General features: G+C 40.2%; 4 protein-coding genes and 1 non-coding gene across 5 annotated transcripts; 3 read left to right on the top strand and 2 right to left on the bottom strand.

The window, feature by feature from the left end:
* Window positions 1-29,806: 29,806 nt before the first annotated feature.
* LOC134642717 (uncharacterized) lies at window positions 29,807-40,795 on the top strand. Its single transcript, XM_063494668.1, has 11 exons — window positions 29,807-29,936; window positions 32,740-32,894; window positions 35,520-35,631; window positions 36,927-37,211; window positions 37,320-37,394; window positions 37,523-37,597; window positions 38,104-38,190; window positions 38,265-38,293; window positions 38,445-38,501; window positions 39,883-39,942; window positions 40,652-40,795. The coding sequence occupies exons 1-11, from the start codon at window positions 29,807-29,809 to the stop codon at window positions 40,772-40,774; spliced, it is 1,188 nt and encodes a 395-aa protein (XP_063350738.1). The 3' UTR covers window positions 40,775-40,795.
* Window positions 40,796-42,916: 2,121 nt separating this feature from the next.
* cad (carbamoyl-phosphate synthetase 2, aspartate transcarbamylase, and dihydroorotase) lies at window positions 42,917-66,445 on the bottom strand. The gene is made up of 45 exons (XM_063494773.1): window positions 66,319-66,445; window positions 66,049-66,224; window positions 64,519-64,658; window positions 64,217-64,346; window positions 63,939-64,081; window positions 63,469-63,610; window positions 63,208-63,379; window positions 61,507-61,692; window positions 61,270-61,379; window positions 60,914-61,056; window positions 60,645-60,776; window positions 59,449-59,682; window positions 59,136-59,357; window positions 58,853-59,041; window positions 58,201-58,325; window positions 57,448-57,581; window positions 56,969-57,081; window positions 56,002-56,166; window positions 55,833-55,918; window positions 55,418-55,664; window positions 55,019-55,117; window positions 54,264-54,488; window positions 53,884-54,066; window positions 53,579-53,797; window positions 52,416-52,583; window positions 52,126-52,308; window positions 51,213-51,317; window positions 50,529-50,777; window positions 50,335-50,416; window positions 49,756-49,922; window positions 49,408-49,572; window positions 49,190-49,321; window positions 48,798-48,999; window positions 48,514-48,704; window positions 48,249-48,389; window positions 48,070-48,159; window positions 47,204-47,342; window positions 46,632-46,825; window positions 46,455-46,529; window positions 46,089-46,301; window positions 45,789-45,914; window positions 45,547-45,702; window positions 45,355-45,456; window positions 44,716-44,810; window positions 42,917-44,105 (listed from the first exon to the last, which is right to left on the bottom strand). Exons 2-45 carry the CDS (start codon window positions 66,137-66,139, stop codon window positions 44,006-44,008), a joined length of 6,705 nt encoding a protein of 2,234 aa, XP_063350843.1. The 5' UTR covers window positions 66,140-66,224; window positions 66,319-66,445; the 3' UTR covers window positions 42,917-44,005.
* Window positions 66,446-67,915: 1,470 nt separating this feature from the next.
* trnaa-ugc (transfer RNA alanine (anticodon UGC)) lies at window positions 67,916-67,987 on the top strand. Its single transcript has one exon. It is a non-coding gene; the product is annotated as a tRNA-Ala (tRNA).
* Window positions 67,988-68,404: 417 nt separating this feature from the next.
* Window positions 68,405-123,173, top strand: ift172 (intraflagellar transport 172). Its single transcript, XM_063495169.1, has 48 exons — window positions 68,405-68,556; window positions 69,173-69,316; window positions 69,842-69,954; window positions 70,049-70,088; window positions 70,949-71,014; window positions 71,482-71,561; window positions 71,992-72,079; window positions 73,321-73,535; window positions 73,623-73,746; window positions 74,017-74,112; window positions 74,961-75,122; window positions 75,588-75,641; window positions 75,874-75,977; window positions 76,938-77,023; window positions 78,604-78,716; window positions 82,290-82,457; window positions 84,376-84,512; window positions 86,788-86,895; window positions 87,986-88,070; window positions 88,466-88,558; window positions 89,577-89,654; window positions 90,459-90,707; window positions 92,140-92,218; window positions 92,363-92,483; window positions 92,977-93,121; window positions 97,338-97,427; window positions 97,589-97,686; window positions 97,869-98,004; window positions 99,546-99,662; window positions 100,109-100,251; window positions 100,748-100,841; window positions 101,212-101,276; window positions 102,462-102,642; window positions 104,072-104,181; window positions 107,796-107,925; window positions 111,855-111,953; window positions 112,115-112,224; window positions 112,442-112,505; window positions 112,977-113,063; window positions 114,517-114,633; window positions 115,734-115,844; window positions 115,962-116,081; window positions 117,216-117,311; window positions 117,877-117,936; window positions 118,135-118,233; window positions 118,902-119,055; window positions 120,128-120,219; window positions 121,670-123,173. The coding sequence occupies exons 1-48, from the start codon at window positions 68,518-68,520 to the stop codon at window positions 121,757-121,759; spliced, it is 5,250 nt and encodes a 1,749-aa protein (XP_063351239.1). The 5' UTR covers window positions 68,405-68,517; the 3' UTR covers window positions 121,760-123,173.
* Window positions 123,174-129,113: 5,940 nt separating this feature from the next.
* LOC135933794 (zinc-binding protein A33-like) lies at window positions 129,114-130,315 on the bottom strand. Its single transcript, XM_065471972.1, has 2 exons — window positions 129,237-130,315; window positions 129,114-129,123 (listed from the first exon to the last, which is right to left on the bottom strand). Exons 1-2 carry the CDS (start codon window positions 130,313-130,315, stop codon window positions 129,114-129,116), a joined length of 1,089 nt encoding a protein of 362 aa, XP_065328044.1.
* Window positions 130,316-144,179: the final 13,864 nt, after the last annotated feature.

Raw genomic sequence — 144,179 nt, 5'->3', positions numbered from 1 at the left:
GAATAAAACTTGTAGCAACAAACTTAACAGCTTTGAGGTCCCTTTCTGTTTCCCCTTTTATGTTTTGCAAGCAGTGCAGTATTGCTACATTAGAAAAGTAATTGTGCAGTGCAACAACACATCTGACATGAAACATGAAAAAGCTATTAGAGAAACAAGGATGCAAACAAGCATTGCATAATTGTGAATGAAGCTACATATTGCACCAGACTTCCGTACAAACAAGGACATATAACCTTTGAGATTGTTAAAGACAGCAAACTGTGACTGTCTCCCTCTGTAAACATATGTGAGGCCATTTATTCAATGTTTGGATGTGTTTGTTTGTCTTTTAAGCTCTCTGTGAATTCAATTCTGAGGTCTGAGGAACAGACAGATGTGGGAGGATGGATGGGTTTTGGTAGCTTAGAGAGGGCTTTATGAGGGGAGATGTAAGGTGCCAAGAGGTAATGGTACTCCAAAAGCCAAATGACAGAAATTTAATATCTACCTCTGATTCATAAAGTTCCAGACAGAGCAGTTAAACATATTCAGACACACAAACACATGCAATCGTACATACAGAGCCATGCATCATGCATGGTATCACTTAAAACTCGTGCATGAGCACAGACACACAGTTATTTGTTTTTTGTTTCTTGAGTGGTTGTGGCTCACCTCCTAGGCCACACCCACCCCCAAGTAATTCATACATTTCATACAAATCATCTACTGATTGGAAGGTTGGTGGTTTGAGCCCTGGCTGCTCTAGTCTGTAGGCAAAGTATCTGTGGGCAAGATACTGAATGTTAGATAAAAAGCACTTATATGTAGAAAAAGTGTTTGTGTGAATGAGGCATGTTGTATAAAGCACTTTAAGTGCTCAAGTAGAAAAGCACTATATAAGAACCAATTTATTTAGTTGTTGCATTAAACATTAAATATTTATATGAAATCAACTTTTTGTTAAAATAAAAATAAGTTTTTAAATTGAATTTGTTGCTTTCTCATAAATTCACTAAAACTGTGACATGTTGGTACCCTTACTGGTTCATATATAAACAAAGAGTTTATATATGAACATATAAATATATAAACATCTAACATTTAGATGTTAGATGTTTACATTTAGATACATTATACCGAGCACCACATGAGCCATATTGTAATGAGGAGGGAAAAGGAGAAGCAAGCAGGAGGTCGTTTTCCATCAGGTGGAAAGCAGCACAAGAGTAGCAAATAATGATTTAACCTAGGGAATTAAACTAAAGTCAAACCAACCTGGAAGTCCAACCTATACATTATATGTACTGGTCCAACAGTCTTGAAACAAATGTTCTAGCACCAACCATCACACATTAGTTTTTTTTACCAGCTGGGAAACGCCTTTTTACTGGGTCTAACTCCTTCACCATAAAATACACCAGTTCCACAGACGATTACAGGGCCAATCTCCTTGGCCTCCATTTAACTGAAAAATGCACAATCTGATAGTTTTTTGCAAAAAACACAAAACAAAAAAACAATATATGTGGCAGCTGATCCAGATTGTTTACTTCTAGCATTACATTACACTCAAAAAAAATTACTAACCCTCAAAACAATCAAGAACTTATTTTGACTTAAATGCAATTGAAATGTTTAAGTTTAAAGGTTTATTCATTCAAATAATTTATCATTATAAAATGTGTTTGGTCTATACCTGAATATATACCAAACAAATACATTTCATGTGACCAGATTACATTAAATTTAATAGTTTACATTTTGTTTGTGTAACAAAATTACACAGAGAAGTTACATATATTTAAATTAATCAAAGTCAACATCTTGGGCACATGTTGTTTGATTTTACAATTTTGTATGTATGTATTTATGTTAAGTCACGTGTCAGACAGCTTCACGTTTGTTTCTCAGGTTCAGGATGATGACAAAGATGATGCCTACAGCACTGTGAAGGCTCCTTCCTCTTCTGCTGCAGCCACTGCTCATCCCAGCAACCTCTGCTCTACTGTCAGTTTTCCAGCCATATAGTTCAAATATTATACAAAAAGGACTTCAAAGACTATTTTTGTTTTGATTTCTCATGGAGAAATGTGTTAGCAATATGCTAAATGGCTTAAAATATTCCTGTTAGATTGATCAATGTGACACAGAGATGTGGAACACACTGTTGATCTTAATATGTCTAAAAATGAAACACAAGTTACTGTGCCGGCTGCATTATTGTCTTATAAGAACAATGTTGTTTTCTTTTGTCTATAAATATATCAAAAATGTATTTTTGCAATTTTTTAATGAAAATATAGTTGATGCCTGGTTTATTTTCACAAGTTTATGAAGTGAAGACAAGACTGGGGGAATGGAAAACATACAGCTATTACACCAGATACAAGGCAGTTTCTCAATATAAACTTTGTCTCTCAGTACACGGTACTGACCACAAAAACACACAGCGGTGCAAATGCGCTAAGACAGAAATTGGCTTACCGTCCAGATTTCCTCCGTTATTTTCGCCGGTAGCCGGTAGCCATGTGATTATCAGCAGTTACCACGCCTACCTAGCCGCATCAGAGTCGTTTTCCGTCAATAACCTCCATTTTAGACCCACCTATAGACACGTGACTGGACAGACGTCACATGCAGTAAATTTGGGCCCACGTGGGTTTTGGGCTTGGAACGTCTGATTGGTTGAAGTAACGTGAAAGTGGCATCGTTACTGTGACTCTACTGGCTCAAACAATTAAAAAGAGGTGTCAATCATGCAAATTGACCAAAAGAAACCAAAGTTACAGCCCCTCAGAGTTTAAAGGGCCAGAGGCCAATTAAGCGCTCCATGGCAGAAAAGGCCCATTACCATGTAAATGTGTTGTTAATTCTTCAAAAACGTATTTTTAAAAAAAGCATTTTTAGGCATGTTAATAAAATTAATTAATGTCTGCTCTTAAATACCTAAAAAAATCAACTGGCATGGTGTCCAATTGTGTGCCAGAATTGGACATTTTTGTACAACGTCTGGATATTCATGTATTGACAGCGCTGTAATTTTTCACTGTTTCACTTTAAAAACTTAAATCTTTGCACAGATGTTGTTTATATGTTGTTACAGTTCTTATCATTTTGCAGAAAAAAAGAGACTGCTAAAAATAAAAACATGAGAGGTTTTTGGACGAAGTTTGTGTTCTCCATTCTTTAAGCACCGGTTCGAGCACCGTTTAAGCACCGGCACCGTTTCAAAAGTACCGATTTGGCACCAGTATCGGATAAAACCTAAACGATACCCATCCCTAGTTTTTACTTCCTTCTGACTCATTTACGTACTTGTACCCTTTCTATCATGTTTAGTGGGATTTCTAGTTTTAGTTGTCTTTCCTGTTTTCCTTTGAAGGTGACTTTAATTTCCTGTGTTAGTTGCTTCTTTCTGCTGGGATCTTCTGCTCTGCCCTGATTGTTTTCACCTGTGTGTAATTACATTCATCCCCTCCGAATCATCATCATTCATCAGTGTATAGTCCTGTCTTCTTTTTCTCTTTGTCTCTCTCACTTTTTATATCTATGCTTTATTGGTTTCCCTGTTTGGATCTTGGTTTGTGACTATTTGTCTTTTTTGGACTTATTGAACATATTCAGCCAAATACAAAAGCTCACTTTGGTTTACTTCTGTATTTGGGTCCTAAAACCAACTAATCCATGGCATGTAGTTGTCTTCTTGTTTTTGCATTTAATATTAGTGACTAAATAACAATAAAAAATCAATTTGTATAATGCTTTTCTTTATTGAAGTGAGATAATTTGTGCTGCCAATATTTGAATTCATTTCAACAACCAGCCAAAACAATAAAACCATGTGTCTTTTATTGTGTAGTTCTACTTTCTGTCACAACAATAGCTATGATTAGCTTCCTGGTGTTTATGGAACCAGGTTGATCTTTTAAGCTGTGAACAATGTGGGATAGTGCCCGCTCCCCTTCATTCCACTAGAGGTCACCAGTCTTTCATTTTGCATCACACCAAGACTATTTTGGTCTTCATGTGAAGTATGACCCTGAAGGTAAGCCTGTCATGGACAAAAGTAAAACAGTATGTCGGATGTGCAACGCAATGCTCAATTACATGGGTGGGAACTAGTGCGTTAGCGCAGTTTGCTCGTTAACGTGTTGACGCCGTCCAGCACCACGCACGGGGCGATCCGCGGTAGCTCGTTAACGGAGATTTGCCGTGTTGTGGCGTTAACGTCATTTCAGATTAACGCTGACAGCACTAGTGGGAACACAATGAATATGACTGCACATTTACGCCGACATCATCCTAGTGCAAAGACAAGTGGAAGCAGACAAAAACAACAAGCACGCATGCTACAAACTTTACCCGAGTCATTTAGACAGCCGTTAGCACATGATTCTCCTTATGGGGACCTGATATGTTTAATATGCTGCTGAGAATATAGCCCAGAAGAAGCGTATAGTATAGCTTTTATTTTGGAAAGAGCCATTTCTCTGTAATAAACTCTCTTTTCCAAAGATGAGGGATTTCTCCATCAGATATTTTTTTTTTATTACTTTGTCGTTTCAGCAACATTAAATTTAAAAACTGTACTTTTGAGTTAAAATATATATTTATAATTTTAATAAATGACAAATTAAAAAGGCATGAACATTTTTTTGTATCGAAAAAATATCGAACCGTGACACCAAAGTATCGAACCGAACCGAACCGTGAATTTTGTGTATCGTTGTACCCCTAATATATATATATATATATATATATATATATGTATATATATATGTGTATATATACCTGTGCTCTAGTTCTACTTCTTGCCAGGTTGTTTACTGTAGTCATATAACTGCTTATTTACACTATTTCTGTTGTTACATTTATATATAAAATACCTACATATACTTTCAGGATCTCTGGACCCTTTATGCTGCTTTGCTCACATGACTGTGAAAGCCAAAACACTACAGCTTTACAGTATTCATTTTCACAAGGCCACATGATAAACTCAGACTATTTTGGAGGGTAGCACCAATTGGCTTATAAAAAGATTGAATACATTTTGAGTAAAGCTGAGTTCAGTTTACTGATGCAGCCCACAGAGCGGGTGCCCACAGGCATACTGTGAAAGGCCTCAGGTCCGATGATTTTGGGGTCATTATGACCACGTTTTACTGAAGCAAACAGCATCCTGTATTCTTTCTCTCTCACTCAAACACACAAATACACACATAAATTCAAAATGTGACTATTTTAGTCAGTGAAATTTTAAATTTTCAAACTGATTATTTGAAAATGTAATCCATACTTAAAATGTATACTGCATAAAAAAGTGTGTTAGTTCACAGGATAAAACCATGAATTAAACCTATAGTGGAACTCTTGTAATGTGTCCACTTTACCATTACTCTGTGAATATAATCACTATAGTGGAATGTAGATGGGTCCCTCACAAAATCTGGGCTATGACAGTTGATGAAAAAGAGATACTAAAACGTCATGTTTGACATATATTTCAATAAAATAATCAATTTAACACATTTCAGTGGGCTGAATACATTAAATTAATGTCTGTCTTTAATTAATTAATTGATTAATGGCTTAGATAAACAATCTGCTGAAGTCACAACTATGATAATTATTTGAAAGTTAACATTAACTAACTCTAAAGATCTGACATGACTCCTGACTTAAAGTGGAAATGAAACACTAAATATCTAGAGGCAAACTTACACCATTGAGCTCTGCTCTCAAAGACTGACAGATATAAGTGAAGTTGGATTTAAGAAATAAGTGCTTAAAGTTTTAAAAGCATGTTTAGATCCATCTTCTGTCATTATGGAACATGACGTCACCTGGTTGGTTCGCTGCGGTCAATTAACTTACATTAGAATATGTTAGCTAACTAGTAACATAATCAATAACTGGGGTGAATATAAGGATAATAAAACGAAAAATCAGTCTCGGGGGATCTCTTTTGTGTTGGTGCTGGCAGCAACAATAAGTTTTATGTTAAGAAACCGACGATATGCTGTCCACTCTCACTCTGTCTCTTTAACTGTCAGTGAGTCTTTATTGTTTGGCTAGTTACATTGACATGGGAAAGTTTTATAAATGAGAACAGTGTGGAGCAGAGTGTTTGAATGACCAGACCAAAAAGCTAGAGGCAAAACAAATGTTCACAAAATGAGATGAGCACTATTTTATGCAATAAAATAATCTCTTTTCCTAAGCACAACAAACTTTTTACAACACCACAAAAGAATTAAATAAAAACTCCAGGCATTTTTTCCCTTCACACACATCAAACTATTTTCCCTGCGGACGTGCTGATGGGATTCCCAATCATGCGTTGGTAAGAAACCTAGTTATGCTTGTGGTGTGATGTACATGTAGTAAGATGTTATGTTGTAAAGTGGTTGGATGTTCTTGGGGGAAAAAAGGTTATTTAACTATATCAGTGCCATTTTTATTTAACTATATAAAATGGCACTGATCGCATCAGCTGATTGCGCTGTTTGCTACACTTGGCCAGATGAAGAAAAAAAGTTTCTCACTGCATTTTGTCAGTCCACTAAACCACCTGTCACCTGACTCAAATTTTCCTGTTAGTTCGCCTAGCCAAACAACAAAGAACCTATTATGCTAAAGTGACAGAGTGAAAGTGGACAGCATATCCTCGATTTCTTAACAAAACTCAAAAGTGGTCACCTTAAACTGATTTTTAGTTTTGGTATCCTTACATTCCACTCAGTTATTTGTTCTGATATTAGTTAGCTAACATAAACTAATGTAAGTCTATTGACCGCAACGAACCAATCACGTAATGTCATGTTCTGTACTGATAGAAGATGGCGCTAAACACTTATTTCTTAAATCCAGCTTCACAGACAGAGTTACAGCTATGACAGTTTTTGGGAGCAGTTAGCGTTAGTGTTGGTTAGTATCATTAAAAATCCTCTAAGGGCCTTTACACATCAAATGCATAAAATTTGTGTTAACTACACTATGAAGTGAATATGAAGTCATGCATGTGGAAATATGGTCACACGTATATTAGCATTTTTAATCCTTTGTTATTAGTTTTCAGGGCTTAGCAATAGATGGCTGTCCGGTCTTCTCGATGAGTTGTCCTCTCCAATCACCTCAAAGTGCAGGCTGAGAGTGCTGTGCTCTTTCTGGCCTTCTGATTGGACAGACAGATGCAGCGTGCAGCCTTTGGGCAGCAGCATCTGCTTGTATGTTGCGGCTAACTAGCTGACGACTCTCCTCTCAACCTCATGCTTTATGAAACAAGTTCCATAATGCATGTTGTATCCGCCTGTTAACAGGTCCAGTACTGAGCGATCCCATTGAAGAGTGATATCATGCCGCCCTTTCACCTTTTTGGCCCAGAAGTTGAGCTATTTGCTGACCAGCTGTAGCAGCTCTGAGTGACAGAATGGCGGGAAGTAGCCGATTTCGTTGATACGGAAACTCGTCCCTCCGGAAATGACCATTCAGGACTGGTTGAATCACAGTTTCTACTGTCTGGAGATTTTAATGTCATCGCTTTTCTGTATGTCCTCAAGGTTATCGGCCAGCTTGCTGCAGTTGACCTGCTTAGCTTCCTGGCGGAGCTGCAATGTATGCTGGGCTATCTCGTCACTTGCAAAATTCGACTTCAAGGATGAAGATGGCGTCTTTGCATTCGATTCTTTCCTTTACTGTATGTAAGACGACCCTCATCAAAGAGCTGCAGTATGATGGTGAGGACATCAGGTTGGGCCTTATCCACTTCATCAAACAAGAGAACGGTGTTGGGACATGCCGTCAACAGCTGGTCAGCTGACCCCCTTCTTTATGCCCCACATATCCTGGTGGAGAGCCAATGAACTTTGCCACCCTGTGTTTTCCTGAAACTCGGACATGTCCATACAGATGAAAACCTTTATAATGTCTTTGTGCATGTTTCCAGCTGCCAACCTCTGTATATTTTATTTTATTGTTTATTCTATTTAATTTTTAAAATATGTATGTATACAGTGGCTTGCAAAAGTATTCGGCCCCCTTGAACTTTTCCACATTTTGTCACATTACAGCCACAAACATGAATCAATTTTATTGGAATTCCACGTGAAAGACTAATACAAAGTGGTGTACACGTGAGAAGTGGGACGAAAATCATACATGATTCCAAACATTTTTTACAAATAAATAACTGAAAAGTGGGGTGTGCGTAATTATTCAGCCCCCTGAGTCAATACTTTGTAGAACCACCTTTTGCTGCAATTACAGCTGCCAGTCTTTTAGGGTATGTCTCTACCAGCTTTGCACATCTAGAGACTGAAATCCGTGCCCATTCTTCTTTGCAAAACAGCTCCAGCTCAGTCAGATTAGATGGACAGCGTTTGTGAACAGCAGTTTTCAGATCTTGCCACAGATTCTCGATTGGATTTAGATCTGGAGTTTGACTGGGCCATTCTAACACATGGATATGTTTTGTTTTAAACCATTCCATTGCTGCCCTGGTTTTATGTTTAGGGTCGTTGTCCTGCTGGAAGGTGAACCTCCGCCCCAGTCTCAAGTCTTTTGCAGACTCCAAGAGGTTTTCTTCCAAGATTGCCCTGTATTTGGCTCCATCCATCTTCCCATCAACTCTGACCAGCTTCCCTGTTCCTGCTGAAGAGAAGCACCCCCAGAGCATGATGCTGCCACCACCATATTTGACAGTGGGGATGGTGTGTTCAGAGTGATGTGCATTGTTAGTTTTCCACCACACATAGCGTTTTGCATTTTGGCCAAAAAGTTCCATTTTGGTCTCATCTGACCAGAGCACCTTCTTCCACATGTTTGCTGTGTCCCCCACATGGCTTGTGGCAAACTGCAAACGGGACTTCTTATGGTTTTCTGTTAACAATGGCTTTCTTCTTGCCACTCTTCCATAAAGGCCAACTTTGTGCAGTGCACGACTAATAGTTGTCCTATGGACAGATTCCCCCACCTGAGCTGTAGATCTCTGCAGCTCGTCCAGAGTCACCATGGGCCTCTTGGCTGCATTTCTGATCAGCGCTCTCCTTGTTCGGCCTGTGAGTTTAGGTGGACGGCCTTATCTTGGTAGGTTTACACTTGTGCCATACTCCTTCCATTTCTGAATGATCGCTTGAACAGTGCTCCGTGGGATGTTCAAGGCTTGGGAAATCTTTTTGTAGCCTAAGCCTGCTTTAAATTTCTCAATAACTTTATCCCTGACCTGTCTGGTGTCTAAATCCAATCGAGAATCTGTGGCAAGATCTGAAAACTGCTGTTCACAAACGCTGTCCATCTAATCTGACTGAGCTGGAGCTGTTTTGCAAAGAAGAATGGGCAAGGATTTCAGTCTGTAGATGTGCAAAGCTGGTAGAGACATACCCTAAAAGACTGGCAGCTGTAATTGCAGCAAAAGGTGGTTCTACAAAGTATTGACTCAGGGGGCTGAATAATTACGCACACCCCACTCTGCAGTTATTTATTTGTAAAAAATGTTTGGAATCATGTATGATTTTCGTTCCACTTTTCACGTGTACACCACTTTGTATTGGTCTTTCACGTGGAATTCCAATAAAATTGATTCATGTTTGTGGCTGTAATGTGACAAAATGTGGAAAAGTTCAAGGGGGCTGAATACTTTTGCAAGCCACTGTATATATACACACACACACACACACAGACAGACACGTAGATATACATTTTTAGTATACACATTCAGTAATGCGCATACACTCTTATATTGTACATATATTTATTCATATAATTCTCAGATTTACCCATTCTTATATTTTGCTTGTTCTTATGTTATTGTATTTTTGCACACCTCTGTTGCTTGTGAAGCTTGCACACAAGAATTTCACTCGCATGTATTGTACCAGTGTACCTGCACATGTGATGTGACAATAAAAGTGATTTGATTTGATTTGATTTGATTGTAGTGAGCCACCTGTTTGGCCAACTCCGTCTTTGCTGCACATTACAATTAGAGGAACTGCTCGGCCATGGAAGGCCACACTTTGAAGCTCCTGGTGCGCAGTTCTTGTGCTGATGTTAATGGAGCTGTGCTGTTACCCCCTGCAGGCCCTCGATGAACTGCTCCAACACGATCTTTGTCAACATGCGCAGCTCCCCTTCTAACGGCCCAGGCTTCAGCCACCTAGCACCGCCCAGGGCCCAGGCCCAGAGCCGCTGTCTTGGCCTCCTCCGGCAGCAACTGTGGCGCCCATTCCATGGCAGGCTACTGCCATGCCTCCACCAGTGGCTTGCCGTGGAAACCCATAAGGTTTCCAAAAAAGTTTGGGGGTCGTCGCCCTCCCCCATCCGATGCACCAACACCGCCAGCAGGGGAGGGTGGTGAGACGTGGCAGTGTCGACCAGCCTCTCTAACACGCACATCTGCTGCTCGGCTTGGTCCTGCAGTCTGTTCAGGTGCTCCTGATGAATGGTCGCCATCTCTGCCAGCAGCTGGAGCAGCTGTGCTGGTGGTGCAGGCTGGGGGTCAGACATGGCAGCTGGGTTTCGGAACCACTGTGAACACCATGGAGCGTTCGATATCACTTAAACTGTTTATTTTATAGGTTGTTACCAAACTCAATGCTTTCTTTGCAGCAGCTCAGTCCCAGAGCTTCCTTATCGACACCTTGACTGCTTTGTCTCTGCATGCACACACCTCCTCGCTGGTCCTCAGCGTCACTACAAAAAGTGGAACTTTTATTAGTGAAATCCCCTCCACCTGGCCCTCAGTCTCCCTGGCTCCACACTCATGCCACACTCTCTATCAATAGCCTCTGTCTGTCCCACAGCTCTGTGTTTTTCTGAGGAATTTCCCGCCTCCTGAGTTCATTTCTTTTGCTGGTAAATCTCAAGGAACAAACGTCTCTTTTCATGTTCCTTCCTTCCTTGCATACATCACTGTTTGCAGTGTTTTCATTTACAGCAGTAAAATACCTTCACATGACGCTCACTTTAATTCAGTCATCTCAGGGTGTTGACCATTTGTGTTTCTGATTTTATCTGGTTGTGATTATTATTATAGACTAACACCTCCAGAGCTCTGCTGCTGTGGCCACATTCTTACTTTAAAAAAAAAAACCTAAGTTCTCGTAAAAATGCCATTATTAGATGAACAGTGATGACCATGTGGTTTCAGACTTGTATGCTGTATTTTCCTATAGCTGCAACTCTATAATTAGATAATAATTATCTCTCAGACATAAAGAGGATATGTTGTAGTGGTTGAGGAGTTTGATCCTGCAAGTACATGTTGTTTTGTGCTGTCTGATTTGTAATATGTAAAGAAAAGTGTGCTCCATTTATTGGAAACATTTATCTTAACTGACGATCTTCACACATTCAATTTCCTTAGTAATCTTTTTATGTCTGTGGTGTCATTGTCACAAATATGCCGCATGAGTGGACTCAGTGTCAACCACAACGTGCAATTTCTTCTTACAAAAATTGTAATACCATTGTTTAAAAAAATGCTGAATATCAAAACTGTGAAAAAAATTATGTACATGAGCAAAACAGACAACTTACTAAAGTTTACTGAAGTTGTAATTAGGACGTGACGTCTCACTAATCACAGGAAGTACAAATAGTCTTAAAGAGTCATCATTTCAGAGACTGACAGTCAAGAACAAGAAAGAAGTGAGACAGAGAACCACAATGAATGAATTCAGATGGATTCAAATGTTTTTATGTCTAATTTATGTAGCATCTTTATAGATGTCTTTATTAGTTTAGTTTAGTGTGGTGAAGAGAGGATAGGAAAGCAGGGAGAGAGAGGAGAAGTGGGGGAAGGCACGCAGCTAACTGTCAGGCTGCTGCATTTGAACTTGTGGCATGATGTCACCTGCTGAGCTTGTGAGCTAAATTAGTGCTCAGGCTACAGGAAACATTTTAATGACAGGAAAACTAAATGTTATCAATATTACAATCACTTAACTGCAAATTAATGAAAAAGCTGATCATCCATGTTTTAGAGATGTGGTCATGTTTATAAGGTTGTCTCTAAAGGTTTCTTCAATCTTCTCAACAGTATCTGTAAATGAAACCTCCATGTTTATGAAAGTTGAAGATGGCGTCACTCTGCCTTATGTAAATGTGATAGATGAGCACAATAACTGTGATGGTACTGAGTGGACCTTTACTTCAACAAACAGAGAAACAGTAGAGCAATGTTCCCTCTAATTTTTCAAGTGTCTGAGCCAACACACAAACTCCCTGAGCGGTCCCTTGGACCACTGTGAGCAACAGCAGACGTGTGCACTGTGGTCACGCCAGCATCAAATCCATCCAAGTTACATGGTTTATTAAAATAATCAAATTACAGCATTTTCATTTATGTTAGACTACTTTTAATTAACTGCTTTAGCCCACTTACAATGAAAATTCAAAAGAATCTTGTTCATGGCCTGTGTAGTATGTTAACACTATTGGAAGTAAAAAATAACTTGAACTCCAATTTTGAAAACACAACTTTCTTCTTTCTTTCTTTTTTTTTTTTTAATAAAGCTCTGACTTATATTATGAGTATGAGTCTGTGGTCTGGGAGAGAGTCCTGTAACTCTGTCTGCAAAATACAGTATATAATGACCAATGTTGGGCAATTAATTATATAGTTACTTCTTCAAAAAAGTAACTGAGTTATGCAAACAACAAAGTTTTTTTGCAGCTGTTTATCTAAAAATGCAGCCAAGGCGTTTTTTTTAAATAAACAGTTAAAACTATTTACAGAACAATCAGCTGTTCTGCATCAAATTTGATGCCACACAAATTATTTGTGCCACTCCAAAAAATAATTTCTGTCCACTATGAGATAAAGGAGAACATCACAAGCCTGATACCTGCAGGCCTGACAACAGGAGATGTATCACTCCTGTAACACCTGTAACATTCAGCAGTCACCTCATTGTTCTGACACACACAACAAAACTATTGACTACACTACACACTAACTACACAAGATTTGCGCTAAACGTAGCAAATCTCTCACATCTCAAAACACCACCGTCACTCCTAAAACTTCCCCCCTTCCTAAACAACTAAATGCCATGTTGCCATATCGTTTTTTGATTGGTCGACATGGTACTTTTTTCGACCAATAGGAAAGGGTGGGGGGTTTTTTGGTTTTGTTTTTGCTCACAGGCAGAGAGTGCTTTCGAGCGTTTTCCTTACAAAACGCCGTTTTTATCATTTCTTCCCGCAGTAAATGTAAACAACGATAGCATTCAGGAAGAAAAACAAACATTGCATATATTTTTATTATAACTCTGGTTTTACGTGGCCTATCAACACAATTTAAAAACTGGTATAAAGTCCACACTTTTTCCGTCAATTGTTGCATTTTGCCAATCTGTCCTGCTCACATCTCCAATGGTTGTCCACGTTGTCATTAACGTGGCTTCACTCCACATTAGCCACGCCGCTTTGCTAGCTAAAACACCGGTGTCGACACATAAGGACGCTGTCATAGCCTGTCAACGACGTTGATTAGCTGCGTATATACGAATGTGAATCGCATTATTGGCTGGACTATGGGATAAGGCAGCCAGTCACTTACTGACTAACACTCCCAAACAGAATTGTTAAAGTTTTAATTTTAACATCCTAGGACCTGACGTCCACATATGTGGACATCACATTTTGGGTTGTCTAGACCAAAATATTAAATTTTGCTCTACAAGGGCCTGATATCCACTTACGAGGACATCATACTGCCACTGTTCTATCAAAGTTTGTCCTCATATGTGGATCTTATTTTTCTCAGAATCTAAAATCAAGTAAAAAAAAAAAATCACGTAATTCTTTGTTTTTACATCCATCAGGTCCCAATCAGCCCAAATAACGAAGAGAAATTAAAAATGCATGCCATGAAAGAGTTCGGATCTTAGGAGGTTAATTTCAATTCAGGTTAGATTTTTTTTTTTTTTTTTGTGCGCAACGTAGATTTTCTGTGCGCAGAGACCGTGCTAGCAGTGCGCAATTGCGCATGCGCGCAGCTTAGAGGGAACATTACAGTAGAGCTGATCACACTTGGACAGACTGATGAAGAAGCCAAAACCAAATCAGACAGACTGAGTGTTACAGCGAACTGTTCTCTGGTCATAAAGAAGCTCACGGCTGAGGATATTGGTCTTTATTACTATCAAGAATGCGAAGTCAAATAGAAACCTCAACTCACACTTTGGTTCAATTCTGTTATTACCTGCAGAGGTGGGTCGAGTATCCAAAAATTGTACTCAAGTAAGAGCAGCATTACTTTAAAATATTATTACTCAAGTAAAAGTGAAAAGTAGTCTTCAAAAAAGTTACTCAAGTAAGAGTAAAAAAGTACTTGTTGAAAAGACTACTCAAGTAGCGAGTAACTGTTTGAAATGTCCGATTTATTTTATAAATAAATGCTATCAGACAAACAAAAATGAATAAATATACAGATTTTAGTATTTTCATATAGAATATATGTAAAAACATCAACAAAATAAGGCACAACAATTCTAATTTCCAGATTTCAGTTTTTCACAGCATAAAGCTTTTTTCACCAATACCTACAGTAAATAATATAAATATATAAACAGTGCAAACAATTTCCAGTGAAAAGATATGCTGTAAACTTTATATTCATTTTTGCTCCAAATGGCACAGCAGCCTCAGAGAAAACATTAAAACGAGGCATCTTCAACATATGTACATACAAGGCAGCTCAGTTTACCATAAATTGTATAAGTGTGCATTTATTTCTGCATATTTAGCAAAAATGTGCCATTTCTTCACTCAGTGAAGTGATGGTTAAGCTTCAGCAGCAGTTTGCTCTCAAGGTTCTTTCTGTGAAGCTGTAACTGTTTAGCAGTGAACAGGAGTCCTGCCTGACTAAGAAGTCCTTCACAGGCTCCAGATGCAGGAAGAGCTGTATTGATTTTGATCGACAGCTTCTTGATGTGAGGAAAGCCATGCAATAGATCCACACCTCCAGTGAATGGACATGAAAGGTACCTCTCCAGCTCCCCTGCTTCTGGCTTTCCTGACCCCATGGATCCATCATCTTAGTCGGTTAGGCTGCTGTTTGCGCTGGCCTCATCCAGCTCTGAGTCTAGGTGATGTCTGATGAAGTTGAGACCTGTGGAAAGATGTATGGTTTTTGAAAGAATTAGATCTGGTCATTATAGTGCTGTATACACTACCAAGCTGCGGATGTTAGGCAAGAAAATTTGATCACACAGGAGATGTTTTTTACTATCTCTTGTAGAAAAAGAAAATCTTGTCATTCATATCCCGCACAAACAGTTTGCAATAAATTCCAGATTAAGTTTAAAATAAGAACGCGTGCAAGGCTAAGCAGTGCTAGCCAATAGATCCTCCTTGCACTGTTTGGCTGTTACTCTGGGAAAAGGCGAGAAAGACAGTGATGGAAGCAGTGACTGGAGCTGCGATGTAGCCTCTAATCTCTCCATGGCTGTCCTGAGAAGGCAAACACCTCAGTCTGGCTGCAAAAAGATGAAACACGCCCCTTCCAACCACAGGGGAGGGAGTTGGATGAAGCTAGCCTCCAAAAGCTGGGCATACACTGTGCAATTTTTGGCCCATTTTGAGCCGATTTTTCAGTTGCGCAACCGTTTTGGGGATCGGCCCGAGTTTCGCCTTAATCGTGTGTCGTGCATTGTATAGTATACATGGGGTAACGAAAAACGACTAACACCTCGCGACCAGCTCCCGATCATCAATCATATGGTCGCAAGATAATCAAACCTGTTTGAAATCCTGTCGCCCCTCAACGCAGCCTCTCACACTGCGCACACACAAACACAGAAATGAAAGTGAAAAGGTGGAGCATCACGGCAGTGCAGCGTGTGATCTGGACACAAGAGATGGAGGCACAACTTGTAGAACTTTGGCAAGCTCATCCGAGTGCGTAAGCGTAGAGCTGCCACCCAGGCAAAAGAAAAATAGAGCTTTTCACGTTATAACGTGAAACGTTTATTGTTCTAACAATATACTATCATGTTAGTACGATATACCTTTCACGTTTGAACAATATAATATCACGTTATTACAATATACATAATTATCATTTTCGTACAATATAATATTTATATTCTTTTGTACTGCTTTTAAGCGAAACATTCTTTGTATATGAGGCCAAGGGTGTTCATCATCTTCAGCTCTAGCATAGACAATTGGCTCTGCCATGTTTTCATGTGTTTCTTCTTCCCATGTGTCCGCTGAAACGCTTGGGCCGCTCTGCTCACCACAGTTTCAAACTGGTCATGTGACTACATGGCCACATCTGATTGGTAAAAAAGTTACTAGAAACTCCACTGGCGGCATGTTATCTAATGTGTTAAACTAATTATTTTTTAAAAAGTAACGAGTCGAATTTTGCAAATATAGCGGAGTAAAAGTACCGTTTCTTCTTCACAAATGTACTCAAGTAAAAGTAAAAACTATTGTGCAAAAAAGGTACTTTAAAAGTACATTTTTTTTTCAAAAACTTACTCAAGTAAATGTAATGGAGTAAATGTAACGGAGTAAATGTAACGGAGTAAATGTAACTCGTTACTACCCACCTCTGATTACCTGTGAGCATTTAAAACAGTATTTTTTATTTATTTTTTTTAGGTCAAACTCTTCTTGGAACAAAAGCAGTAATCACAATGAAACTGATTAAGATAACATGACTAATTTGTCTGTGGTTATCTCACATTATATCATTATGTTCACCAGTGACTGACCCCACAATAAGCTGATTTAAACTGCTCCGTGTTGACATGTGAAGAGTGTGATCACACAGTGAAGTGGCTGATAAAAGGTGACGATGTGATGAAAAATAACAATCAAATTGTGACTTCAGAAATTAGCTTCCTCCACTGTGTCTTTTCCAAAATTTCTCCATAGTGACTGAAACTGACACATTCAGCCGTCAGGTATGGAAACAGGTGAGATCATGTTTAATGTCTTATTTTATTTAATTCATCTGAATAAAAAACATTTTTATTCAGTTTTATTCTTTGTTGCAGGTGAAATTGTACTGAAGAACAAATTAATAATTGTCACAGTTCAGTTCTGTTAATCACACCTACATCACCTTCTTCCAAGACTTTTCTCATTTCCATAATTTGTTCCTTCACATTTTGTTCCTCCTGTGACTCAGTTTTTACTTTCAGGGTAAAAATTCATTTCACTCAAACTTCATATTTAATTAACATCACTTCAGAGTGAGGCTCCAAAGCAAAAGCATGTTTCATTTCATTAAACACGAGTCAAAGCTTTAGAAAATAAAAATTGGGCAGTTTTTCAGTCAGCTCTCCTCAATCTATCTGATCTTGAGATTCACTCATTTTTTCTGAACTTTTCAAGCTGGTTTTTTGTTGCACATTTTTTTACATCGTGTTTTGAGCCTTTTCTTCCTGCTTGAACACAGTTTCTCTTTCTACATCCACCAAGAAACCACATACAGTCTGTTTCTGTTCATTCAGGCCCTCTATTCTGAGCTCTAACATACATGTGACAATAACTGATTTTTAAACATTAAACTTAAGAGATAAAAGAAATAAATGCTCGAGGTGAGAGAGGAGGTAGTTGGGTGGAGAGAGAGGCTCAGAGGCTTCATCACTGTTTTAATGATTTATGTTTCTGATGTTTATCTGGTCATTATTACAGAGTCAAACATCCAGAGCTCTGCTGCTGCTGCAGCTCCCACATTCTCACAGAAACACTTTATCTTCAGCTCTCAGAAAAAAATGACTTCATGTTAACAATGTGGAAGAGGAGGGTCTCAGTCCACTAAAATATCTTATCTATTGTATTTTCTATAGCTGCAGTTGGATATCTTTATCTCTTAGACATCAGCCAACATGTAGGAGTTTGACGCTTCGACTGTTTGTTCTTATGTGCTGTCTGTTTTCTAACAAGCTCTGTTAAAAGAAAGGATGGAAACATTTATCTTTACAAAGAATCTTCACACATTCATCATCTTTTTTATTTTCATGGTGTCAAACACGTCATTGTCACAAATAGACACAATGTGCACCTGCTGAGCCTTCTTATCGTTTCTCTTTAGAACTTTAATTTATAAAACATATTGAGAGATTTCAGCTGATGGACTCAAATTTTGAAACATAAACATCAACAAAAAAGGGAAAGAACTGATAATTACTAAAGTTGTGGTGAGGATGTGACGTCTGACAAATAATAGGAAGTACAAACAGTCTTAAAGAGTCAACAGTTCAGAGAGTGTGACAGTCGAGATCGAGAACAAGAAAGAAGTGAGACAGAGAAGCACGATGGATGAATTCAGATGGATTCAAATGTTTTTATGTCTGATGCTGATGATTCAGATTGCAGGTAAGAATACAGGAAACAGTTTAATTTCAACAAAACTAAATATTATCAATATCATTACGGTCAATTACCTTTACAGTAAATAAGACAGTTGAGCATGCTCTGATGTTTTAGGGGATCATGGGACATTTTATAAACTTGTGTCTGAAATGATCTTCACTCTGATTGTAAAAACTGCTGTATTCGAATTTATTTTTCATATTTCTCTTCAATCTTCTCAACAGTATCTGTAAATGAAACATCCATGTTTATGAAAGTTGGAGATGACGTCACTCTGCCTTGTTTAAATGTGATAGTTGAGCAGAATAACTGTGATGGTACTACGTGGACCTTTACTTCAAGAAACAAACCAACAACAGTCGAGCTGATCAAACTTGGACAGATTGGTGAAGAAGCCAAAACTCAATCAGACAGACTGAGTGTTACAGCGAACTGTTCTCTGCTTATAAAGAAGCTCACAGTTGAGGATGTTGGTCTTTATTCCTGTCAACAATACAAAGTCGAGGAAACACCATCTAAACACACTCTGGTTCATCAGTCTGTCGTTCATCTCTCTGTTATTACCTGTGAGTATTTACATCAAACTCTAGCTCAAACTCTTCGTGGAACAAAAACATATTAATCATATTTATAATAATTAAACAATAATCAGTTAAAGTGTCCTAATGCACTTTTTGTGTCTCACATTATTACATTATGTTCACCAGTGACTGAACATAAGGACACTGATAAGGTGATGTTAAGCTGCTCTGTGGTGACATATGGAGAGTGTCATCACACAGTGAAGTGGCTGCTTAAAGGTCAAGCTGTGGACAAAGAGAACAAACAAATAGTGACTTCACAGACTGACTGCTCCACCACTCTGTCTTTTATGAAGTATGAGTATTTATACTCATCACGTCATAAAATACTGAAGTGTGAATTGACTGATACTAAAACAGGAAAAGTGCAGCTGTTTACCTTCAGCCATCAGACCTCAGGTGAGGAAACAGGTGAGATCATGATCAACTATTTAATACGACTAAAATCAGCTAAAACTTAAATTTACAACAGATAAAAAACATGGAAAAGTTTTATGATGTGTTGTTTCATTTATTCAGGTGATGCAAAAACAAGAAAGAAATCAGCCAGAAAAACTGAAACAACCACAACAATTAAGACGCTTCTAAAATCAGGTGATGTTGCTAAAATTAAGTTGACCAAAAATATTTATTTATTTTTTAGTTCAAAGTGGCCTTTTAAGATGATTTACAGCACATGAAAAATACATTCTCTCTCTCTTTTTTTTTAACTTCTAATTCCAGATGATACAACAGCAAAAACTGTGGAAAATGAAAGCACGACACCAAACAACAAATCATCTGCAGATTCACAACATGGTAACTCAACCATGTGTCTGCAAATGAAAAGTTAAAAATACACTGTAACATATATTTTACTTTTTATGTTTCTATTTTGGTTTTTGTATTTTGATTCCAGTCACTTCATTGCATTCATGTAGATTTTGCTGAGTGACAGTCAGACATGTATCCTACAGGAAACATAAGATGGAAACTTTTGGTCTGAAGATGTTTTCACTTTTGTATTAAACATAAATATTAAATATAAATATCTGTTTCTGAGTAACATGGCTGTGGGTGGAGATATACATTTATTTAATCACTGTCTGAGAGAAAAATCACACATCTGAACTCAAACGTTTCTGTTCATAGGATATTTAGACAGGAATAACTGACTTTGGTTCACATAATATAAATGAAAGCAAATGTCTCTGATTATGTGTGTCTGTATTTTCCTCTTCATATAACATTACACCAGCTGACTGTGTAAACATGGCAGCCATCTTTGCCATTTTCCATATTTTAAAATGGAAAATGCTTTTGAATTTGAGTCCATCAAGAGTCCCTCAAATTTCAGGTGTTTAACTTTATTGTGCACTTTACATATTAAAATATTACATAATAAATAAGTAAAATAATTTAAACAGAAAACTGCAAAGAAGTCATGTGAATAATTAGAAGTTTTGATTCACTTTTTTCAGATTTTGTATCTTTGAGGTTCATAATTGTCTCTGTGGGATTGGCAGCACTTTTAATATCAGCTGTGACAGTCAACATGTGGACAAAAACTAAAGGTAAATTTAATCATGAGATGTTTGAATGATTTTGAATTTTCACTTTAATATTAAATTGACTTTCTTCTCATTTTAGGGACAAAAACACAGATGGATAAAAACACAGTAAGTACAAAACTCAGTAATCCAACATAACAAAAAATTCTAAATGTTTATTTCTGATGCTGTAAACGACATTTCAGAGATTATTTTGAGCAAAATGTGGTTCAGCAGAGGACTGAGAGTCAGAAGTTTAGAAGTGAAAGGTTGTTGGTTTGAACCCCACATGTGAGGGTTTGTCTTGGGAAAGTGGATCATTGATGCTGTCATTTGCCTTTAAATTATCACTGAAATTATTATTAAATATTTGTGATAAAGTTGTTAAGCTTGTCACACTGAAAGAAAATCAGCAGGATGCAAAGCAAAAGAATTTGAACAACAAATCACGAATTAAGAAAATGCGACGCACCCCACTGCGCAAGGTGACGTCAGAGTGACGTGTTGTATACGTCAGTCCACTGAAGGGTTGTTTTGGAATGACAGGCGACGTCTTTTTTCTGATGTCTACTAAACGTCAAGTGTTGACATCTGTACGGTCTCCGTGTACGGGCTATTTATAGTCCAAATTTGGTTGTGGACGTTGTTTCATTGTCAAACTTAGACTCACTGTAGACGTTATTTTTATGCTGCTTCTATAGGCTCTGTGGTCCCATGTTTCCAGAGGGTGGAGGACATGGCTTCTATAGGCCACCAGTTGATTTTTCTGTAGCTTTATTTATAGCTTTGTACGTCTCCAGTTATCATCCGTGGCTGAGACAATGAAATGAAGTTATTAGAAAATGATCTGGAACAGTATGCCATCTGAAATTGGACCAGATCATACCAGTTATGTATGAAGGAATGTAGAGAGGTCAGCGAGCATCTCCACGATGGCGAGGGATCTTGAACTAAAACTAAAGTGAGCAGCTGCTCGGTGGATTTCGAGCAGATACTCCAGTTCATACATACACACTTCTACAAACTTCTCGTACTTTCCATCGCAAATTCTCACAGTCCAGCTACCGATCACAACCACATTCAGTGCCTTTCACAATCGTGAGCTCTTCATAATAAACAGGATACTTGTAAAAATAAACCATATATAATGCAAATTCTCTTTTAAACTTATTAAACACATTGTACCCCTTTTAAAAGTAATTCCAATTTTTTTCTAAATACTTAAACCATTATTTTTTATATTCTTAGAAAGAATTCAAAAAATTAAAATATTTTAACACATTTCAATAAATGACCATTTTAACCTGGTTACAAACAAATAAGTTGATTAATTGAAATAAATGAACTAGTTTAAAAACAGGAAAATGTCAAACAACAAAAAACAACCCACATGCACTGAATAAATAAATATGCTAACACATAATAAATCATGTTTGTTTATAAATAATCTGTATTCATATGTGTCATGTTGATGACAACAATGTTGATATTTGTAAATGAAAATTTTAATCTATTAATCATGTAAATTTCCTGTCATAGACGTTCTCAGGTGGTGGTGGTGAAGAGCTGGGGTGGGGACTCCCTTGCAGTCTTGGGATGTGCTGCATTTTGTGCTCATGGCTGCAGGTCCTGGTTGGGTGGCTGGGCTCTTCTTCCACTTGCAGGGCCTGGAGCCCTGGTTCCCTGGGTTGCCCAGTTTTTGGCTGGGTCTCTTCCTGTCTGGGAGTGGTTTAAGCCCCCCGTGGCTGCTTCACTCTGTTGGGTGGGTTGGCCTGCATCAGTATGTCCCGTCTGTGTCTCAGGGGCTCTTCAATGCACGCAGGCCCTTTTTTGGAGATGGGGGGAGGGGGGCATCAATTGCTGGCTGAAGCTTGTCTCAGACTCAGGCTATTTTGCTAGTTTGACCTTTTTTTGTTTGTCTGTTGTCAAGTGTGAAAATAACTGTGGTTGGGATGCAGTCCCATGACTTGGGACTCATCTATATGCTCTCAACTGGTATTTGCAGTGGGAGCAACAGGTGCTGCCTCAGGCACTGTGGTGCTCTGGGGCGTTGTCACTGCAAACTCAGGTTAGCAGTTGGTTGCACCCTGTGGTGGGGTGTGGGGAATGGGGGTGCTTACTCAGCCAGTTGTTAGCTGTCTCTCTCACTCTTGGGGTAGTCTTCCAGCTCCCAGTCTTATATTTTCATGAAGGTGAGTGTGTGTGTGTGTGTGTGTGTGTGTGTGTGTGTGTGTGTGTGTGTCTCCAATAACTGAGTGTTCAGGAGTCTGACGGCTTGAGGGAAGAAACTGTTTCACAGTCTGGCAGTGAGGACTTAAATGCTCTGGTAACTCTTGCTAGAAGGCAGCAGAGTGAAGCGTGTGTGTGTTAGGAGGGGGCGTGGGCTGCACAGACCACAGTGGTTTGGGTCATTCATGTGTCTTTGCCGCCTGTACTGGACAATGACCCACCCCTCCTTTTTTAATTACATCTTTGCAGCTAATGACACATCACCATGCACCATATAATGGCCTTTGGGGGCAGGTGTGTCATTACACGTATCCTGGAAAAACAGAAAAAATGTAACAGAAATGAATAAATAAACAGGTCAAGGAAACAGAAAAACAAGAGGAGCCTGTAAAGAATTTGTAGAGCTCATGTTGGAGAAGCAAATGTGTTTGGCACAACATCACAGATCATGATTCTGAATGCAAACACTCTCAGACAAGACAGGATTTAAAAAAAAGAAAATGTATTTGTCTAAATCCAATCTGATATATTTTTTCTTGTTTCTATTGATTTGACAGGTACATTATGATAGCGGCCACTATTGGTCCCATGATATCATACAATTGATTGTCCCAAAAATCAGAACAGAATTAGGAAAAAAGCCTTTTAAATATGCTGCCCCTGTTTCCTGGAATAATCTGCAGAAGGAACTGAAAATGTCAGAAATGGTTACGTTTTAAGTGCATCTTAAAGAAAGGAGAGAATAACTCTTTTAGTCACTGTGATTGTTTTTAATGTCACTCTTAATGATCTGTTGTTGTATATTTCTCACATGTTTGTAGGAATATTGTATTTTTTAATTGTTATGTAATTATGTGATGCATGTACTTTTGACTTTTGCTGCCATGATGCCAGGTCTCTCTTGGAAATTAGATGTTAATCTCAATGAGATTTTTACCTGGATGAATAAAGGACTAATAATAATTTATTTGACAGGTACATTATGATAGAGATGAAGATGCTCCAGTCAACTATGAAAATTTGAGAGACTCTGCTGTTTCTATCTGACTGCACTGATCAACAACTTGCTCATAAAATCACTGCTGTTATGTTATCAGTATCATCTCATCTGGTTTTACACATTAAATATCTTAGATATGATGAGTCCATTTTGACTTCTATGTTAATCTAAGTTATATCTATGTTAATGTATTCAGAGCTCTCAGAAGTGTCAGCACTGTCAGCCCTTCTGTGACTGAATGATGATTGTCGGGTACTCTGGCAGCTGCTCGCCTCCGGCTGGACACTGCAGCATGACAAATTCATGACCAGGTTCATCCTGGGATTTAACATAATGAAGAGCAGCTGAAGCCAGTTGCACTGCACTAATGCTGGGTCATTACTTGTTAAAACCATATCTTGCTGAATGCAGTCATGTCATTTAAACCAAGTCTGTGTGTGTGTGTGTCTGTGTGTGTGTGCGTGTGTGTGCGTATGTGTGTGTGTGTTTCATGGTATTTTTGTTTTAGTCTGATTAAATATGTTTTTTATGTCCTAACTATCTTGTATTTTGTCCAATGTGCGTTTTATAACATGTCTTTAATGATCTTTAGAATCTGTATAAATATTCTGTCTTGTTTATGATAATTTGATGTCAATATTAAAACAAATTTCTATCCAGTTTCAGTGTTTGCTGCAGGTGAAACTGTATAGGGCTTTGGAGCGTGATGTCACGGGAGCGGGGCCACGCCCCCTCCCGCCATGACAGTAGGCCAAGGCTGTCTCGGTGGAGTTTAATAAACTCGGCCGTCTGCTCCTTGCTATATAAAATATAACAGGACACTGGAGTAAATTCTCGACCGTCTCACACTTCTGTTTAATCAGTTTTCTGTTTGACGTTTAGTCAGCTGTATAAAAACCAAGGAGGAACCCACTCGGGGGATTAATAAAGTTTTATTTTATGTAATCTAATCTAATAACTTTAATCTCAGCCAAACCGATTTACTCACGAACAAACAAAACACTGTAAAAGCCCAACAATAGCATTTTTAGGTTGTCTCAGGTTATATTTCATGATTATACTTATATACTACGTTTAACCCGAGTAGCGAAAGTCCGCGGTGATCTGAAAATGATGTGCCGGGAGTTGTGCTGTTCTCGGCGGCTTCAGTGACCCTCGAGCTCCCGGCTCGCTATCGAGCTGGTGGGTAGCAGGCGTCTCCGAAAACGTCGAAGCACTTTTCCAAATATGCGATATCTTGATAAACCGAGCAGATATTTGATGTTTACACAGCTACTTTCTCGCCTGAAAATATGTTAAAAGTTTATTTTGTCACCCAGAAAAATTAATAAGAGTAATTTTAAAACGTAGTACCGGCCGCCATTACCGGAAACTAGAGTTTGGCTGGGCCGCGCTATGAATTCTGGGATATGATGGGCAAAGAAGGATACATCAGACCCATCCTCAAATTCGGAGAAAATGAGGACCCATTTGTCGGCTGCATTCGGAGCAGCCTATGAATTTGGACAGCCTTCGGCGCGTCGCTGTGACGTAATCGGTCTACAAATGCGGCCTCAGGAGGAGGCAGCCCATGAATTTGGACACGACCTATGTCTGTGAAGGTTCTCAGTCATCCAGGTCATCGTAGTCAAAGGAGGTTGCACCTCGGCGCATGTGATTAGAGGATCATCAGGGGGTCCTTTGTCCCTCTTTGGGGGGATACTCCCACTGGGTTTAAATCTGGGACTCTCGGCCATTTGACCCATTGACTGTAGAAAAGATGGACGACGCGACACCGCCTCCTACCATTGTGCAAAAATGAAGCCAAAATATCCCGCTTGTGGAGGCTGCCATCTTGCAAATTTGGAGCCAGAGTCTGCGCAGTAGTGTCTTGAGGTGGAGCGACTGTGTAACGCTCCTGCCCACACACCCGCTGGACGTGACCGCAAACACGCCCCCCTACACTTTTTACGTAGCCAGGCTGCTCGAGTTTTTTTGCTGGTTTACCGCGACTGACGACTCCTTTAATTAAGGTAAATACAACCACGTCACCAGTAGCGGTTTTAGATACGGGCGGTTGCCCGGGGCGGCATCGTGGTGGGGGGCGGCATCACGGGCATCGGCAAAAAAAAAATTGCTCGTACTCATGCTGCCCAGACATCATGCCAGCGCATATTGGGAATGGCATAGGCACTGATCGGTTTTCTATCGCCCATTAGCTGGGAGTAACGGCGCCCTCCGTTTGCGAGGTGCACCTGCTGCTTGCGGCGCAGGGAGGAGAGGGCGGGGCAGTGGGGGATTCTCTGGCTGGCTGGAGCAGCGTGAAAAGTGAGCGCGAGAGCCCTCAGTGCGCCTGCTCGCTGCTGAAGTCAAAGTAAACTTTATTGTCATCTCCGCTACATACAGTCCAGTATAGAGAGAGACGAGACGACGAAGCTCCAGTTACAGCAGTGCAGGTAAACGAACAATAAATATTTAAGAGTAAAAAAAAAAAAAATACACTTTAGGACCAGGGGTAAAGGGATCAATAACAATTTAAAATGTATATTTTATATTTTGTTGATTTAAAGTCTCACACACAACCCGTTTTTAAAGTTTAAAAAAAAAGAGAAAAGAAGAGGAAGAGTGTAGCGACTTCCACAGTCGCTAGAGGCTGGGGATTGAGCCTGCCTGACGCGCTGTCAACTTTACGCAATAATGCGATAGGTGGAATTGCTTGCTTGTTTATTAAAGTGCTTGAAAAGAGTACAGAGTAATGTGATCGGCTCGCGATTCAAGCTCTTAAAACATCACAGGCTCTAATGCAACAAGGGGAAACTCGTTGTGCTGCGGTCAACAAAAACTACGGCTACCCAGCCCTCCTCTCTGTCAAAATCAAACCAGTGAAAGACAGACTGACAACGCCCTCTTAATGTCACCGCTAGCACCCACATGACTCCCGTTACACATCACCATAGCAACCAAACAAATGAAAACCCAGTGATCATTAAAATTCAATACATTTAATTATGGCTCCTACAAGGAGAAACGAGCAAAAGATACAGGTAAGCAGATGTGTCATTGGATAATGGCAGGTCATGTATCCTAAAACATTAAGAATCAGAATACTTTCTTAATCCCTAAGGAAATTATGTGGGTTACAGTTCCTCCAAGAAGAAATGGTAAAAATAGTAACAGTAAGAGACTAAACTCCAAACAATATATACAATAATATAATATTAAATAGTCAGTGTCAATTGTTGATTTGTCCTGTTCCCCTTGTATGACGAATTATGATGTCTGTTTAGTAGCCGTTTGCATACTATGCATACTCTCTCTCTCTTCATGTGTGTGTGTGTGTGTGTGGGGGGGGGGGGCAGAGGGGGTGTTCGCCCAGGGCGCCAAACAGGCTAGGACCGCCACTGCACGTCACTGTTATAAAAAAGACACACAGCTTATCATCTTATAGTTCTAAAATCACTCTGTTGTTAATTCGTTAGCTAGATTAGGCGCTAGCATACGCACTGTGTTGGAGGCTTGTTGCTAGCTAGTTAGCGATGCTACACACCTAATACTCTAATAGTCTGTTATTGAAGGATTCAGCACTTATGTGTTTTTTTATCCATTTTTAGACAGCGATGAGATCAGCTGCACACTCTACAGAAGCCCAGAGTTACTGTTAATATCAAAAATATAATGCTGTCCTTTGAGATTTTAACATAAGACTGTGAGTGTAATGGATCTAAAACTATTTAAATCTTCAGAGCCCTCTGCATCCTGGTAACATGGAAACTTTAAAAACATCAGCAGAACGTTTCAGTAGTGTAGTCTAATTTGTTCTTTTCATTTAATAATAGAGTCCATATTATATCAACAGCTACATTCACCCTGGAGAGAAACTAGTGAGGGGGACCATCAGGACCAAGCTGGGTTTCCTGGGTCCAGAGGTTTGGAGAAACTTCTTCCTTTTCTTTCATCACAGCTGTCCTGTGCCAGATGTTCTGTTGACCCGCTGAAAGAGGCATCATTTAAGAAACACCAGGAAGACTGAAGCTCATCGCATTGATCAAGCAGGACTCATGATCTTCACCAGCAGATCCCTTACAGGGAAATCTTCAGCACTCCTCCGTAGGCCCGCCCCAGAAGATGGATACACCCAGCATTTCATGAACACTGTGATTGAGACTTTTGGTTTGTGTAATGTTATAAATACTCGGATACTCCCCAGAGGCTCCGAACATTTACATAAAGATATTATATTCAGTCCTGTAAGTTATATATTTAAAAATATATGATCCTCTCTGGTTACTCTGGTATGAATAACTCTGAATCACTTTATGGTAAATAACACACTATCTGCAAAAAACTGTGAAAGAATTCCAGATGACAAGTTTGTAGTTCAACATACAAGTGACGACCTTTGACCTTCATCAGGTTTTATTTAATTGTGTTAGAGAAAATCTCATATGCTTTTCATGCAGCTGAGTACATCAAGTGTTTAAAACGGAAGCTGTGCAGGTCTGAGATCAGCAGCTTTGTGAAACACCAAACTGAGGTCCTATTAATGCTGATATATAGTGACACAGTTACATGAGTGATTAATCCTTTTGTTTTTTTGTCTTTAACTTTATCAATAAAGCTGCAGCTTTCACTACAGCATGTGTGGTACTTTAACCTTTGCACTGTTTTCATCAGTTCATTTTGCAGTTAACATGTGAACATGTTGGATGATCTGTCTGCTGTCACTGGATGGTGCTGAGGTCTGAATCTGAGGGCAGCTCCTGTAATCACAAAGAGAACAGAACCATCAAACTCAGATATAAATTTTATCCCTCAAAATTGAAATAAAGCTGATTCTTCTGTCCTCACACACTCAGGATCTGAAGTTCTTCTCTTACATTTTTTTCAGTATTACAGTACACTACAGTACTTTAATCCATAGTTCCTGATTAATGAGGAGTTACTGAAGTACAAGCTTTTAAAAAAGATGTGACTGTCTTTACAGATGTGGCAAGAGACTGAAAACATGCTGTTGTTTGCACATATTTAATATTCAGCTCTGCACAGGAGCTGAAGCAGAGTGCAGCCTGTTGCTTTTACAGTATAATACTTGTAATAAAAGTACAGTAACAGTAATTAGTGACTGAGTAGCCCGGGGAGTTTCTCTTGATTTCTTTAGTAAATTCATTCACCTGCAGATTAGCTAAACGAACCCTGACAGCCGAGTGCTAATTTTAGCTAGCTAGGTCTCAGGACCTAGCTAAGGACGGTAGTTACGGATTAGCTTACAAACACGTTTAACTTACCGAAAAAGTGCAGCGGGGCCTCGGGTCCTTCTGTCGGGTAGTCCAGTTTACTGAAGATCACCTCAGGCTGTCAGGTTAAAACAGTCGGTCGTGTTTTCGTAGCGTAAACGCTGGCCCTCCTAGCTCCGTAGCTCTATCTGCTATTCCCGAACAGAGATACGCAAGTTTCTCCGTGACTGCAGCTGCCAGTCAAAGCTGTTACGATGACGTTTCACCCCAATTTAACATCACCGCGGTAGGAATTAGAATCAAACTTATGGGAAAGGAGACCCCTTGGACATCAATCAGCATGATGAGAACTATTGATAACAAAAGAAAGAATCTTTGGAAAAAAATTATCTAAGGAGAATTAATTTATTTTAGTCTGACCCCAGTCCCATCCGCTAACATGGAGGAGGCGGGGTTTATGACCTATACTGCAGCCAGACACCAGGGGGCGATAGAGACGTTTTGGCTTCATTTTTGGGGTGCTGTCGCGTCATCCATGTTTTCTACAGGCAATGATTTGACCTTACGGTGTGTTCACACCGAACGCGATAGAGGCGGCCAGAGCGTCAGGTTTACATGTAAAGTCAATGGAAAGAGCGCGATGACACGCGATTGCGCGTCCGGGGAAAATTCGGAGGCAGATTTGCGTCGCGAAAACGCCAAAACGCCTGAAACGTGCATCAGTGTAGCGCGTGGGGCGCGTTTGACTCGCGAAAAAAACCACGCGCGTGCATTTTGTGCATACGCGTGTTTCGCCTCTACCGCTCGAGTTGGAAAATCTGAACTCCAGCGTCAAATCGCGCCGCGACAACCAATCAGGAGCCTGGTGACGTGGCTGTGACCTAGGTCAAAGGGGCAGATCCAGCCCACGCCCTTCATTCTTCATTCAGTATGGAGGAAAAGCTGATCAGTGCCGTGGCTAATCACCCGGAGCTGTATGATGCCAGCTGCTACTTCTACCAAGACAGGAATAAAAAGGACCGAGCTTTGAGGCACATAAGTGAGGAGATCGGGCAACCTGGTAAGTACATTCATTCTGCTTTTTAATTTTCAGACTGACCTGATGAAGCCACGCAAAAGCTAGCAAGCCACCGCTATTTTCCCACTGATGTACAAATACCGTTCTGCTTTTATGCATGTTGTCATATAGGAATATATTTTGTTTATTAATAAACAGCACACAGTGGTCCCGCTCATCTGTCACTGCCTCGCTTTTTCGCTGATTTATTTTTTTTTTTTTTTTTTTGCACAGTACAGCGTTGCATTCTGCAGCCTGATTGACAAATCTCCTTCATGTCGGGTCTCCTGCGCTTGTCAAATTTATCATGTTTTGTTTTGATAACCATCACGTCCAATAGATAAAACGGCACGAAAACACCCATAACTATGACCCTCATTCGGAAATAGACACCTGCACCGCGAGGGAAAAAGGCGCACGAAAGCGGCAGGCAGATGAAGACAAAACGCGGCATAATAATACTTTTACGTTTTGCAATCTACAAAGGTTTGCACTTTGAGAATCAACTTGTGAGAACTGTGACTAATGTTCATGTGTGTGGGGAAAAAAGTGTATAAAGTACGTGGCGAGGGGCTAGTTATTCTGACAACCCCTGCTGCAATAAATGAGGGACCACTGTATATACTTTCTCTATGACTATTGTTTAAAACCTGTTAACATTTAATATTGTCTTGATAGAACCAGCTGATTCTGCAGCAGAGCATCCCCTGTTGCTTCTCTTTGCTCCCCAGTCTCTCAGCTCCTCCTGCTGTTGCACCCACAGGTATGCAATTGTAGCATCAGATGTACAGCAAGCACTGATAGCTTTTTACTCGGTGGGATTCCCTTGTGATCACTTTACTAAATGTCTACAACCAGTCCGATTATATCCTGTGTTTTGTTTTTGTTTTTTCAATGTTGAAATGAAAATCTAGTAGCAGCCTTCTCATTTCTTTGTGTTTTGTGCTGTTTTACAGGCCCAGAGAGGAGGACAGCTCCGAGGCAGACGAGGGACGGGTCCCAGGACGGTCCATCGGTGGTGGAGCTGGCCATCCTGGAGTTCCTAAAGAGGCCACGCCAGTCTCCAATGGAGCATTTCCTCCTCAGCCTTGTTCCTGCTCTGGAGAGCAGCTGGGTTCTTTTTATTCCTGTCTCTCTGTAAATACTTATATTTTATATATTTATGTTTAATGTTTTTCTGTTTGAGAATTGTAATATTATTTCAAATAAATTTTTATAATGACTAATGTCTCAGTTCTACTACACAGCAAATGTTGGCACACGACTTGACACATGTAGAATTTATTTCATATTATACTAATGACAAAATATACTAATACAGTGGGATGCAAAAGTTTGGGCAACCTTGATAATAGCCATTATTTTCCTGTATAAATCGTTGGTTGTTACAATAAAAAATGTCAGTTAAATATCATAAAGGAGACACACACAGTGATATTTGAGAAGTAAAAAGAAGTTTACTGGAATTACAAAAAGTGTGCAATAATTGTTTAAACAAAATCAAGCAGGTGCATAAATTTGGGCACCACAAAAAAAGACATGAAATAAATATTTAGTGTATATCAATGTGTGTGTCTCCTATATGATATATGGGGGGCCTTTGTCTGGACGTGCTTCCCATCCAGAGCTCCACAGCAGAGAGGGAAGTTCCAGCGCTCCTGGAATCCCTCTGTGATGGACTGTCAGTCTCCAGGTGAAGGCACAGCCATGAAGTCGTCCACTAGACAGTCCCAGATGGCCGTCGCTACCTGGAGGGTGATCTGGCACACCGTGGACACACCGACTCTGAAACTGAACGCCATGGTCCTGAAGGAGTCCCCAGTGGCAAGGGACCTGGACAAAATTGTTCAAAATTAGTATTATGTGTACTGCAGTTACAAAATACATTATTCAAATTCCAAAATACTTTTGTGATGTCAGATTTAAATTACAAAACATAAATCTTACATACAACATTTTGTAATTACAAGGATAATTACATAATATATATTAGATATAATATAAAACAGTTGTGTTTTGTTTTAACTTTAACATATCATAATTTGATTGGTAGCGACTTTTACCACTACAGTGAGCCAATCTCTCATAATTCCTCAACATGTGAATCAGGTAGGAATGAAGTAAGACATTAACAGAAATAAAGAGTTGTATGTTGACATGTAGCCCTTTCCTTGCTTAAATCATTGTTAATATTTTTGAAAAATTAACCTGTGATAAGACAGCTTATCAAGATATATGATTCTATCTAGCATATTCTAACTAAAGATGAACCAAACTGTTCACAATTTCATCTAGCTCTCAGTTTTAAGAAAGGCTGGTGACCCCTGTTATAGAGTCTGACAGCTGCAGGGATTATATACAAATATTCAACTATACCAGAATTAAACCAGGTCTAAATAAAAAAAAGGAGTGAGTATCACTACAAAGATTACCAACAGTGGGCCTCATACCACAGTGTGATATCAGCAAACACCGAGAGAATACACTGATAGACACCACAACCATGCTATCATTGCTAACACTGATAACAGCATAAATCGAATTAAATCGGGACTTGATGAGACCTTTCAAGTATCACTAGAAATATTATAAACAGTTGTCTCCATACCACAGTTTGCTATCAGTAAACACAGACGGCATTCACTGTTAGCATAGCACATCCATGTTAGCAGTGTATAAACGGATGGTTTAGCATATATTAGCACAGGTATCAATAAAGGACTACCGTATTAAACACTTTTACTAACCTCAGGCAGATGGACAGGCGCTCTGCAGGTGGGATTGAGCGCCTGTAGTTGGTGTCTAGGCGGGCGATCCTGGGACCGACGCGGGACAGCAGCTCCTCACACTGGGCGAGGGAAAGACCGTGATATCGCTGTCATCGCCGTCATCCAGGCGCAGCTCTTGGGGCAAGTGGTGAATCTCATCAAACTGCTCATGCCTCTGGAGGACCGGACCCAGGTACGGCGAGGACGTCCTTAACGCCGCTGCTCTGCTCTCCACAGTAAATAGAGAAGGGAGACTCTCTCTTCAAGCGCTAGCTCGGCAGCTGCCATCTAGCAAAGATACCGTCTGGCACAACTTCCTCCCACATTCCTCCCACATTTCCGGTTCACGCGCGTGAGACGATGCAATTTTGAGGCGCGATGGATTTCTGTTGGACACGCGTTGAGGTGCGAATGTGCACGCGTCAAATTAGGGGCGTTTGGGGCGTTTTCGCCCGCGCCTATCGCGTTCGGTGTGAACGCACCGTTAGAACTGAAGAAGCTTCTCGGATGAGAGGTGAAACGTCTTCAAGCAACTCAAAGAAGTCCAGACGCTTTTCTTTGCAAACTCCTTTGACTAGGCCAAGGAAAGCACACGGAAGCGTCAGCTATGGTTCGTACGTGCTGTGTTGCAACGTTAGATCACACGATAGGGAAGGCAAGAAGCTGGAAAATTGGATCTCTTTTCATCGTTTCCCCTCCTGGAGGCAACGGGAGGGATCTCATGTATCCGATATTACTAAACGAAGACGTCAGGCTTGGATTGCAGCGGTCAGACGAGCGGATATCGAGTTCTCTGCCATCCCCCCTCTGCCGTTTGCTCGCGGCATTTTCTTTCCGGTGAGTTCTAAATAAATTCATATCTCTCTTAATAGGCTTTTAGTGTTATTTTGAATGCGCTGAGGTCATAGATAATTATTTAAAACATCCTAATGTGTGATGCTGCAGAACCACGTCATGTTGACGGAGTAGCGTATTATTTGGCATTATGCAGGCAAACCAGCATATGAAATATGAAACAGAAAAGAAAAGTATGTTTATTTTTTTTATTCAAGATCTGTTGACATTAGCAAGTACATACACATGAAATGCAAGCTATTTAAATGGCAACGCACAGCTGGCAACCTCTGGCTGTATCTTGGTCATATATATGACCAAGATACTCCAAGATACTCCACGTTGTGAGTACGTTGATCATATGATTACGTACTCACAACGTGGAGGCTTAAAAACGGCCAAATCTTGTACCCAACCGTTTGTGAATTAGATGTGCGCCTCCAGGAATTTATAATTCCGAAAATGATTCGCCGTGTATGCGCTGACTCCACAGACAAGGTACGCCACGATATCTGGATAGGACAACGGCGGTAGGCTGTCTGGGTTTCTGCTCCACTGCCTTTTTTCATACATTACCGATGCACGCTATTTTTTCCATGTACCGTTTCTTGGCGTCTGGGCGCAGTCGGTCGCGATACAGCCCTTTGTCTTTTGCGTTGATTTTAAGCGTGGTTCTGGCAGTCCTGCTTCCAACACAGTGGCCCTTTCTCAATTCTCAAGTACGCGAGTACGCAGTACGTACTCGCGTTCTCGGCGAGTACGTACTGGCCGAGAACGCACGGGAGTACGGACTCGCCGAGAACGCGAGCACGGACTCGTGATTTGTACAATTGGAACACCAGCGTACGTGATGATGTCACAGGTCCGGAGTTTTTACTGCCGTCCCCTCTTAATTTAACTGTAAGTAACATGTTATGAAGCTTAACTTTAATCACAGCCAAACCGGTTTACTCAGGAACAAATAAAACACTGAAATAAACCAAACATTAACATTTAGAAGTGATCTAAGTGACTTATATATCATTTTTAACCTCAGTAGTGAAACCTCTATTAATGAAAATAGTGTACATGTACATACGTGTACATACCTTAATAAAAACAAGCAGGTGAGATGTTAGAACGCTTTTATTTTTATTTTAGTGGACACTCAATACTATAGACAGCTGCTGGGGTTTGTTTAACCTGAGTAGCGAAAAGACCGCGGGCGGGGGGGGGGTGAAAACGATGTGCCGGGAGTCCGCTGTTCTGGACGAAATGCATTCTGGGATATTTAGCTGTACGAAGTCCACACCGATGCATGCTCGATAAAACGGGCGGAGCGAGAACACATCCGGGACTTTTTCGCGTTCTCGGCTTGATGCGTACAGTACTTGGTCTCCGACTGATGACGTATCACGAGTACACGAGAACGCAAGTACGCACAAGTACGCATATTGAGAAACGCCCAGTGTGTTTGTTTTGATTTGTGGCCTTCTGACATGGCGCCGCGATCCCACAATGCACTGCGGCATGACGTCAACTCAAAGCCCTATTTATGCAAAATAAATAATTAATTATCACATTTTTAGGGCTGAGCTCTTTTTTCATGTACTACCCTTTTCTGTCCGCCAGAGGTCCTCAGTCTGTCAGTTGGTGTACAGTCACCTATTAATCACACCTGCATCTCCCAGGGTATTTCTCATTCCTCTAATTTGGCCTCCCTTATTTTCTCTCCTGCATCCTCCTGACTGTGACTCATTAAATAGTACACCATGATGAGAGGATATCGTAATTCCCCAAACTCATTTGTAGAACAGAGGAGAGAGAAGAGAGAGATCCATTTAGTGGTTGGACAGGTGCATCCTTTAACGCAAAGATGCATTTCAGTCAAACGAGACGAGTCAAAGATGGACAAACTGACAAATGAGAAAATGGGTCCAAAACAGAGGCTTCATCAGTGTTTTAATCATTTGTGTTTCTGATGTTTATCTGGTCATTATTACAGAGTCAAACGTCCGGAGCTCTGATGCTGCTGCAGTTCCCTCACTCTCACAGAAACACTTCCTCTTCAGCTTTCAGAAAGAAAGTGCTTCATGTTAACAATGAGGAAGAGGAGGGTCTCAGTCCACTAAAATATCTTATCTGCTGTATTTTCTATAGCTGCAGTTGGATATCTTCATCTCTTAGACATCAGCCTGCATGTAGGAGTTTGATACTTCGACTGTTTGTTCTTATGTGCTGTCTGTTTTCTAACAAGCTCTGTTAAAAGAAAGGATGGAAACATTTATCTTTACAAACAATCTTCACACATTCATCGTCCTCAGTCATCTTTTTATTTTTATGGTGTCAAACACGTCATTGTCACAAATGGACACAATGCCCACCTGCTGAGTCTTCTTATCGTTTCTCTTTACAATAGTTTTTCTTTATAAAAAATGCATTCATGAATTTCAGAGATGTAAATAGCTGATGAACCCCTCTATGAAACATAAACATCAACAAAAAGGGGAAAGAACTGATAATTGCTAAAGTTGCGATGACGATGTGACGACTGACAAATAACAGGAAGTACAAACAGTCTTAAAGAGTCAACAGTTCAGAGAGTGTGACAGTCGAGATCAAGAACAAGAACGAAGTGAGACAGAGAAGCATGATGGATGAATTCAGATGGATTCAAATGTTTTTATGTCTGATGTTGATGATTCAGATTGCAGGTAAGAATACAGGAAACATTTTAATAGCAGTAAAACTAAATATTACCAGTATTATTCAAATCACAAACCTTTACAGTAAATAAGACAGCTGAGCATGCTCTGTTTATAAACTTGTGTCTGAAATAATCTTCACTCTGATTGTAAAAATTGCTGTATTCTAATTTATTTTTCATATTTCTCTTCAATCTTCTCAACAGTATCTGTAAATGAAACATCCATGTTTATGAAAGTTGGAGATGACGTCACTCTGCCTTGTCTAAATGTGATAGATGAGCAGAATAACCATGATGGTACTACGTGGATCTTTACTTCAAGAAACAAACAAACAACAGTCGAGCTGATCAAACTTGGACAGATTGGTGAAGAAGCCAAAACTAAATCAGACAGACTGAGTGTTACAGCGAACTGTTCTCTGCTTATAAAGAAGCTCACAGTCGAGGATGTTGGTTTTTATTATTGTCAACAATACAAAGTCGAGGAAACACCATCTAAACACACTCTGGTTCATCAGTCTTTGGTTGATTTCTCTGTTATTACCTGTGAGTATTTACATCAAAATATTTTTAGCTCAAACTCTTCTTGGAACAAAAAAACATTAATCATATTTATAATAATTAAATAATAATGAGTTAAAGTGATTAATATATCTGTCTTAATACACGTTTTTTTGTCTCACATTATTACATTTTGTTCACCAGTGACTGAACATAAGGACACTGATAAGGTGATGTTAAGCTGCTCTGTGGTGACATATGGAGAGTGTCATCACACTTTGAAGTGGCTGGTTGGAGGTCAAGCTGTGGACAAAGAGAACAAACAAATAGTGACTTCACAGACTGACTGCTCCACCACTCTGTCTTTTCTGGAACATCATTACTTAAACTCATCACGTCATAAAATACTGAAGTGTGAAGTGACTGATACTAAAACAGGAAAAGTGCAGCTGTTTACCTTCAGCCATCAGACCTCAGGTGAGGAAACAGGTGAGATCATCATCAACTATTTAATACGACTAAAATCAGCTAAAGCTTAAATTTACAACAGATGAAAAACATGGAAAAGTTTTATGATGTGCTGTTTCATTTATTCAGGTGATGCAAAAACAAGAAAGAAATCAGCCAGAAAATCAGAAACAACCACAACAATTAAGATATTATTAAAATCAGGTGATGTTACTAAAACTAAGTTGACCAAAAATATTTATTTATTTCTTAGTTCAAAGTCCCCTTTTAAGATGATTTACAGCACATGAAAAATACATTCTCTCTCTCTTTTTTTTAACTTGTAATTCCAGATGATACAACAGCAAAAACTGTGGAAAATGAAAGCGCAACACCAAACAACAAATCATCTGCAGATTCACAACATGGTAACTCAACCATGTGTCTGCAAATGAAAAGTTAAAAATATACTGTAACATATATTTTACTTTTTATGTTTCTATTTTGGTTTTTATATTTTTATTCCAGTCATTTCATTACATTTATGTACATTTAGCTGAGTGACAGTCAGACATGTATCCTACAGGAAACATAAGATGGAAACTTTTGGTCTGAAGATGTTTTCATTTTTGTATTAAACATAAATATCTCTCTCTGAATATCATGGCTGTGGGTGGAGATATATATTTGTTCATTTAATCACTGTCAGTAAAATCACACATCTGAACTCAAACTTCTCTGTTCATGGGATTTTCTTTTTTTTTTCTTTGTGGATAGAAATACACTGACTTTGGTTTACATAATGTCAATGAAAGTGAATGTCTCTGACATTATACCAGCTGACTTTTTAAACACAGCAGCCCACTTTAGTCACATTTTCCATGTTTTAAACTAGAAAATGCTTTAGAGGCTTTTTGTTTTCTCCTTTTGTCAGCGATCCAGTGGTTCATCATTCCAGCTGTGGGTTTGGTCTCACTCTTGATAATAGTTGTGTTTTTCATCAGATGGAAGAGAACTAGAGGTGAGAACATTTACAAATAAAACTTCTATAAGTTTTCAAGTGAATGTTAGAGTTGACTTTTTGTGTCTTTACAGGAAACAAAACACAGATGGATGAAGATGCTGTGAGTTTTACTATAAATAATTAAATGTTTCTTCAACTGACATTAAATAAACAACAAATCCGATCATCTCTGTGGGGTGTTAACAAGAACTAAACTGCCTTCACAGACTCAGTTTACCACCTGCTGTAACCAGATTATGTCTGTTTTTCAGGGACTGAGTTTAAACCCAGCAGAGACTCAGTCTGCTCCTCAAACCAGTCAGGACTCGGTGAGATCACACACTACACCCAGAGCAGAGTTACACCCACTTCTTCTTTTATGTGTTCTCTAAATGTAAATGCATGACACAGTGAGACTTTGATGCTAGTATTACTATACTATACATATAATATATGATAAAATAATTAAGTATGTATGAAGAGTTGTTATTCTGTGAGACACATAGCAGATGATATCTGTTACCATGGCGCTGTGCTGTGTAGTATGGTGGCCAACAGCATGGCCTCACAGACTGCAGTGTATTTAGTGAACATTGAGAGAACTTTAACAGTTTGACTGGCAGCATCACAGAATAGATCAATCTTACTAGCCAGGACTGTATACTGCACTCAGAAGAACAGGCTCTGGATCAGTGAGACCTGAAAAAACTGCTTAATACAAAGACGTAAGCCTTCAGATTTGCAGAAATGGAGGAACTGAGGACCTACAGGTGTAGTTGGCTGTGACTTCCGAACAGATTAGAAAACAACTGGAGAAACTACATAAAAGCAAAGCCACTGAGGACCTGTGCTATCCAGCTGTCTGTGATCCTGAGTCACATTTACAACATGAATCTGAAGCAGGACAAGATTCCAATGTTATGGAAATCATCTTGTTCAGTTCCTGCACCAAACAATTTAACACCATCAGAGCTTAACAACCATTGAGTTCCCTTGCTCACCTTCTACACCTCAGGATCTGGATTATATGCCACCCAACTCACCTACACCTACACTCTGACAATTATACAATGGTTTGAAGTATTACTAATTGTAACGGCACAGAGTACTAGTGGATGGTTTTGAGGAGTGGTCTGGGAGGAATGATCTGTTTCTGAATGTGAACAAGGCCAGACAGATGGTGAATGACTTCAGAAGGAAGATGATGGCTACATAACCAGTGTTTATCCTGGGAGGGTATTATTGTCTGTCTGTCTCTGTTTCCCCTGCAAAAGACTGGCAACGTCTCCGGGTTGTACCCTGCCTCTCGCCCTATGATAACTGGGATAGGCTCCAGCCCCTCTGTGACCCTGATAAAGATAAGCGGAAGAGAATAGATATATGGAGCATGTTGATGTGGTGGAGGAGGTACAAGCATCTGGGCATCCACATCTGGCTATCTTCTCTAACAGACTGATTCAGCTCCACTGCACAAAGACTGAAATAAAAAAACATTTCATACCCTGCGTGTGATAATAATAATAATAATGATAATAATAATAATAATAATGATAATAATAATAATAATAATGATAATAATAATAATAATAATAATAATTAGTAGTAGTAGTAGTAGTAGTAATAGTAGTAGTATTATAGATAGACAAATGGGTTAAATATTTCTCATCATCATTGGTCATGTGTCTGTATCTTCTTGTCTTCACTGTGTAGGTGGATCCTGAAGTTTCCTACGCTATAATCAGCTACTCCAAGACCAACAATAAAGTTCGGGTAAGGTTTTGTCTTTGTGTGTTATTTATTTATTTATTTGTTTGGTAACAGCAGCAACAGCAGTAACTCCCCCATAAGGGCAAGTGCTATATGTCAGCTATACACCATGGTAACGTCTGCCTGATGACATCTGCATTGTTTTCATAATCATTTGTCAGCATTGTTAATATGAAAGTCTAGTTGTGTATGAATCTTTGTGTGTCATTGTGAAGTCATGTAATGCACATTTGGTGTGACTCTGACCCGATCTACATCCAAATTAATTCAGCTTGTGCTGTCATTGGTATCTACCATCGAGGACTCTAGGCTGCTAACAAACAGACAATCAGAACCGATTACATACTCGCTTCGAGCAGAGAACTATTTGAATAAAAGACAACAGTATATCGCTGGATAACAATGAAAACGAGCCATCTCAAAAACATATTAATGTGCAATTTGTCCAAACTGTGATTCCAATTTAAACTTACATGTTAAAGTTAACTGAGCTGCAGCAAACATGAGTACAAAAGACTTGATGGACGACTTTAGCATGGGCAAAGAAAGAATACATCTTATTTTGGAGGTGATCCACATCACTGTCTTTAAAACTGAAAAATAAGGCACTGAAAAGAGAAGGATGTAATTTCTAAGCGTCCTTCCAATACTTCAACCAAAGTGCTTATTATCCACTTCAGGGTCACAGTGTTATGTCGCTTTTGTTTTCCAGGTTCGGGGTGATGATGAAGGTGATGCAGTGACCTACAGCACTGTGAAGGCTCATTCCTCTTCTGCTGCAGCCACTGCTGATCCCAGCAGCCTCTACTCGACTGTCAGTTTTTCAGTCACATAGTTCAAGTTGTTGACAAAAAGGACTCGCATTTAAGTTAAAGACTAATTTTGTGTTTGCATACAACAGATTGATAGCAACATGCTAATTAACGTAAATGATTAGATAAATACCATTATTATAAAAAAATATTTGGTTTCAAATCCAGAATCCTGCCTTTATAGCCTCCATTAAATTAGCAATAAACTATGTAAATAAATGTAAATAGAAACTTTTTCTTTATTTTCTTAATGAAACCAGACCAGTGTGTTTCCTTAATGTAATCCAAATGCGAATATCTAAATGCAACCACAAAAGCCCTTTGTAAATATTATTGATGTAGTTATGCAATTATATTTTACAATATTTCATAGTGAAAAACTTTTCTGCAAACATTTTTACAATATTAATATATTTGTAACTTACCTAAAACTTAGTCCTGGTTAGTGCATGGAGTCTGGTGTAATGCTGAGCCTTATTTTATATGTGTTGTTTCAGTTCTAGAGTTTTGGGGTCCGTTTTGATGACGAAGAAGTTTTTTTCTATTTTCTATTTTTTTCTACTATTAAGAGTTGGTGTCTTTTTATTTTCTTTTTTTAGATCCCTCAGGGTTTCCTCTGTCTCATCTCCATCCTTTACTCTCTCTGTTATCGTGTTTAGTGCGAGTCCTGGCTCTAGTTTTAGTTCTCATTTATTTCCTGTTGTACTTTGAAGTTTACTGTTATTTCATATCTCGCATTAGTCCTATTCGCTCTGCCCTGATTGTCTTCATCTCTGTTTATCCTCAACCTCAACTATTCCTCAGTGTATATAAAGTCCTGCCCCCCCTTTATCTTTCCTTCATTTGTTGGAGTCGTTTAATTTGTTAATCTTGTGATTCTGGTGTCACCTTGGACTTTTGCTCAGTTCCTTCCACATTCAGTTCTCAATCTTGTTTTTGTTACATTTTAATATGAGCAGTTGAATAACATTTTTTTAAGTCTACTGTTTTCTATTTTTTTCTGAACATAAATAAACATCTATATCTTGTAACCCAAGATTTATTTATTACTGTTTTATTCTACTAATGTCTTGTCACTATTACAACTAGCATGAAATCCACCTGACCTTGCGTAGGTCTCTGTTGTCCCACTTGTATAGCTCTGATGGGTATAAGGATTTTCTCAAAGGACGTCTAAATAGCCTCTTGATTTTAAAACTTGACTTGGTGAGCAATAATTAACCCCCTGTTTAGTTTAGTACAGCTTTATTTGGTTTAGGTTTTGAAACACTGGGATTTACCACTGTAATGGCAAATTTCTTTATTCTATGTATTGATAACATATTTCACTTATTCAAAATCACTTTAGTAATAACAATATCACTTCGTCACTTAGGATAGCTTTACATATGTGTCTTATGTTTCCACACACTCAGTGAGGCCATTGTGTGTAGGTCAGAGAGATCCAGGCGCAGTGTGTGGGGGTGTTGGACAGAGAGGTAGTGGGGGCCTGGGGTTTGTTTGTGGGAGGCAGGGAGGTGACGACAGGGTTGTAATTCTTTGAAGGGAAAGTTTTCAAGGATGAGCTGAACTGAAGGTATAGACTCACGTGACGCGTTGTGGAATGTTTTTGTCTGTGTGTGTATATAAGAGATCGGGGCGGCGGCCATCGTTAGAGACCTCTTTGGCGTTTGACTGGAGCGTTTCTCTCCATATTGCAACATGTAATTAAACCCACTACAAAAAGAGACTCACCAGGTGTTTGTAGTTTATTCAAAATTTCCACGACACCACACAGCCAGCCTGAACGCATTTTAGATGCATCCTGAAGCTAGATCAGTTTAGTTGCAAAACTCATTGTCAAATCAATGGTCAATTTTCAATTTCCATTACTTTAACTATAAAATACTGAAGCTGTAAACCTTTGTGGATCCTTGAGCTGTTAAATGAGCTTTGTAGTATTAAAATAATTTATATAGTGAGAAATTTGTTCTTAATTAAGTGGCCAATTTAGACATGACCTTTGCCAGTACTGAGTCAGGATGATAGACGACCAATCATCCGTAACTACAACGACAAGATTCAAACAAGCCATTAAATACTCATGTTACTAAAAATTCTGAAATAATTTAATAAATGAAATCAACCACAAAGAAAAACATCCTTTTTTATTATTTATTTCTCCACATGACACAGAAGTCATTCAACACTTTACAAACATTTGTTTGGATTTTGACTAAAAAAAAAAAAAAAAAAAAAGTTTATCTCAACGCTAGCAGTGTAAAAAATTACTGACAGTTACGGAGATTACCCCAAAATCATCAAAGACTGTGCTCTGAGGATATTTGTGCGTTTCCACTTTCAGTTAATGCAACACATTTGAAAAAAAAGGGAACAGGAAACAAACATTTCATACAACCAAGGGTGTCACAACTCTGAAACAGACTGAAATCATGATACAAATGTGTGCAGTAAGTCGTATCGTACCATTATACCCATGTAGAGCTGGAATGATGAAAGTTTTCAGATAAACTAGAAATATATTAGAGTTTTATTATAGTTTTGCTTTTGTTCATGAAAAAAAAAACAACAACAACAAGCAATCGGATTGATAGGTTTGGTAAAAATATTTTTTTCTCTGTATTTTGAAATTTTCTTTTGAAAAACCTCGAGGTGTGAACCACCATCGCTGGTTTTCAGAGCACTGTGCCAACCCAAACAAACATCTGATGAAGCTGGTCCAGTAAATTGGTCTAAACATGTAAAAATGTGCACATTCAGGATTTATCCTCTTTGACATCCTCATTGGTCCCTTTAAACATCATTAATCAGATGCAGCAGCTGCAAATTTTACTCAGATACCAAAAATATATATAAAAATATATATCGATAGTAACACCCACTTCCTATTTCTTCCCTTTGCTCCTCGATTTGGCTCATCGATGCACAAACACTGATCATCTCTTAACCATTTCAAACAAGACAGATTCTGGTTCTATATGTTAATTATGTTAATGGGTTTAAGACATGTAAAAATAAAGGAATCTTGAAATACAGCAGGAAATAAAACAAGTAAACATTTGTGTGACTGGAGAAAAAAAAGTTCTGTGTTACAGCAGCAATTTATAAACTTTGACTCCGTATTAAATCTAGTATTTAAACCTACTTGCACCCCTTGGGGGCAGGAAATGAGAAATGTATAGATTTCAGAAAAGATACTGTCTAACATTTTTGTTTCTCTGACAGTTTGTAGGACAAAGAAGCGGCACACTGAGTTATCGACCCAGTACGGTGGCCAGCAGGGCCATTCGGATGTACATGCCATTCTCCGCCTGACGGAAATATGCCGCCCTCGGGTCTGTGTCCACCTCCACACTAAGAGAGAAATAACAAAGAGAAACAGATCATTAGTCCACTTAATCAAGACAATAGCAAATAATGTAAGGTGGGTTTAAAATGGACTACAAATAAAATTCAGTTCAAATTTAAGTGTGTGGATCAATTTCCTGATAGATGATCAGCGCACAAAGGACTCAACGTTCAAACCACATTCAGCAATCTCAAGATTTCAGCTCAAGAAAATTATGATTTTTTTTAAAGCAGACCAAGTGATCGACTCGCAGATTTACTAGAACTGTGGCACACGCAACATTTCAATGGGAACTATTCACAGCACAAAACCGACCTGACAACAGAACAAAGACATCTATGGAGGATCAGTGTGAGGAGAACAGCCAGCTTTTAAATAATGAGGGTTTTTATTAAGAGTTTTAAAGGTTGATACAGTAAAACACGTCACAACAGCTACAGTAGAAACAGTTCTGTCCACTTTCAATTTCAAAGTTAGTTAAAAGAAATCGTACTGAAATGAAAAATTGTACACAAAACATTACATTTTTGCAGCCCATTTAAGGGCTCAAGCAACATTTAAACAACACAGCTGGAACTGATATTGTTGTCAGATATTTAACTGAGCGTGTCTCACCTGATTTCATTGACTCTGGGCAGCGGGTGCATCACTACCATCCTCTGTTTGGCTCCAGTCATGATGTGAGGAGTGAGGACGAACTGACCAAAACACTGAGAGAAACAACAGAGTCACAGTTAAAGATCAAAAATACTCTAATCTTATTTTACTGCAAATACTTCGGGGTCATCCATTCACATGAGACCTGAGCTGATTGGTTATGTCTGCACCTATGAATGCTTAGCTAAAGGGTTCCACTTCCATATTTCCCCACACGCTTACATCTGTAGAGGGGTGAGGGAACACCTTCTTTCACAGCATATCCTCTTGTTTTCTTAAGACAATTCTATTTAATAGTTTTACCTCTAGAAATATTTCATTTGGAAAGAACTTTGTGATGAATAACTGAACAAATCAGCTGCTTTCCACTAAAGATGAACTCCAAATGCAGACAAACTCCAGCTTCACCACCACTGGAGTTTGCGGTCCAGAACAGTGGATTAGGGAAAATGTCACCATGAGACCAACTGAACGATATCAAAACCGATTACCAGACCAGCATGAGGCAGGAAGCATCAGGCCCAACTACAGATGTGCTGTGAGTATATGTCAGTATCTGTGTCACAAAATAAAACCAGTCAGTAAAATGAAACTTACGGCTTTGTACTCCTCCTCAGATGCAAACCTCTCCTTCTGGATCCTCGTCATGTAGAGGACGTCGGTGTCAGGCAGAGCCTCCTCGATGCTGTCAAACTCCTCCTGCAAACCAACATTTTATTTTTAATTAGCAGTTTTTAGTCTATATTTGTGAACACTGCTCTTTGCTGTGTAACCATATTTAGTCCTCACCTGTTTGATGCCCTTTGAGGCCACGTAGCTGATGATCTCTGCTGGCATGTGGAGGTTTTTGGGAGCCACATAACGCAGGGTGATGCGGTACTGGGTCAGCAGTTTGGCGAGGGAATGAACCGTGCGGCCATGTTTCAGATCTCCAACCATCGTTATCTGTCAGACGCCACAATTTTAACATGTTTTCATGTAAAGTTTTATTCTGGCTGAAGATTAAATTTAAAATGAATCATGTCGCTCACCGTCATGCCGTTGACCGTTCCCAGCTCCTCTCTGATGGTGAAGACGTCCAACAGGGCCTGAGTGGGATGCTCCCCGACACCGTCGCCAGCATTGATCACCGGCTTACGGCAATGACGGGACGCGCTCTGAGGAGAAGGAGGAGTCACGTGCATAAAATATTAAAAACTCATCTTCAAACTAAACAAGCATCAAAAAAACAACAGGATGCTGCTGCAGTTACTTTTATGACCGATTATTGTTTATTTGCTGTTACGTAAAGCAAAGTTTTAGTAAATAAAATCTATCCATCTAAAATCCACCTCTACAGCTCCAGGTGTTGGGTGACGCAGCACGAGGACGTCAGCGTAGCCGCTCATGGTCTGGACAGAGTCCGCCAGCGATTCTCCCTTCTGCGAGGAGGAAGTGGCCTCGCTGAAATGGACGACGGAGCCGCCCAAACGCTGCATGGCCGCTGCGAAGGAACTGCTGGTGCGAGTGCTGACCTCATAGAACATGGAGGCCATTACTTTACCCTGAACAGGAAGGCATGAGGAATGAGGGATTACTTTAAGGTACCTCATCATTCTATAACTTTGGTCATGTTTGATACGAACATCCACCATTGTAGCAGCTTATAACTGAAATTAGTGAATAGTGCAGTAACATGAGGCACGTTTAGGAGATACCTTGAGAATTTCCAGGCTTCGTTCCTTCTGAACCATCAAACGCAAAGTGTGAGCAACATTGAACAGGTGTGAGATCTGAAACAAACGAAAGACACAAAAATAAGCTTTTGTTCAGACCCGAGATCTTGTTTATGCCTGTCAGCATTCCCAGAGTGTGTGTTATCTTCTTCGGCGTACCTGCTCCTTGCTGAACTGTCTGACAGACAAGATGTGCTGTCCCACCAGTGGGTGAAGCAGAGGAGACATCTGCAGGTGTGACACCTGACCAGGAGGCACCTGTCCTGACCCAGACTGTGGGGACAGCAGCCTGGACAGTGGGGGAGGATGGCTGTAACCGTCAACAGCAGTGGCTGGTGGGAGCATGACCATCTCTGTGGGGATAAGAGTCGCAGTGTATCAATGACTCAATGACTGGAATACAGCAAAGGTGTTTCACTCAGAATCAGCAGGAGAACATCAAACAACTTTAAATAAACTTGTCTTTATACGGCAATGAACTGTTTTGTCATACTTGATAAATGGACATACCAGCTGAACATGTGAAATGATATGATAAGATAACATCTGCTTCATTTTTTAACCCCCCTTTCTAACTTATTGATACCTTTTGCCTAAAGAAGGCTTTAAAAATCCCCTGTGCAAAGGCCAGGCAGGCTGGCAGGCTTATAATACACTGGTAGAAACTCTGATAGAAACATTGGGAGAATCCCTAGAGAGGTAAAACCAAAGCATTCTGGGAGCTGTAATACCTGGTGGCAGGCCGGGATCAGAGGCACGGTGGATGCGGGGCGGCAGCAGGTAGCGGCTTTCTCCACCAATGCGTCGTGGGCTCGCAGCTCGAGTCCGCACTCCATCCCGGGGTGGAGTTGGACGCCGACGCTCAGGAGTCTGATGGAGCAGAATTAATGTAAACAAAACACATGAAATAATTCAAGAAACACTCAAAACAGTTCTAAGTACAGGCTTTAAATGTTTTTGTTTTACGTTTGTAATTAAACTCTGTTAGCTGTACGTTCACCAAATTCTGTGAGCTTTTTAGGTGTCATCTACGCTCATAAGAAAGAAGACCGGGGATATAAGCACCGGAAAAGAGCTTCCTCCAAACAGTGGCGTCTCAGGCCTCTCCTTTAGAAATAATGTAAGGAGCTGCTATTCCTCCACATTTCAAAAGGGACAAGTTGATACCTGCTGTTTGCCTCCTACCAGACATTTCAGGCATGGAAGAAACACCAACTTTAATCACTGAACTGGAACTCTCGATTTTGCTTGATGTGCCTTTTACAGCATTTTAAACTAATTACATCTAAGAAGTTTTTTATTCAATTTGTTGAATGAAATTCTTGTGTTTTCTTTCAGTTACCTTTACTTAGCATCAACTAGCAGATATCTGCTGCTGTGTGCTGTGTGCACGTTCTTCATGGCTATGGCTGCTAACCAAGCATGTTAGTGTTGGCAGATAACTTCACTCTCTTGTTAAATCTGGTCAATTTTGGCTCCAAAAATAATCATGGCGGTGGCCAAAACACCAATGTGATCTAATATTATTGTAGAGTCTTTATCTTACAACAGAAAGCATGAAAGGCAGCTGCATTATTACCGCATTCACTTTTATTACCATTGGAGTTTCTTTGACAGGTTCTGGAGGATGGGTGGAAGAAGTGGGCCAAGTCTTCACATCCTCACCGTAACCTGGAGGCACGAGCACCTGAAGGAGACAGGACACGTGCTTTATTAGATCAACTATATTTATTCTCTTTGTTTTCTTGTTCAAAAGCAAAATGCATGAATGCTGACCTGGCCGTCGATGTAGGCCACCTCTCCTCGCAGGACCACGCGGCGGACTTTACCTTTCACCTTCATACCTTCGAAAGGAGTCCACTTAGACTTAGTGAACTGCATGGCCTGAGGAATAACCCACTCCTGCTCCAGGTCCACCTGAAAGACACGTGATTGATAAATAATTAGGAACATATTTCGTCAGAGTATGGATAAGCTGCTAACTGCATAAAAATAATGTCTCCTTAAACTGAATTCCCTTTAACTGTGTTTGTCTGTGTACCTCCACGTAGGTGTTTTCCTGAACGGGCAGGTTGAAGATCTTGCGTGGATTGTCATAAAGACGTCTGATAATATCATCCAGAGTCAGACGTCCATCACTGATGGCGGTGAGCAGCAGAGGCAGCATTGTTTCCAGACCGGGGTAACCGGGAGGAGGACGCTCACTGTTCTTCTCGTCTACAGAGTGAGGAGCTAGCAAAGCAAAACACAAAAACCGTACAGTTCAGGAAGGTCGAAGACAAGTCGGTCTGCATGATTGGTGACAGAAAATGAATGCTCTCTGACCGTGGTCTGTAGCAAAGCAGTCGATAATGTCCAGATTTTCCCAGAGTGCCTCCATGTCCTCACGTGTTCCCAGCATGGGTCGAACCTGCGCTCGACCGTCGCCAATCTGCGCCACATTATCCTCGCACAGGAAGAGGTGGTGAGGGGCGACCTCGCATGTGACCTGGATGCCCTTCTGCTTTGCAGCTCGGATTATCAGGATCTGAAAACCATTAAAAAGTATTAAAACTGTAGGAAAGAATCAAAAAATTAAGATAAGATGCACTTTAACAGCCGAAGCAATCGATAATAAAACAGACTAATTAAAAGTAAAATACCTCAATAATCCACTAAAATAGTTTAATAAAGTAAAAGTTGCATAAAATTAGCAACAATAAGAAACAGCTCTTTACCTCTTCTTTCTTGGCCACGTGACAGATGTGGACTGGCCGCTGGTACAGCTGGGCCACCATGAGGATCGCCGCCACCGTCTGCTTCTCAGCGTGAGCCACGATGGGCATCTGCTTGGGCCATTTCTCAAAGTGCTTTAAACAGATCCACATGGTTAGGGCTGAAGCATCTCTAATGACCTTCCAGCAACACTTAAAATCCAGCCATTGATTCAGCCTACCTCCATCCACAGGGAGACGTTGTCCATCTTGAGGGTGGAGTACGTGTCATTCAGGTACATCTTCAGACCGGCGGTCTGGCTGGCGATGGGCGGCAGTGAAGCAGCATTGTCCGTGGCAGCGCCCACATACAGGGCGTAGTCGCAGCGGCTGCCTGCTTTGGCTAACTGGTGACACAATATAACAGGAGTCAATGTCATATCGCTTAAAATTTTACTGAATACTGAAGTACTCATTTCTAATCTTGTCCATTCTGATCACTGCCAACAAAAATCTTAACATTTCTGCACTAACAAACAGGATCAGCCAACAGATTAAAAAACTAATACAATTTAAAAACTTGGGTTTACCTTCTGCACCAGAGCCAGATTATTAGCATCAGTGATGGCGGGGGAAGTGTTGGGCATCGCACACACCAGGGTCACTCCTCCTGCCAGAGCAGCTGCTGTGCCTGAGGAGAAGTCCTCCTTATGGGTGGCGCCAGGTTCCCGTAGGTGAACGTGGACATCGATCAGACCTGTGATTCAATCAACAACCAAAATACTTCAACCGGTATCTTTGTACTAGTTTGTCTACATAGCTTGAGTTCAAACATGTAGACAAAAAAAACGTACTATGTGAAAAAAATTTAAATGAAAAGCTGTACTATTAGTGCAACTAATTAGTACAGATTTTAGTAAGATGAAGTATTTACTGTTTAAAGGAACTCAGTTTTTGACCAACTTTGCTTTAAAGACTCAAGAATTCCTGTTTCAGAAACAAACATCTAAGATGACAACCTGGACCTGCGGCCACAGTCAGAGGGAATAACTCTGAAAAGGATTCAAAAGGTTTCTATTTATTTATTTCTGTCTTATCCAAAACGATCCGAGCTCTACAAAATTCCTACAATAAATTTAGTGTTGTTGTTGCTGTTTACGACCACTCACCGGGCAGACGGACGAGTGTCTGGGATGCCATGCTGTCAATATGAGTTTTCACTGGTGGAGTCCTTCCAATCTGACGGAGAGCCTGGAAACGAGTCACATTTTATTAATTATGTTCCCATAGAACCATATCACACAAAAAAACCCTAACAAAACAAAAAACAAACAATTCCTCCCCCAAAAAACAGATAGCGTACCTGAACAAAGAGCTTGGTGCACTTGATATCGATGATGAGCGGGACAGAGTAGTCGATAGCCATACGCCTGGTCCTGTAGCCTTTGGTGACAAAGGAGGAGAGCCTTCGACCTCCGCTGTTCCTCATGGAGAGGTTAATGACAAGGTCGAAGTGGTTCTCCTCCAGGTAGTTCATGATGCTGCGCTGCTTCTCTTTGGTGGCACATTCATCGCTGTCGTACTCCTCAAACGGCCAATCGATTGCAGTCACCTGTACAAGGAGACAAAACAAACTTAAAGACGATATCTTAAAGAGTCTTAAAGTTTCTATCCTGATTTCATCCTGTCATAGATTAATACTTAAAATAGAGTGTTATTAAAGTACTTAAGTGAATGCCACAATTATGAACATTTCTAAATAAATTTATGCTGCTTTTCAAAAGCTCTAGCAAAATAAAACATTTTTTACAGTTACATTGTATCCATGTATAAGTGCTGCTCATCTGGAATCTTTGGTTTAATGTGCAATTCAAGAGGAATGATAAAGATGTAAAGAGTTATCAGGATTAAAGCATTTAAAAACAAATACACATAAACACGACCATATTCATGAGTCACTCACAGATATGCCACTGCAAAATAAGTCGATTTTGATTTAAATAAAGTTTGTTACTCCAAAAAATGAAGCTTGTGTTAAAAGAATTACCTTGACTCCATGCTCTGTGTAGAAGTCAGCTGTGCCCATACTGGCATACAGGTCATATCCCAAAGACTCCAGCGCCTGCACGGTGGGCAGCAGCTCGCTCTTGTTCTGCAAAAACAAATCAATGCAAATAGTTTGGATAAACAATAAAATCATAACATCAGTACTGAAAGCGGGAAAAATCTATTTCATTTACTATGCTTCACACAAGCGGAACAATCTGTAGATGCTCCTTAAAATCAGATCACTTTTAAACTTCTTAAATCTATTGTGGTAGACAGAGAGTTTTAATTTCAGCTGATTTTATCTGACATTGATGGCCTTTTCATACAGTTCCATTTACTGTTTTTTTAACCCAGCATTCATATCTTTAGACGGCGGGAGGAAGCTGAAGTAATACTGGTTGGTGCTGGTTGACCTTTAGATTCAATGTATGTCATACCACGTAACAGAAGTTACTGTTCACTATTTTATTAAACTCTACAACAGTCTACCCCGCTTTCAGAGGACTAATCCTTGATTTTGACCATTTATGACTTAATAATAATAATGGATTGCATTTATATAGCGCTTTTAGAGACCCTCAGAGCGCTTTACAATTACATCAGCTGAATGTGGTGGAATCATCAACAGCTGCTGCAAAAACAAATAATCAAGGTTTGTTGCTTGAAATTGTTCATTTTCTCGTTAGAAGAGCACCATCGTGTAGCAGATGCATAAAATCTGTTGTTTATTCCCATGTGGCTGATCATCCACAAAAACATCTGCCAAACATAACCCACAGTTGTGACTAGACTTTAATGTGCCACTAATATGCATCATTCGTACTACCAGCTGCATCACTTGTGAGCTGAACTCACTGTTCACATCTGGATCCCTATCTGTTGTGTTTTTGTCAGTCAAAACCTTTAAGTACCTTATAGCTGCCGATGGAGAGCAGGATGTTCTTCTTGGGGATCTTGAAGCCTGTGGAGAGCATGGCTTTGAGGTAAGCCTCGTACCGGTTCTCCCCAAAACAGGCTACTTCTCCAGTGCTGGTCATCTCCACCCCGAGCACCACATCAGCTCCGGCCAGCCGAGAGAAAGAAAACTGAGGGACCTGGAGGACATTTGGTTGAAAGGAATCCGTGATGATCAGTCAGATGAAAAAGACAAAAGTGATTTAACATGAAGGGAAATATTTATGATTGCTTTCACACTACTTACCTTGACTCCCACAATCCCTTTCCCTTTCATCAGGCCCACTGGCTCCACGTCCTCCCCCATAATGTACTGGGTAGCCAGAGCCACCAAGTCCACTCCCAGCGTCTTGGACACAAAGGGGAAGGAGCGAGAAACTCGGACGTTGCACTCGATCACTTTGAGCTGGTCATCCTGAGAAAAAACACAGCACCATCACAACGGTGAATGAATGTTCTGAGCAGTGTCCATAAAAGACATAACTGTCCTTTGCATTATTGACACAACTTAATTTTCATAACTTACTGAGGACTTTCAGGGTTTGTACTTTACAATGTAAAACACCTTAAAGTAACGGACAAACAATGCCAATTTGTGCTGGCTGTTAAAGGGAAGAAACATTATACCTGTAGCTTGTTTTCCCAAATCTACAGCAAAAGCATCACATTTACTTTTATTTTTCATGGAGGTAACTTGTTAGTTTGCTTGCTCTGCAGGAAGATGGGAAGTCTGACACCAAGCTCAGCTTCTCTCAAAAACTAACACTGCATTAATCTTTGCTTTCCTGGTGTCCTTGGTACTTGCTCTAACGCATAGTTTTTTTGTTTTTTAAATGAACCCAGCAGCCTTTTTAAAAGGTTCAGGAGCACGACAATGAGGTCACCTAATGAAAAAAAAAATCCAAGTAGCACTTATATATTTCTGTTACACCAGAAAATAACCCCCAAACATTTAAATGTTTTTATTAAGTACATGCAATATTTTCAATTTTTACTCTGTACTGGAAGACTTATTCATTTTCAAGATTCTCTCAAATAATTTTTCTCCATATAAACTAAGGTTTTTTATTTAGGCGTCATAGTTCTGAAGAGGTCCAGCCAACATTTAGGGATATGCGTTTTTTATAGGTGGACATTTCTGACAGCAGGTTGGGGATTAAAGAGGTCGATTATGCTTGGCTAATTTGAGCAACTGTGCCAACTTTACAAAACTATACGTTTTCATACCACAACTCCCTGTTCAGCCTTAAATGCCAGAAGAAGAAGACTAGTCTCCCTAAATCTGACTCTGTTTATTACCGGAATCTGGAAAATACTGTAAGAAAGCTACATAAAGTATCAGTGTTGGGTAACAATTTAAATTCACGTCCTCAAAAACAGCATTTATCAGTATTTCTATGTACTTCTTACCTTTGCAATTAACTGCAGGTTAAATGGCCCAGTGACTTGCAGCTCCTGACCGATGGCGTGAACGATCTGCATGATCCTCTCTATGGTTTTCTGATTGAGGTCCTGAGGCGGTGTCACTAAGGTGGCGTCACCAGAGTGAACTCCAGCGTTCTCCACGTGTTCAGAAATCGCAATGCCCATCACCACACCGTCACATGCGACAGCGTCCACGTCTATCTCCTGTGAAATTTATAAACAGTACAGCCTCAACTCAACTTGATCGTATTTGGCAATAATTCTGCTGTAATTATCGTGTCTTTAACTACCTTAGCCTCCTGAATGAATTTAGAGATGACCACAGGGTGTTCCTTGGACACTGCTACAGCGTTACTCAGGTATTTCTCGAGGTCGCTGTCACTGTAGGCAACGTTCATGGCCGCTCCGCTCAGAACATACGAGGGGCGAACGAGGCAAGGATAACCGACCGTCTCGCAAAACTTCACAGCAGACTAGAGCGAAAAAGAAACATAAACATCATCGAACGCTGGCTTTGCAACTATTTTTCTTAGTGTTATATGTACAATAGTAAATAACTGTAAATATAATTTACTAGAATATTAATGCAACATTTGAGGATTAAACATCTTTAACTTTACAGGCTGAGACATCAGTGACATAAAACTAGCTTATTGTCAGTCTGCTGTACCTCAGTGTCTGAGAGCTCCTTCCACTGTGGCTGGCTGATGCCGATGGTGTCCAGCATTCGGGAGAACTTGAACCGGTTCTCAGCGCTGTCGATGAACTCGGGCGAAGTCCCCAAGATGTGGCACTGCTGGCGGTGCAACGACATGGCAATGTTGTTGGGAAGCTGGCCTCCCATAGAGAGGATCACTCCCTCTGGGTTTTCCCTTTCATAGATGTCCATCACCACCTGAAAGATGCATAGAAATACTCATCTCTAACCACGAAACACTGCAGATTAATACGTGTACAAGGAAATTAATAACAGTTGTGGAAAAGACAGGTTTCAGCCAATAAAGTAGACATGATATAACCACAGGGTGCTAATTAGCTTGTCGAATCCCTGTTAATTATCTTAATGCCTGAAAAGAAATAATTTAAACCGCAGAGACTATGAAAATGAAGTAAAATGATAAACATAACAATAAACATTCTGGATTTCGAGGAAGATACTTATAAATGTGAGTGACTCATTTGCCAGCTGTGTTGGATCGCTGTTCTTTCACTTTGATTGAAACATAAAGGAAGGATACAGCTATGATATTCTTATTTTACTGATTTACTTCTGGTCTTTACTGCCTTTACTACAGCTAGAGTGTTAGAAAGTTTGAGGGGATGACTTGCAACAAAGAGCCCAGAGGCTACTTTCACCCAAAATGTGAGACTTGAATCAAGTCACATTCATCACAATCACAGTTTCCCGTATCAGCTAAAACTTACCTCAAAGGAGATCTCATCGAAGTAGAGGCGGTCACACATGTCGTAGTCTGTGCTGACTGTCTCGGGGTTGTAGTTCACCATGATGGTCTTATATCCCATCTGCAAATGGTTTGAGGCTTATTTAGTAACATTGGATTATTGGCTCTGGGGTGTAATAATACATGTAGTAAGCAACACAACAAATGGCAAAAAAAAAAAGATCTAAATTTGTATGTTTTTTCATAAATAAGTAAATTAATCCTCTCAAGCTAAAAAAAAAGTAGTTTAGTAAAGGAAATAAAGAGATGAACTGAACATGGAGGCGGTTCTTCCTGCTACCTGGGTTCAATTTCAGTGAGGTAAAAGATTAACTCAGTCATAAAGAGAGCATCCAGTATTAAAGTCTCATGTAGGCCTTACCTTCCTGAGCTCTGTGATGCACCCAACAGCGCACCAATCAAACTCCACGCTGCTGCCGATGCGGTACACGCCCGAGCCGATCACCATGACGTGCTGCTCGTTGAAGCTCAGGTCGTCCTCTGTGCCGTGGTAGGTCAGGTACAGGTAGTTTGTGCAAGCCGGCCATTCAGCCGCCACTGTGTCAATCTGCTTCACCACTGGCAGGATGGACCAATCGTGACGCAGCTTTCTGACGGCCAGCTCTGTGCTGTGAGAGGGAAATGTGGATTTAGTGATAGAGGACAAACCAAGGAAGTTTGGATTCTTTAATAGCACTTTATCTAAAGTAAAATTTCATACTGATAATACACTAATCACAGAGAAAGTAACCATTAAGTTAAAATAAGATAAAATGATTATTTCCTTTCCTACACACCTCTGTACAGCCAGTGCTATCTGCTTGTCTGAGAAGCCCAGCTGCTTGGCCTTAAGCATCACCTCTGGAGGCATGGTGCTCTCATCCTGGATGGAAGAAAATTAATCCACCATCTTAATCCATTTTGAACAGCTCTTAGTTTTTTCATGTTACGTCTTATCGGCCTTACCTGATTGTAGGTCTCCAGCAGCAGCTCGTGGTCGGCGATGTTCTTCATCTTGTGCAGGAACCAGCGGTCGATTTTGGTCAGCTCATACAGCTTTTCCACAGTGTAGCCAGCTTTGAATGCTGCCGCCAGCACAAAGATACGCTTATCTGTAGGAGTCTGCAACTCCTGGTAAGCAAAGGGAGCACAACATATTAACCGTGAAGTGATGTGCTGCTAGTTATTTGCCAGCCATGAGCGTCAGCTCAGATATTTGGGCTTATTTTCTCAAAATAAATAAATAAATAAAAATAAATCAGCCACATACACAGTAGCAGAACATGATTAACAGCATGCAATGAAACATTCCTCAAAAAACCCAGAAGCAGGAAGCATTACAGTAGTAGATAGCTCAGGGGAGATCTGGCACCATCTACTGGTCCAGTTAAGACAGAATAATAGTTTTAAACTTTTAAAATGTCCGAATCACAATCATTTATAGAGTCACCATCCTAATAGAGGTGTAGTAAAACAGATGTACATGCTTTAATGTGCTGCACCATCACTCATCCTTAAAAGCCTAAGGCATTGCATAGCAAAAGCAAGGTGGCTACCTATCGGGGAAGCACGCTAATGTTGTGTTATGACCAAATATAAAGCAAATCATTGCATGGTTGGCTGAAAATGCTTAAAAATCTTTCAACTTGGGATAAAGTATTTGCCGACACTGTGCAGTGAACAGGCCGTGCAGCAGCAAGGCATTTTTTGTATAACCAGTACAACCATATGACAGGAAAAAGAAGAATATGAGTAAATTAAAATGTTGGCATATTTCTAACACTAAATGTAGGATTTGGGCCAAAGTATTTTTTTGCAATGCCATTTTTGAAAAAACTGTAAAATCGAGTTGAAGTAGAGAAGAAATATATAACATTTAGTTCAAATGGCCAGGTTCATTTAGAAAATCTGCACGTTTGATGGGGGAGGTTACCTTTTCAGACACAGGCTTGATGGTGTGGTCAAAGCCAACACAGTTCTCATCCACCATCCTCAGAGCTTTCTGGAAGGCTTCCTCAAAGCTACGACCAATAGCCATCACCTCCCCTGTTGAGGAAAAGGTTCAAGCACTTAGCACAATATCCATAATAAGCACCTGACTTACTGGCTTCTCTGCCCGCACTGGTAAAGATTAACTTTATGATCAAACTCTGTGAAATAAAGCAGTAGAGTAAAACTTTAATGGAGAAATCTGCTGTGATAGTAGTGCAGAAAAAATAAAGAAATAAGAATAAAAAAAGAAAAAAAAACATAGTAGGTGCAAAAAATGACCATCTGAATTTATTGTTAGCTTTACTGAGACCAAACTAAGTATTTTTAAAATGGTTGGGAATACAAACAGCACTAAATCTACTACCTATTTACAATTTGTTACTACACATTTTTTGTTCCAAGCTCGTTTTTGCCTCTTACCAACACTCTTCATGGAGCTGCCTATCTTGGTGGAAACCCTGAGGAACTTGCTGAGATCCCAGCGAGGCACCTTCACCACACAGTAGTCCAAACTCGGCTCAAAGTTTGCCGTCGTCGAGTTTGTGACTGAGTTTCTAGACAAAAATACAGACGCAGTGCAAATATTTTTCATGGGTGAATCACTTAATTTAAAGGTGCTTTACAGTTAAGACATTTATGCCAAAAATAAAAAATAAAAAAACTACAATGCTTATGCTGCAACTGCTCAAAGCAGTTTTGTCAAAACAATAACTTCAAATTAACCAAACTGCCAGCTGTGCAGGTGATGAATGTTATCTTGTCACCAACATTTCCAAATTTCTTTGCTGATGAAAAATTGTGAACACATTTATACTAAAAAATGATTGAATTTCAATGATCAGATGTCTTTAAGTGTAATGATTTACTAGCTAGATGTTTCCTGGCTCTGTGTGACACTGTGGGGGTGACTATGCAGGTAAGCACAACAGGTCCACATGCAGTGAAGGCAGCAAGTCTGTGCTGCCTTACTTTACAGGCATCTATGCATCACAATTGTTTTTTTGGTCATTTAATATACAAAAATTGATTTTAAGCTTAATAATTTAAACCCCACTTTAAAAAATGTTCAGTTTGGCAGAAGGCTGGAACGTCTTTGTTGGATGTCATCATTCTTTAAAAGCAGAGAAACCCCTGTTAGTTCATTATCCACCATTCTTAAGCTGAGAGACGTACTTGAGCAGCGGCAGCGGGATCCCCAGACCAAGTTTAGCTGCTACGTAGGCCAAAGGATAACCAGTCGCTTTACTGGCCAGAGCAGAGCTCCGTGACAGGCGGGCGTTCACCTCAATGATGTAGTACTGCAACACATTATACATAGAAGATACAATTCAATCAGAGACATTATGGGAATTAGACCAGGAACAGGAATACCAGCTCCCCATGCACACAAAACCTGTTTTAAGGCCTGTTCTGATACATAAAGCCTATTCATACAATAGTTTGGTTTGTATGAAATGAATTTGGTCACACTGATACCTAAAACAATTTTCTTTTAAAACTTATTGAACTAGAATTTACAGAGGAAAGACTTTTTACAACCTTGTTTTGGAGCCAAAATAGTACATTTAAGCCGTCGACATACCTGTATTTTACATTATATGCAGATCCAGCTGCACACTCTGTACATCCTATAGCCATATAAACTGTGTATACTTTAAGCCATGTTACCACCCATGCTTATTTCAATATACCTACACTTTCTGTACCATTCATTACAGCATTTCACTGGCTTTAAAAATAAGGAAATGCATAACAGATCCACTTTACAGGTGAACAAGGTCCTATTTGTGCTTTTCATCACCCAGGTCTTCACATATATGCTTACCTGTTCAGATTCGGGGTTAAGAGCGTACTGGATGTTACACTCTCCCACGATGCCAAGATGTCTGATGACTTTAATGGCCGTGTTTCTCAGCATGTTGTACTCGCGGTCGTTAAGCGTCTGACTGGGAGCCACTACAATGGATTCCCCAGTGTGGATACCCAGTGGGTCGATGTTCTCCATATTACACACCTAAACAAGAGGACACAACAGTCACTTTAAATTGCCCTCAGTTTTTTTTTTTAGTGAGTATAAACTGTTTGTTCTCTGGTCTCTTTTTACTCACAGTCACGCAGTTGTCATAGGCATCCCGGACCACCTCGTACTCAATCTCCTTCCAGCCTTTCAGGGATTTGTCCACCAGTACCTGAGAGGTGTGAGCGAATGCTGCCGTTACCAGAGAGGTCAGCTCCTCTCTGTTGTTGGCAAAACCGGAGCCGAGGCCTCCGAGAGCGAACGCTGAACGAACCAAGACGGGGTAGCCAAGACGCTCAGCAGCCGCCACCGCCTAGAGCAGAGTTAATCAGATAAATTTAGAATTCACTGGGGCAAAAAACAATCCAGAAGCTATTAATTTATAAGCGAACACGTCTCCTCACCTGTTCCACCGACAGAGCTGCTTCACTGGGAGCTACATGCTCATTGATCTCTTCCATTTTCTCCACAAAGATTTTCCTGTCTTCGGTCATCTCAATGGAGGACACAGGAGTTCCCAGAACCTGCACTTTATACTTCTCCAGAACGCCCAGCTTGGTCAGCTCTACTCCGCAGTTCAGAGCAGTCTGACCTCCAAAAGTCAGCAGGACGCCGTCCGGGCGCTCATTTTTTATCACCTGTAACAACAAGATATAATGACACGAAGCACTCACAACACATGAAAATGAGACAAACAGCTCTGTGGATTTCACACTGGGAATGTCATCCCGTCCAAGACATTTTGAAATCTGCAACTCAACTAAAAGCAGCTTAAGTGATCTCTTATTTTTTTCTTTTAGCCTTTTAGCCTCTTCGTTTCCACTCTATACTGCCGTATGCTGGATGACAGGTAGAAAGCTGAGCAGGGATTTTTATATCTTTGAGCCAGCACATTTGTACAGCAATGTATTATGAACACTGAAATTTAAAAATAAATAAAAATAATAACATAAACTACATTAAATAAAATAGGAACTGGGCAAAGAAGGTAAAAATCTGAGGGAATATTATCATTATTAATCCACACTCTTATTTTTCCTCTCTTACTAATTAATAACTGGCTGTTGTCACTAAATTGCATCTATATAAAAACCAGAGTGGAGCAACTAGCTCTCTTTAGTCCACCAGCACCACCCTTTATCTTACATGATGAGTTCCAATGGAGCCGTGGATTTAAGGGCTGTAACACAAAGCTCATGTTTTGCCTTTGCTTTTTAAATGCTAGTGCTGCATTCAAGTGTTCAACCAAACAAAGTGATGGACCACGTAAAAGTTTATCTTATCCACAGTAATGAAATAAAAATAAAGGTTGTCCTAGAACCCACTGTCCCAATTCCTACAATACAGACACAAAAGAAGACTGAACTACCTTCAACAGTCACCAAAGCTACAAACACACCTGTACAGAACTGCTCTGTGTTCTTTGGTGGGTTGTGATTAATGTGAGACCCCTCAGTCTTTTAGACAAACACAATCTGGGGTCAATACTGACTGATCCGAAAAAACAAACAAACAAAAAACAGTTAACCTACAAATTTCACTGTGTCCACAGTTTCTCTTCTTTCATCAGTCACAGAGTTGCAACAGAGAGAATCCATACCTGAGTGACGTACTCTGCTGTAATCGGCAGAAAGTAGACTTTGTCAGCCAGATCTTTGGAGGTCTGGACAGTGGCAATGTTGGGATTGATCAACACAGTCTGGATATTCTCTTCCTTCAGAGCCTTAATAGCCTGGAAAACAGAGCAGAGTAACATTAGGAGGCACAGAAAAAGTCCTCTGCGGTCAAGTGTTCTTCTTTAAATCCTGAATTAACCCTCCGCTTTACACACAGCCCAAAATAAGACCAAAAAGCTCCTGTTTCACACACCTGCGAGCCGGAGTAATCAAACTCTCCAGCTTGGCCGATGGACAGTCCACCTGAGCCTAGGATGAGGACTTTTTTGGGTCTGACGTGCCCTTCAGCCTTTGGGGAACCAATGAAAGTGAGGTGGTCCATCAGACGCTGCTTCACTGGAAAAATATCACACAAATTGCTACTAATTAGTCGTTACACAAGCCAGATTTACAAGGGTTTCTCTTCTTCACAGGCATAGTTACAATACTACTATTAAATAGCAATTACTACTGAAAACTACAAAAGTACATACAAAAGTAATTTAGAAATAAATTCATATGCACCACAACATTTAAGATGATAAAAAAATGAAAGTTAAATTGGAATACCAGATTTTCCGGTGTTGCCCTCTTTATGGTCTTTCACCATTTCAATGAAGACATCAAACAGGCTGACCAGATCTGCAGGACCAGCCATGTGCTCTGGGTGGAACTGAACACTGGATGAAAGGGACCACAAATGATTTAATTGGGTTTTTTCCGACCAGTACAGAGGCACTTAAGCCACCAGAGCAAGTCACTTCTAGAGTGAATCACAGCTGGACTCCATCTTTCACAGACTGTTACCTGAACAGAGGCTTTGTGTTGTGTACGATGCCCTCGTTGGTGTGGTCGTTAGCATTTGTGAAGAGCACGTCCCAGTCTTTGGGCAAAGTGTCAGGGTCGACAGCGAAGCCGTGATTCTGACTGGTGATGAAGCAGCGCTCTGTCCCATTATGGATGCACGGTTGGTTGTGTCCACGGTTACCATACCTAAGAAACAAGAGAAAATAACACACTAATTAAAAGATTGATAAAAGACATTTCCCATGGTTAACAAAATCTATAATTATACATTTAGCTTAACCAGGGTGCCCTCTAATGAGGCATTATTATAGCAGAAGCTTTAATTAACTCGGCCTTCAGATTGTTCATCCAGGTACAGACAAAGCACATTTTAGGACCACTTGTTTTACACTTGTAGTCTTTCAGAAAGAATCTCCATGAACAACCTGTAATCTATCTGATGGGATGCCAACCACATTCCAGCAGGACACAGGAGGAACACATGCTGCCCACTCTGACCTTCAGACTCAGCCTGATAAAGCTGCCATCGGCAAAGTCTCCCATAATAGATATGGCTGCAGAATTTGGCAGACGTGTTTATTCAGCCTTTTTCATAACAACGACGCTCAATCCAACCCTCCAGTGATCATAAGGGAGACGCCAGACTGCTGAGAACAGCAAAAATCTGCATTTCACAAAGAAAGTGTGAGAGCGTGAAAACCTGTGTATCTAGAGAGAGTAGAGGGTGCCCTCAGTGACCCGAGGGCTCAGCAAAAGACAGACGTAGGTGAACGCATCACTACAGATTCACTCAACTTTTTACAGCTCAACCTTTAAAAGGTGCGTTCAGGCGACTGGCTAATGCGTGTTGTGTAATCTTAGAAACAGTTTGAAGGCAATATTAATACTTGTATGAGTCATGCAATGACTGGAATGTCAGCAACAGGAACACAATGATCTTGCCAAGAAGGCTTGCAAAATATGAGGACACTGAGACAGCATTTACTGCCAAACTTAATGTCCTATTTCACCACTTTAAGACAAGTCCACATCTACACTAGAATATACAGCGAGTTCTTCCTTCACATGTGCTCACCCTTTCCACCAAAGGTCATGAAATTCAGCTTCTGACCAATTGATTCATCTTTGAAACACAGTTCAAAGGGTTACGGTGAAGCGCAGTTGTTCTCACAACAGCGCAGTTGTTCTCACAACAGCGCAGTTGTTCTCACAACAGTGCAGTTGTTCTCACAACAGCGCAGTTGTTCTCACAACAGTGCAGTTGTGGGGCCGGAGTAAAAAGATGGAGCAAAGGTAACTTAAACAAATTTAAATAAAATGTTTTCACACCATCCACCTTCACAAAAATTTCAATCTGGATCTTTTTTTGTTGTTGCTCATAAATGATAATTTTTTCTTGTGCTTTTAAATCACTTGCTGTTTAGTTCAGCTCCAGCTAACAACACTAGAGCAAGCACTGGCTAACAAGCCTGCGGAAGGGTTTCGAATTTATTACAAAGAGAAAGAGGTGTGTTAAATTAAATAAATGAGTAATCATGTTAAGTTTACAGTACTGAAAATAATTTAATACATTTTTTTCTTATAATGGAGCACCATTACTTTTTGATAGTAAACGTTGGTAAAAGTTTAAAATCACTTAAGAATCAAAGTTTAACGAATTTATCTTTCAGTTTACGGAGGTGTTGAGTTTGAGGTACTCACTTCATCTTGTAGGTCTTGGCTGCAATGACCAGAGAGAGCAGCTGGTGTCCGAGACAGATGCCAAAAACTGGCTTTGGTTGGTCCACAGAGACCACCTTCCTCACGTTGTTGATGGTGGCCTCACAGAGCTGGGGATCCCCGGGACCATTACTGACGAACAAACCATCAAAATCTGGAAAAAGATGAGAAACACTCATTTATGTAACAACTGATAAAAGTGGTACGAGTTCCCCTGTAAAAAATTCTGTTACTGTTACTGACCGGCGGTGTCCAGCGGGTGGTCCCAGGGTACAACAGTAACACGGGCTCCTCTCTGAGCCAGGCAGCGGATCTGGTTGTACTTGATGCCACAGTCCACCACTGTGATACGAAAGCTGCCGCTATGATTGAACACTTTTGGCTCCTGGAGACAACCAAACAGGGAAACATCTAAATATTTGACAGGCACAAATCAAGCAGCAAGCTACCTGTTAAACAATACGTTTTGAGACAACTACAGACAATCTAGCTTTTTATTTAGTTCAAAACCTCTTACTTGAGCTGAAGTGTGAGTACTAAACTTTTCGTATGTTTTAGAGCTTTAATTGCCACAAAAAAACCTTCACAAAATTAGATCCACAGATCAAATCTCCAAGTTTCTAGTTTATCAGTAACATAAATAACACCCTCCATTAGCACTCGAGAGCTGGCAGAGCTTCGATGGGACTGTAACAAAACTGCTGGTGAATTACCTTCATGGAGACCTCTTGGACCAGGTTCCTCTTGTCGGGATTATCGAAGGGAATACTTTCCTCAGGAGTCCCGTCCACTATCAGCTTCCCCAACATGGTCCCCTTCTCTCTGATCTTTTTGGTCAAGCAGCGGGTGTCAACACCTGAAGAAAATGGAAACAATTTGTAGCATTCAAATTGAAAAGCTTGCATCTGATTATTTTATGCATTAATATATATTACAGATGCTGAGCAGTTTTCCAATTAAATTATGCCCATTTTTATTCTGGGTTTCTGACCTTGTAATCCAGGAATGCCTTGCTCTTTGAGCCACTGGTCCAGTGACTTGGCTGAACTCCAGTGACTGGGACTTTCAGACAGTTCTCCAATAATCAAAGCAGCAGCGTGGATCTTGTATGACTCAAACCACTGTGCAAGACAACAACAGATAAGACGTGTTTTATCTGTGTTAAGACTTCTTTCATTCAGATAAAACTGTCCCACTGAAGAAAAGAAGAAAAATCCTAACTCGCTTTTCCACTTTAAATATGTTAATAAGTTTTCAAATTAATTTTCACCTGGAATTTAAATAACCGCTTACCTTGCTCAGCCCGAGCTCTCCCTCTTCATTCATTGGCACACCATAGTTGCCAACCAGAGGGTAAGTGAGGGTCAGCAGCTGGCAGCGGTAGGATGGATCAGTAAGAGCCTCGGGGTATCCCACCATCCCCGTCTGAAACACTAAACACACAAAACATTCTTGAGTACATCATATCAACTACAAGAGCTTAAATCTGCAGACAGTTAATAATTAGGTTTTTTCTTTAAAGAGTCAGAGAATAATCATATTAGCGAGAACCAAAAAGTACTTTCAGCTGCTCCATTATTCACAAGCAGTAACCACAGGAGGCTGCTTTTGTGTTTTCATTGGGCAGATTTTTACGCCAAATGCCAAACCCCAAAAGGACTTCTTGTTTCTTCCTGGGATGAAACCGGGAACTTTTTACTTGTTAGGTGAATGTATAAACCACTACACTAGATACAGGTCAGAAATGTGATATATTAAGACTTAATTATGGTTTCGTGTTTGAGAAAAAACAAAAACAAAGGCAGTGTCTATGAATCCAACTAAGTTCTTCTATTTTTAATGCACACTGATGCACTTTCAATAACAATGTACTCTTATGATTAGGACTTGGATGACTTGTTATCTCATAATTGTGATTCTCTAATATTTAGTACAATTATATCTTTGTATCTCAAGTGCTGTATCTCATGAGACGATGTCCAAATTTTTTCTTTTATTTCATAATATACAGTCTCATTATTAAGACATCCCATATTAACTGATATTAAAACTATTTCAGTCGTTGCTGTTGGAAAATACAGATAAATGTGGAGTCTCTTGTAATCTGAGTGATCACTCAGACTAGAAAGTGCATTAATTACCAGTATTTCCCATTTGATTAACATGAACTCATGAACTCTACATATGATGACTGTTTATTGAGAACGCAATGTGTTTTCCGATCTCTATAGTCGATTATTTTATTGTGTTCTACCTACTTATGTTTCTGTAATAAACTTATGAAGGGATTATAACACCTGGCTGGAATACAGTCGCATTCCACCCGGGTATATGTCCTCCGTCCAGTATACGCTTACATTTTTATTTATCATTTTAACGTTGCGTGACTCATCTCTGCAGTCACGCATACCGAATGTCAAAATCTGACCTGTTCCAAAATCACTATTATCTTATCTTTAATTCGGCATGCCTATTACGACACAGCAAGCAGTTTCCTAGTCACATCTGCCTGCCAAAATACACACAGGTGGGCGCTGAAGGTAGAGGTGCGCTATACGCGCATGGCTGTGATGGCGTCACTAAATTCCACTCTTTTTCAAAGGAGTTTGGCACTGAGGGGGAAAACGTTGCGAGGATTTGGCGCTTTACAACTCTGAACCATGAGCGTCTTGGCACAAAGGGGCAAACCACACCACACATCCAGATTACACAATGTACCAAAGCAAATGTTTAACCCATGCTGAGTTATATTATACACAGGTGAATTATGCACAATAATAAAATGAGAGTCTGAGGTGAATTAAAACAGTATAAAACACGTACCAACTTCTCCGGATACCGACACGCTTGCACCAAATTGGCGGCCTTTGAACGTCGTCCCGTCCTCCAGAATCAGGGTTGCCATATTTGCCATTTTTTGTAGTGATTACAGCTGAAGCTAACTGCAGGTACCGATAACTGATGGATTTGTGACGAGTCCCAGTTTCCACGTGAACGTTCTGCCGCGCGGAAGCAAGAGATGTGGATGAGACTGAGTCACAAAATACTTCAAAAAACACCAATAAACATGAGATCTGGTGGCCAAAAACAAACCTTTGAATGTTGAAACGAATCCAATTTCAATCCGGAAACACCAAAACAAAGGAAGTATGTTTAGGTTGACAGTTTACAGTTTGTTCGGACGGGACGATGAAACCAATGTGTTCCACACGCGCCGCCAGCAGCGTGGAAGTCGGGCAGCAGGCCGCGACGGTAAGTTTGACGAACTGAGGCTTCACGTTTCCGCTAGAGATTTTCAAAATAATATACAAGCGTTACAACGAAATTCAGGAATATTTTATGGTTCAAAAACAGATGTCATGAGTCCAGCTGAACCCAAATGTGTCTAAAGAAAAACAACTGAAATAAGTTAACGGTTTTTTTTAATCATAATTGGTATTAAAAAAATAAAAAATGTACAAATAGACTATTACATAGGAATATAAAAGCAAATTTTAGCTTAATTGTGATGTTAGGAAAATTATATTAAAATAAAGTAGAATTTGAGGCTAGGCTGTTTGCAATATTTTTTCCCAAGTTAGATTTATTAAATAATAATTAAATAAATAAACCCCATAAATTGCATTAACACTTATCATTACTGACATTACCCACATTGTCCAACATTCACTAATGCCCTGTTTATTTTGCTGGGATCTGATCACCCAAACACCAGAGGACTTTCAACTTTCAAAAATATTACAAAAAATTTCACGAAAGAATTATATCTCTTTAGTTTAAACAGAAAATAACATGATTTAGGAAAACGTAGCCACTATTATTGTACGGTATTTACCTTACAATATAAGTGTTAGTGTTTTTGCCTCAATACAAAATTGTCACAATTACTGTGGAATCTGGAGAAGTGCAGGATAAGAGGAAGGTGTTTGAAAAGTTTTTATACTTTAACTTAATAATTTCAATAGTTGGTTTTAATGCCAAGTATTCAGAGTATATAAATTCTTATCTTTAGTAGTCAACAAAATGCATGTTGTCATGAAAATAAGTAAATTGTTTACATGAATCAATAATTTAGAGTTACTTTGTTTTAGAGCCAATATGCATCCTAAATTTTAGTAAACATTTTCATGAGGTTGTCTCTGATTTTGTGCGACATAAAAATTGGCAACATCTTATCGTACACGTGAGGGTTTCGCCGATTTCCGGTACACCTTGGTACACTTTGGAAAATTAACACCTCCACGTGACCTCTACGTCACCACGCTAAAGGGGCGTATCTGCAGCTGCAACTTAACATTTTGTTCTGTGCCCAGGAAGAAACGTTCTTACAACTCTTACAATTTTGATATTGACGTAAAATATGTGGTGTGTATTCACCATTTAAACGGCTAATAATATATAGAGATTATGAAAAGTAAAAGATAACTCTAAAGTGATGTTAACAGCAAATTTCACAAGTGCGTAATCTGGCAGGCTGAGCTAGTGGGGGCTACATTCCAGACTTATTCATAAATTTACAGTTATTTAACTTTAATATTTTTATTCAACGTTTTGGTATACCTGGAGAAAGTGGAAGCAATTTACATAATATATGAGGAATTGAAATGATTTTAATGAAATAGCTAGCAAGTGTAGGTATAATGCAGGTGAATGCCAATAAATATAGCACATTCGCGACTTCTGCTCAGAAGGGGATGTAGCTCAGTGGTAGAGCGCATGCTTTGCATGTATGAGGCCCCGGGTTCAATCCCCGGCATCTCCACATTTTTTTCCTTTTCTTTTTTGGGGGAAATTTCCTCAAAGCTGTTTAATCTTAACCTAAAATTTGACTATTTAAATATCACAACTAAAGTGAACTGTTCTCTTACTAAACGTGGACATGTTTTAGCTCCGGGAATTCTGTCACTTGACGGCTGATATATAATGACGGAAATCGTAACATCTTTAGAGAGTAAACAGAATAAACGGATAGAAATCACATAATCGAAGCAGTTCTGTTCACGGCCTGTGGCGTAACCTGAAACGATTCTACCGGGTTAAAATTGTTTTAATTATTTAATGACATCCTTTTGCAGAAACAAAAGCGCGAGAGCTGACAAACTGTCTGAGAACATTCACATTCCCTATTGTTTTGAACGCACCGCAAGTCCCGCCCCAGCGGTAACTAAGGAGATCACAGTTAGTTTACTTCCAACCTCCTCTGCGCTAGCCCTGGCTCGCTAGCAAAATGACCAAAATCTGAGGAATGTTCCAGCTATAATAATACCATTCTGTGTACGAGCTTCCCTCAGAATGCAACTGAAGTATCTCAAGACACTTTTAACCCCCCGGGTAAGTTGACGAGTTAGCTAACGGTAACTGGTGCTAGGAAGCCAGCGCGAGTTAGCTAACAATAACTGGTTCTGGAAGCCAGATAATAATGTTTATACTAGAAAGCTGTAACTGCGCACCAGTTTCGTGATATATTTATTTATTTATTGCATGAATTTGATTTTACCGACCCACGCTGAACTGTTATTGAAAGCGGATTTTTGCACTTAACTAGCCAGGCTTGCTAGCACATAAACGCGGCGACCTTATGATTAATACATGACCAAAAGTCTGCACGTGCTAAACTGGATTTTAAAACACCTAAATCTATCGTGTCTGATCAAATTTAACATCTAACTGCCGCTAATAAGGAAGAGTATCTCTACTGGCCAAAATAGACAACAGTTAGACAGAGTTAAAACATGATTTTATAGAAAAACAGAAATCAGGGCCAAAAACAAGATAAAACAGAGAGAAACACTGATTTTCATTTAGAGTAGAAGCATAAAGACACGTGTAACAGATACACAAATCATAATAAAATCATTAGAAGGATTTTAAAAGAGGACATCATATAAGAGCTATAAAGTCTATAAAATAAGTGCCCTAGGACTGATTTGTTTACCTGCCTTGACAGGAGTTTGCTGCCAAAGTTACCTGCATGGCATGGGCACCAAACAACATCAAGTTCGCTGTTTGCACTGTGGACAGGGTGGTGCTGCTGTATGATGAGCATGGAGAGAGCAGGGACAAGTTCTCCACAAAACCTGTGGACGCCAAGGTGAGACAAATCCCGTCCGTTGAGCTGCATGTGTGTATGAAAGGAGGTGCTGTATATAATGTAAAGAAATTATGATGGATTACTTGCCATTAACCAAATATGTAGCTGGAATCATAGACTGTATATGAAAGATGGGTGTAGCCATTGTGACAACACCCATTTATTTTGAACCTTGTGCTTGTATTTGTAGCCTACACCAAGTTGCTTTGTAAAATCTATATTAAATGCAACTGGGTATCTATCCAGCAAACATATCCTCTTGGGGCCCATGTGAGGCCACTGTGGGCAAACCCACACTGTTGGCAGCTCACTGTGGGCTGAAATGTAGGGCACATCTGCACCCTGCACTGTGAGGCCTCCCTGTGTGTTTGCCCGTGCAGGTCCTACAGTTTTACCACACGGGGCCCCCATGACGGATTTCTATAGGCCAGGAGCACTGTGGGTTTGTTGTTGTGTGGTGTGGTGTGTTATTATGTTAGAGTGCTTTTCTATAATAATAATTACTCATATGTATTATTTTCTCAGTATGGAAAGCAGAGCTATGTTGTAAATGACATGGCCTTCTCACCAGATTCCACGAAAATTGCCATCGGCCAATCCGACAATATCATCTTTGTCTACAGAATTGGAGAGGACTGGTAATTAGCTCTGCTTAGTTCCATTTTTCTCATTAGTTTATATTTTGCTACAATTCGAAGCAGAAGTTTTAATCAGTTTTCTCGTCTCTCCTAGGGGGGACAAGAAAGTCATCTGCAATAAATTTGTTCAGACGGTAAGAAAACATGATTTAATGCATTGTTATTGCCTTGAGGAGCACGCTAAAAGTGGCAGTGACTATGCTTTTTGTCAAAACTTGAAACTTTTCTTTCCATAAAAGGAATCTATTAAACTCATTTTCAGCATATGTTTTTATACTTTTGCACAGTGTAGCTTTGCTTAGTTTAAAGTTTAGACTAATCATCATTTAGTCCACCTGTCTCAGATAATCTCACATCTGAAGCAAGTAGGTTTAGTTCCTCTCTTTATGCCAGCTGTGTTTGATTGGCTGCTGCATGCAAACAAAAGGATTGAAGGGCATGTCGATGGAGTGTGTGTTGTGTCTGTGCTGTTGAATCTGAGAGTTAATAGTAATCTAAAGCCTGGGTTTTTGGCTCACAGGGATTATTTGCACACACACTGTGGTCATTTTATTTTTTTCAAACTTTGAACATGTTTAGTATGAGCACCTACTACGATCTACTGCTACATAAAACAAAGACATGCATAACAAACGAGGACTGATTAAAATATATTATTATAAATCATTTAGACATATAAAATTAAAAAATGATCAGATATGTTCTGTTTTCTACATATGTGTATAATTGTAGTAGACTAATAGTTGTGTTCTTTAAATTTTTGTGACATTTTAGTTCCACGTGGTCTGATTCGGTTGTCAAAGCTTTTTTTTGTAGAGTTCAAAGTTAATACACTTTGCAGGGCTTAGCTGTTGATGAATCTATTCTGGTATTAGTTTTTAATTGGGTGATAAGTTTTGTTTTCCTTACAAACATGACATTTTTCAGCTTTCTCTCAACTTTGTGTCATCACCTGCAACAACATGGTTGTGTTATTTTCTTATCTTTATTGCAGAGTGCTGTGACATGCCTTCTTTGGCCTGCAGAGCATGCTATTGTCTACGGATTAGTTGAAGGCAAGGTATGTCTTGGATATTTCATATGTTTATTTTAATATTAAGTAAAAGTATCAGGAATTATAAATGGGTGTAGTAGAATAACAGTTGTATCCTTTAGATTTTTGTAGACATTTTAGTTCCACATGGTCTGATTTCTTTGTCAAAGCTTTTTTCTGTAGAGTTCAAAAACTGTCAGAATCATAAATAATTGATTTAGAAATGTACCCATACATACAAATACAAAGATGTTAGTAAAAAGAAATATATGCATCAGTGAATTTATAGAACATAATTTAGATGCATAAAAACCTCTTGGGAAAAAATTGGTATTACTTTATCTTTATGCAGTAAATGTGAAATATTTTCACAGCCTTTTCCAGCTGGGATGTTAAGTCTTTGTATTGCTCTCTAAATCCAACCGCAGTGTACTTGGATATTTTAAGGAAATGTATTGATGTTAATGAATAAGTTCTCTGATGTTTTTTTACAGATTCGGCTTGCCAGCACTCAGACAAATAAATCTTCAACCATCTACGCCACAGAATCCTGGGTTGTCTCACTGGCATCAAAGTGAGTGCTTAAAATAGCTTTACACACACACACACACACACACACACACACACACACACACACACACACACACACACACACACACACACACACACACACACACACACACACACACACACATATATACATATATATATGTATTGAGTCTGAAGATGAGCTGATAAATTTGAAAATAGGAACTACTGTGCAGAAACTGCTTTTATGATTAGGATTTCTTTGTATAAATACCATAAAATCAAAACCAAAAAGATTTTTTTTTCTGTCCCTAACTTTTCCAAAAAGTGCAAGGGTCCCAGCGTGAAGTGTGGGCTGACCTTATTAAAGTTATGAGCTATTTCCCATGTGTATAGCTTGTGAAATAATTGTCTGCTTTGCTGCGTTTGTTCTGCGGGCACTGCGTGTCATTTTTAAGATCTCTGCTCTGTGTCAGTGTCTCTGGTAAAGGGATCATATCGGGCCATGCTGATGGGACAGTTGTGCGGTACTTCTTTGATGATGAAGGCTCAGGGGAATCACAGGTACAATTCACCTACAGGAGCTGTTTTTCACACATGAAATCCAGAAAATGTTGGGAAATCAGGTTAAGACATTGTACAAAGTTTTTCTTTTCATTTTATATAATCATTTTCAGATGCATTCTCACTATATGAAAAATTCTGCTTTGTCATGAGGAGCAGGAGTCACACAGAATGAATAAAAAAACATGCCTTTAAGGAGTGATTAAAAAAAAAAGAAAACAAAACAAAAAACAAGAACATCAAGTCTTAAAGTGAATGAAACAGAAAAAACACAGAGCATAATGAGGCAAACTGGGAAACACCCAAGAAAAGGAGAAATACAGGATAATCTATGCACACGCATGTATGATGTGTCAACCCTAGGCACAAGTGGAAACAGTCAAACACGTGAACTAATGAGCGTGGGGCAAATAATTCCCCTTTCTCATTTCCCAAATTGCACATCCTCAACGCCTCTGCTCACGTCTTAGTCCCATCAGAGATGCGTGCAACAAGCATTTAAATGATCTTGGTCTGTATATTTCAGCTGTGTGTCACACCTCTTTTATACACTTAAGATGAAAACACTTCCCTGAAGGATACACCTGTGTACCCTCCAGCAATTCCAACAAGCCTCCTCTGTTATCCTCTGTTCTCTAGATGCATTTTAGGAATTGAGAGATTTTGCAGCATGGTAAACATCAGACTGAATTTCAGGTCACCGACTGGTGGAAGTAGAAGAAGAGGAGGCACAAATAAGAGACTCCTGATGATGAAGGAGGGAAAGAAGCAAAAGAAGAAAGAAAAAAAAAATAAAACTAAGTAAAACAGGAAGTAACTAAAAAAAACAAAACAGAGAAAGTACCAGGAACACTTAAAAGAATAAACCTACTGACAGGAACAGATATAACAAGAACCATGGCACGTTCAGTCTAGATGAAGTATTGCCTGCATACAGCACACAGGAGGCAGGAAACAGGATGACCACTTACATGCTTTAAATTTACCGGACTATTACCCGCACTGTTCTCGTATTGATGCAATCAGACGTCACACAGAGTGTGTATTAATGAGCTGGGGGGTTAGAAAACATTTAATTTTTAATGTGCCTGCACCTCCAGCATGTCTGGAAAAGTTCAGGTCTTCAGTGCATGAGTGAACACGGCTACAGATTGTTTCCCTTCATGCATTTTTTATCCCTATTTTAAAAGTTCTACACCATTCAACACATATCTTCTCACACATTGGTTTACTTGCCACAGGGTAAGCTTCTGACACACTCGTGCCCACCCTACGCTCTAGCCTGGGGTGCAAACAGCATCATGGTGGGGGGCTGTGACAAGAAGGTGGTGGCCTACAGCAGAGAGGCACACATCCTGCAGACCTTCGACTACAGCCGCGACCGAACAGAGAAGGAGTTCACCGTGGCTGTCGCCAGCCCCAGTGGGGAATCTGTGGTGTTTGGCAGCTTTGACCGGTCGGTGTGTGGCAGCTTCACAGTTAAAGTGAAAGTTCATCATGATGTTTCTGCTAAGTTTGTTTTTCCTTTCTGATGTTTGTCCAGGTTGCGAGTGTTTAATTGGGCTCCGAGGAGAGGAATGTGGGATGAAGCCAAACCTAAAGAAATTTCCAACCTCTACACAATCACCAGCTTGGCCTGGAAGAAAGACGGATCACGCCTCTGCGCTGTAAATACTTGATCTAACACATTCTGTGACTGTCTGCTTAAATAAAGGTTAAAAAAAGTTATTTTAACCTGCAGTGTGACTTTAAGTTCAACATTGTGTTAAGATGCCTTTTGGTCTCCATTTTTTTCACCAACTCTTGACTCCAACAGTTTATTATGACTCTGAAAGCATTAATTTCTGTGCTGCTACCATCTGAAAATGACAAAAAAACAGATTAGAAAATGTAAATTGCATTTTTTAGGTGTTTAATTGTTGATTGTGTCTCAACAGGGAACACTGTGCGGGGGAGTGGAGCTGTTTGACTGCTGCCTGCGAAGAACCATCTACAAGAACAAGTATGAGGTGACCTACGTTGGCCTGAGCCAGGTAGGAACAGCCAGGCAACAAGAAAATCATCAGTGCTGAACCGCAGTGTTTGTAATTTCACTAAATTAGGCAAACAGACAACCAAATAGGCAATTTCAGACGTCTCTTTGCTCTCCTTCTTCTGCTAATTAACAGACGATGTGAAAACAGCCCCGTTGATTTTGTGAGAGCAGTAATGCAGACTTAATGAATTCAGGTGCAACAAGCAGCCCTGTATGATTAAGAAAGAGATGAGCTCTGAAAACAATCATCCAGCCTTTTTGTTTATCTGATTTTCTTCATAATTGACAAATTAAATGTAGCAGAAAATTATGTTTACAGTAGTCTGGAAAAAAAGCCATGCTGGAAATACGCATCTTTTTTGTTTTTCATTATTTTTAAGCCATCAAACATTAATATATCTGCCTTTTTTTATTATTTCCTGTAGATAATTTGTTGTTGTTTATAATGTTACCCTTAGAAAATAGGGAAAATACAACACTAATTGCTAATTCTAAGAAAATATCTTTAAAAAAAAGCCATGTTTTTTAATTTAATATTTTTATTTTTATAGGAATAAGCATGAGTCTGTGCCGCATACCACATTACTTGTAGGCCACGCTAATTTGCAGAAGCAAAGTAGTAATTAAAACTATACAATAAATACACACATTATGAACACACACAAGAAAGAGTCTCTTGCGATTAACTTTGCTGCTTGGAACGACCACCACACTGAACTGACTGGCGTTTTAACAGGATTAACAGGTTGAAAGTATCAAATATCAGTGTGTAAATCGATTGTTACTGGATTTCAAAACTGTAAATAAAGATGGAATTATGTTTTGTTTTGCTTCTTTTAATTCTAGGTGATAGTAAAGAACCTCTCCACAGGAACTCGGGTGGTCCTGAAGTCCTATTACGGTTATGAGATAGAAGAAGTGAAGATCATGGGGAAAGATCGCTACCTGATGGCTCACACATCAGATACTCTCCTGCTGGGAGATCTCCTGACAAATAAATTAAGCGAGGTTGGACCTCAAGTATTATACCATAAAAGAATATACCATAAAACAAAGAAGTAACAGGAGTGGTACTCTTGGAAGGGAATAATATAGGAAAAGGGAAACATTGTGACCAAAAATTCAGGTCAAGGCTTTGAAGTTAGGTCTCTGCATTTAATAAAAGGTCTTTTAGTTCAATGGGCTAGAGAAACCCAACATTTATAGGCGTGCAACCCCATCCTAGAGAATATGCAAGCTGACATGCTGTTACATTTTTTTGGTCATAAACTGTCAATTTTTGTTCTCTATCACATATACTTAACAACTAAACATGAGTACATGGTGCAATAAGAGTGTGTCGTGTGTGGTTCACAAACATTAATGTCAGATTCTCACAGTAAATGCGCTCTTCACACTGTAATTGTGTTATATTCGCAGTATTGTTGTAATATTTGTATTGAAGTTAATTCTGCTTTCTCTGTCCTCTCTCAGGTCCCTTGGACTGGCTCTGGGGGAAATGAAAAGTTCTTCTTTGAAAATGAAACAGTGAGTACACACTAACCATTTAGACAGTGCGCAGATTATTTTTGTTTTCTTATTAAAAAAACCCAAACCGCTCCCGTATTTATAGGATTGCCAAGGAGCACAAAGGCCTAGTGTTTAGTAAATATAATTACCTCTGCGAAGGAGGTTATATATCAGGTCCTGTCATGTTGTCCATAAAACTACATTCTTCACTGTGCTGTATTCACAGCCCTGTTCTTGTTTCTGTTTTCAGGTGTGCATGATATTTAATGCCGGGGAGTTGAGCTTGGTGGAGTACAGCAGCAACGAGATTCTGGGATCAGTCCGCACAGAATTTATGAACCCCCACCTCATCAGGTTGGCTCCGTTCCTCATAATTATGCAGAAGCAGTGTGTTCAGTAACACTCGAGCACCTCAACCGGTTTGTTTGGTTCTAAGGAACAGATGTGAAACAGTCCCACGCATGCAATATTAGTGATCTGCTGATGGGGATTGAAACGGTATAATTCTGATTAAAAGTCACACTAGGAGAGATTTCAGGCGATTGCATACATTTATGTCACCATGCCCTGAAACAAAAACGATTCAACAGCAGTGTCATGAGTACATCTTTCATCATTCACTTACAAAATTGTCCAAAAATAGCATTTTAGTAATAGCCTGAACCTACAATGAATGATTTTGGATATTGGCAATGAAATCAATATCTCACTTCCAAACAGGAATATTTTGGGTTATTCAAACATGCATTATCTTTTTGAAGACAGCATTTGTAATATACTGAAAAACTAAAGAGAAATCCCATTTTGTTTCCTGTCTTGAACAAATATAAAAATTACAAATTTATATACCAAGAGTAGAAATAGAGACAAAAACAGTAACCCTGATGTTTCCTCATAAGTGCTTTCAGTCATGACCATTAGATGGCGGTATTGAGTTTTGGAGAAATCCTCTGCATCATTACAGTAAGGAGTCCACAGGAGTCAGTGAGGCTAAACCAACTAGTCAGCACACATCTATGTTAATGTATTCAGAGCTGTCAGAAGTGTCAGCGCTGTCAGCCTTTCTGTGACTGAATGATGGCTGTCGGATACTCTGGCTGCTGCTCGCCTCCGGCTGGACACTGCAGCATGACAAATTCATGACCAGGTTCATCCTGGGATTTAACATAATGAAGAGCAGCTGAAGCCAGTTACGCTGCACTAATGCTGGGGTTATTACTTGTTAAAACCATATCTTGCTGAATGCAGTCATGTCATTTAAACCAAGTGTGTGTGTGTGTGTGTGTGTGTGTGTGTGTGTGTGTGTGTGTCTAGTGTCCGACTAAATGAGAGGAAGCAGAAAGGAGTTGAAGACAACAAGAAGCTCGCTTATCTGATTGACATAAAGACTATTGCTATTGGTAAGAAAAAAAACTGTGTGTGTGTGTGTGTGTGTGTGTGTGTGTGTGTGTGAGAAAGTGAGACTGTAATTGTGTCTATTCAAAATGTGACTGTCCAGGTTCAGAAAAGGATTTAACACTCAGGGTGCTTTCGCAGTAGGCATAGTCCCTCCCCACTCCCCCGATGACCTGAGCTCACACTGCGCTCAGTGACTGAACACAGCCCAGTTAGTCTCAGCATGTTAGCTCCTCCCTCTTGTGCTCGCTGTCTGTCTCTTTCAAAAGCACACACGGCTTCATGCGTTTGTGGCTTAATTGGACCATTTTTGTGAGCTATGGCAGGCTGTTCTCTCACATACCCTTTATATTTATTAATTATTTACCACAGAGATTTTAATGGAGGCTGTCGTTGAGGAAGTATTGGAATACTGTGCTTGAGTCTTTCAATGGCCAGGTCGCAGTGGGCTCATACTAGTTAAAGAAACTTTGGGTGTCAGATGTGCTCAGCATGGTACAGATTGCATATTGTGAGTATACCCTTAGTTGTAATAGTTAAACATAAAGGTAATTCATGTTCTCATAAATTATTTACATTTTCACATGAAATAATCAATATTTGTCTTTGGCCCACACCTTGAAGGCTTTTGGTTTGTACTGACAACATAAAACATCCTCAATAAAGTTTTATCTTATAAATGTGCTTATAAAAGTGTTTTAGGCTAATATTATTTAAACAGGACTAAACAGTAGATTTTTCGGGGACTATTCTAAGCAGCGGGTGAATATATTATGGAGGCCTACTAGATAGCATGGTGTATGATGGGCTGACTAAAAATGAAGTTATAAGGCCATGTTCTTCATAATGAAAGTCTACCACTGGTCATTGAGGGGAACATATAACATATATTAATAGCATTTATAAATAAGACATTAAAGTCATACTTGTTAATTGGATCTAGATTGTTACTTTTGACATTTTCAGTCATATTGTACATATATTATGCACAAAAGTAAATGTCTCCCCAGAGCTACGCAGAGGAGGGTGTTACGGGTAACAGCAGGTTGCAGAGACTCTTCACAAGAGGAAAGCAAACAAACATAAATGAAATCATTATGTAACTGAACTTCACTTTACTGAGGCCCATACACAGGTATGAGGCCCATACACATCCATCTACATGTGCCTCAAAGAGGATAATTCCACCTTTTTGTTCCAAATACAACTCAGTGAAAACTGGTTGTACTTGACCAAGTCACAGCATATAGGAACTCAGCCAGCCCATATGATTACTTACCATAATATTAAACTCTTAAAGTAATATACCTACAATAACTGCAGTATAAAGTCAGTTAGCTCAGTGTGGACAATAACCCCCATTTTAATTAAAAAGACTGTATAGGCCTCACATCAGCACACTAATATCAGCTGGATCCCAAAGCAGGTACATTTTGAGAGCAGAGAAACAGCTCAGGCTCTGCCTGATAGAATTATGGAAAGTTATAAAAGAACTAGCTGATTTGTGATCTTGAATAAAAGGCCAGTGTTAGCTAGACACTGGCAGTCTGACTCAGTTAATCTGTCGGTTTATTTCTCCCCTCAGTGGACTTGGCCGGAGGCTACAATCTGGGAACCATCAGCCACGACTCCAAGATTGACTGGCTGGAGCTCAATGAAACCGGGTGCAAACTGCTGTTCAGGGACAAGAAGCTGCGGGTAAGAATAAAACCTCGGCACAATGAGATAGAGACCCAGAGGCAAAAAGAGAGCGAGGGGGCAAATGATAGACAGTGTGATGAGGAAAGTAGAAAAGGCTGTCAATGCTAGGGGCATTTCTTTAGTTATGGCCATGTCCATCATCCAAAACAGGCGCTGTGGCTCTGTTTTGAACCATTTTGGTCATCCAGCCTTTCTGACTGACAGTCAAGATAAATGTGAAACCGTCTTTGCCACCAGGGGGTGCCATAAATTAACCATGAAAGGCATGAAATTTTAGCTATAGGGTTTAAATCACAGGTTACCAACTTTTCTTTTTTTGGCTTTTGATCCCTTTAAATGACACGGTGCCCACTTGTCCCGCTGTTTTTTGAGTCCCGAAGAAGTAAGATTAATCAACAAAAGAATAAAACAATAAGACTAGAGGAAAATTGGAAAGTGCTTTCTGGTGTAGCGTGAACATTTAATCTGCTTTTATAATGATGTTTAATGTCTGGGAAAGATTTTCCTCTCAAAGGAGGTCCTCATTCATGTGTTGTTGTAAGCACGGCATTATATTGTATTAAGAAATTCACAAGTTGAGCTCTAACTGGTACAGATATGTTCCAGAGAAGGCAGACATCTCTATATAGATCGTACTGTATATAATAATCTGGATGGAGTAAAATCAAACTAGGCCTTTAAATGTTAATTCTTCATGACGATGAACTGTCCCTATTTAAAAGCCTTTTTTTTTTTCTTTTTTTCTTTTTTTTTTTTTGCACAAAACTCATTTTTTTCTTTTAGTTACGTCTTATGTCATATAAGTGGGAATACATTAATTTTGCTGTCATAGACCCCATTTAGAAACAGTATTCATTTTCTTCTGGTTATATGTAAGAGGTTGCTGAGATTCACAGAGGCCTTGTGTGGAGGATGAGAGCAGCAGCGAGTTGTTGTCAGTTGTTGCCTCAGGGTAAAAAAAAAGTTTGATGTTTAAGCCTTGGGGCAAAGACAAGGAGAACTCAGGTAATTGAGAATCCCTCTATGGAGTCTAACTTTTTCCTCCAGTGCGACTTGCTGTGACACATAATTCAGTTTTACAAATCTAGTGTACAAGTTTCCTTTTAGTATATGCAAAATGAACTTTAGCGAAAGAGATTGTAAAATATTTATGACCATCAATGACTTGAGGAAGAAGTAGAAGAATAGAAAAGTTTGACGGTAATTAATGCTAGGAAAAAAATCTCTGTAATCACTGAAAAGCTTTGTGGCTCGTGTGCAGATTTTTTTTTCAGTGAAACATTTTTTATGCCCAGGTTTACTGTAAATGTTAATTCATCTGATCTGCAGTGGTTATTAACTTTTACCTTTATTACAGCACTATTGGTGGTTTCCCAACTGCAATTCAGTATACTCCACAATCTGGGAGAAATTTCATTTTCCCATATTTTTTTTTCAACAGTAAAGAGTCATAAAATGTTTCTTTAATTGCTCCTTGCTTTCAGATGACCTTATCAACAGGCTGCTTGTCCTCATTGCATTTTAAAGTTGGCAAGCTGAGCACCTGGGTGAGACTATAGACAAAGCATTATTAAAATTGGTGGTGGGTGTGGGGAGGGCATTAAGGAAGCTGATTACATCAGCGGGCGGTCTGACATACTCACACATGCACATTAAGTGCTGCGGGAGTCTCTGTAGCTTATAGAATCTACATTCTCATCAAGTGTACAGTGGAACAGATTATTGCAGTGGGAGTTTTCACATGGAGCTGCTGGATGTTAATCAACTTTGTTCAAGCCAAATGAGTTTAACTATGCTAATGTAAACCTCAACCTACAAGAACAGGTTGCTAGCTTCCTATAGAATTTTTACTGCTATCATATATCAAATAACCTATAATGTTAATCCAGAGATGCTATAGTGGCAACAAATTATACTATAAAGGATGTAAGCAATAATAAAGCCATAAAGTGTATGTGGAATGTCAAACATGGTTACAGTTTCAAAGAAAGAAGGGAGTGGGCCAAGTGATTAGGCTTTAGGCTAGACTGCTCTAAATGCAGGCACACAGAGCTGGGGTCCCTTCTACCTGCTTTCCAAACATTTTGGTTTCCAGTGGCAGCCAATTAGAAGAAAGGTGGTCTAAAAGCAAGATGAAAAGGAAAATGCAATCTAATCTATCACATTTTCTCATGATGGTCAGCATGACATTTTAGGTAGTATATTTAAAAAGAAAGGATTAAAAAGCATGGTGGCACAGTAGATAGTGCTGTTGCCTCACAGCAAGAAGGTCCTGTGTTCAGTTCCACCATCAGGCTGGGGTCTTGCTGTCAGTAGTTGGTATGTTTCCCCCCATGTTTGCTTGGGTTCTTTCTGGGTACTCTGGCTTCCTCCCACAGTCCAAAGACATGCAGTTAGTGGGGTTGCATTAATTGGTAACTCTAATTTGCCCATAGGTGTAAATGGTTGTTTGTCTCTATGTGTTAGCCCTGTGGCACATTGGCGACCTGTCCAGGGTGTACCCTGCCTCTCGCTCTAGATAAGAATAAGTGGAAGAGAACGGATGGATGGAATAAAAAGAAGTAAAAACTGTTGTGTAAAAAAGTGGGTTTTAAACAAGATTGTTAAGATGTGTTCGAAGTGCATACTTTCAGCTTTAATTCAAACATTTTGAGGACGCTTGACAATAACCTAATGTGCCAAAAGGTCCAACAAATTATGGACCTAACAGTAGAAGATGCATAAGGCCTATTTTTGTACTGTGGACAAGGAGAAACAACTCTCTCACTTTTAAGGTCTCCTACCTAAAGGTAACAAAATTCACCAACCAGGTTTTCTATAGATCAAAGAATAACCACATTATATCTTCAAATGCACCCCAAAATCCAAGTACTAGTTACATATTTTTGCCACAACAAAGACTGGATATAAAGAGGATGCCACAACCAAGAGTCAGTTTACCTACAGAAGTTCAAGAAATAAAATAAAATAAGGTATGGAGACATGGCCAAAGGAAACAAACAGGTGGAAGGAGTGTGGGTCTGCTGTGCAATGGGCCTGCAACTTACATTCCTAAGCTAATGAGGTTAAACTAAACCAACTAATGCAGGTGCAAAAAATAAATCAATGATTAAAATAAATCAAATTAAATTCAACTTAGCCTGACTTTAAGTGGTGATCCATGATGCTCTGAATACTCTTGAAATGACTCTTTTAAAGATAGCAAAAGATAATCTGCTGCAAAGTACTGTCGGCATAAACTTCCTATGAAACATTTAAATTATACAGTATATAATAAAATATAATATTATTGTGGATACAAATGAGCTTTGATGGACTGTAAAGTGGTTTTGTTACCTTTGTATAGAACCTTTTTTTAAAATTTAATTTTATGCTAAAATAAACCAGATTAACTCTCTGGACTCTATATTTACAAACTTTAAATTTAACGGTCACAGCTGAAATTGTTGAAATCCATTCTTATGTTACAGTGACACTTGCTGGACTTTGCCTTTACTGCTGGACTTGAAACCATTTCCTGATGATGAAATATAATTTCTATGTCTTTCTATCTTTCTCTGTCCTCTGCAGCTCCATCTGTACGACATACAGTCTGGCGTGAAGACCACATTGCTGAGTTTCTGCTCTTACGTCCAGTGGGTGCCTGGCAGCGATGTGGTGGTCGCCCAAAACCGGGGAAACCTCTGCATCTGGTACAGCATCGACAGCCCAGAGACCGTCACCATGTTCCCTGTCAAGGTGAGCTTTTGTTTTCTTTGTAAGTGTGATTTAAGTATGGTCGGCATCGTTAACTGGAGGCTCTGCATCTGCCCTGGTTGGCTTGTTTTGATAAACCTTTTTATTTTTAATATCTCCACAGTGTTTATGCTGAAGCCACATGTTTTTTTATTTTTACTGTTCTCAAGCCTTTTTGTGTTGCTGGCAAAGCCTTAACAGAGAACCAGCTTTTTGTGCCGCTGTCCTGAGGCAGTTAGTCGCCCCTGGCGTGCGCAGGGTTTTGAAAGTTGCTTGCGTTAACACTTGCTGCTGTTCTCATTAATAATAAAAACCATCGCAGCAGCCTCTTGTGTGGCTGATTTGTGTTTTTGCAAAGTGCACTGAGCTTTGTGCAAGACATTTTTATTTTGTAGAAAATAGCAGAAGGTAGTAATGGACAAAGAATTGCTGCTGTTATGTGCTGGTCATAATTCCTTTAAAAGTATTTGATTTCATAGTGTTTAGTGGAAATCCTCATTAATAATCACCATATTATTGGGCACCAAAGTGCCTTGAGATGACTGTAGTTGTGAAAGGGTGCAATATAACTAAAACTGACTTAAAATAAATTGAATTTTGAAATTGAATATTTCCGATATACTTTGCTACTCAGCAGCTATCTTGGTGAAACATCCAGCCATATATGTGGAAAGTTATTTTGATGCCTTTATCTAATAATATGTGAAAAACAAAAGCGTAAATGCTCAAAATTAGGTTTGAAAACTTCTGAAGAGCCAAACTGGGAAACATACGCCCATCATGTTTGTTCCAAGGCCAATCTGTGTGCACTTCTGTTCTCCACGTGCTTGTGAAAGCTTTCTTTACGCACTCTGGTTTCTAGAAAAAAACCCTGCTTGGCTAATGCTGCATATCTTGGCTGAGAACACTCTCCCCCCCAAAAAACAAGCTTTTTAAATATTGCTTTATGGGCAAATTTACCAACATTTTTTTTGTGTGTGTGTTTTTAAAACTGGTGATTCTTGACATGTAGCTTCTGTGGCCTGGTAACCATGTGATTGCTGGATGTTGCAAAACAGCTGCCAAAAAGAAATACTTACCAAAAACCTCCTTCTGATTGTTTTGGTCATTAGTAAATTGCCACGTTCCCCCATAGTCTGCATGAAGACGTCGTATTTCTCTGCAGACACTTACCAACTAACTACTAATTTAAAGTGAAACTTGAAAAGGAGCAATACAAAATCGAAACTGAGATTTTGAGTAAGAGATCAAAGTAAAAGTTGTGCTTTACTGCTAAAGTCAAAACACTGTAAAAGGCACATCTTCTGCTTTGAATGTACAGCGTCTCAATTTGGCAGTTGATTTCACAGCAGCTGCCAGAACACTCTGTACCCGGTTCAGGAATACATGTTTTCCCCTCGCGACTGGGGGTCACTGACCACTCTCTAGGTCTTTCTGACTGGGGTCCAAAGGCTTCAAGAGAACAGCTTGAGGTTTTCCCAAGATGGCTGCAGAGTTGCTGTGCTCACTTCTAGAGAGACTTTGGTTGGGATGCTTCACGAAGAAAAAGAAAATAAGTCTTAAATGTACCTGTGAAGTTAAACTGTAGCAAAATCACTGTCCACATAGGGTGAACAATAATTGGAACAAAAAAAAGGAATTGAAACACTTTATCTAACAGGAAATTACTAAAATTGTTAAACGCAATCACAAAAGAAGGCAAAATGAACAGGAATGAGACAAAGTGCAGACGTAGAGGATGATTGCAGAATATAAAAACCTGACAAAATGTATTTTTGTAAGTAAAAGCTTCATCTATTAAGCATTTTGTGGCTTAAACTGTCTAATAAATGCAGTAGCACGAAAAACACGTTTTCCACTTTATTAACACAGCGCGGACGTTTCATACCTATGCATAGTATGTATCTCCTTTCTTTGTCAGGGAGACATTGTGGATCTCAAAAGAGCCGATGGCAAGACGGATGTGATTGTGACAGAGGGCGTCAACATGGTGACATACACACTCGACGAAGGCCTCATTGAGTTTGGTACGGCTGTTGATGATGGAGATTATAACAGGTGAGTACAGCCCACTAAATAAAACCATACAGCCTATCAAAATGACGATGCAGCGTGAACATCCGTCCGTCCTTCCTTGCACCCGTCACTTTTCTGGGTCAGAGGCGCAGTGACAGCAGGGTGAGCAGAACAGGCCAGATGTCCTTTTATCCAGCAGCTTCCTCCAGCTCTTCTCGAGTATTTCCTCAGCACTCCCAGGCCAGCTGGGAGATATAATCCTTCCCTTCAGTGTGTTGTGATTTGATCACCTCCGAAAGGATGCTCGTGTGAAGCCACCTCATCAGATGGAGTAAATAATTATAACTGACCTCTCTTATTCAGGAGGAGCATCAACTCAGCTCCTTCCTCTAGCACTTCGGGAGTCTTTAGGAGGAATGTGGTTGCTTATATGTTTAATGCTCCTCTTTCATAGGAAGAAATTGTCATACAAAGTCTGGAATTAAATTTTTTAAGCTCAAACTACCCAATAAGGAATTGAAAAATCATGACTATATTTTTGAAACTCACATATTTTGAGAAACAGTTTACAACTATTAACTGAATATAGTATTGTTTTGACATGGAACTGTGTGTGGAGGAGGTCATTTGGTCCTCCACTGAGCACCGTCAGGCCTTTGCTGACAATGTCACTAAAGTCACCTACAGTAGAAAAGCTTTGTTTCTGGAAGAGGCATAATGTAAATAAATTTAGGGAATCAATTGTTTTATTTTGATAATTCCAGTCAAGGTTACATTATCAGTTTTTTCAGCACAATGCTGTGAAGTTTAGGTTGGCATAATTTTGGGTAATAAGAGACAGAAAATTTTAATTGCACTCTCTGTGGTCTTATGGGAATCTTCTCTGTTCTTTCAAATACTCTGTTATCTTCAGTTATAGTGGTGAATGTCCATATTAACAGGGCCATAATGTACCAGTAATCGCCATTAGCCAATAAGTTTAGGTTTCATACTGTTTTAATTCCTTTCTTTCTGACATTTTATATACACTTGTCTCTGTATTAAATCAGTGAGAGAAGATAGCTTTCTGTTTGTGCAGGGTAGCCAATAAGTAGAAGGTTGTCTTAAAGGGGGCGGAGCTTAAACCTCTGTTTTTCAGACATTAGATGAACATAGGGTGAGCTAATAGATATGATAAGTACAGATTTTTTTTTTAAGCTATGAATCAGGTAAAGCAAAAATTATACTTTACAATGGGACAAGTACCACTGAATATGGAAACCAGGCATTTTATTTCATCCACTCATGATCTGAGTTAAAAGATCACTGTGTTATTGCAATTATTTTGTAAAGTAATTTTACAGCTTTGTGCTTTCTGGGGAGCAATTTGTTATTCCTCTCATTATTCTTATAAATCATGATCTTTCTAATCCGCTAATCTGTCAAATAAGTCTTCTAAATTCTATTTTACTAATGTTGGTGAATGTGATTGAATTAGATTAAGAAGATAGCCCTGGTCCCTCTTTAGCAGCTGTCACATTGAAGAAGTTCAGCATCTTTTCAGGTCATACCAGTAATAATCTTTCTAACATGTCCACTGATCTCCTCAGCAGACTTTATTAGATCAGAACATCTCACGGTCCATTATGAGTTGCTTTATGTTTTTGTAGAGCATGCTATAGTGAAACACTGGGCCATGCATAGGTTTTATTCATTGATTTACTTCACACAGTAATACAAAACATCTTCTTTATGGCTCTATACGTGGGGCTATTATCGTGATTGTCTTGCTGAAGAATGAATTTGGGACATTCAGGAACCAACTTGATCCAGATTTATGAAAAGACGTTTTTTTTGGGGTCAGCTGTGTCTAATCACCAGTCCCCCTCGTGTGTATCTATAATGCCATCTTCCTGTATCAGTTTAATGTTTTTGGTATCATGTTCACTTACCTTCTCTTCATCCTTACTTTGGAGTTCCTTGTTTTTTCCATTCGGACATTTGCATCAGCTAAATTAGGCTAATTTTTTTTTTTTTACTTTGTCTGTCTTACGGTCAAGCATCCAACAAGTCTGACTGAAAAACAAAATAAAAACTTAGACTAAACCAAATTAAAGCACATTTAAAAGTGATGAAAAGGCCGTAGAAGATTTTCCAATTCAGACTTAAATTTGGGAGTGGCTGCTGTAACACAGTTTCCTCGATATTTGCAGCTCTTCTGCCGCTCCTTATCTTTACACACCATTCGTGGTCGGTATCTGCAGCACAGAATACTTGCTTTATGTTCTGTCTTGCCACCTGGCTCAGCTCTACTTGTGCATGTGCGTGTATTTTCCAGAGCCACAGCCTTCCTCGAGACTCTGGAGATGTCACCAGAGACTGAAGCCATGTGGAAGACACTCAGCAAGCTGGCTCTAGAGGCTTGCCAGCTGCACATCGCAGAAAGGTCAGCACGACACAAACGCGCACGCACACACTGCCACACACAAAGCCCTTTCGAAGTAATGTTCTTGTCTCCAGAATAATTACATTCAGTATCAGTCGTCATTGCAAGTGAGACTTATCTCTGGGGCTGGAGAGAAAGAAAGAGGAAAGAGGCAACAAGGGCACCTTCATCACCTGGAATGAAGAAATACACTCTTGGACACACTTGCGCACACCCGGGCAGTTGTTTTTCATCACTTCAGAGGACATTACATTGACTTACATTCATTTCCTGGACATTTACTATAACCTTTACTCCTCTGACCAAGTCTTTTATCTAACATATACAGATTCAGCTTATACAGCTTGATTTTTGTACCTTAAAGATAATCAGATAGTTCCTTGAAATATTATTTTATAAACAGATAAATGTCCCCACAACATAATAGAAGTATACCCTCTGCACACACACGGCCGATGGCTGTGTCTCTGCCAGAGCCCCCCCACCACCACCACCAACTTCATTTATCATCAAAGGCAGTTTTTAATTTTCTATCATTTTATTCCTCTCTCTCCATCTTTAGTTCTCTCTGTTTTGAGAAACCTTTCAAATTTGAATTCCCTGTCATTAATAATGCATATGCTGTTCGTTAGGCATCGTCTTGAATTGCATAAATCATGAAATCGGGGAAAGAAACAGTTTTGTCTGGAGTGGATAATGTTAATGAGGGAGGGAAGTGATGTTAATGAGAGAGGGAAGCAGAAAAAAAAGAGTCAGACAGTAGGAGTTTTTAAACTTTTTTTTCTTTCATGACTTGTTCATTAATCTGATGCAACTGTTCACAGAGAGTTGGTAATAAAGTGGCCAAATGCTAAGATGTGCCTGTGCATTTCTCAGTTTCTCACACTGAATCTAAAGGCTAATTAGACAAAGAGCTTTAATTTATCTCAGTTCATTAAGTGAACAAGTTTTCACTGACCAGAAATGCATTCTTTCTCCACTAAACTGAATATATTTCTCTTTATTTCTGTTTCTGTTTGACTTTCTCTGTCACCATCTGCTGCTTAATTGCTTAGTTCCTCTATGGTTTTCTCTCCCTTTTATTTTGTAGGTGTTTTGCTGCGCTGGGTGATGTCTCAACCCTCCACTTCCTGCGCCAAACAAACGAGATCGTAGACAAAGTTTCACAGGAAACGGTGTGTTTTATCTCAGCAAAGGCCCAACGCACTGATCACAAATATAGCAGATAAAGAGCTTTAAGGGTGGCAATAATATTTCTGGCTAATTGGCTAATTATTAGTATTCTCCAATGAAATGCAATACAGTATTTGACATTTTTATGCAACGAAACCTGAATAATTCAACGCTTCTCTTAAAAATGTATGTGTCTTATGATGGAACTGGAAATCCAGCATTCATTGTACAGCAAGTCTCTGCTGGAGTTGATATTAATGAAATTCCTTTTAGCTGAATCTCTGTGATTGGTTCTTATAAAAAAATGCAGCTTTGCAATTCTTGAAAAGTTTTGCTGTAGCTTCCTTTTTCTCTCGGCAAAGCTCAAAAGTGCTCCCTGGCTTTGTCTCTTTATTAGGGAGAAGATGGGACATCATTTTATCAAGTCCAAGCACGCGTGGCCATGCTGGACAAGAATTTTAAACTGGCTGAGATGCACTACACAGAACAGGTGGGCAGTAAAAAAATGAGCGTTAGAAATAAGATCGAATATGTAATGTGTACAATTAATTCCTTTTCAGATTTTACCACAAACAGAACACCCCAAAATTCACAGAGCTGTTAAGCTTTTAAATGTGTATTCATGCTTGATTTATATTACTGCATCATGTCTACAGCAGAGCCTGATGTGCACCATCACAGAAATTTAAGTAAACAGCACCACAGTAACGTCTTGTATTAATATTTTGGTTAAGCACAACATATTAGTAACAGAGGAGTGATACCTGAAAGGAAATCCAGGAACTATTGCTCCTTATTACGAGGAACTCTATCTGCAGGTAAACTGACATTTTTAGTCAAATATGTTCATTCTACAGATTAGCAAAAAATAGACCACTTTAATATAAAGCTCAAAATATCAACAGACTAACTGTTTCTAGCTTGCTATATAATGTTAATGTAGTAGGTAGTACTTTGTCCCTGTAGACACACACACTTTTTCTTGCTTTCATAGCTCTGCCTCTGATGATACTTGTATAGACTCAGTGTGTTCTGAAGTCTCCTCTCCTTCAGTTAAAGTAACCCTTCACAATTTATTAGCTCCAACTCTAACATAAACAGCTCAGTTTCACTCGTGATGACAGTGAACAATGCAGATACACAAGCACACATAAATGCTGTCACCTGCTTTAGGAGGGATTCAACACAGTAAAATAAGGCTTAGGAGCAACAAGCAGCCACACAGATTTATAATTTCTTCCCCATGTAAGAATAGGAAGGACAAGCAACACAGAGATGCTTTCACTGCTAAAAGTATTGTTTACCTTACAAGATGGTAACCAACAAATCCCTGTGAGGGCTGCAGTGGCAAGTCATTGGAGTCTTTTACCAAACACCTGGGATTGGTAAAGTCTTGAGCAAGATGAACTGAACAAATAAACCCAGCTCTGCATCCTTAATGCTAGATTTTTAGAGAATCAAGTCCAATGTTTGGCTTTTGTTTGTTTTGTTTTGTTTTTGCTGTGCAGAATGCCATCGAAGAAGCCATAGAGATGTACCAAGAGCTCCACATGTGGGACGACTGCATTGCTGTAGCTGAAGCCAAGGTTAAAAAAAAAAAGGGAATTGAATCATACGCAATTACTGATAATATTTGATGAAATAATTTTACGTGGTCGCAAATCAGCTCGAGGTAGCGTATTTATATTGATTACTTTGATTTCATCACATTTTAAATATTTATTTATCATATTTATATTACAGAATAAAAGCCAAAAGCTAGTTTTTTACTGCCTCTTTATTCGGGAAAGGTCAGCACAGTGGGTAGCTCCACATATTATATTTATATATTTATTATATATTTATTACATTTTATATTATGGGGGATTTTAAGGGTTGATGCCCTATCTAATGCATTCCCCAAGGGACAGAAAAAAAAAGGAAATGATTTGCTTTATTGCTTGATAAAACATATAAAGCTACAGTAAGCTTAAATCGGAAAAGACAGGGAAAAAAACCAAAATGTGTAAACAGACAGCCTTCTCATATGACAAGCACGGGCTTCTTAATTGCCTAAAATAGCATTTGTAAAAACAAAATAATTTAGCCCATTTATGCCTTTATCTTGCTTAGATCTATTCCCTTCATACACTACTTTGTAATACTCACTTTATCAAATCTGAAAAGGCCTGTGGGTGAACAGCGAGTGTCCTTATGAGCTTCATTTTCTGAAAACAGAGCCCACAGCAGGGGCAGGAGTCTCGTTACCTCTCAGAGAATTTGGATTACCAAATTACAATATACACCTGACAGTGTTGTTGGTTAGTTATCTGTGGACAGAATAACTATTTGATTCTTTCTAGACATGTTTAAATGAAACCAACTGAACTCTAAATGCAAAATAACTGCAGGGCTACCCAGAGCTCGACACCTTGCGTGAAAACCGTTACCGGTGGCTGATGGAGACGGGTCAGGAAGACAGGGCCGGCGAGGTGAGGGAGAGCGAGGGAGACTTCCAGGGTGCCATAAACCTCTACCTGAAAGCAGGGCTGCCAGCTAAGGCCGCTCGCCTCGCCATGAGCCAGTCGGAGATCACCAACAGCAGCGAGACCGTCGACCGCATTGCTGCCAGTCTCATCAAGGGAGAGTTTTACGAGAGAGTGAGTGGATCATTTCTTCCTCCTGTGTTTCCCGCTTCTCTGAGCCCATCTCTCCTCGCCTCAGCTTCAATGCCGGAACAAGTGTTCTTTGTTATTTTCAGTTTTGAACTCTGTCTCCCTCCATCTGCCTGTTTTTTTTCTGTGTGCTTTTTCTTTTTTTTTTGTCTAAAAGCTCACTTCTTTTCCTCTAGCCATCTGTGTTTATGTAACAGGTGGGAAAGAGGCTTGGAAAAGGAGACTGGATCCTCAAAGCAAATTTTGTAACCTGATATTTTGTGTTCTAATCAGTTTCGGTGTCTGGAATTAGATATAGAAGTTGGTGATTACAATTTAACTTGCAGTAGCTAAAATAAAACTTCTCTGTATTTTACAAAGAGCCACTATTCTCCATTGCATTTTATTGTTAGAAAACCCACTGAGTTAGCATTTGAAATGTGTGTATCCTTGTAAAAGTAAGGATAATTATAGGTTGAAAGAGTTGGACATGTTTAATTGAGGATAGTCACAGATGGAGAAACGCAAGAACATATTTAGCTGGAACAAATATCTAATTCAGGTATCATGTTGTTTGAATCATGAAATACCTAGCAGCAGAGAAATACAGGGACAAAATGTTCCCACTCAGTCCATTAAAAGAAACAAAAAAACTGAGGTAACTAATTAAAATGTAGCACGGTGTAACTGGCAGCTTTGGTTCACACAGGCTCAGCCAAGTTCACAGTTACTGGCCAGGAGTATATCGATACCGGCGTCCTGTGTTTAAATCCACAATAAGAAAACATACTTTCTAAAGACATTTAAAAGTGATAGTAGTCACTGTTCCAAGAACATCGGAACATCTTTTTTCTAATTACACCAACAAAATTCAAAAGGCACATTATTCTCATTTGACATTCCATGTTTTCATTACTGGACTCTACTAAAGTAACTTTACAATTCATCTTGTAATGGGCCGTGATATAGCCCCACACGTCATGCACTGTCACAATCAAGCTGTTTCAGCTCTCTTTCTTTTAGACAGCTGTCTTCTGATTGGCTGCCCCTCACAAATGGCTGACAGCCACACCATTGTTTCAATATGTTACTGGCTATAAGGTCAAATTTTAAAACATTTATAAATATTTGAATTTATAAATATCTGATATAAATATTTGAAATATTTGATTTCCATAGTGGTGTGGCAGTTAGCAGAGTCACAGAGTTCAAACCTCCTGATTATAAGTAGCAAATACTCCCTGTGCCTTCCTGGGTCCTTTCCAGGTGCTCTGGCTTCACAGTTCAGTGACATGAATGTCAGCTTAACTGATAATTGGCTGCTGGAGTTGATGGCCTTGTCCAGATCTCGATTGACAGCTGGGATATGCTTCAGCCCTACATGACCCTAAGTTGAAAGACAATTGACAGAAAAATGTATGTCATCTCTTCTGACCAGGCAGGAGATCTGTATGAGAAGATCAGGAACAACCAGAGAGCGCTGGAGTGCTACTGTAAAGGAGGTGCCTTCAGGAAAGGTAAAACAGTTAGGTAGCTTAGACTGCATATACCATTTGATAACTTCTACAATGTTTTGTACAATTTTAGATGGTAGGTTTAAGCTAAATCAAGTCAATTGTAACTTTTCTGGTAAGAAAGTTTCTCCTTCCTGTTTCCTGTAGCGGTAGAGCTGGCTCGCATAACCTTCCCCGCTGAGGTGGTGAAACTGGAGGAGTCCTGGGGAGACTACCTCGTCCAGCAGAAACAGATGGACGCTGCCATCAACCACTTCATTGAAGCAGGGTACGTAGAGTAGAGGAGGGATGGATGGAGGGAGAGGACTGGAGAGACAAAGATAAGGACAGATGGAGAGGCAAAAAGATGACACATGAAAAACAGTCCAACAGTGATGGCCAACAATTCTTTAAAATCATCACCAGGATAATGGAGAGATGAGATTTTAAAAAATCGCTATACCAATGCCCCAAAATCCCAAATACGACAGGTAGTCAGAGCTCAGAGAGAACTTAAAGAAGCTTCTGAAACTGAATTTTGACTTGGCTACAAGTCTCTACAGAAACAACGACGTTAAAAATACTACTTTTAAATACAGTTAGTAAAGTTTCAGGCACTATTTCAGATAGCTATAAGCTAACTATAAGTTCTTTCTCTGCAGAATAGTTTAAAAATGCAACTAGTATTACCAGCACAATCTGCATTTTAATGCTGACTCTTGTTATCTGAACAATTAAGGGTGCACAAGCACAGTAACGTGTTCATATTGTCTTCCATGCAGCTGTTCTCTTAAAGCGATCGAGGCAGCCATCGCAGCTCGCCAGTGGAAGAAAGCAGTCCACATCCTGGAGTTACAGGAGGATTCATCATCAGCAAAATACTATGTGAAGATAGCTCAACACTACGCCTCCATGCAGGACTACGAGGTGAGAGACAGGAGCCGTGAGGTAGCAGGTAAAGAGGAAAACCTAAATGAAAAACAAAAACAGGTGAAGGTATAGCCACAACATGTTTTCTTTCAGATCAGTGAAAAGGAAGACATCAAAAAAAGTTTTTTCCTTTATTGTATAATAGATTATATGTTGGACTTTTATTAAATTGTGGGAATGTTTAAGGGTAAGATGAAAATGAGCTGCAGATGTAAATATAACTTTTTAAAAATGTCTGATATAAACTATTATTTTCGTGATATAAATAATAAACTGAGGTTTAAATTTATTTTTTATGCATAATATGAGACGGTAGCACTTACATGCTTGTCTGCTTTCACACATCCCATTCTTAATCCATAGGGTTCAATAAGATGTCAGCCCACCCTTTGCAGTTATAACAACTCCACCTCCTCTGGGAAGACTTTTCATTAAGTTTAGAAGTGTGTTTAAGGGACTTTTTGACCTTTCTTCCATAAATACATTTGTGAGGTCACTTACTGATATTTGGCAAGAAGGCCTGGTTTACAGTCTTGTGTCTAATTCTTCCCAAAGGTGTTTCTCTTGGGTTGAGGACAGGAAACCATGCAGGCCAGTCAAGTTCTTCCATGACAAACACGTTCGTCCATGTCTTTAGGTACCTTGATTTGTGCAGTGGTGCACAGTCATGTTGAAACAGGAAGTGGGCATCCCCAAACTGTTTCCAGAAATCTGGGAGCATGAAATTGTCCAAAATATCTTGGTATGCTGAAACATTGAGTTCCATTCACTGGAACTAAAAGACAGTTCAGCAAAACTCGCCCATCTGATTATCCAAAAATCTCACATTCTCCACGATGATAGCTGAACACACAGTTCATATTTCCTCCTCACAGCTCTCCATTAAGCTCCAGCTCTGAAACCCCAGCATCTCCTCCAGAGCGCCTCTAGGATAACAGCAGAACTGCCAGGAAAAGTTGGCTAAAAAGTGAAACATGTTCACCTTTCACTTTACAACCAAATATCAACATTGTTCAGACGTCTGGAAAAGTCATCTTTTCAATGTCATTTCAACAAGGTTTTGCTCAGGGGATAGCACTGGGAAGGTGTTTTAACTGAAAAAGATAAATCTGCTCTACACAGCAGTAGACAGATGGCAAAGTAAGAAACTGGTGAACAGTGGAACAAAAAGAAAGCAAAACACGACTACAGATCATTTCAAATGCGTGTAAACGGGAAACTGCATTTTTAAATATTTGTGCTGGTTACATACTTTGAACTGAGTCAGTGTTACACTTTCACTTGTGTTATATATGTACCTCATAAAAATACTGTACAGGCTTGGCTAAATGAAGGAGGCTGTGACATTTTGCCACTGGCAGTTAATTTCCACTCATCTCATGTGGACACATACACACACCCACACACATGCACGGTGGCCAGTTTTCACTTTACTGCAGTCTCTGTGGACACTGTAACCCATGTTTGCTCCAGGGTGCTTTGGCAATAAGGACAAGTTTGGTAGTTGTAACAATACTTTTAAAAGTTGCCCCAATACCACAAAAAACATGACTGTTGAAAAGAAAACGATAACGAGAGCAATCTGGTACGAATACAAAGAAAAGGAAGCGAGATGATGGTGGCGAAGCGCAGTGTGCTGTGCTTATTCTGATGAGCTCAGCTGAGCCAAACGGCCTCCACAGACTGCCAGGCTCTGAAAATAGCAGCCTATTTCAGTCAGATTGCTCCATGGGCATATTCACAGAAAGTAATTAAGATAACAAGCTCTTTGCTCTCCAAGTTGGGGGGTAGTTGTTGCAGGAAAGTGAAATTCAGTGCAAGCTATAAACAATGAAGCGCACGCACCTGCTGTAGCTATAGAGAAAGTATCCTGGAAAAACAGTGACTAAACACTTTTTAATCAGAATGGCAAACAACCAGCTCATCTGTTTGTTGTACTGAAGCGACTTTTATTACAGATTGATTCTATGAGTATCTGGCTTTATGTAGCAAAAGTCTGTTCACTGTAAAGTAGCGGGAACTTTGACTCTTCTAATTTTTTCATTAACCGTTACATAACAGGGCAAGAAATAACACTGATCTTTATGGTATTATATATTATAATTTTTAAAATGCTATCAAATTTTAATTGCTTTATTCACTCTCTTAGTCTCTACTGTGTGTTAAGAGTCAGATCACCGGACACAATATAAACTGGCAACCCGCAGCAGAGTTTACAACAACAACAACAAAAAAAAACAGTGTTATTCAGTAGGTCTGATATTACACTGTTGTAATTACGTGTTTCATGTAATGGTACAGTCCTACACGAGCCTTTCTAGATCAGTATTTGTTTACAGCCAAACTCACGAGTTGCAACATTGAAAAATTCTACCACCAGAATAAGTATAATTAGAATTTGGTTTCACAAATTTCATATCCTTAGCTAGTGCAGATAAATAAGCAGCCTTTGGAGTGTGGTGAACTCTATGCAAGTCTCTGCATATATCACTTTTATTCTCACCGCCTCAGCTATGAACAACGAGAGTAAGGCCTCTGCAATCTGAATTAAAATTACGTTTAGTTTTTTATAGTTTGATGTATTCATTCAAAGTTTCCAGTCTTGTCTTTATTTAACAGGGGCAGTGCACGTTAATAGACAGCAGTGTAAGAAAATATGAGATGTAAACACAGCAGATTTTATCTATACTCCTAATTCACATCCACAGTCCCTGGACAGATCACATAAAACTATATAATAAACAAAAACATGCAGAGATGCAACAAAACAAATAAATACAAACATGTCATATACCATCTGTCCCAGTCTGGTTCCGACTTGGTGGTCTTATTGCAGAGAACCTAAACAAAGTGCGCTGCTAAGTTTTAGGTCATTTAGATCAGCGGTCCCCAACCTTTTTTGCGCCACGGACCGGTTTATGCCCGACAATATTTTCACGGACCGGCCTTTAAGGTGTCGCGGATAAATACAACAAAATAAAACTAGTACCGGTACCAAAAAAAAGAAGATTTATCCATAACACACGTGAAAAGACCCAGGAAAACCGAGTTAACGATAAAAACGATAACAAAATAACGCTGAAAACCGATAAAAACCCTGAAAACCATACATTTCACACCTGAGCCTCAACTCTCGCGGCCTGGTACCAAACGACTCACGGACCGGTACCGGTCCGAGGCCCGGGGGTTGGGGACCGCTGATTTAGATGAGAGTTTCACATATTTTGGCTACATGCTTTCTCTGTTACTAGCGTTCCCCTGACATTTTTTAAATGCAATTCAATTTTATTTATATAGCACCAAATCACAACAACAGTTGCCTCAAGGTGCTTTATACTGTAAGGTAAAGAACCCAGAATAATACAGAGAAAACCCCAATAATCATATGACTCCCTATGAGCAAGCTCATCTGCCGCTTTGGAGGTGAGGGGAGATAGACGGGACAAAGACACGCTGTGGAAGAGAGCCAGTGATTAATAATAACTAATAATTAAATACAGAGAGGAATATAAACATTTGTAGTAACTGCTGCCTGATCCACTCTGTGTGTAGGGGGAGGGGATTCACACACACGGGTTTCTTTGTGATTGACATTAATGCACTCCAAAGCTTCTTATCCCGAAAATAAGCCAACATCATTAAGCTCCATACCCTAACCTTAAAGGGGCATCCACGCTGGAAGTGATCTACTCTGCGCCCATTGCTTTTTCTCCGACAGGCTCTGGATGGCTAGTTAACACTCTAATATAACTACCTAAAACCAAGTTTTATCCTTAAACAGGTCTTTGAAGAGATTTGGAGAAAAAAAAAAGAGCCAGCCAAAAAGTTGTAACTTAGAAAATTTAATTACTGTGATTCGCTAAACCTCAAACGGTTTCTTACCAAGATAGCTGGGCAAGATTTTATTATTGCCTTTGTGACAGATGACTTTAATATATCACTCATGTTGTTTGGCTGAACCCACAATCTGCTTGTTTTGCACTGGCAGGCATGCCCACACACATATATTCAATGAGAGTATCCTTAAAGCTGTCCCATTTTGAAAATGGTAACTTTATGATTAGGTTAGGGGGGAATATGCAGATTTCAGTTGCAAAAATAACCTGGATTAAACTCTCAGAATGGGCTCTGTATTAGTAATGTAATATATAATTTTTTTAATGTGACATTCTGTATTTACTGTGTGTTCTGTTATTTTTTTATTGACCTGTAGATGGCAGAACAGCTGTTTGTGAAAGGAGGTCACATTAAAGATGCTGTAGAGATGTACACCGCAGCAGGGCATTGGGAGGAGGCTCACAAGGTCAGCACGGACACATTACAGCATAGTTTTAAATATTCTGTGTTTTCTAGAGTCCTTTTAAAGAAAATCTCCCTGGAATAGATATTTAAGAATCTAATGTGGGATTAATTAAGAAATGTAATATTTAAGGCCGTGTTTTTAATATTCTTTTTCTTATAAAGCTGGCAGTGAAGTGTATGACGGAGGAGGAGGTTATGGCTCTGTACATCAGCAGAGCTCAGGAGCTGGAGAAAGATGGCAAGTTCAAGGAGGCCGAGAGGTAAATACAAATCTCCAGATTTACACGAATTTGTCACGTCATTGTCTGCTGGAATCGAGCTGGTACCATGACACCATTTGAGTTAATCTCTGACCTTGAAAACAGCAGGAGAAAAACTCTGGGCGTAGTATTTTAGACCTGAAGTGTTTTAAAAAGCCCTCTTTCCCCTTTTACACATGCAGGCTGTTTGCTACAGTGAAGCAGCCTGACCTTGCCATCACCATGTACAAGAAGAACCGGATGTTTGACGATGTCATTCGTTTGGTAGCCAAACATCACCCTGACCTGCTGACTGAGACCCATGTCCACCTAGCCAAGGTACACACCACACTGCAGTGATAATCTAACGACAGTGTTTTTACTCCTAGAGTTCAGCCCTACAGATTTAACATTTTACAATCAAATAAATCTCACTGTGACCCGAACCGAGCCTGAGTTCGGGGGATGGGCGGGCTAACTGTGTAAAACAACTCTCTTCACACATATTTGCAAATTGCCTCATGCATCTATAGATTTGCAAATGGATGCATGCTAAAACCTTTGTTTTGTACCAGACTGTAAACATGCTTATTTCCTCTTTAAGCTTTTCGAGCCAGCTTCAAGTGGCTGCTAGAGGAACTACAATGTTGGTATTCTTCTATATGAGGATCCACCTTTGTAACCATATGAATAAATGACGGAAATAAGGAATAGTTTAATAAGACATCGTAAAATAATGTTGAACAGACTGAATAATATGAGCACACTAAATAGAAATTAATCAAATAAAAGTAGTAAATGAAGTAAACAAAATCTTTGTTTATGTAATAAAACAGTCAAATAAAATAAAATAATGCAACAGAATAACTAAATACAGTCACATAAACACTGTCTATAAACCTTACTTATTTAAAATCCTGGGTGAAGTGGTAGCTTTACTTCTAGCTGCTCTCAGTTACTCCAACAGTTAGAGCACAGAAACTAAAAGCTGCCTTTTTTCTGCTTATTGTACTGGTTCATACACTGAAAGTACCAGAGCACTAATGCAGGACTTTAAGACAGGTATAATTTGTTCTCTCTTTCCGTGCTATGAAAGATAAATAGGATGTTTAAAATGCAGTGACAGTGTTTATACTGTAAAGCAAAGTTTTTTTGTGGCAGTTCATCTGCTTATTTTTCTTGTTTAATTACTTGGAGATGAGGAACATAACTCCAAGAATGTGAGCAACAAAAATAATGTCTTCAGATTCTTCCTGCTCATCTGAAACCAGTTTAAAAGTGAGAGAAGGGTTGCGCTTTGGTTCATGTCATTACTTCACAGCTCAGCATTTACGCAGGCACGACTGGTTGGGGCTTCTCATCAGAAGAGCTCTCACGGGCCCAGAAATTGCTGCAGTTCTAGAACCGTGTGAAGTTTTTATTGGGAGGTCTGTGTCTGAGACCACTCTCTGTTTCTAATGTTTGTAGCTATCCAGCTGTCTTGGGAGAAATGCCTTGCAGCAGTTTAAACTCAAACAATAATTTATTCAACATTTTCCTGAATTGTGAAGTTCAACAGATCACTGTACAGACTCAGACCATACTCGACAAATTTTAAAGTCTTTTAATCATGTCCCAACATAATCGCTTTCAAACTGAGTCTCTGAGCTCTAGATTTCTTTTCCATTACTGAATCTGTTCATTTTTGGGACCAGTTTTCTAATTTTAACAACTTTTTTTTTTCACAGTGTCACAAACTTTGGGGCATTAATTCTTCCTCTACATTCTATTCTAGCTCTTATTCAGCGACCCTTAATGGGCTGCGTGGTTTGGTTGAGCCTGCCGGTATGTGATACATAAGTTATGGTAAGTGACGGTGATGATAAATGTGCTGTTTGCAGGAGCTGGAGGCTGAATCGAGGTTCTCGGAGGCGGAATACCACTTCATGGAGGCTGAAGAGTGGAAGGCTGCGGTCCACATGTACAGTGTCAATGATATGTGGGAGGATGCGTACAGGGTACAAACGCCACATTTGTTTTGTTTTGTTCGCTTGTGTTTAATCTCATTACATTTATAAGATATGGCAGAGAGCAGTAAAGTCTAGAACCTCGTCCCACGCAGCAAATGTTTACACCTCACACTCTGCTTATATCAGCTGTTATCTGTTGTTGTAATTGTTTTAGGTTAAAGCATATACTGTAGATTGCATATATTATAATGTTTATTCCTGATGCTAAATACAGAATAGGACGGCTTGACTTGTTACTGGGTTTCATGTCCACAGCATTGTTACAGGTGTGTGGCTCTCTGTTTATTGCTGTAGTTACGTTGGGAATGCACCACAGCTTTATAGCTTCTTTCAAATGTTTCTCCCCGGGATTATGTGTTGTAAGGGGGTTAGGGAGCCACAGGAGTGAAGGCCTGGTGTAATGATTTTTTTTAATGTGTTTGTGTGTTCGTCAGGTGGCAAAAAGCCACGGAGGTGCTGATGCGCAGAAGCAGGTGGCCTACCTGTGGGCCCGGAGTCTGGGAGGAGAGGCAGCTGTTAAGCTGCTAAACAAGTTTGGCTTGCTGGAGTACGCCATCAAGTCTGCTTCAAATAAATTGTGAGCAATATCACAACACAAAGACCCAAATAATTATTTAAGTTCAATTTACTCACATACTGAGTTTCATTTTATTTGCTTAAAATATGATAAACCTTTTGCAGAGCTTTAAAACAAGTTTGACACTCATTCAGAATCTTTTATCTGTTGTACTGTCTGAAAGGAAATCCTAACCGTAAAACTTGATCAATTGTTTCCTTCCTAAAAAGGAAATGAGCAAGGTCACTTAGTAACCAACAAAAGTTATTTGTGCTTTTAGTTCCCAGACCGTGTATAAATTAATGGGGAGAAAGCTATATATTTGACTTTTGTGGTCACAGGGACAAAAAGTGCATGTTTCCTCAGTCAAATCCACATTTCTAATTACTTACTATGATATCAATTAGAGGTTTACACATGCATACACACTTGTCTCATAGATTTCTACTTAAAGTCCTTTGAGTGCCAGATCTCTTATATGTGACATAAATAGAGACTGTCTTCGTGTTCTCTCCAGCTCCTTTGACTTTGCCTTTGACTTGGCCCGCCTTGCATGTAAGGAGAAGATTCCTGAGATCCACCTCAAGCATGCACTGTACCTGGAAGATGAGGTAAATCCATCACAGTTTTACCACACAGTCAGTTCTCTGCTCTTTCTATACACTTTCAAAAAAGTTGCTACAACTACCCACATGAACACTTTTCAGTTTTCGTCCTACAAAACTGCTTCATGCCAAATTTATTCTCTGTCTTCTTTATTTAACCAGACCAAGCACATCAATATGTGATTTTTTTTTTCTTTTTATTGCCCAGCATAGTCAGCCCGTATGAGAATAACAATAAACCTGCTGCTGCTGTTTCTGTGAACTAACTCACTGAGTTATTGTTCGTAATTTCTGTTACTGAGAATCTTGAACTCACTGCATGCTGCACACATTAAGTCGTGTTAATCCTGAATTTTTTCATGGTTTCATCTTACAGGGGAAGTTCACTGAAGCTGAGGTAGAGTTCATCAAAGCAGGAAAACCCAAAGAAGCTGTGTTGATGTGAGTATTGGAGGTGATGATGTTGTGCTCACACTTTGAGCCCATCATTACTGCCAGCTGATCAGCATCAGTGAGGAGCAGATTTATATCAGTTTCAGGCTCATTTTGAAGCTTAATGTTTAAGGACAATTTTGGTTAATATAATTATTGGAATACTTCAATTTTTAAACTTTCTCATGTCATTAAAAAAAGTCCAAATGTGATTAGTTTCACTAATCACATATCTCTTTTAAGGGGTTCTTTCTTCCATAATTGAACTAAACAACCAAGCCTCATCAAAATCATTTGATAGGTTGGTAATACTTTAAATTACGCTACATATATTAACCATTAATTAGCTCTTAATTAAATGTCTGATAAGGGTATAATAGGACCATGCAGCCCAAGTCATTAGTAAGTGGTTTGCAATGACTAATAAAGAGTAAACAGGCTACTAATAAGCATGTTTATAGCAAGATAATTAAAGCCTAATCTAAAGTGTTAGCAGAAAGTTAACTGAGGAAACAGCCTGCATAGCAATCTGCAGTAGGAATACTAATTATGTATAGCTTTCTAAAAATAGACATGAAGTTACACCACAGCCAGCCACACAGCACTGAGCAGCAATGATTCTTGTACGCACATGCTTAAGTAATTTTAGGTAATATTCAAATTGGGGAGTGTGTGAGTATTCATGAATGATGGAGAGTAACCCGTGATCAGTGACAACCCCAATGCTAACACTAATGTTAACACTAACCCTAGGCAAAGAAAGCATCTCTGTTTTTAATTTCTCTTTCAAGGATAGCAGGCATGGAAGAAAGAGAATAGTGATTCTAACAGACACATCAAAAATAATTAACTTTTTTCCTCCAAGATATAGGATTGGGGTAGGGTTATGACTTCGTCCTCAGAGAGGTAAAAGCAGTTTTAACGGTTCACAAAAGTGTGTAGAGATTTGAGGTTTAAGTTTGAGAAGTGCCATTACTTCCCTAAGCCACTGACTCAAAGCAGATAAGTCTTGAAATTAATGTCCAGCCTCCCAGATAGCCACGGCTTTAAGTAAATTTCTATGAACCTGAACTTATTCAAAGTCCCCTTTCTGGGACTTGATGAAAAACATTTAAAAAATCATATCCGTTAATCCTAAAACAGCTTATTTTTGGATTTCATTTCCTGTGTGTATTTGTGTGTGAACTGTTCCAGGTATGTCCACAACCAGGACTGGGCCAATGCACAGCGGGTGGCTGAGGGCCACGATCCAGAGAGCCTGTCTGAGGTTCTGGTTGGCCAAGCCAAGTTCTGCTTTAAAGAGAATGATTTCAAGAAGGCTGAGGCCTTCCTGCTCCAAGCACAGAGACCTGAACTAGCAGTTAAATACTACAAGGTAACTCCACCTCAAATTTATTTATAAAGAACATTTAAAAAAACCACGCTAAACACACAGAAGACCCAGTCTCCTCTAAGGTTAAATCTAGCGCTAGGGACAGTCAGAAGCATTCCGATCAACTGACTGGAGGGACATGGAAGATTAATAGGGAAAGAGGTCACAGGTGTAGTAACAAGACAAACCATGAATGGCTTGTATACAAACAGTAGTATCTTGAAACTGATTTCGAACCTCACTGGCATCCAGTGGAGAGATGCTAAAACGTGTAATATGAACTCTAATATGAGCTCTTTTTTTGGATACTTGTGGAGAGCCTACCAGCAGCATTTGCTGGAGGATTGCAGTAATCCAGACAAGAGAAAATGCGAGTATGAACAGAATTTTGCAATCTCTCACAGAACTTTTGATATGGAACAGAGATGAAAAAAGCTGTTTTAACCACTGAGTTAATTTGCTTGTTAAACCTAAAGCCAGAGTCATATATCAAAGTCAAGTCAAAGTCAAAGTCAAAATAACTTTATTTATCCCCAAGGTGCAATTAAGATAGATGATATATGATGATATCACACTAAGAGTTTTGGCCTAAGGGTTTACATAAGTGGACAGATTTCCAAGTTGATCAGAAAAACCTGCGAAGGAATTGGCAGAGCCAAAAAAGAAAATTTCTGTTTTATCCTCATTCAGTTGAAGGAAGTTTTGTGCCATCCAGTTCTTAATGTCCACACTGCATATGATGATGCTATTCAGCCTGGACTTGTTGGGATTGAGGGGGAGATATAGTTCCATGTTGTCAGCTTAGGAGCAAAAAGTGATATTATGTTTACTGATTATTTGACCCCAAGTAAGCATGTGTAGAGAGAATGGGACGGGACCTAAAATGGAGCCCTGTGGTACCCCATAGGAAATTGTTACTGTTGAAGAAGAATAGTTTCCAGTAATGACGGAGAAGATCTACTTTTTAGGTATAAGGTGAACCAGTGTAATCATCTGCTGCTGATACCAGCGTGCAGATACCAAGTGCATGCGTTGTAGGAGGTTGTTGTGGTCAATGGTTTTAAATGCAGCACTGAAGATTGCACAGTTCCCAGAGTCACCTACAGGAGCAGATCATTATATACTTTGGCAAGGCTGACTCTGTTCTGTGGTTGGCCTGAAACCTGACTGAAACTCAGAAGTCTTGATGGAGAATTACTTTGTCTAAGACATTCAAGAGTAGAGGAAGTTAAGAGATATGTTGGTAGTTCTTGGGTAAGTTAGCTCCACAAGCCCCACTTGTCTCAGAAAAAAGACAAGAAAGTATTTGTAGAATTTTTTGCAATTTAGTGAAAAATGTCTACAATTGCAGGATTCATTTTCAGATTTCAGATGTTGACAATCTGCCTGATGGTCAGTTATTTAATTTATTTCATGTCTATTTTAAATTCAGGATGCAGACATGTGGAGTGATGCCATACGTATCTGTAAAGAGTATATCCCCAATAAACTCTCCATGCTCCAAGAGGAGTATGAGAGGGAGGCCTCCAAGAAAGGAATCAGGTGAGATTAAGCCCATAAAATAAGTAACCACTGACCTTCATTTCTTGTGGTGTTCAAATATTTTAGGTCTCACATGGCAGAGTAAAAGATGAAGCACAGTCCTCTTAAAGAAAACCCAAAACCGTCACTGAAGCTATATCTAGTTACAACAATTTGAAGTCAAAAGCCTTTAAAACTTGACTTGTGATTATTTGTGGGACATTTTTTAACATATTTTGAACATTACCAGAAATGCATCTATGCACAACGAATCAGTTTGATGCTTTTTTTCCTCTTTTTTTTAAAAACACCTCACATGTACTCCCAAATTTCAACTCCCGATGAGGAACAGCTCGTTAGACAGCAAACCAGCAGCATGCAGCTCATACCCTCCTCCCATCGTTTCTCCCGCTTTAATGACTTGTGGGAGGAAACATCAAAAGTTACCAATGGAAACGGATGAAAAAGAGGGTTTGAAGAGAGAAAACACTGAATTATTCTTGCAGACTTTACAGCTCAGGCTTCAGATAAGTGCAAAGCTTCTCGTCTCCCACGGGCATCCATCTGCAAAGCCGTGATGGAACTGCAGCTTGTAGAGGATGAACACAGTTCTAATCTCTAATTTCTAATGAAATGGAAGCTAATGACAAAGACAGATTATTAACGGGAAAAGTAAATATATTAAGTGATTGAGATGAAAAGGGTGTGGATAATATGAAAATGTAGAGTACATTCCAGACAGAGAAAAACATGGATTCACTGAAGACTAACAGGGCAGAGGAGGGCAAAGGAACTAATACTGCACGATAGAGAGGGAAGTAGTGAGAAACGAGCTGATAATAAAAGAAAAGAAAAAGAAAAAACTGAACTTAATACTACAGAAAACTCATTACAGGAATGACAAAGAAATCCAAACAGGAACCAGACTCAGTCGTTTATCAAGCATTGAAACTTGCAATATACTGAAAAAAAAAAAAACAACTAAACATAAACCAAAACTCTGATATATTAACCCAAAAATCCAAAATTCTAAAACAACACAAAATGAACAGTTATGTGTATAATTTCTGTTCCATGAAGTTGAGGAATAAGGCACACACACATATAGAATGGGATATTGCTTTCCAGCATGTCCTGGCTGAAGAAACCTCTATTCATGCCTTTAAGGCTGATTACCTGTGATGATATGTGTATGGCCCCGCCTGCACATATACCCCCTTCTCTCAGCCTCTTCTCTCAGTTCGATAGCCGCTCTTCTTCGAGCCAAGCTGCACAGTGAGACAACCTTGTGTTGTAACTCTTTCCTCTCCTTCAGGGAACAAAAGTTATACACATAACTGTTTGTTCCCTTTCAGTCGATTCACATGGTACAACACATATAGTATGGGACATATATACACGCCCTGCAGAGTATCCATCAAACTGGAGTTGGACCACCACCACCTTAGCGTGTGGTAAACCCAGCTGAAAGGACAGCATGAGCCACCGAAGGGACTGTAACGTCCAAACGATTGAACCAAAAAAAAAAAGTGTGCGGTGATCCCCAACTAGCTGCACAGACAAAGCATGAAGGTCACCCACTCACTTTGCAGAAGCCAAAGTGAAAAACAGTGCAGTTTTATATGAAATACATTTTATATCCACTGACTCAAGGGGGGCACAAATGGCCTCCAGCACCAAACACAAGTCCCATGAAAAGACACTGGACCTCCAGTATCTAGCATCTCCTGCAGGAATGTCAAAACATCCACAATAGAGCACTGGACTGGGGGAATGTGCCGTCCTGGCACCATTGCTCAAAGGCTTGCCATTTGTACTCATAAAAGCCTCTACAGGACCACGCTTGGGGGCAGACCCTTAGCTATCAAATTTGATCTCTCAGTAGGTAACCATAAAGGCACCATAGATCCGGGCAGATGAATCACTTCTCCTCTTGCCTGAGAGAAGAGGTCCCCACAGAGAGGAAGCTGCCAAGGACTTGCTGCTAGCAGAATGATTATCTCTGCATTCCACGACCTTGTTGGCCACCAGGGGGCAACAAGAATCAGAGAGATGTGCTGCCGATGCACTCTATCAAGAACTGGAGATATCACTTCGACTGGGGAAATGCTTAGAGGAGCACGTCCGGCCATTGGTGCGCTAGTGCATCTATGCCCACGGGTGAATCCCTGTCAATTATGGAGAAGAACATGGGGTAGTGAGTGTTCACCCTGGAGGCAAAAAGATCTACTTGCCTCGCCAAATAGATCCCGTATCTGGGCTAATATCAAAGGGGTGCAACCTCCATTCCCTCACTGGGAGACCCCACCGGAGAGAAGGTCTGGCCCCAGGTTGAGATGGCCTGGAACATGGGTTGCTCTTAGAGACAGACATCGAACACTGCACCATAATAGCAGAGAGCGAGACAGCTTTAACAGGGGAAGGGAGCGTTTCCCTCCTTGCCTGTTTATGTAAGAGACCACTGTTGAATTGTCCATCCTGACTAGGAAATGTTGGCCCCTCAGAACTGGACAAAAATGCCTGAGCTAAGAACACAGCTAGCAGCCCTACATCATTGTGAAGCTCTGTGTCCAGACCCCTCTCTCTGATGCGCCATCGGACAGAACTTCCGACCCTCTTAGGGAAGCATCTGTGGACACCACCTTGTAAAACGACACTCTCCCAATCCAAGATCCCTGGTGCAACAGCCCGGGCTCCCACCGGTAGCTAGCATGCAAGAGCCTCCTCTGGAACTTTCTCCGCAAAGTCACCCACCTTTCCAGGGTTCCAGAGTGATGGAGCTGGTGACAAAGCACACAGACTTCAGGTCAGTCAGCCTTCTCCTAACCTGGACAAACCCCAGGCAAATGGGGCACGCGTCATTGCTGGTCACTATCATGCAAAGAGAAACTGCACCACTGAGGACAGTGGCAAACAGAAAATTTCTGTTTTGTTCACTTTGGTTTGATATCCATACCAAAACACAAAGCAAAGCGCTGCACAGGAAGATTTGAAATTAGCGCTTCGTGGGCAGCCTACACACCAGCTGTGGAGTGAAGGCTAACACCAACAAGGCAGTTGGGCTAACTTATGCCAGCAGACAATGGAGCTAACTAGCAGTAGCTAGCTAGCCCAAGCCAGTAGATATGCTCTTAGCGAGGTGAAGAGCGTTAGAACTGAGGGCTGATTGTGATGCCAAGGGGTATATGTGTAGGCAGGGCCCTATGCATGTTGTTTGAGGCCATCCGCCTTAAAGGTGTGAATAGAGATTTCTTCAGCCAGGACAAACGGGGGTGGGATATTCCATACATGAGTTGTGCCGAGTAAATCGACTGTAAGGGAACCCTAGCATTGACACAATTAACTGTCAATTTACCATTTAGTAATGGTGGTTATTATTATAGCATTAACTATTTTATGCCATGATTGTTATGAACTGGTAAAATAACATAGAAATTAAATAAAGCTATTGTGAAATGTTTAATATTTTTTTAATTTAAAAAAAAGAGTTTATTGCCTGTTGGTTCATGAAGAAATAACAGCAAGTGTGAGTTTGCTTTTATTACAGATTTGGAAAAGATTTAAAATGAGCATCATATGAAGGGGACTTGTTTGTGCCTGTTTATGTGAGTCTGTGTGTTTGTTTGTGGTTTCAGGGGTGTGGAGGGCTTCTTGGAGCAGGCGAGAGAGTGGGAGCAGTCGGGTGAATATTCCCGGGCCGTGGAGTATTACTTGAAGGTTAAAGATGACTCAAACACGGCCCTCATGGAGAAGTGTTGGATGAAGGTAAAAAGGAAAAACAACTGCATAGAACTGTTAATTCACATGATCATTAGTTCTTTTTAACAATATGAAATTAATAGTAAGTTTTTTACACGTGTAGTTGCTACTGAATAAAGAAGAGCTTTTAAGTCTGTTATGGGTTTATTAGAGGCAGGTTTGAAAAAACAAAAGTTAGCCTTTAACCTAGGCATATTTAAAAAGATCTTACTCTGAATATAGGTTAAAATGTCTTATAGAATTAAAAACATATATATGTACATTGTGAGGAGACCCTGGGGCAGACCCAGTACAGGCTGGAAACACTATCTCACGGCTAGCCTGGGAACGCCTTAGTGTTCCCCCGGAGAAGCTAGAGAAGGTGGCTAGAGAGAGGGAGGTCTGGGCTTCTCTACTTACGCTGCTGCCCCCGCGACCTATCGCCAGATAAGCGGAAAGAAATCGATGGATGGATGGATGTATTGTGCAATTTATTTAGGTTTTATCGGGGTGGGGGCGGGGGGAATCCCACTGCTGATGTAGAAGTCTCAAAAACTCAAAAAAACCTACACAAATATGATACACTAGACATAAGGGGTTAGGAATAGTGAGTGGGAGGTTTAACCTTCTAGTACAACAGTCATCACAAGCTTTTGCAGTTAAATATTACTCACAGAATTTATTTTTACACCACAAACACTCCAAAAGGTCGAAACCATCTAAAGGATAAATGAATTATTTTCAGATCTTTGTCCTAGATGCACACGGAAACCTTATTCATATTTTGAAATGCAATAAATTAAAACATTACTGCAGCTCAGAATGTGAGAATCCCCTTTTCACCTAGATTAACAGTATTAACTCGATTTGTCAACCTGCCGAAAATATCTACTTACATTGTGTCAAATCTTAAAAGAAAACCACTAAATCTCCTCGAAAAAAGGCGGTCTGAATTTAGCACTGCATTAAAATAAATCACAATCTGTAGTAAGTTGACAGTTTGGCTTCAAGGCTGCGGCCGAGGGTTGAGGTCTCTGCATGGGTCTGTCCACTCTTCATCGTTTTCTCTGTCTTCCTCTGAGCCGCTTTCCCTGGAGTGTTCATTTTATCTTTGGCATCGCTGTACTGTTTGAGCTTTCATGACATAAAAACTACAGACAGTGATTTATAACCATTTCAAACAGTGTTTATTTCCCTAAAGAAGGAAATTATTCAGTAACTTATTCTCTGGTTCTGCAAAAATAGTCCAGAAATAAAAGAAAACTTCCCACCATGACCTTTAATGGGCCTACTGTAGATCTTATATTTAGACAGCATCAGTAATTACTTTCACTTTTACTTTAAGCTCTGTAGTGGGTGAAGGACAGAATAGATGTTTAATTGTAGTCAAGAGTACCACTAAAGGTGGAGGAGGGCGAAAGGTCACCATGTCACCAACATCAATAGGTGATTTCTGCTGTGAGCATGAAGATACGCAGCACATACTGCATGTTATTGATTAAAGTGCAGAGGTCAGATTATTTGAAATGTGAATGGTCAATCTCCGTGATTGTAAAGAAGCGGTCTTGAAGAGATCACAGAGATCAATAGATTGTTTTTTTTTTCCCCAAGTGAGTTTCATTAGGTCAGAAAATGCTGCATCTGCATTACAGATGAGTCAGGCGATACACTGATTTAAGTTTTGAATTTTTGATTCCTTCCTGTAGTGCGTTTCATAATGACCTTTATTCCAATTATCTGTTTTTTTAAAGACACCTTATATTTAATAGGTGAAAGTGAGTGCTATCAAACATGCCAAATACCTCACAGAAGTAGCTGATTCTAGTCTATTTAAATGTAGAAGTGCTAAATCAGAGATTACACAGATGTTGTTTAAAAGGGACAATGATTTAAATAAAAAAAACACATTATAATTACAGCTAAAAGAATTCTGCAGTCTCGTTTACAGCTGTTTAGTTTTTCAGTCTGAAACTGTTTTTAGTTCCTCAAACGTGAACTTTTCCTGCTTTATGGTGTTTTGTTTCTTTTTAAATTAGATTACTGTGGACTCTCTGTTTAAACCTTTGAAAATTAAGTGTGGACATTTATTATTTATTATTATTATTATTATTAGTAACTATGAATGAAAATAGATAGAAATACAAGGTACAGCCGTATTGGAAATATTGCATTAGAAGAATTAAAGACTCTTTCTTCAAGACACAAACAGCAAAGTCAGTTCATGTATCACCAACTATCCCCACAGTCAGAATCAAATGGATTATATAAAGATTATGGTGACATTATATTGCTTTTTGAGATGACAGATCATGATAATTTTATATTATTATCATTGCAAAGATCTCTTTTAATATCTTTTCAATGTCATGAGCTAAACAGTTGAAGAAGTTGAACTCTTTCTCCCTCGAAGTATAACATCATCAGTGTCAGTACTGGTAGGGCAAAACAGCAGTGGTAATAAGAGGCAGTTTTTAAATATGTACCATTTCTTACACTGCGGTGGCTCAGAAACTGGTGGAATAACAATAACTTGGGGGGCGACCGTGGTTCAGGGGGTTGGGAAGCTCATCTTGTAACCGGAAGGTTGCCGGTTCGATCCCCAGCTCTGTCTGTCTTGGTTGTTGTGTCCTTGGGGAAGACACTTCACCTGATGGCCAGAGGGGCCGATGGCACAATATGGCAGCCCTGCCTCTGTCAGTCTGCCCCAGGGCAGCTGTGGCTACAACTGTTGCAGCTTGCCTCCACCAGTGTGTGAATGTGAGAGTGAATGAATAGTGGAATTGTAAAGCTTTGAGGGTCTTGAAAGCACTATATAAATGCAATCCATTATTATTATTATTATTATTATTAATAGCCCCGCCCACTTTCTTAACTGTGTCCTGAAAAGGTTATGAAAGAACTGCTACTTCTTTTTTAAAATTTGGTTTTATAATATTTTTGCTGTACAGAATATCAAAAATGCCAAAGACACATATTGTAAGGAGAGAAAAAAACAGTAGCAAAAGCAAGTTTAGTGCATTATATGTCTTGGTGTACACACACATACTAAACGTATGTGTGACTGAGAAAAAATGCAAAAAAATTAGAATAAAATACACTTGAAGTAGGAAAAATAAGACACAAATATTTTCTTATCGAAAAAGTTGGGAAAATATTGTGCTACAGCACCCACAACATTTTAAAAAAATGTAGTTCATTAAAATCAATACCACAGAACAGATACAAAACAACAGAAAACTATAGTAGTTAAATAGGAAATAGCTTAAGTCCATAATGAATATTGTGGCAGGTGTTATTGTATGAAGTGGTAAAGGTTTTCTGTATCTATCCTCATGGCAGTGGAGCGGAAACAGACGTTCAGCTGCATGTTCAGTCAGTGGTTCGATCCCGGGCTTCTCCAATCTGCATGATGACATGTGTGAATGTGTTCACGACCAGGATGAATCACAGTATGTGTGTATATGTGTGAGTGGGAGTCGGGTGCCTTGAGTGCTCAGCAAGTGCAGAAAAGTGCTATATAAATACCACTAATACCGAGTCCATATGCAGAAGATAAAATAAATCAGTACTGGCTTTATCTTCATATGGTACCCACTCTTTCTGTCTTCCTATCCAGAATAAACTCTCTTGTCCCAAGCTACATTTTCTCAAACCAGAAAATAGAGAGGTTGCTGAAAAGGAAATGCAGAATCTATCAAAAGGGTTTCATGGATTTGTTGCCCATTAATACCAAAAACGTGTCACCTACCTCGATTTATTTCATGAAATAATTGCAAAAAGAATTCCAAAAAGGAAAAAAAAGAAACGTCTTGAGCAGACTTGAATAACAAAATAATGACAGAACTTTCTAAATGTTATATTTCTATATATGGTTTGAATTGATTTTTCCTTTTTGTGTGTCTTTTTGTGTGTCCTGTACTGTTTGGCATGTGCACTCGCTGTGTGCATATGTCCAGGCGGCAGAGCTGTCCATCAAGTTCCTGACAGCAGACGTAGCAGTGGAGGTGATCCAGGTGGTCGGACCACGACTCGCACAGCTGAGGAAGTTCAACGCCGTGAGTGAAAACACACGTAGATGCAGTTAATAAAACAATACACACACACACACACACACACACACACACAATCCAAATATATATGCTCTTAATATGTCCAAGCATCAAATATCTGACCGGTTGCCTCTTTCCTGCGTCCTGTTTGTATTTGCTTGTTGAAGGCTGCTGAGCTCTACTTAAACATGGACCTCATCAAAGAGGCAATCGATGTCTTTATTGAGGGTGAGGAGTGGAACAAAGCCAAGAGAGTCGCCAAGGAGCTGGAGCCGAGGTTTGAAAGCACACAAACACACACAAACACTCGAGTGTATCATAGTTATTACGGGCAGAACAGCAACAAAGACAAGGGCCGACACTGAATTAAAACTCAGAATAGAAGAAGCGAACAGAAAGACGAAGACATGCTGGTTATTTTTTCAATGTCATATCAGTTTTATTAAGCATGCGTACCTCTCTGCCCTGTTTCTTATGAATCTGATATTTGACAGGTATGAGGACTACGTGGACCAGAAGTACAAGGAGCACCTTAAAAACCAGGGCAGAGTGGAGTCTGTAAGTACAAGTATACACTCTATGACACCCTGAACCAAACAAATAAAAAAAAAGAAAAGCTGACATGTTATCAAGCTAATACTGACACAATTATGACAAAATTCAGCTTCCAAAATCACTCCAAGCAGTTTGGTCCAGAAAAATAAGATGGTGTAACGTTTATATAAAGCAAAAAGAGATAAATATCTCTCATTTGATCCATTTTTGTAGTAAACAGCAGCATGTTCCTCCCAGAATAAGAATTTGTTACGTTTCACTGAGATGATTTTGCAATGATTGCTGTATTTCCTGCACCATTTCACTGCTCTGTGGAGCCCTACATGTCCTCCGAGTTGTTTACTTTGCCAGTGCCATTTGATAAATATGAGCAGAGAAAGACAGAAAATGTAATGGTCTAATTTCAAGTTTCATGCTGTGTTTCTTAGAGCTGAAAACTGTTTGTTTTTATTTTTGATGACTGTGTTCGTTCAGCTGGTGGGAGTGGATGTCATGGCGGCCCTGGACATCTACGCAGAAAGAGGCCAGTGGGAGAAGTGCCTGGAGACAGCATCCAAACAGGTATGTCTTGTTTGATGTCATTAAGAGTTCATATTATATTGTCACCTCTTTTGTTTTTTGGGTTGTTAGGCAAACAACTTTTGCTCAAATCAGGGTTTTAAAGTTCTAAAACAAGTGAACTCTAAAGCAGGGCACAGGGGAAAGAGTCATTCATCGTTACTTCAAACAACCAGGAACTTTGTGAGAATTTGTTGGGAAGTAGGGGTAGAGCGATGATGCTGGGAAATCTACAGGGAATCCGGTGATTCTGATAAGGTATTACACATATAGGCAGCGGGCTAAAATCCCAGGCAATTTTAGAGCGAAAGCAGGTAACCGGGTGAGGTCAAGGGGTTCGATTTTTAGACAAAGCAGTGAGCAATTGATAAACTAGAGGCTAAGTGATGGCAGTACTACATTAGGGGATGAAACAATCACTGAGCGGAGTTCAGATCCGGAGCTTTATGATGCAGGTAGGTGATATTGATGAGCAGGTGCCCCAGCTGAAAAAGCATGGACAAAAACAACATGTACAGTCAGACCAGTGACCGGTGGTTGTAACTTTTCTTAGAGTGGGAGAGGGTCAAGGATGAGCTGGACTGAAGGTATAGGAATATATGATCTGATGTGGAATGTTCTTTGTTTCAGAGTGTTTGAGAAGGTATAAAAGAGTTCAGAGGGGCGTCCTTCCTCAGAAAACTGTTTTGGTGTTTGACCTGAATGTTTTCTCCACTGCAGTGTTTTGTTTTGTTTTTTCTTTTTCCTTAACAAACCTCACTTCAAAGACACACTCACCTGGTGGTTGCAATTTTATTTAAGATTTTCCACAACAGAAACAAAGGGGACTAAACCATGTCCTAGCTGCAGCTAAGGGTAATTTGTTGTTACCTCCAGGAAAAATGTGCTGCAAGGCTCCAGGAAAGCACTTCCAATCCTTCTTAGAGCCGAATCCAAAGTGTCCATGTCTGGAAATGAGATGATCCACTTTGGAGCTTTCTCAAATTGTATTACAAGTTAATTTGAGACATTAATCGAACACTTTTCAGCACTGAGGGGGTGGTTCTTGTTTTGGGTGGGGGTTCTGTCCCATCCGAAGTCCCCCCTGATTCAACCCTGGTGATATCAGACAGAAAAGCAACTTTGCAGCAGCTAAGTAGTTTATGTTGATTTATGTTTCCCTCCAGTGGGCCTTAATGTGCAGTTTTTTTTATGAACTAGCTAAACTCATCCCCGCACTGTGGCAATATTCAGACAAATAAGGCCTGCATGGGCATTTCTGTCACACAAGATGAAGCATATTCGGGCGCTCATGGACAATTATTTCTGCTGAGGCAACCCTTTTTTTTTCTCATGCTTTTTGGTCTTGTTTGCTCGTTTGGCTAGTCTACGGTTCTGTTTATGAAAAACATTAACAGACCTCATTGACCTCATTTTTTCTGTCAGGCTTCATAATTTTTGTGTTGTGTTTTGTCAGACCTTTCAGATCCTCCATAAGTACATTGCTCTGTACGCAACACATCTCATTAAGGATAAGGAAGCTCCAAAGGCTCTTCAGCTCTACATACAGCACGGAGTACCACCAAACCCTCAGGTACACACACACTTCTTATAGCTAATTCCGTTCCCACCTAGTGGGTACCCTAAAGGTACATTATCCTTCTTTCACTGCCTGATAACCCAAGTTTCCCTCTTTAATGTAGAATATCTACTCTTAGTTTTGTAGTCTTCATAGAAGGTGAAATTATATGAATATTCCAACCAAGTATCACAGCAAAACGTGTTATAGACACGCCAGTCCACCATGTCCATTTCACGCTTTGCCTCTCTGCTGTGGCCAGTTAGGTAAAGAAAAGATAAAATAAGCATAGAGAGACCACAAACAAAAAACAAGACAAAACACAAGAATGGCGTAGATTAGGGTGTGGTGTATTTTGTGCAAGATTTTGGCACAATGGGGATGTTTGCATAGTTTCAAACAACCTACATGTTTTTATGCAGTTCAGTGTCGACAAGATTGCATTGATTGCCAAGATTGTCGACTTTGTTGTTATGTACAGTGAGAGTCTCAATTAGCGCCACAAAAGCCAAATAGCTAGTGTTCTTAAGCATAGTAAACCAATTTCTTCTCCAGTTTTTACCCCTCAGCCGTGTTGTCGTCACCCTGCTATGCAGGCAGGTGGCGTGGACACCTAAGTTTGTGAATGCAATAACTTGAGAATGAGACGATATAGGATTTTCAGATTGACAGCATAGGTGCAAAATCTCAGACGAGTTTGAAAGTAAAGGTCAGACATCAGGTTTTCTGAAAATTACCCAAGATTTTCTAATTAAACCATAGGTGTATCTATTAGAAGGCTGATGGGTAGCAGTGGGCACTGCCAGTATTTTTGTTTGCTATAAAGCGTTATTTACAACAAAACTCTATGTTACCTTAAGAGCTTGGAGCCCTGGTTTACAGATTTTTATGGTTCTTGAGTCAGTCAGTTCCAGATTATTTCAATAGACAATAATATCAGTGACTTTGGGAAATTATATTTACACAAATAAAAAGCAAACTGACTGTGAAAAGGCAGCTGTATTTTATTTAAAAAAAAGATATTTTGATTTCTATTACAGCCTTAACAACACGATTAAAAAGAGAAATCTCTTGTTTATTATTTTTTTACAAGCTTTGCTATTTTTTACAATCAGAACTTTAACATCTACAAACGCCTGTTCCTGGACCTGATTAACCTTCCCGACACCGATGGACCAGAGTCCTACCGCATGTTCGCCGACCTCCGCAATTTCTTTTTCCAACTGGTAAATCAAAATTAGTAAATGCCTTTATCGATCCATTTTAAAAAACATGAAAATAAGTTTGTCCTCATAAAATGCATCAATTTTTATTTTTTTAATTTCTGTTTGCTGTGATTTCAGTGCGAGAACATGTCCAAATCAACCGAGGCAAACACTCCAGCTCATGAAGATTTTGAACAGATGCTGCTAATCTCTCACTACTACGCCACAAGATCTGCTGCTAAAGGAGTCGAGCAGCTGGTATGAAAACACAAACAGCACCTGCCTAAATACAGAATATTTAAGAATGAGGACATGTTTGAAAATGACTTTGTAAAAGTTGCTCAAAATTGGTGAGAATTCAACAATAGAACAAAGCACTGTGAAGCCTGGAGTCTTGTGGTAACAGCATAGATGATGTTGAGTTAGAGAAGTGATGGATGTGAACAATACAAGGTGAAAACACCTTGTATTGTGGATAGATCCACCATGTGAACTGCAGAAAATGTGACCAGCAAGGCAACATTTGCCTGCCACCTCCTTCCACGCTATTCGCCGGTTTATTTCTGTCCGCACAAATCATCGTAAAATATCATCTAAACTAACTCCTACAGCCATGTTTCCCTCACAAAAGGTCGCTTGATTTCTGATTAGTTTTAGACAAAATTTATCTTCAAATTTTTCAAATTATTTAGTGTTTTTAGAGCATGTATGTATTGCAAGAAAAAAGTTCTGTCTTTGCTCAGAAAAATAAAAACGTGACCAGATTTCATTTTGGTCCCGAGGTCATCTCCTGGTGCACCTTGGATGCTTCCAGTACTGCTTCTTCTATTTTTAGATGTCCTCCTGTAAGCCTCTTTCTGACCACCTGCACATTACCATCTGTGATGTATACTCGATCTCTGCCTTTCATTTTGGGAAAGAACACAACGTCACCGGGAACCAGACACCACAGGACATTATAGAAGACTTCAGTGATGATAGTCTGACCTAAGCTAAACAGGAATCCATGAGGGGAGTTACCAAGTGGACAAACAAAAAGAAACTAAAAATACACAGAGCTGAATGTGCACAGGTGAACATAGTTGAGACAGGCAGTCTTAAAAAGCACAGGAAAGATGCACAAAGAGGTAATTACCAAAATAAAACAGGAAGTGAAAACAGTGGAAGACAAAGAAACAAACAGATAGACGAAATAGGAGGAGACTCTAGAAAAATGTGAAAAGTTAGAAACACGAGTATGAATATCAGTTAAATTCTAACAGGGAACAAGACAAAAAAAGACCATGTCATGGTACAAATCTAAACCTCTGCCTAGGTAACTGATGATGATATGTAGGAAGCTTTACTTTGTTTTTTTTTTAAGTGTTCTCTTCTTCTGCTGTGCATTTTCAGATCAGTATAGCAACCAAGCTCTCCGTGTCTCTGCTGCGTCACACTGAGCTCGTTCCTGTGGACAAAGCTTTCTATGAGGCGGGCCTGGCCTGCAAGGTGAGTCCACCAATCAGAGAGGACGAGGTGCAGCTGTTCTGCTTCGGTAGTGCTGATGGGTTTTTTTTAGTTCCAGGTGCATGTTCATAGTCTAAAATGTTCCTCCTAGACCAGGGGTGGGGAATCTCAGTCCACGAGGGCCGGTGTCCTGCAGGTTTTAGATCTCACCTTGGGTCAACACGCCTGAATCACATGATTAGTTCGTTACCAGGCCTCTGGAGAGCTGTTGAGGAGCTAATTTAGCCATTTAAATCTTTGTTGGTTCGAGGACAAATCTAAAACCTGCAGGGACACCAGCCCTCGTGGACTGAGATTGCCCACCCCTGTCCTAGACCACAAAATTCAATGAGTTTTCTCCACAAAGTTGGTAATATTCCCAGATATTCAATGATTGAAGTACATTTGAAAATGCATTGTATACTTCAGGTAGTCCATGACTACTTACAAGCCTTTAACTCTGCTCTATTGGTGATTGGCCATTGGTCATTAGAGGATAATCTTTTTGAAGGAGCAGATTCTCTCGGTCTAGTGTTGATTCTACGTGTTATGTTTTTAATTCTGGCAGGCTATTGGCTGGGAAAACATGGCCTTCATCTTTCTCAACCACTTCCTGGATCTGTGCGATGTAAGTATTGTAGAAACCTTTATTTGTGACCTTTCTGTTATGTATTCCGTGAATACCAGCAAAATCCCATTATAACACCATTAGACCATCTGAACTTTTAATGTGTAAAACAGGAAGTTTGCCAAAGAAACTTTTTATATTTTTTAAGACTTTAAAATTTAATCTTTTCATTTGCGATTGGCTGATTTTGTTGTCCAGGGCATTGACGAGGGGACTCTGGACACTCTGGACCACACCGACTTCCTAGACACCGACATTCCCTTTGAGGTTCCAGTTCCCACCAAACTCTGCGTCACAGTAAGACATCATCACCGCCCACCAAACACATATCCCACCGGATGCGCTGCGGTCATACTGATAGATGAAGACAATATTGGTGATGTGCTACAAATCAGATCTGGTCCAGTTAGTGTCACATTCCTCTGTGATATTCTTTACAAATGAGCACAGATGACAGATCGCTCCATTTAAGCACCCAGTCTTAAGCTGCAGGGTCGCAGTAGCTGCAAATTAGAAAGTATTGGCAGGCAAACAGGTGGCCTGTGGGCCAAATCAGGCCCTCTTAACAAAAATCATACTTCACATTTTCCTGTTTATCGGTCACATTAAAGCTTGTTTTTATTAGTTATTTTTATTATCTTGGTTATAGCTTCTTAAATATGATGACCAAAATTTGGGGGGGTTTAGGAGTTGGGGTTAGAGAAATTGAAAAGAATAATAGTAACTATATAACAGCCCATTTAAGATTGCTTTGTCCAAAAGTCTTCTTTTGTCTGAACAAGCTCAACCTATTCCTGTTTATAACACAGTCACTGAGTTTCTGTGTAGGAAACTCATATCACTGCAGGCTGACATCACACAAACTGTATTTTTTTATGTAAAAAATCGAACTCAACCTGACATGCGGCTCAGTTGCAATGAGCAATGTTTAGAAAAGCTGTCTGAAAACAGCGTGTGTGTTACAGGTCGCCCAGCGGGACCAGATCCGCGACTGGGTGCTGATGGTGTCCATGGACCATCGGCTCGAGCAGGTACTGCCACGTGACGAGAGGAACACATACGAAGCCTCGCTGGTGGCCGCCAACACCGGCCTTCGCTCGCTGCCCTGCGTCCTCACCGGTAACACACACACGCACACACAGAAACACTCAAGCATGTCCAAGACTTATCAAAGTTTTGTTAAATTCAAAGATTGAAAAGAGATCAGAGGGAAAAACAACTGCAAACTGATGTGATGCAACAGAGAAAAGCAAAAAACAAGAAGAAAAGTTTCATCATTTATTTTGTGGAAAACATGAAATAATTTAATAAAAATACTGTAATTACCATAAAGTTGCAACATGTTCTCTGTTATTTGGAACTTTTATAGTTTACCTATTGTTAAACTTTCTTCTCACACCCATGATGTTTCTGTACAGTGCTGACATTTACACAACATCTAATTTACTAAAAAGGTAAAGTATGGTGTCATTGGGGATTTTGAATTCTAATCCACTTTGCAATGCACGAGATTTCACACATGCTTTAACGTGTGCATGTTGATGTAATGAAATCTAAATTCAGGAAAGTGTAGAGCTGTTGTTTGAGGTGTTTTGGAGATTTAAGATGGATTTGTTCTCAAATAAATGTTTATTTTCACCTCTGTGTTATTTGAAGAAGGTAATCTGTATTTAAGGGAGACCTATTTTGCTCATTTCTATCTTCATGTTTTTACTCTTGGTCTCTACTAGCGAAGCTTTTTGTTATTCTCTTATATATCTTATACTGAACCTTAGTGCAGCCGCTCAATTCACCTTTTTTCTAGTTCCGCAACCTTAAAGCCAACGTTCTTTTGATTGGCTACCTGTCACAAACAGAAGGTTTGATCAGCATATCCTCTCTCACTGTGAACAGCACTGACATGAAACTGTGGCCTTGTGTAATATTAATCCAGCAATAAAACAGTATATATGTGACAGAGAAAGAAATGTATAATAGGTCCACTTCAAGAACCTTCATTTAAAACCTAATGGACCATTCAACCATTTTCTTTCTTAAATTTTAATATGAAATGATAGCTACTATATAATAGAACGCTATCATACACAAAACATGCTGTGGCCTTGCTGTAAGTGTTGATTCTCCAGTTTGCTGCGTGACTGTGCAGTCAGACACAGCATGTAGCCTCGCTCTGTGGTGTTCCTGCTTTCAGGCTACCCCGTGCTGAGGAATAAAATCGAGTTCTCTGCTGCGGGGAAAGCAGCCAACAAGGAAGACTGGAACAAATTCCTCATGGCCACGAAGGTGAGATCAAACAGAGAAACTGTTTTTTTGTAAGCTGAAAAATTTCCGTGCATATAAAAACAACACAAACAGATCTCTCCTTCTTTCTGAATAAAAAAACCTCAGGAGTGCATTTGACTCCACAGGGACTGTAATTAAATGCAGTGTCATTCAAGGTTTTGAGGAGTTTTGATTAGTTTTGAGGAACTCAAAACTCCTAAAACTCCTAAAACTTACCCAGATCGTCTGTCCTCAACTTAAAATTGGATGAGAGAGAAAGGAACTCCCATCATGGAGCAGTACTCAAAACTTTTCTTTTCTTTCTTTTTTTTCAAAGCAAAGGCATGAAGAAAACATTTCTTTCAGGTTCAACTCTCTTTGAAACAGCGCTGATCTTTAGTGAAAATGCTAATGTTGGATTGTAATTTATTGGATTCATTATGACTAGAAAAAAAAACATAATGGTGCATGAGTTAGAGCCCAGCACTTCTTGGCTTCTTATAACTCTAAATTGTATTTTACTGTTGATAATATCATGTTTGTGTTACTTCAAGATGTTCTGCAAAAAATAAGATTGGCTGGGCACCACCACCAGTCATTAGGCAGTTGCTGGAGGCTGCTGGCTAGTTGCTAGGTAAAATCGGTCACTAAGAAGGCGCTAAACCAGAGACCTATTTGAGATTGGTATGGTTGCTAGCATAGTTTGTATAGAAGACACAGAGTTATCTGCAAACGTTCGCCGTTTACTCTCCAAATTGGAAAAAGTACAGCATAAAATGGAAACAGACATGTGCCTTCAAAATAAAAGTTCTACCTTACCTGCAAGCAACATATTTTGAATGGTGCAACTTTTACTTTGAAGACGAATGTTCTTCATTTCCCATTTACATTGCGTTTTTCACAGTTTCACTAACACTTGGCAGGTAGATACTGATTGCATGCAGACAAGTCAGTCTCTTTTTATAAATTACAAGTCAACATGGCAACCAGTTAACAACCAAAGCAATTTGAAAGAGAATATCAGTGCAACACCATATACATCTTTGTAACTAGCTACGTGATAGTGACTGCCAGCAACCACTCGCCAATTGGTCGCAGAATACATACTTTATCATAGCAATCAGTGGTTACCTGGGGCCACTGGCCACCAGCTAGAGACCAGGTCTGTGTGAATGGGGCTTTAGCGATTGAGTTCACTTAGCAACTGCTAGCAACTACTCATTAACTGACTTGGGAATACACATTTTTCCCCTGCGACTGGTGGTTGCCAACTGGCAAAGCATGAAACTGAGGCCTAACCTTCCTGAGTCTTACAATACTGAATTAGTTCATCACATTGAGAGAAATGAAAACAGTGGTGCTTATTTGAGTTTGAATCAGCAGATGAATATACATAGCATCCTTACCTCCCTTCTCACGTGTGTTTCCTGATGGGTTGTTGTTTGTGTTTCTCTCCTCCACCTCCCCACAGACCACTCACAGTCCAGAGTGTCAGGACGTCCTCGAGTTCATCAGGCAGTGGTGTGGTGGCCTGCCGGCGTCCGGATTCTCCTTCCGCTGATAGAACAATCTGCAGCTCTGCCCTGTGCCTTTTTTTTTACTTTGTTACACACTTTAAAACACCTGCTCTTCCTTCTATTCTTCCTCATCTTTTCTCTCCGCAAATTCAAATATTTCACAGGACACCAACTCTTTTATTGTCCCCAGAATTTTATTCTTTTTTTCACTTTAAAAGTAGTTTCTAAGCCTCTTCCCTCCTGCCCAGAGGAGAATACACAATCCCTTCATTTCAGTTTAAATCAGTTCATGATTTTCTTATTTAAAAGGCACCTTAAAAGTATAGTTAAACTGTTAAATGTTATATGTTAAACCGTTGTATGTTAAACTGTAAATTGGTAAAATGATAATAAAAGTACATATACATGACTTTGAACCTCAACAATTGACAATTTAAGAATTCAAGAAATATATTTAGTGCTTTTTTCTGATTCATAGTAAATACGAGGCTTCAGCTAGCAGCCTGTTAGAAAACTGAAATGACTCTGAAATGTAGCACTTTGAGCCGATTTAGCAGTTTCTGCTAGTTTCTGGTCATTAGAGTAAGATACCAGGCTGACAAGAGTCAATAAGCATTTTTCTAACATTACTAGTCTTAAAATTTGACCACTGTCAGAGCAAAAGCACAAGATAAAAACCCATAAGTATTTATTAGAATTCAGGTTCACATATTTCTGAAGCAACTTCAGAAAATCAGTAAGGAGCTCGAAAATGTTTCATAAAACAGCTAACAACAAAAAAATAGACAATGCTCTTCTTTGAAGCCTCAAAACACAGAAGAAAAAACAAAAACCTGTTCATATTCTCAGTGTGTGTAAGCCCCAACCACAAGCCCTTTTAGTTCCTGAGCAAAAACACACAAAAAAAGTGATTTCCTGAAACAGCTCTTGTGCTGTAGTTTAAGTTAAAAATGAATAAACTTTGTTGGGGAATAATTTCAGCGGCGGATTAACCCTTGTTTTGTGCTCTACTGAGAGCGGTGCAGAATCAAAACAAACTCAACATTAGCACTCTAAAGCACCAAGGAATACGATGCATCGGGATGAAGTGATGCTGTTTGCTTTTGTTTTTTCCAAGATGTTTCATTTTTGTTATTTATTTTATCCTCTGACTGGTCAGTTTATCCCAAGGTGCAGTCACCGTGGAAACACATATCATCCATCTAGTTGTTTCTATGTATTTTCTCATCATCAGAAGGACTTTGTCTCAGGTTTCTGTCTGTGAAGGCTTTCCTCTGCAGCAGATATTACAATACTTAATAACCTGACACTATGATGCTGTGGCGGCGGTTTAGGACTGTTTAATGTCTGCAGACTAAATTGAGTTCTTTTCTCTGTGAATGTTTTTCAGAGGCCAGTTATGTTTGGCAAAGCTTTTACTGAGTGTTCAATATGGAATATACTTTGTTTAATAAAGTTGCAATATAAAAATGTTCAGTGGTTCCCTTTCAGTCGATTCACTCGGTACAACACATAAGTATGGGATATCACGCCCTCGCGTGTCCTGGCTGAAGAAACCTTTATTCACGCCTTTAAGGCAGATGACGTGTGATGACACGCGCACGGCCCCGCCTACACATATAGCCACTGTCATCACAGTCATCCCTCAGTTCTTACGCTCTTCACCTCGCTGAGAACACCTCTGCTGAGTTGGGCTAGCTAGCTGCTGCTAGTTAGCTCCGTTGTCTGCCGACTTGAACTTAGCTTAACTGCCCCTGTTGGTGTTAGCCTCCACCGCGCTGTTGGTGTGTAGGCTGCCCGCGGAGCGCTAATTTCAAGTTTTCCTGTGCAGCGTTTCGCTTTGCGTTTTGGAATGGACTCCAAACCGAAGCGAGCAAAGCAGAAATCTTCTGTTCGCCCCTGTCCTCAGGGATGCGGTTTCTCTTTGCACGACAGCGACCAGCACGATGCCTGCCCTGTCTGCCTGGGGATCGTCCACGCTAGGAGAGCGTTGACGAAGCCCGAAGCCTGTGCGTTTTGCCGCCAGCTCCGGCGCTCGACCCTGGAAAGACGGGTGACGTTTGTGGAAAAAGTGCTGGGACGCTCGGCTGTCGCACGGCATGACCCTCTCCTTTTCGAGTCTGGAGCCCCGGCTTCGTTCGAGTACGAAGACGAGGATTTTCCGGTCGATGTCCCCGCAATTAGCTGGGCTGACCACATGGAATATGTTGACGGGTTAGCCGATGACGAGCCAGAACCATGCAGGAGCGCTGACGGGCTTCAGCCTGGGTTGAAGCCCGCCAGCGCTCCCCAGGAAGACGATGACGTGCTGGACATCGGCCTGGACATCCATGGTTTGTCGGAGGATGAGCAGGAGAGCTCATTGTCGGCCCAATGTGCCGCCGCTGCTGCGCCGGTCGGCCACGATGACACCTCTCTTTTCTCCCTGTTTCGCCGTGCTGCTGAGAAGCTGCAGGTGGACTGGCCCTCTCCTCCACCAGCTCAGAAGCCGTCGCGGTTCGCGGGTTTTTTCCTCCCACCGGAGCCCGCAACGGCCAAAAACTGCCTTCCCATGTTCCCAGACTTTCTCTACGAGCTAACAGCGTCATGGGACAAACCTCTGTCTACCCGCGTCACTGTGCCCGGCTATGGACAGTACATGGAGTTGGACGGCGCCGAGGGGGCTGGCTTAGCTAACCCACCCCCTATGGAGCCGTCTCTGGCTGCTTATCTGGCCCCGTCCCATAACCATGGTGTCGGCGGCCCCGCAACTCTGCCGTCCAAGCACTGCAGATTCTCTGCTTCGCAGCTGGAGAAGATTTATCGGGCTCAGGCCGGCACTGCTCGCGCCATGAGCTCCGTCACCATGCTCCAGACGTACCAGGCAATGTGCCTGGCGGAGCTCGGATCGCTGGTTCCTGATGACAGCCCGCTGGCACCTCTTCTTAACGAGGTCAGAGTCGCCACAGATCACATCCTCCGTGCGTCTCGCTGTGCAGCGCTCTCCCTGGGCAGAGGGATGGCTTCGACAGTAGTGGCGCAGAGGCACCTGTGGCTGACCCTCTCTGACGTCCCGGATAGGGACAGAGCTGTATATCTGGACGCACCAGTGTCTGCGGCTGGGTTATTCGGACATTCACTTGAAGCCATTCAGGCTAGCTTCGATCTGAGGAAGAAGCAGACAGAAGCTCTGCGCGACATCATCCCCAGACGTCAGCCGAAACCCAAGCCCGCAGCTAGCTCTCACAGGCCCGCTGCTCCTCTGCCGACTGGCAAGAGAGCGGCGCCCACTGCTGAAGTGGGTGTGCCGCCAGCGAGAGCACATCCTCCGGCCCGAGCTCCACGCCAGTCGGCCTGGAGCAAAGGCCCACCCTCGGGCCCCCAGCGGGACCCGACGCCCAGGAGGAAGAAGCCTCAGCCCTCCTAGCTGTGGTTTCGAGTGGAGAAGGGGTCCAGCAGCAGGGAGACGCTGCTTTTACCCCTCTGTTGCCGCACAAGAGGTGCCGCTTAAGTTCTGTTCAGGTTGTCAGCCCCAGAAGGCGCTGCACTTTCCTAACACTGTCTCCCAAGCACAAAACCCCTGCACACAAAATGCCTCAGGTAACTCCCTGTTCAGGTGTGTTAAATGTTCAGGTGACCACATCGAGTGTTCCCGCTGTTTTTCATTGTTGTGCCCCAGAAAAGGTGCCTCCAACAAACTGTGTGAATGTACATGTTCCCATGTTACAATCAATAAAGAGTGTTGTTTATTCTCAAACAATCACAAATGCTCAGCCTGCGGGCAGAATGAGCCAGGTCAGGCAGGTGATGCAGTTCCCTGCAGACACACTGGGGGGCGACAACGCCCCGCCTACGGTGCTGCAGGTCAGCTGGCCCCTCTCCGTGGGTGCTGCGAACCGTTGCCATGGGTTACCGGTTGCAGTTCCGGGTCAAGCCGCCTCGTTTCCAAGGAGTCGTAAACACGACTGTCAACACCGAGGCGGCCATGATACTCAGAGAGGAAATAAAGGCGCTATTGCAGAAAAGAGCAATACGAGTGGTCCCCGCTTCGGAGACAAACAAAGGTTGGTACAGCCGCTATTTTGTTGTTCCGAAAAGAGGGGGAGGGCTTTGTCCCATCCTCGACCTGCGAGTCTTGAACACGTATCTATGTACGTACAGGTTAAAGATGCTAACACTCAGACAGCTCTTGAATGCAGTCGGCCCGGGAGATTGGTTTGCGACAATCGATCTAACAGATGCTTATTTTCATGTGGCTATACACCCGAAACACAGGCAGTTTCTGAGGTTTGCATTCGAGGGCGTAGCCTACGAATACCTAGTGCTGCCGTTCGGGCTGTCGCTCGCTCCTCGCACCTTTACGAAATGTGCCGAGGCAGCGCTAGCGCCCCTCAGAGAGAGAGGCATCCGTATCTTAGCCTACCTAGACGACTGGGCTCTCGTAGCTTGTTCCAGAGAGCAGGCGGAGACACAGCTGTCACTGGTTCTGTCACACTTTCAGACACTGGGGTTCTCTGTGAACTTTCAAAAGAGCTCGCTAATCCCGAGTCAGCAGATTTCTTTCCTCGGTTTGGAAATATGCTCGCTTTCCAGCCGCGCAAGTTTGTCGGATCACAGAGTGGCCGCGTTTCATCGCTGCCTCGCTCAGTTTCAGCTGGGACGCAGACTGCGTTTCCAGACGATATTACGCTTGTTGGGCATGATGGCATCTATGATCGCCGTAGTGCCACTTGGACTGTTAAAAATGAGAGCGTTTCAACGCTGGACTCTCTCTCACCGCCTGTGTGCATCGCGTCATCCCCGGAGGAGGCTGCCGCTAACCGCGTCTTGCATGCTAGCTCTCCGTCCTTGGAGTGAGCCCAGGCTGCTGCATCAGGGCTCTCGGATTGGGAGGGTGTTGTTTCGCAAGGTGGTGTCCACAGATGCTTCCCTAAGAGGGTGGGGAGCGCTGTGCAAGGGTGTATCAGTGAGAGGGATCTGGTCCGCAGCTCAGCGCCAGCTGCACATCAGCCACTTAGAGCTGTTAGCAGTGTTCTTAGCTCTAAAGCATTTCCGTCCAGTCCTGCAGGGCCAGCATGTCTTAGTCAGGACGGACAATTCAACAGTGGTGTCTTACATAAACAGGCAGGGAGGAACACGCTCTCTTCCCCTGTTGAGGCTGTCTCGCTCTCTGCTGTTATGGTGCAGTGTTCATTTTCTGTCTCTGAGAGCCACCCATGTCCCAGGCCACCTGAACCTGGGGCCGGACCTTCTCTCCAGGGGGGGTCCTCTGGTGAGAGAATGGAGGTTACACCCTTTAATAATCAGCCTGCTAGCAGCGGGTTCTTGGCAGCTTCCTCTCCGCAGGGATCTCCTCTCTCAGGCGGGAGGAGAAGTGTTTCATCCGCGCCCAGATCTGTGGCGCCTTCATGCTTACCTGCTGAGAGGCTAAACTTGATTGCTAAGGGTTTGCCACCTAGTGTGATAGCGACAATTCAGAGCGCTAGGGCCTCATCTACTAGAGGCTTGTACGCTTACAAATGGCGAGCCTTCGAGCAATGGTGCCAGGACCGCCACACTCTCCCATTTCAGTGCTCTATGTTTTGACATTCCTGCAGGAGCTGCTGGATAAGGGCCTTTCATTTTCGACAATTAAGGTTTATTTAGCAGCTATATCTGCTTGTCATATTGGCTTTGACGGGGTGACACCAGGTGCACATCCCCTCGCCATACGTTTTCTGAAAGGAGTTCGCCGGCTGAGACCCGTGCTTAAGTCCAGTGTCCCTGCTTGGGACTTGTCTTTGGTGCTGGAGGCCCTTTGTAGCCCCCCGTTTGAACCTATTGAGTCTGTGAATATGAAATTTCTTTCATATAAGACTGCATTACTTATCGCTTTGGCTTCGGCAAAGCGAGTGGGTGACCTTCATGCGCTGTCTGTGCATCCCGCCTGCACACAGTTTTCTCCTGATGGCCACAAGGTCGTGTTGCGTCCAAATGCTGCCTATTTTCCCAAGATCATGCCTGCATCTTATAGCTCAATGGAGTTTGAGTTGCTGAGCTTTTGCTCCCCTCCTTTTGCATCTGAGGAGCAGAGGAGGATGCATTCTCTTTGTCCAGTGCGTGTGCTACGCACCTACATTGAGCGCACTCAGAATGTGCGTTTATGTGACCAGCTGTTTGTCTGCTTCGCCAATCCGAATAGAGGTAGATCTCTGTCCAAACAGAGGCTGTCCCGCTGGATTATAGAAGCTATCTCACTGGCATACAGCACCAGAGGTCTTGCTTTGCCCCACGGGGTGAGGGCTCATTCCACCAGGGGGATGGCAACCTCATGGGCTCTTTTTAAAGGGGTGCCTGTAGCTGATATTTGTGCGGCAGCTAGTTGGGCATCACCGCACACTTTTGTGCAGTTTTATCGGTTGGACGTTACAGCCCCTTCGGTGGCTCATACTGTCCTTTCTGCTGGGTCTACCACTCACTAAGGAAGTGGTGGCCCGATTCCGGTTCGGTGGCTGCTCTGCGGGGCGTGTATATATGTCCCATACTTATGTGTTGTACCGAGTGAATCGACTGAAAGGGAACGAAGAGTTATGTCTATAACTTCTGTTCCCTGAAGGAGAGGAACGAGGTACAACACAAGGTGGCCCCACTGTGCAGTTTGGCTCGGTGAAGAGCGGCTATCGAACTGAGGGATGACTGTGATGACAGCGGCTATATGTGCAGGCGGGGCCGTGCGCGTGTCATCACACGTCATCTGCCTTAAAGGCGTGAATAAAGGTTTCTTCAGCCAGGACACGCGAGGGCGTGATATCCCATACTTATGTGTTGTACCTCGTTCCTCTCCTTCAGGGAACAGAAGTTATAGACATAACTATTCGTTTTCTAAGCATTCATCATATCCTGCTTCATGCTTCTTTGTGACTGTAATGAGTGGAACCACATTCAGCTTTATGTTAAGCCATTAAGATGTAAATTTAGCAATTTTAGCATTTTAGAAAGAAAAAAACAGCTCATCATCTGAAGCATAGTTGATGTTGATTTATTTAGATGTAAAAGCCACTGTGGTGGTGTGCAGAGGCAAAACTAGAAAATATATGTCATTGTCCAAAACCTAACCAAGCTAACTAGCTTTAGCTGATAACTTGGTACTCCACCATCATCCAAATATGGACATTTTGACCGTATCTGACCGCAATACTAAAGGCTTTAAAATAGTAGTCCACAAACCAATAGGTCATTATCCTCTCTGTTGGAATCTAACAGGTATTATTTAGTAATATTGTTTCAGGTAGTATCTTTAATAGGCGTTTATCACTTGTGCCTATAACTGGGAACAGGGCCTCGGTGGAGGTACATGAGTTGGAGTATATGAGACTGTCGAGATCAGAGAAACTCAGCACCCCTGTGTCACAGTCCAAACAAACTCTGATCGTCTTGATCCTATTCCTCACTGAAAGAACAGAGACTGAATTTGATGGTGAGGATGCTTTGTATTTACCTTTACAAAACTCCATTGTCCATAACCCAGAGTGCGAGGCTAAATGTCCTTTCCTTTGGACTGACTCTGGTGCCACGCCCAGGATCCAGTGTGAACTGTGTCCAAGTTCAACTTCCCAGCTGTGAAGCCCTGAGTTAAATCCCTGAGAGCCGAGGGTGATGCAGAAGCTGTCAAATCTCTCCGGGTTGTTGGGAGACTCTACTGTCCGTCCCTGTTTAACACCACTCAGATCTTCAGACAGGTTGAGTCTTGGATGGGCAGTGTTTGGATCCAGAATCACAGGAGTATACGAGCTGGCCTCAGCCATCTTGTTCAAGATGTTGAAGGTCAGATTGCCCAGGTGTTTGGCCTGGTCCAGCAAAACTCCTAGAAGAAGCTCTGGATCACCCATCAGGGGATGCTCCTGGACCTGTTCTGCTGTAGCCTTGTAGTTGTTTAAGAAGAAGGTGTCTTCAGCTCTCAGCTCTTCCTCTGTTGCTCTGATAATTTGCGAAAGAGCTGCTATCTCTCTTCTCAGAACGTCCATCTTCTCCTTCAGCACCTCACGTTTCTGCCTTTCTTCTGCACTCACAGCAGCAATCCTGGCCTGCTCTTCCTCTTCTAGAAACTTGTGAAGCCTCTTGAACTGCTTCTTAATCTGCTTCTTTGTGTCTTGAGCCTGGACTTTAACATGTTCTGTTGTTCGGGTGTAGTTTCCTTTAGTTTGTTTCAAGAGCTTCAGCTTCTCCTGTAAAGGCCTCAGGTGTTTTTGAAGCTCGTCTCTGTGATCACGTGCAGCTTCATCAACGGGTCTGAACTTATGATCTGCATGATTTTCGGAGTCTCTGCAGATTAGGCACACTGGTTCCTGGTGGTCCAAACAGAAAAGTTTGAGTTTCTCTGAGTGCAGGCGGCACAGAGCCTCAGACTTCTGATCACTCTCCAGTAAAAAGGCCTCACACAGATTCTTCAGTGCCAAGTTGCAAGGTGGGTGTTTCTTCCCAGATATGCGCTTACAAACAGGACACTCGAGTGCTTCTTTCCTTCTCCACCATCTCCGGAGGCAGACCTTACAGAAGCTGTGGCTACAGGAAAGAAGAACTGGATCTTTAAAGATATCACAGCACACGGGACAGTGGAGGTTGGCCTCTGATCCGGAGGCCATTTTCTCTCTGAGTGAAGCCAAAAACACAACAAGCAGGTTGCCAAAAGTGTTTCGCTTAATTCTATAGCAATACTTCCCGTCGTGATTTCACTCAGGCTGCAGATTGAAGGCTCAGTATTCCAGTTTGGCTCCGTGTACCACCACCCTGCTCAGATGCAGGTTATGTCTGGTGCGTCTCCTTCCAGTGGAAACATAATAACTCGAGTGAGTCAGAGAATGGGAGGTGCTTTCGCAGTGGTTTTCCTCTAAATGCTCAGCTGTAATAAACCAGGGGCGTATTTCATTCCTCTGTGTTAGCGTAATTGGTTTGATGGATACTGCCATTTTCCTTCAGGGCATGCTGACTCATGCTGGCAGACTGATCTTGGATCTCTTTGCCAGTCAGAAACTAAATACATTAAGCTCAAGAGTGTTTTTAGTGTTTTAAAGGTTAACGCCACCAGATTTTATGCATCCGGTTAGAGATCATGAGGAGTAAGAAAGGTTTTTTTTTAACCAGGGGTTTGGTTTAGTTTAAGAATAAATAAAATATAATTTTATTTCTTTTAAATGCTCAGTGTAGCACTATCCACTAACTATAATGCTAAATGCTAATTCTGTGGTACAAAATCTATATGTGCAGACATAGTTGGGAAATTTTTTTCAATTTTAATTCCATTTCAATGCACTTCAGTTTAATTTGTATAGTGCAAAACCACAACAAACGTAACAGTCAGATGGTCAGAATTTAGTGTGAACAGCATGAAAGCATGGATCCATCCTACCTAGCTCGGATTAAAGGTTCAGGATGCTGGTGGTGGTGTAAGGATGTGTGGAATATTTTCTTGGGGCTTGTTACCAATAAATCATTATTTAAATGCGACAGCTTATTGCTGTATATTATTGCTGACCATGCCCATCCTTTTATAACCATAGTGTGAGGCAGGCCTACAGGACTGTGGTGCACTGACAGGAATAGTAAAATATTCATAGAAGTTGCACAAAAATGTGAAGAATACAGTTTTGAAAATACAACCGTGAGCGTTTTATCCTGCACTTATTGCAATACATTATCAGCTAACTGTCAGGCTTAATTAGCAAGCTGTCTTCATATACCATATGGATGCACAGACACACATATCTGCTAATTAGCGCTAAGTAACAGTCTAATAAAACACTAGAATTTCACTTTTTTGTAAGCTTCTAAACATGGTTTTTCATACTGTAAAGTTAACCATTTTAACACAAGAGTCTGAGGGGACTGCCTTGTTTTTGGAGCCAACCTTAAGTGGCCGCTAGACAAATTGCAGTTTTTGCCATTTAGATTCATTTTTGGTTGCTGCATGCTCAGCCCTTAGAGACTTGCATACTAAAATGTCCAACTTCATAGCAAAACCAAATTTTGTACCTACAAGACAAACTATCAGTCATCAAATGCCTTCTTTATGAGGAGCCTTTTCTTTAGGTTGCAGTACACTTTAAAGCACACCTCTTTCAAGAAGAAAGGAGCTCCATCACTTTAGCCAGGACAGTAGAAGCTAAAGGAAGGACCTGAAGTACTAAATAGAGACCATTGCACTCAGACAGGGAACAAAAGGAAACTGTGGAGTACATACAAACAGGTGAGTACCTGGATGATTGACACCAGTTGGGAAAGGTTCAGGGATTACAAAACAGACGAGGAAATGACAGAAACGGTGGCACATACTGTTGGTTTTAGGCCTTTTCTTTTACTGCACTCTTCTTCTGAAGTTAGTTATTTCTTATTTAAACACTCTTTTTCATAATTTTGAAACGTTGCAGCAGAAATATGAATTTCCTTATATTTGAGCATGCACCAAGAAATCCCAAAAAGTTGATTCTGTTCATCTGGACGTAGCGTTTTCAGTGGGAGAAACGTTTCATCACTAATCCAAGTGACTTCTTCAGTCTCAGCTGACTGCAGGTTTGCCCAACCTTATAAACAGTACATGTGTATAATGACTGAAACCAGCACCACTGATGAACAATGGGCTGGGAGGTCAGTTTTTTCATCATTAATATTCAAACTGTCATTACCATTGATCAACAACCACTGATCAATCACAATTGATCAATGAGTACCATTCACAGAGAGTTGGCGAATGGCTGCAATCACAGCATTTTAAGATGGTGAAAGATGTACCCTTAGGCCCCCTCCTCGATTCAGAGACTGTCTTTCCCTTTTCACGTAAATGGCCTCCCTGACTGCCCGCTCAAAACAGCGTTCCTCCCTGTCCATGATCAGCAGAATCAACTTTTTGGGACTTTAAATGTAGGTTTCATGAGTTCCAGCTGAGTTCAGTCTGGAAATTCAAGCTTGGTGTTAAACCTTTAACAACAAACACATAAATCCTAGCACAATATGCAAATACAGATGTACAGTATGCAGATGTTTTTTTTAATACCATGATTATCAAGCCCTTATACATTCAACCATTATCACCTACAGATAGTGACATTTCATTACGGGGAGTCTTGACTTAAACTAGCTGCTTGTCTCCCTCTTTTTAAGGATCTTTAGAGAGCTCTTCGGCTCTTCAGGAAACAGGATCATTCTGGTTCGGCTTATTAGGATCACACTCGAGAAAGGTTTTTAACAATGAGTCCTGCGTTTCTCAGCCTCTTTTATTCATTTTTATTGTGAGAAGACTGAAAAGCAGCTCAGAGCTGTAAAAGCAGGAAGATTTGTTCATCTTTCCGAGGTTACGTTTCTGATGAGTTCTTCTGGGCGGTTATTATGAAAACAAAAACACCAGTTTGTTTCTGCTGTTCTCTGTAAACATTGTATAAATCAGTTGTTAGACCTCGACATGAGTCTTTAGTTTATATGCATCATCATCTCAAAACTGGAATAAACAGTCTATTTCTAAGATTCTTTCACAAAGGTTTACAGTGCGTGTGTGCGTGTGTGTGTGTGTGTGTTTCTTTTTTAATATAGTTCAAATCAACCTACTGAGCTCCATATTTTTTTTATTTTGGAGTAGCTTTGGTTCAAACTCATCCTTATTCATCCCTTACTGGCTGGGTCTTGGAATTTGGATTGGTACTTATAAAATTTTTCTACTCTAAGCATTCAAAGTGCGTATTGCTAAACCGCATTCACCCATTCATTCATACAGTGCTTTATTCTACACCATTAAGAGCTTTCTATTATTGCATGTGCACTCTATGCTGGATACACTGGGACCCATTTGGACTTCAGTATCTCGCCCAAGGACACTTGGACATGGATTGGAGGAGAAGAAGAAGACCTGTTCTTGCTTGTGCGAGCCCTCAGTTCATTTTAGCTCCTCTCCCTGTAAGACCACCTTCTTTTTAATCCAGCTTTCTTTGAAATCACTGCCCTTCACAAACACAAGATTTAGCCTGCAGGTGGGTGGGGCTTCTATGCCATATAACTAGCTAATATGACCATATTAGGGCGTCTCACTGTTGTCAAATATAATCAATAGAGCATTTAGAGGAGTCTGAAGCCTGAGCTTTTGACTCACAGAAAGTCCCTACATCATTATATGAAGATTTTGCCATTTAATATGGAGATCCACAACTAAAACTGTGTGACAGAAGTTAAGGTAGGTTCTTATTAAATATATAAAAAATGAAACAAAAAGAATAAAGACAAAAACAAGGTCATTTTTTAAATTTTATTTTATTGTTTAGCATCTTTATAAGACACTCTTGGGTATCATTATGTCCCTGAGAACATACAATAGACAAACAGCACGCACAGACACATAACACTGAGTGCTTTGAAATTATTTAACCACAGTGCTTGAACAGTTGATCCGAGTATATAAATCTTGCAAAATTATACCGCAGCCAACAAATAAAACACGTCTATAGCAGAAAAGTGCAAAAGCTGTGAATAAGGGTGGAGGGAAACTGCATCACATTGATTTGGTTACTTTTATTTAATCAAATAAGAAAAAAAATACTGGGATAAAAAGAATTCAGCCAGAGGATAAACTATAATGCAATCATGGTGTCTTTTTCTGCGGTGCGTGTACATTAATCATCTGTTTCATCTTTCAGCTGTCAAACCCAAGATCTAATATGTGCCCATATAACACTCACAATCCATGCGTCTGTATTTTCCCACATACATGGCAGTTTCTGAAGAAGGAGAAGATTTTGTTTGTTTGTTTGTTTGTTTACAAATACATTAAGATGCACCAGAGTGATTAAATTCACTCTCTGTGCATGTTCAGAACAGCATACAGTAAATATCCAGTGTACGACGTCCGTTCCCAGCAGAGGAACTATACATCCTTGATCGATACAGTCTGTGTTTGGGGACAATGCATTAGTAAGTGGTAACTCGGGAGACTTCCTGTACTGCTGCTATCCTTGTCTCTACTGTGAATCAGAAAATCTTCACCTACACCCGTATAATGTATTCTCTTATTTCACACAGAGCAAAAAGTGCTTATTGGACAGCAATAATTATACAAGCAAGCATTAATTATACTGGGAACAAAGCCTGGAGGTGCTGGGAGTCAGTTTTTTTGTGCTGAAGTCCAAAAATATCCTTTTTCTATGAAAGATTTTAAGCCTAAAATCTCTTCCTATTTGCATTACTTGCAGTTGCTCTGCTGCTGTTTTCCATCCAATATCAGAAGGCTTTATCCTCTTGTATAGTATTTATTGGCCTTGTCTGCATGTCAGAACCATAACAAATGAGATCCATGTGAAACACAGTTACTTTAATCACAATCCTGCAGCACTGAAGCAAAGCATGCCAGAGTGGATTCATACAGGCTGACAGGAAATTAACAGGAAGCACAGGAACGCCGTAGCTGCACTTGGTTCTTATTAATATTACATGTTACATGTTATAGACATGCATGTGAGTGAAGCATACATTATTAAAGCCTCCAGCAGACCCGCTTTGTCCATACTTTTAATTCCATTTTGAATTTTAATCTGTAAACACAGGGCATTAATTAGTGGTGGGTATTAACCCGGCTGCTCACACCCTTTTCCATTTTTTTCAAATCAGTGCTTCCAATCTCATTTAAATCTAATCTCATTTTAGAACATAATTAATCAGATCTTTCAGTGAGGACATTAACTAGACCTGCATGTCAGACAGCTTTCAAAGTCTCAAAGACTACAAATTATAGTGGATTTCTTAGGATTTAGGAGGCTGATGTAAGCGAGACGCAACAGAGCAGCGATGGTAATGAAAGCAGAATGAACTGATGTGTTCTGCTGATGTTAACGAGACATTTTTAAGTGTTTATCTCGTGTCTTTCAGCGTTATCTCATTCATTTAATTAGTTTTTGAGGATTTTTCCTTTACCTGAAGGTGAGGATAGAAATGATCTGGTTGGATTTAGGCCTTTGTAAATAAAACTACTGACTAGTTTGATCTTGAAGTTCATTATTAGTGAGCATTTAATTGGGCACAATCTCTGGACCAATCTCTGTATATACTGATTCTTTGAATGCTCACTGGTGGTTGGCATTCAGTTACAAAATATTAGTCCCTCCCTGCAGCTCCCCATGGTTGAAATGGTCCTAATTCTGCCAGCCAGTAGAAATAAATGTCATTTCTCAGTCTAAACTGGGCCAAATCTGCACATATAATACTTCTCCAAATTTGGCACATGTGAGTATACTGATATTTAACCTCAATTGGCACAACTCAGCTAGCTACAAATATGACTTTTGAAAACATTTGCAATATGTGGTATTAGACACTTACAAGAGCCTGGAAACGATAGCACTTTATGCTAAACTGTATTTAATCATTTAATTTGACAGGAAATTGAATTAATATTACTCTCTACTCCTACTTATTTCTGCTCCAGTTTCTGTGATTTCCAATTGAGATTAAAGGCAAAAAGAGCTCTATTATTTCAAATCTTTTGATTCAGGTTTAGGAGAACATAAGCAGAACCCTAGACCTATCCATCCACCCCAACCTCCTCCTAATACTGGCGCTATAATACTACACTCAGACTAAATATAAGCTCATGTAATTCAGACACTAGAAGGCGCTGTCATAGTTAAGTCTTAATTATGGGTAGAAAAATATGAGGACAATCTTATATCTAATAATTTTTAATAAAAAATAATAAAGGAACACATTTTATATTTAAAAAAAGTCTTATATATGTATATATATATCTATATATATATATGTATATATATATATATATCTATATATATATCTATATATATAGATATATATATATCTATATCTATATATATATATATATATATATATATAAAGCTTCATATATATGCACTAGTGGTCCGTGGTGGTACTGCAACGTCTTACCCAGTCTACAGTCAAGACAGCCATGTTAGAGAAACTGGAAATGCATCTTTACATCTTTGCATGACGTGAACACTCAAATAAGTGTTTGTGATGGCTGATATTTGGTCGCTCTCTTGGCATTCACCGCGTGCCTTAATTGTATGGACATTTAAATCAAGGTCCGCTGTGAACACGAGGAGTGACAACCCATATTTCTCTTATTCCCCTTTGTTCTCATCTGACTCACAACATCGTGATTCTGTACAGTTTTCATACATTTATTGCTTTTTTTTTCAATGCAGCTGTGTTCTTGTGCACCTCGCTTTAACGTTTCCAGTGAGTCCATTTTTACCACTGTTTTTCTTTTCTTTTTTTCCCCAGCACTGCTCTGTCCTACTTTACCCTACTAGAGCTTTCACTGTCCAGCTTGACTGAATCACTTCCACTTTATTCCCATCCTCATCTGTCTCAGTAGTTTTTCTGCAACAGCAGCACTCCAGAAAATAAAATTGCTGCCAAGTTATCAAGCGCTGAGGGGGTTCCTCTTTAATGTATTTCTATAAACAGATAAACAAATTTCAATATATTGAGCTTGTAAATCTCCCATGACACTCAGTGGGCTATAAATTTATTAAATATCAATATAGTGAACGCTTTATTGTCACCGTTGGGTAATATTGACTATGACTGCACTGATTATTTATCATGCCTCCGCATGCTGCTAAAACTGCCTTACAAATTGAATACAGCTGATCAAATTACACTGACAGCAACATTTATGATGATATTGGTGCTGATTGTACTGGATATTGTGAATGCAATCTATTGACAGCGTTATAATACATTATTGTTAAAGCAAAAGAGTGGTTCGTTACAATAACGGCAAGGTTTTTTTTACTCAGCTCTGCTCCTCTGCAGTGCTTTGTCTCCTCCTGCAGTCCACACACAGAGAGGCAGCTCAGGAGGACCCTGTAGTGGTCCATGCACAGGCGTAAATGTGACTGTGTGTGCATATCTTTCTTTTCCCTGAGATGTAAATGGGTGCAGTGTTAGAAGTGGTTCAGTGACAACCAGTTTATCTGCTGTGTATATGGACAGTTTGGAGATTTTAGCCCTGTGACTAAAAATTATGTCAAAATCCATCCAAATCATTTGAATATTAATCGCTTCAATCTCCTCTTTTGGCTTCTAGCATGCTTGAAATAATGTAATCTCTACTGGTATTGTCATTTCATTGGCTTAATTTGGCAGAAGTTCCACAAAAAGTGTCATCTGAAGGATTTCTGGAGGCCTGAAAAAAAAAAGATTAACATTTGTTCAATGTAAAATGATTTTTTTTTAACATCATGTGACCTCCCTCTGTTTTTTTCTTCACCCTTTTTTTTGCTTTTTAGTTGCGCTGCATGCAACAGTAATGCATCTTCAGCTGCATTAAACGCAGACATGGTGCTCACTGAAATTGATTGACTGCATGGAGCAAGTGTAAAAATCTCTGCAAATTGATTTTCATACCCCCGGATGAGTGGAAACCAATAATGGCTTACTGGAAGACTGGAGGGGAAAATGCATTTGGAAGAGGCAAAAAAAAAAAAAAAATCTAAACTAATACAGTACATGTGTAAAAGGTATTGCAGAGATGTGCAGTTTTAAATCATTCACAAACACGGCAGCACTGCGGACCATTAAAGCATCATCCTCCATTATCCGGCAGCAACAGCAGCAGCCATAATGTACGTTCTTATACAGCACTGCATTAGTGACACAGCTGCAGGGGAGGAAGCTGCTGCTGCAATTTTACTTCTCATCCCACATGAGTACACCATCCTGTCAGCTAAACAGAAAAAAAAGAGGAGGGGGGCAGGGGGGCATCAGGACATGTAGCCTCTTCTTTTGATTTGTGCAGATGAAAAGCAGCAGCATCAGCATCATCTGTGCTGCTCAGCGGCTCTCCGGCAGAGAGGAGGACCCATCTGCAGCCTCATTAACCGCTGAAATGCTAATGACCCAGATAGCTCATGTAGGCTAAAACTGCAGAGGGGAGGGAGGGGGTGGATGGTTGCCTTTGTGGGGGTCGGGCGTGTGTGCGTGCGTGTGTGTGTGTGCTAGAGCTTATATTGAACATTTTTAACCAATACACGACTGCAGGCACCGAATAAGTCAAATTACAGTCTGTAAAAACTGGTCTAACAGACAGTAAAACACAATAAAGATTTCCGTTTTTGCGTTTTTCCAATTACAGCATCAAATTTACCAGAAAACATCACGGCCTGCCAGAGTTAAATATTACATCTGGTGCAGTATTTGTGGATGGATTTGGGCGTGAATGCAGAATTTGGCTCTTTTTTTTCGCAACAGAAACAGAAAAAAAAGAGAAGTTCCGCAGAGCACGACAGCACACTGCGGCTTTCGCAGGAGCAAAGCGCAGATGAAAGGGTTTTTAAACACACACACACACACACACACACACACACACACACACACACACACACACACACACACACACACACACACACACAACGCCTATAATACCTTAGCTTTAAAACGAACAAATGTGCTATAAAAGTGTGTAACACCGAACAACAACAATACCTTTCAGCGGCAGGGTGCAGGATAAATGGCGCAGGTATCTATTTCTTTTGCCATTACCGAGCACGTTCTTATTGTTTGATGTTTAAAAATAAATAAATAAAAAGGCAGCCCAGACCTCCATTAAACACACCGACTCTTGAGGCTCTGTGTGGCTGGTGAGAGAACGATGTAAACCGGCTTTATTTGCGGCTTGGTCCGCGGTCCTCTTCTCTGGAGGTCCTCCCAGGGATGGGATGCTGAGGATGCGGAGGAAGCGGAGGGATGTTGCGAGATGCGGAGGTCGGACCGTCCTTCTTCTGCACACGAGCTGAATAGGCGGTATTTTTTTCTCTCTCTCTCTCTTTCTCTTTCCAGAGAACACTCTTTAAAGTACAAATAGTCCAGACCCATAAAGAGTACAAGAGTCAAGCAAATATCCCGAACCCATCAAAATCAGGTTTTGTGCGTGCTGGGTGCAGTCCGTGTAGCTGTACGGCAGGATGGAGGGAGAGAAGTTGGGCGCAGTCAGATGGAGAGAGGATAGGGGAGGGGGTGGTCCTCTGAAAGAGAGGGAGTCAGATGAAGCCGGGTTTTTACATCCTCAGTTTCAGCTTCCAGCTCCGTCCTCCCTCCGCTTTTCATCCGCCCCGTCCTCCTCTAAGAAAGGAGGGAGGGGGGGAGTGAAAGCATCTGCCTCACCAAACACACCGAGTGAAACAAGCCCCACTCCATCTGACCATAAACTGTCATTAATTTAATCCAAATGGCTTCAAGGAACAATGCAGCTAGCCTCTGTGCTAGTATACGGACACCCAAAGCTACATTTTAAATGATGATGTAATCCCCAAACCAGGCGCATTCATCAGCCTCTGCTCTCGTGTTTTCAGGCTTACAGTGAGAATTTATAAACTCGTCTACAGAGATTTGCTTATTGCACTTGAAATAAGCAATAACGACGGGTTGCATGGAGTTCAACAAAGGTGCAGGATGAAGCAACCAAACCGGATATAGCTTAGAAAAATGAAAAGGTGCCACGCTGAATGTGTAAAGTGCTCACCCCAAAGCCATGCCACAAAGTGTAGTCTTGTAAAAAAAAAAAAAAAAAAAATAAATAAATAAAAAATTAGTGTATGTTATGATTGAACTATAAACAAAACAGCCCCAAGTGCTTTGTGATTATCATGTAGAATAATGGGAAATAAAGCCGTAATAATTTAGTTTATTTTGTTTTATTTGTTAAATTAGTTAGTCAAGGCTTTTATTTTCACATTTCCAGAATCAGAATCAGAATACTTTATTAATCCCAAAGGAAATTATAGGATTAATACATTCATATTAGAGGAGATATGCTGACATCATGGTTGTGTATGTAATTAACATCATATTTACCAAACCATTCAAGAAATAGGTTGACATTTATAATTATATACCTGTTTGATGACGAGATTTTTGGTAGAGTTTTGAATGGCCTTCCAGCTGAGACGCACATAAATAAGGTGAGTGTAGAGCTGCTGGATACAATTTTCTCATTTTTGGTGCTCAAATTTTCTTTAGAGGCTACATAAACACCGTTATTCACAAATGTTCAGAATTTCCCCCTTTATTCTTCCCTTTTCTGAGTATAAATAAAAGATACTGAGCATGTGAGACTCTCCATTCTGTGGCTCCAGCCTAAAGTGACTGGAACAACAGGGATAAAAAACCACCAAAACCTCTTTTAAGCATTTTTGGATGCGAGTTAAATTAGATGACAGGCTCTTTATGGATGAGAAAGCAGTTTAATTGGGTTTGCATTAAACAGATAAAGTATTGATTTTTGTCTCTGTGGTTGAGTTTTGTCAGTGCTGCCATCATGAAGACTGGCACAACTTTTTTTTTCCCCTTTATGTTAAAAAAACAAACAAAAAAAACAATTCAGCCACGATCTCTGCCTCAAAAAGTCACACAGGGCAAAGGTAGAGTACCAATGGGCCCCTGCCTTCTTTGCCCCCATCTGAACCACTCAATATATCTACTAACTTTAGCTGGAATAAAGCACATTATTTTCACTCATAGTTTCATCAGGTGACGTTTTCATTTAATGTGCTTCAATCAGTAGATGTTCAGAAATGTTTGGAGAAATGCTGCATTACTTGGTTCTAATATAAAGAAGCCAAGGGGTGGAAAGAGTTAACAGAGAAGTGTACATTTAGAAAAGTCTTCTTCTCCAGTGAAAACTAAAACTGTGCACCTGCCATCTGAATTATTGATGATTCCCACCTTCATACACGAACAATGAGACACCGAAATTAACATTTTTTCCAGCATTAGCAGCGTTCCTCCTGGGTTCTTCCATATGGCTCATCATCTGTCCTCTTTCCATCCATCCCCCCACCACCATCTAGTGTACTGGGAACCAGTTGACTGATGGAGGCTGTTCGGTGCTCATTTGACTGCACCATTATAGCTACCGACTATGAAATAATCATCATCTTCCATCTAATGGAGCCAGATTTTCTTCAAGAAATCCCTACAACCTTATTTGAACCGTCTGAGTAACACAGCTGAATAGTTTTCTTGAACATTTTTTTTGTTTTAATTCATTGTGTAATGTTTGCGATCATTTAGTATTTACTTTTCATTTCTTGTCAGGGCTGAAGTGTTCACAGCTTACATTAAATTAAACTGTTCTGCTGTTTGGATTTTTATTAAAATGTCAAATATTTATAGTTTACTTTCATAATTCAAACCATTATACCCGTGTAAAGACAACTTGGTGTTTAACTCCCTGTAATGACAATTTGCATTGTTTATCTTTCATATTCTGCTTTCATTTTTCGAGGTATGGAATAAAACGTATCCATTTTAATATTGTGTGCATGTTCGTTTTAATGGCTGTATTTTTCTAATGTTTTGGCGCCCGTCACATTGTTTATTTAGTGTAAAATGGTTACAAAACTCAGCTGGAGCTCTTTTAGGGCAAGCTTTTAATAAACACCAGTGAAGTTCAATCCTGTGACCACTGCCAGTAACTGCCCCCTCTCCTTTCTCTCCATGCCGTGTCCACTTTCTGCACCGTCTTCTCTTTTTAGGCCAGCGGTGACAAAAGCTGCCTTACTGATCAGCATTTTCTTATAATGGCGACGACATGATGGGAAATAATATCATATTAGCAGTAACAGTGTAAGATCCACAGTCTTTGAAATGTTCAATATATAATGAGTACACCACTCATGGGTGCCCTGTCCTCCTCCGAGGACCACTGCGTCACCAAACACAGAGTGAAATGAGCCCCCTTCCACCTCAACATAAACTGTTGTTAATTTAATTCAGAAAGTTTTAACTAACAATACAATTAGTTTTCGTGCCCTAAAGGATGTGGACACCCAAAGCTACATTTTAAATGTGGCTCTATGATGATGTAGTCCCCAAACCAGGCCTGTTAATCAGCCTCTGCCTTCTGCAGAAATGTGCTAACATTCATGCTCAGGAGGTGCAGCACTGGGCAATAAAGATGGTTTTCGTGGAGTTCTTCAAAGGTGCAGGGTGAAGCACGTCACACAGGATCCAGCTTTGTAAAGGAAGGACCCTTTTCCCCAAAGCATTGGCACAAAGTTCAGAGTGCTGTCTTAGTGTACGTTATATATACATATTAATGTATGCTGTAATTTAACTGGCATGAAAAAACTGTCCCTGAATAGCTGAGAAAAACTTTACTGCCTCAGGTGCTTTGTGATTATAACATAGAACAAAAGTGTTCTACTGACTACTTTCTGACCCTCCTGATTACACCACTGGGGTTTGTGTAGTTGTATATGCTTTTGTAATAGTGTGAACACTTATGCTCACAAAACAGTGAGAAAAGTATTAAAATGCATAATCTGAGACAGAGCTTAATTCTTATTTGACAGATGTACAAATGAGATGCTGTTGTTTAAAGGTTGACATAGTCTGTCTGCAAAAAGCTTTGACAGGTTTAAAGAAGCCTTTACAGTCTATAACTAAAAACCGTGACTTATGACAGATTGCCTTTAGATATGAGACAGTGTCAGACATTAGTGTTGTAAAAGTCCTTTTAAAGTCTTCTAGTCTACTGTAGACATAAATCTACATTATGAACAGCTTCAGGTAAATTTCAGGGTCATGGTATTTATGTAGATGTATTAAATAAGTCATATTTGATCATGTGTCTCTTAGTTTTCTAAACCATTTGTCCACCATGGCGATGAAGGGGACCTGAGGTCTATCCCATCTGTCCCACAAGAGGGGTACCTGCCATAGGGTGCTACTGCCCCTCACCTAAAAGTCTAGGGAGGACAAACCACAAGTCTTAGAATCAGCTTGCTGAATGAGCAACAAAGCATTTATTTAATTAATGTACAGGATTAAAGTTAGCTAGAAAAAATATACAGAACCAAACAGACATCAGGGTCTCCAAGGCCAAAACAGCAACAAAGAAATAAGTACACCAGAGGAACAGCTCAGGTTGAGCAGTTTAGACACAACGTTAGAGATGCAAGGCTGAGACAGTTTGGAGACAAGGCATAGAGGATATATTTGCCAAAGGAAGTTGATTATGAAGCTTCCAGGAAGGAGGAAAACCACAGGGGAGATTGACGGATGTAGTGAAGGAGGACATGCAGAGAATTGGTGTGACAGAGGAGGATGGTAGGAACAGGGTGAGATGGACTGAGATGGTCAGCTGTAGTGACTAAAGGAAAGCTGAAAGAAGAAGAAAAAGAAAGATCTTTGAAACCCACAGGGAACTCAAACTCCGAACAGACTAAGTAATATTGCTTTTAAGGGTGTGAAAGACAAATGTTTCTTTCGACAGTTTGGTGTTGATGAGTAAAAAACTTTCTGAGTTCAAACTGACACAGAGGTTTAGGTATAATGACACATGGCCAGTTTAACTGACTGAGTGGAATCAGTAAATAACAGCTAACAGCTCAGTGTGGAGGCTGTCTCAATGCATTTGTTTTTACTTAAGCCACTTATTGTATTATATTTGAACTTTTATTAAATAATCTCTTATTGTACCATTTTTTTTAA

The sequence above is a fragment of the Pelmatolapia mariae genome, linkage group LG15, assembly GCF_036321145.2.
Source record: "Pelmatolapia mariae isolate MD_Pm_ZW linkage group LG15, Pm_UMD_F_2, whole genome shotgun sequence".
NCBI classification, from domain to species: domain Eukaryota; kingdom Metazoa; phylum Chordata; class Actinopteri; order Cichliformes; family Cichlidae; genus Pelmatolapia; species Pelmatolapia mariae.
Note: the sequence above shows the minus strand (reverse complement) of the source record. Positions and strands in the feature narration are given on the sequence as shown.

What these genes read in the sequence shown, in the direction of transcription:
- LOC135933794 (XM_065471972.1), bottom strand. Translation starts at nt 130,315, where the DNA reads ATGGCCTCCGGATCAGAGGCCAACCTCCACTGTCCCGTGTGCTGTGAT.
- cad (XM_063494773.1), bottom strand. Translation starts at nt 66,139, where the DNA reads ATGGCAAATATGGCAACCCTGATTCTGGAGGACGGGACGACGTTCAAA. An exon ending in ATCCCGCTGCCGCTGCTCAA is followed by an intron (nt 57,582 to 58,200) that starts GTACGTCTCTCA and finishes ATTTTTGTCTAG; the next exon opens with AAACTCAGTCACAAACTCGA. An exon ending in TCGATGAGATCTCCTTTGAG is followed by an intron (nt 54,489 to 55,018) that starts GTAAGTTTTAGC and finishes TGCATCTTTCAG; the next exon opens with GTGGTGATGGACATCTATGA.
- LOC134642717 (XM_063494668.1), top strand. Translation starts at nt 29,807, where the DNA reads ATGGAGGAAAAGCTGATCAGTGCCGTGGCTAATCACCCGGAGCTGTAT. An exon ending in TGAGGAGATCGGGCAACCTG is followed by an intron (nt 29,937 to 32,739) that starts GTAAGTACATTC and finishes GTTGGTGTCTAG; the next exon opens with GCGGGCGATCCTGGGACCGA. An exon ending in TAACAATGAGGAAGAGGAGG is followed by an intron (nt 35,632 to 36,926) that starts GTCTCAGTCCAC and finishes TTTGTTCACCAG; the next exon opens with TGACTGAACATAAGGACACT.
- ift172 (XM_063495169.1), top strand. Translation starts at nt 68,518, where the DNA reads ATGCAACTGAAGTATCTCAAGACACTTTTAACCCCCCGG. An exon ending in CCCATGTCCACCTAGCCAAG is followed by an intron (nt 98,005 to 99,545) that starts GTACACACCACA and finishes TGCTGTTTGCAG; the next exon opens with GAGCTGGAGGCTGAATCGAG. An exon ending in AAGTCTGCTTCAAATAAATT is followed by an intron (nt 100,252 to 100,747) that starts GTGAGCAATATC and finishes TGTTCTCTCCAG; the next exon opens with CTCCTTTGACTTTGCCTTTG.